This window comes from Mustelus asterias, chromosome 21 (genome assembly GCF_964213995.1).
Source record: "Mustelus asterias chromosome 21, sMusAst1.hap1.1, whole genome shotgun sequence".
Classification (NCBI taxonomy): domain Eukaryota; kingdom Metazoa; phylum Chordata; class Chondrichthyes; order Carcharhiniformes; family Triakidae; genus Mustelus; species Mustelus asterias.
In genome coordinates, this window is record NC_135821.1 from 36,614,796 (window position 1) to 36,733,943 (window position 119,148).

Here is a 119,148-nt window from a genome sequence, read left to right on the forward strand (position 1 = left end):
TCTGCCAGCAGTTCCACCTCATCTCAGTTTTAAATCTACCGCCTCGCAACCGATACCTGTGACCACTTGTTCTCGATTGCACCACAAGGGGAAACATTTGGTCTACATTTACTTTATCACTTTTAAATTTATATATCTCGATCAAATCCACTCTCATCCTTCTAAACTCCAGTGAGTATAAGACCAAACTGTTTAATCTCTCCTCATACATCAATCCCTTCATCCCCTGAATCAGATATGCTAAATACAAATTAACGCTGACACTCAATTTGGTTATAATATTTTAATAAAGTTGTTTAAAGTTATATAATAACATTTAATGGCAATTAATAGTTGATCTTTTAGAAATTCTAGGTGCAGAGGTCAAAATCCTGACACCAGCTCTGCCTTTAACATTAAAAGTATAAACAAGATTTGTGGCTGTTTGTTTAGACAAATTGTACAAATCTGAACTGTACAAGATTGGCAGATTTTCATACAACTGCTGGCAAGGATTCGTAAGGTGACCCAGTGACCCCACTATCACATACTTTGACCTCAGTGTCTCACACACACAATCAAGGTTTCATAGCGTGACTCAGTGACCCTACTGTCATTGACTGTAGCACCAGACACACATTGTGACCCAAGTATAACCCACACTGACTGTTTCAATGACATGAAATGCTTATCAATAGAACCATAGTGCTACAATTCAGAAAGAGGCCATTTGGCCCATTGAGTCTGCACTGACTCGCCGAAAGAGTATCCCAACCTGGCCTTCCCGTCTTCCCTATCCCTGTAACCCCGCACATTTACAATGGCTAATCCACCTAACCTACACATCTTTGGATACTAGGGGGCAATTTAGCATGGCCAATCAACCTAACCTGCACATCTTTGGACCATGGGAAGAAACCGGAGCACCCGGAGCAAACCCACGCAGACACAGGGAGAACATGCAAACTCCAAACAGACAATCACCCAAGGCTGAAATTGAACCCAGGTCCTGGCGCTGTGAGGCAACATAGGCATGGTGACCTAATAGGCCAGAGTCTGTTTTACCTGGTGCGATTTGATTTTCATAGATGCATATTCAAAAAAGACACTTGCATCCTGTACAAATCTGCCTCCTGTTTGTAGATATGCAGAAATTCACAGCTGAGCCAAAGCTTCTGTCTCCTTCACTGCCCATTACTTTCCAAACCACAATCCAGGTTTTGACAGTCATAATTGTTGGTGAATATAATCACATTCTGACTGATTTAATATGTACTATGTATAGTGAATTTAACTGGATGAAACTGTGCCGAGGTGCACAAAATTGTACAGAATGGGAATTCAGCTCTTGGTACAGGAACTGAGTGAGTCTATAACATATATAACTTGTTTGGGGAGTTAAAAGCTAATGACTCAGCCACATATGTTGTGCCAATATAGGTCATGGGGAAGAGACCTCACTGTTGACTGGGAGGGTTCACAAGTCATCCATCATGGCCAGGAGGTCATCCCCTTTACTGCGGCTGTGCCTGGGCTGCTCCTGGACATGGAACTCTCCCATTATTCGAACTAACTCTTCATGCTGCTGCTGGTCCTGCAGAGAGAGAGAGAGAGAGACAACACATATCAGACCTTCTCAGCCAATTGGAGGAGCATGACAACTGACTGCACTGTCGCTATAGGTAATAAAGCAGCTGGGCTCTCCTCTAGTGCTGTCCAGTGACCCTCTCAGATGAGAGTGTGCATGGGCACGAGACAGGATTGGGCTTGTATGTAACACCCTTTCCACCACCTGCATGGTTGAAGTGGCCCACGTGCCCATTCAGCTGAATTAACAAAAGGCTGCTGGTGTCCACAGGTATTAAAATCTTTGTTGATTCAGGGAGGGGAATCACAGAGCGTACATTGATTAAAGAGCAAGGTGCAGTTGTTGCAAACAGTGATCCAATGACATTCTACTCACCTTGGAGACCTCTATGTCGATCACTTCATCCGAAAGATCTGGAGGCCTTATGGCCGCTGCATGACTAGAAGGCAAAAATAGGCCAAAATATAACTTACTGCGGCTGTGAAGAGCCTGCTTCATTCTTTAGAATAGATCAGACTGCAACAAATAACACTTTCCTACTCACATAACATGGTATGGACCGAGCTTGTGTTTCCACTGTATCTGGTTAATTTTGTTGTGTGATGGTAATGCTCACTGGCAATGCTTTATGGTGATACTGCATTACCGCTGCCTCCACTGAACTAAGATCTAAAGGCCTGGTTTAGATTGAGGCTTTGATCGAGCATAATGGCAAACACCTCGGATTTCCCTCTCTCTCTTAAAGATACACTGTCCCTGTGATCTTCCTGCAGGATGTAACAGCAACACAATTCCTGTGTGTGTGGAGGATTAAATCATTCCACATTTATTATTTCCTGCCCTGGCTTTGGGTTAACTGACGAAGGGGCAGCGCTCCGAAAGCTTATGGTATTTGCTACCAAATAAACCTGTTGGACTTTAACCTGGTGTTGTGAGACTTCTTACTTTGGGTTAACTGACACTATGCATAGTTTCCCAGCTGAGAATATAAACAGTAATACCACTCCGGGCCTCTGCAACAAGGGCACCACTAGAACGTGCAAGGCACTCGTCCAAGTTGACTCCTGTTGGTAACAGGGGTATATGTCAGAGGCATTGTGAGATGTGAAAAAAATAATTTTCATAGAATCTTACAACAAGGAGTCAATTCTACAATTCATACCTGTGAATATGTGCACAGTGGGATGTGTGCGCATGTGGGAGAAAGTATATGAACATGGATGTGTGTGTGATCATGCATGGGTGTGGGTATATGGATGCCAAAAGGGGTGCAACTGAATGCACATGGGGTGTCTGTGGGAAGGGACGTTGGATGTACATGCATGTTTTGTTCCGGCGAAAGACACACAACTGGAAAAAGAAAACAGCAGTCAACTTACTCTTCCTCCTCATCTGTGCCAAACAGATTCAGCCGAAACCCTGGCTCAGTACCCACAGGCTTCTTGCTCTCTACACCTCCCATTAACTGTGCCAGCAGGTTCAGCTCCTCCTTAGCCAGAGGGTTGGGAGCTGCGTTCTCCTGGGACGAAGAACAGGAAACAATGACATTTTTTAAAAAAAACAAACAAGAGAATGATAGATGATAGGAAGGAATCTGACAGACTGAGTAAACTGTCACGACAGCATCAATATCTCAGTGTCAAGCCAAAGCTGATGCTAAAGAGACTGATTTGGTTTTGCAGCAGAGACACCATCTGGCACTCACTGGTAACATGACTGTAAACGGCAACGTAGTGAATGCATTCTAAAAACTGGCAAAAAGAGAAAACAACAAATGTTTGTGCCTTTTTCCGACCTCAAGGCTATCAAAGCACTTTATAGCCAATCCAGTACTTTTGAAGTGTGGTGAATATAGGTTAAAACCCAAGGCATATGCTTAAAATAAAAGATATGTTTAGTTATCTTAAAACAGACTAAAAGACTAAAATAAGCAAAATGCTGCATATGCTGGAATCTGAAACAAGAACAGAGGACACTGGAAAAACTCAGCAGGTCTGTCAGCATCTATCGGGAGAGAAACAGAGTAAACATCGAGTCTGTGTACTCAAAATGTTAACTCCATTTCTCTCCTGATAGCAGCTCTGGTAGCATCTGAGTTTTTCCAGTGTTCTCAGTTCTTGTTAAAGTAAAAGAATAAGCTGGTGCTTTTAACTTTTTTTTTCCCCCTGGTTAAGGGTTCATTTCTCTAGAAATAAAACTTCTGGAATGAATGCTCAATATCCTGAGGGGGGTGACCATTTGACCAGAAACTGAACCAGACCAGCCGTATAAATACTGTGGCTACAACAGCAAGTCAGAGGCTAGGGATTCTGCAGAGAGTAATTCACCTGCTGATTTTAGAAAGCCTGTCCATAAGCTACAAGGCACAAGTCAGGAGGGTGAGGGAATACTCTCCACTTGCCTGAATGTGTGCGGCTCCCAACAACACTCAAGAAACTGGACACCATCCAAGGAAAAACAGCCCATTTGATTGGTACCTGATCCACCAGCTTAAACATTCACTCCCTACAACACCGACACACAGTACAACACCTACAAGATGCACAGCAGCAACTCGTCAAGAATCCTTCAGAGCACCTTCTAAATTCTCACTCTCTACCATCTAGAAGGACAAGAGCAGCAGGTGCATGGGAACATCGCCACCAGAAGGCACATACCAACCAGGCTTGGAACTATATAACTGTTCCCTCATTGTCGCTGGGTCCAAATCCTGGAACTCCCTCCCTAACAGCACTGTCGGTCTTCCTACACCACTTGCACTGCAGCAGTTCAAGAAGGCAATTCACCACTACCTTTTCAAGGGCAATTAGGGATGGCTATATATGCTGGCCTAGCCAGTGATGCCCATGCCCCAAAAGAGAATAAAGAGGCGATAACAGCTGTTGCCAGTCCGAAAAAGGGGCTTTGGTCAGATGAGGGCTCTGAAATTATGGTAGAACAATTGGGCAGATAATTAAAACAAATAACCAAATTACAAAACTAATGTTAGGCTCTTCATTTAGCCTGATCTCATTAAGATGCTTGTTGTAATGCAAAAGTCAATTAGTGTGTAGAAGTAGAGTATGAGTTATGTTAGTGAACAACACTATGTTCAACAGTCTGATAAGAAATAACAGCTTGTTACCAGGCCTTATGAAGAGCTTTGGACATAGATAAATGGTGATAGGACAGATATGAATCAATGAAGCTTCTGGTAATTAGTTTGGCAGCTGAAGATGGAATGTCCCTGGGGAGGTGCAATAAAGTAAATTTTTATAGAGCAATCAGGTTAGTCAATACTTCATCCAAGTCTAGATCTGAAAAAACGTATAAATAAAAGGAGATTTTGTGAGACCTGTAAAATCATGATGTTTTGAAACTGTGCCTTTAGGTGTAAGGAAGGAGGTCATCTAACCTGTTCTGGAGTCTGCCTGACACAAAGTCTGAATGGTTAAATTGTTAGAGATCAAAAGAAGTCTTCTTTTACTAAGAAGGTGCAAGGTATTTACACTGGGAGACAATGGCAGTGCTTTCCAAATTAACAATGAGTAGACCCTGGATCTCCCAAAAGTCCCAGAAAGGTGTTGTCATATTGGATTGTAAACAGTGGTTCTATTACCTATCCATGTGTTTCTAAGTTGAAAGTGAGTTGGGATCAAAGATAGCTAATTAGCGATTCTTCCTAGATATATGACTCACGTTGCCAAGGGGAAGGAAGCAGAGGAAGCCATATTTGAGATCAGGTTACAAACCTCCCTCCAAATCAACAGGTATCAGAGACAATCAGCAGTTGGTTTTAGGGCAGTCTGCAATCATCCAAGAGGTGGAGAGCAGGAGATAGAGGCAGTGGCCGGAATTTTACCGGCACGCCCGCCCCGATTCTGGGGGCGGGCGAGGCTCGGAGAACGGCGTCCTCCTTTCGCCTCGGGTGGACATGCCGGTAAATTCCGCCCAGACAGTCATGCACCAGAAGCAGAGAAAGTGCTGACTCTATTGTTCACCAATCAGAATGTGTGTGAGAGCTCACACTGAGATGACAAACCTGAGCTCATAAGAATTTCAAAGAGGCCTGGAAGACTCCTCCAGCTTGGGTTAGAGGGAAAGAGTCTCCAGTCGAACCCTCACAGCAAAAGGCAGTTCTAGAATTAGAAGTTATCTGGCTGGCAATGTAAAAAGGAAGCAATCCATCAGAAACTGGGAGCAATTGTGGACAGTTGCTAAAAGAATTGTAGTTCTGTGGAGAGTGCAATATGTGGTAAATATGAAAGGGAAATATTTCTCTATGTGGTTTGAAGTCCAAGTTGCCTACAAGAAGAAAATTGCGCTTAGTCAATAATGCTTTTAGTTATTCGTTACAATACAAGTTTAAAACATTTGAAACTTGAAGGCTGGAATTTTACCGCCGCACCCGCCACAGGAGTCGGAGCGGATGAGGGGCGGACCATGGAAAGGTCCATTGACCTCGGGCAGGATTTTACGGTTTTGGGGTGAGTGCGGCCAGAAAATTTCGCCCGATGTGTTATTCTTTTAGTTAGTAATGAAAAGTTCAAATCTGTAGACGTTTTCCTTGGTGAAGTGAAGATTGAAAGGATATTTGACGGATGTTTTCGAAATCATGAAGGGAGAATCTTCAAACTAGTGCGAGGATTGAGAACCAGAGGACACTGTTGTAAGGTGATTAGCAAAAGAAGAAATGGTGACCCGTGGAAAAACTCTCTTACGTCAGAGTGGTTACAATCTCGAATGCTCTCCTCAGAGTAGTTGAGACACATTCAACTGTGGCTTTCAAAAAAAAAGTGGTCATTAACTACAAAAGAAATATTTGCAGGGCTATGGGGCAAAATACAGTGGTGCTGGTTGAATTGTTCTTGCAGAGAGCTTGCAGAGACCTATAGGTTGAATGGCCTCTTTCTGCTGTAACCATTCTATGATTCTCCAACATGCCAATAATTTAGAATCAGCAGCACTCCTGCAAAAGAATACAGAACGTTATATTCCATATAACGCTCGATATAACATTCTATAGTCTTTTGCGGGAGGTGATGCACAGGTCTGGCGTGTCAATGATGGTAATTAGGAATCACATTTTACTTGCTACATTTTTACGAAACTGATAGAGTATTTAACACAAATTCCTCACTTCTCACCACACTAAGTGATCCGGGGCTGTGGAAAGAGGAAACAAAAAACCCTGAAAACCTAAGTTAAACAAGTTCTATACAGCTCACCCCACTCATGGGAGAGAGAAATAATGAGTCAGTGGTAAAGCATAACAATGAGATGTCGATTGAGGGAAAATCTTTTTCTATTTTTTCCAATCAGGCTATGGTCAAAATTCCAAATTGCCTTCGCTGTTTTGTGATAGTTCTCTCACTCTGGAAGATCTTACAATTAGTTCATTTTTTTTGCACTTTTGAATGCTTTACATGCAGAGGACTGGCTTTCATCAAGGTTGGGGTCTCAGAGAAAATTCAGGAAGTTCTGACACAGCGTACAAGATCATCTGAGACAGAATTTAATTCAAGAGACTTGGCGTATTGAAAAAAAAGATCACAGGGAATGGAAAAATCTTGGTAAAGTAATAGGCCAAGATGGTAAAACAGTACCTATCAAACATGGGAATCAAACTGTTAAAGTTCATTGCTTATGATTAATACAATTAATCGTCAGGTTCTGATAGCTGATAGGAGTAAATGAAGGTCCTGAGGAAAATAATACAGTAGATTAAGGAGCTGAATAGTGGTCAAAAGTGTGTTCATGACACACAGGACACAACTGTTAAATCCAAAAGCCAATTATCCTGAGTGGGTACTCAAGTGACATTCTAGAGGGGTTTAGTAAATGGAGGGATGTGACAATTATGGGCATTCAGGAAAAGTTACTGACATAGTTGTATATTCAGAGGATGGAAATGAGGTCCATGGACTGGTGGAATGGAGCACAAGTATTGATAGAGAGTCCAGAAGTGACTCTTGCATCAGAAAACGATCACAAAAAGAGCCTCCAGCAGGTGATCTGTAAGTAGTAACCTTACCAGCCATAAAGGGAGAGGCCATAGTTTGACTATAACGCAATAAAATGAAGGCCACAAGACAGTTTCCTAACAGAACTGGAAGCAGAAGTTCTCATGACCATGAAGTTTTGATAGCTGCCAATAAACTTGAGGATAAACTAACGAGAGGCAAAACAAATTGAATTAGATAGTTGGAGAGAGTTTGGAGTTTATTCTAAAGTCCCAGATGAAAGGCAACCAGATTTGTCACATTGATTGGAAAAAGTCCCTTCAGTTGGGACTTAATTTTCGTAGTTGGGGTTCTGAAGAGTGACTGGGTAATACAGATGTTGGAGGAAAGTAATCTTGAAAATCTTTCTAACTCTTCTGGCCACATAGTCATGGGAGTGTAGATTAAAAGCTATGTTTCTGCAGGTTGAAACTTTTCAGAGAAAATCATTTCTGAAACCACCTAAAAAGGCAGATGCAGAAGTAAATTTAAGGAAATGTTCCTCAAATGTGTTAACCGTTGTCTCTAGGGTGTGCTATCATTCATTTAGATCTGTTCTGAAAATAGACTGTGTTCAACTACAAGTAGATCACACAATGATTCATTGGTATCTAAAGAGAAAATATTCAGGCATCTTCAGAGTGAAGTTATCGTTTGGGTAGTACCGTGAAGTTTGAGAAACATGCTATTAAGTAGAATTTATATCATAGAATTTAAAATTGGGAGTCAGGGTTCGTTTTAAATGTATTGGTTTAGGTATTAAGCAGAGTAGGTCTGCAATAATTTTAAATCAACAATCCTATTTTAGACTGTTACTCCCATCTCTGATAATCTTAGGATCATCAACATATCTAAAGGAACAGAGCAATTGCAATGCTTAATTGGTCATGTCGAATTGGTTGACTCAGACTAGATCAGGTGCTAGTTTTGACACATTGGCATTGAATATTACAACGAAGCACTCTGAAGTAGAGAATGATTTATGGGCAAATAACACATTTAAAAATAGTTAAATCTAGAGAAATACATACTTAAATTTGTGTAGTTAGTTGATCCAAAGAACATGAAACTAATCATTTTTAGCAGTGCATCATGTATATTCCTTCCTGATAGCTATTCAGATGCAGCTGGCCCAGGTCATTAATCAATGTCACAGAGGGTCAATGTTAAAGGTGCTATATAAATTCAAGTTATTGATGTTGTTTTACCTATCTTTACCTTTAAATTGCAAACTGACCCGATGTGCATTCTACATTGAATATATTGGACGTAGGATCAGAAGTAGGCCATTTGGAGCTTTCAGCCTGCTCCCCCGTTCAATAAGAACATGGCTGATCTGGTTGTGGTCTCAACTCCACCTTCCCTTGCTCTCGTCACCCTGGACTCCCTGGTCTAACAAAAATCTATCTAACTCAGCCACACTATCTTCTTGGAAAGAGAATTCAACACTCCAATGACCCTCTGAGAGAAAGATTTTCTCCTCATCTCCATTTTAAAAGGGAGGCCTTTTGTTTTTAAACAATCCCCGAGTTATAGTCTCCCTCACAAGAGGAAACATCCTCCCGGTATCCACTCTATCCAGAGTGATTACCTCTAATTTTTCTAAACTCAAATCCCAGGAATGAGTCATGTGAACCTTCTCTGAAAGGCTTCCAAAGTAATTATACATTTTTTTTTCAAATAAGGAGACCAAACTGTATGCAGTACTCCAGATATGTTCTCACCCATGGCCTGTACAGTTGCAGTAAAACATCTCTACTTTATATTCCATTCCCCTTGCAATAAACACCAACATTCCATTTGTCTTCCTCATCATTTGCTGTACGTTTTGTGGTTCATGTACTAGGACACCCAGATCCCTCTGTACCACAGACTTATGCGATCTCTCCCAATTTGAATAACATACTGCTTTCTTATTCTTCTTGCCAAAATAGACAAGTTTACATTTTCCCACATTTACCCATGTTATACGAACATAAAAATATAAATTAGTTTGGCTGTGGGAGAGAAATGAAAAGAAAATGGGAATAACCAACAAAAACATGAGGAAGTTAGAAACAGCAATGATCGTGTGCGCTGGAAGGAGCACTGACCTTTGTGCGTGCAGCCGAGCTCTTCAACGTCCCCGACATGTGTGTTTCCACAGGCCGTGAAACACTGTACCTGTGACCGTTGAGACAATGCACGAGTTTTAGTAAAAAGCACAACATCAATAATAAAAAGTCTGGTGCTTTTGGCTCAATTATTTGGAAGCAAAACATATTTAATGAGCAAGCACCACTGGCAGCTCCCCGGAACAACGATCACCCACCTCTGCACCCACTCACTGAAGTGCAGATAGGGCACTGCTCATTCTCTTTCGCTTTCTTGAATATGTAGGAATCAGTAACAAATAATATGAAATCATTGTTGTTGGACCCAATCAGTCCCGTTATTAACTGCACTAATAGTAACTAGTGTGGGAGCCTGCCACCAATTTCATCCCAGTTATTGCTTTAATGCACGCATGACACTGTTAGAGATGACGTGGAGATGCCGGCGTTGGACTGGGGTGGGCACAGTAAGAAGTCTCACAACACCAGGTTAAAGTCCAACAGGTTTATTTGGCAGCACTAGCTTTCGGAGCCCCAAGCCCCTTCTGCTTAGAAGGCCCTTAGAAGGGGCTTGGGGCTCCGAAAGCTAGGGCTGCCAAATAAACCTGTTGGACTTTAACCTAGTGTTGTGAGACTTCTTACTGTTAGAGATATCATTTTTGCATCTGCTGGTTTGAAGAATGGACACTTACGAAGACATGAACTTATCTAGACAGCCATATGAACGGAGTGGGAATGGAGGGATACAAAAGAATGGTCTAGTTTGGACCAGGGAGCGGCGCGGGCTTGGAGGGCCGAAGGGCCTGTTCCTGTGCTGTATTGTTCTTTGTAACTGATTCATATCAGTAAACAGAACAGTGACGAAATTAGGCATTCTCTCACCATCACTGCTTTCAGAATGTAAATGCCAGGCATCAGTGACTTTACTAAACAAGTTATGTTTAATATTTCCCCCTTCTCTTTTCAAAATTCAAGCTTGGAGCCATGGTATTACTCTTCCACAACATACTGAATATCCTACAGAAACTAGTTAAGTGGCAAGTCTGGACAGCAGCAAAGGTCTGCAGGTCATGGGGGGTATCACCGCTGTCCCACCAAATGCACACTTTCCAAGGGAGGAGTTAATGGATTGCAATCAGGAACCCAGGCTAGGTTCTTCCCTTTCTGGGTATGGTCAACTGTAACACCCCTACATGGAAATAAACTGACTCAGCATACATATAGATGAAGCCAGTATGGTTCAATTATACATCAGACAATACCGTCCTACCTGAAACCCACACTATGGCTCAATTACCTTAAGAACTGTATAACATTTGGGGAAGAGATGCAATATAAGTGGCTGCCATTCCTACAAAGATAACAGACAAACCGGTGGTGATTCCTGAAGCACAGGCACCTTGGCATGGGAGGCAGTGAAAGTAATAGTGTAAGAAAGTTGAAGTGATTTAGTTGAAATAACAGTTGCTGAATTTCCTGGAATGAATGATGACTAATGCGGCTCAGTCACAGTGGCTTCAAATGAGTTGTTCAGTTACTGCTTCCTTCATCCCTTAAACAAACCAGATGACATTTACCATCTACTCCATGTATAGCTTAAACATACAGCCTTGGTCCAAACATGGACAAAAGAGCTGAATTCCAGAGGCGAGGTGAGAGTGGCTGTCCTTGATATCAAGGCAGCATTTGACAGAGTGTGACATCAAGGAGCACTGGTAAATTGAAGTAAATGGAAATCAGGAATGAACCTCTCTACTTATTGTAGTCATACCCAGCACAAAGGAAGATGGTTGAGATTGCTGGATGTCAATTATTTCAGCCCCAGGACATCGCTGCAGGAGTTTCTTAGGGCAATGCCTTAGGCCTAATCATCTTCAGCTGTTCCATCAATGACCCTCCCTACAACATAAGGTCAGAAGTGCGGACTTCGGCAGATGGATTGCACAATATTCAATGCCATTCACAATCCCACAGATACAGTCTGTGTCCACAAGTAGCAACAACATTCAGACTTCAGATGATTAGTGGCAAGCAGGTTTTGCTCAAATGCCAAGCAAAGACCATCTCCAACAACAGAGAATCTTTCCATCTCTGCTTGACATTCAATAGCATTAACATCATTGGTTATAACTCAATGAAGAGTCATCTCTTTTTACATAATTTAAGCAGAGTGTTGGCAAGATATTCACCAGCTGGAAGGTATGTTAGTTAAGCATAACCTCATTCAACAGATGTATATACACACACACACACACCCAGACACACCCACTTCCTGGCCCCTGGATGCTAAGGTCAACTGTAGTGCCAAGAATAATTAATTGGTGCGCAAGAACCCCACCCATTGTAGCAATGAGGCAAACAGCTCAGAAATCAAAGTTAGATCTTTTGATGTGTATTGCTGAGTTCTATAACAGTAACAACCTGCATTTATATAGCGACTTTAGTGTAAAATTTCATCCCAAGGTGTTTCAGGACATTACAAAATACATTTTCAAGAACTAGGAGTAGGGGGAGGCCATTTGGCCCCTCGAACCTGCTCCGCCATTCAATAAGATCATGGCTGACCTTTTTGTGGACTCAGCTCCACTTACCCGCCCACTCACCATAACCCTTAATTCCTTTACTGTTCAAAAATCTATCTATCTATCCTTGCCTTAAAAACATTCAATGAGGTAGCCTCAACTGCTTCACTGGGCAGGGAATTTCACAGATTCACAACCCTTTGTGTGAAGTTCCTCCTCAACTCAGTCCTAAATCTGCTCCCCCTTATTTTGAGGCTATGCCCCCTAGCTCTAGTTTCACCTGCCAGTGGAAACAACTTCCCTGCTTCTATCTTATCTACCTTCATAATCTTATATGTTTCTAAAAGATCTCCCCTCATTCTTCTGAATTCCAATGAGTATGGCCCCAGTCTACTCAGTCTCTCCTCATAAGCCTCCTCTCAACTCCAGAATCAACCTAGTGAATCTCCTCTGCACCCCCTCCAGTGCCAGTATATCCTTTCTCAAGTAAGGAGACCAAACTATACACAATACTCCAGGTGTAGCCTCACCAGCACCTTTTACAGCTACAACATAACCTCGCTGTTTTTAAACTCCATCCCTCTAGCAATGAAGGACAAAATTTCATTTGCCGTCTTAATTACCTGCTGCACCTGCGAACCAACTCCTTGTGATTCTTGTACAAGGACACCCAGGTCCCTCTGCACAGCAGCATGCTGCAATTTTTTACCATTTAAATAACAGTCCATTTTGCTGTTATTCCTACCAAAATGGATGACCTCACATTTACCAACATTGTACTCCATCTGCCAGACCCTCGCCCACTCACTTAGACTATCTATATCCTTTTGCAGACTTTCAGCATATTCTGCACACTTTGCTCTGCCATTCATCTTAGTGTCGTCTGCGAATTTTGACACACTACACTTGGTCCCCAACTCCAAATCATCTCTGTAAATTGTAAACAATTGCGGTCCCAACACTGATCCCTGAGGCACACCACTAGTCACTGATCGCCAACCAGAAAAACACCCATTTATCCCCACTCTTTGCTTTCTGTTAGTTAACCAATCCTCCATCCATGCTAATACATTACACTGTGCACCTTTATCTTATGTAGCAGTCTTTGGTGCGGCACCTTGTCAAATGCCTTCTGGAAATCCAGATACACCACATCCACAGGTTCCCCATTGTCCATTGCACATGTAATGTTCTCAAAGAATTCCACCAAATTAGTCAAACATGACCTTGCCTTCATGAACCCTGCCGCATCTTACCAATGGGACAATTTATATCCAGATGTCTCGCTATTTCTTCCTTGATGATTGATTCAAGCATTTTCCCGACTACAGAAGTTAAGCTAACCGGCCTATAGTTACCCGCCTTTTGTCTACCTCCTTTTTTAAACAATGGTGTCACATTTGCTGTTTTCCAATCTGCAGGAACCACCCCAGAGTCCAGCGAATTTTGGTAAATTACCATAGTGCATTTGCTATTTCTCCCACCATCTCTTTTAGCACCCTAGGATGCATTCCATCAGGACCAGGAGACTTGTCTACCTTTAGCCCCATTAACTTGCCCAACACTACTTCTTTCACGATAATGATAGTTTCTAGGTTCTCACCTGCCATAGCCTTCCTGTCATCAATTTTTGGCATGTTATTTGTGTCTTCCACTGTGAAGACCGACACATAAAATAGTATATGGGCAGGTGACCAAAAGCTTGTGTCAAAGAAGTAGGTTTAAAGGATTATCTTAAAGGAGGGAAATGAGGTGGAGAGGCAGGGAGGGAATTCTAGGGCCCAACTACTGAAGGCACAGCCACCAACAGTGGAGGGACTGAAATCAGAGATGCTAAAGAGCGGAGGGACTGAAATCAGAGATGCTAAAGAGGCAGGAATGAGAGAAACGCCAATATTTCACAAGGTAATGGGCTGTAAGAGATTACAGAAGTCATTTTTGAGTGAGACTTCTTGGTTCTAAGTTCATTCCAGAGTGGTATATTGTAAGGCAGATGGAGAGAGTTGGATGAGCTTAAGCCTTCTGGGACTGATATCCAAGTGACATTGAGGGAGTGGATATGGAATACTTACATATTAGTGCCAAGCTTAATGACTCTGTCACCAAAGAGGTCGAAGGATCCTTCTGTCAGCACACTGGTGTAACTGCCGCTAGCTGCAAATGTTACTCGCTTCACCTCTTCTCCATCATTGTTAAACATTCTGCAACAACAGAAAGGCCAGAAGTCAGCATTTCCCTTGTGTAAAAGTTTAAAATTAAGCAGCACATTATTTCCGAGCATTAAACTCCTATTCATTTTTATTACTGTGCTTTGATAGATGCTTGCATCTTTTTGGATCATGAAGGATGGGTTTCATGTGGTCTGATGTTCTGTAAAAGCTGGCTTTAGACATCAAAACACGTACAGCTTATTCATGTTCACACATTCATTGTAACAATAAATCTATTTAGGGGACAGATTTGTCAATGGTATAAGATTTTGTTTTTGTGGAGAAAATGAAAAAAGCTGCAAATGCTGGAGGCATAGAACGGCCAACATCTCAAAATATTTTGGGTGAACAGTTGCTATTTTGTTAAATGAACCCAAGCCAATCGGTGAAGTATGAAATAAGACAATTATTTTTCTTGATAGTGGGTTTATTCACAAGGTGTAGCTTCCACTGTCTTTTGAGGAAGAGTTCCAAAGATTCATTATCCTCTGAGAACAAAATACCTCAATTTCTGTCTTGAATGGGCTTGTCTTAAAAACTCTTTATTTTTAAACAGTGATAACCCCACAAGAGGAAACAGACTCTCCACATCAACCCATCAAGACCTGTCAGGATCTTACATGTTTCAAACAAGTTACCTCTTATATCTGCTGGAGTTCAGAAGCATAAGCCTAGTCTATCCAATCTTCCCTCATAAGACAACCCATCCCTTCCAGGTATTAGTCCAGTGAACTGAACTGCCTCCAATGCATTTACATCCTTCCTTAAATAAGGAAACCAACACTGTACACAATACTCCAGATAGGGTCTCATCAATGCCCTGTACAATGGAAGCATAACATCGCTACTTTTGTATTCAATAAATTTATTTAAATAAACAAGTTCAATAAACTCCAAAATAAAAGTGAAACACTGTGGATGCTGGAATGTCGAAATAGTCTGAAAGGTTGAAAATCAATAGAAATTAAATAACAAAAGCCAAAGCAAAAGGCAGAAAACAAATGATTCACAATAAGAACATAAGAAATAGGTGCAGGAGTAGTCCATCTAGCCCCTCGAGCCTGCCCCGCCATTCAATAAGATCATGGCTGATCTGAAGTGGATCAGTTCCACTTCAGATCAGCCATGATCTTATTGAATTCTGCCATTCACACCTCCTTGACACATGTTTTTGTTTCTTTTGTTGTCCCATTACCATTCATTTTGGCCTTCTACCATCAATCCTTCAATCTAATCACTCCACGCTATTGCAGACCATCCCTTTTGTTCTTCTTCCCACCTTTCTCTCTTTCATTTGTGTGAAACCAAATACATCGCCAACACTTCCCCAGTTCTGATGAAGGGTCATGGACCTGAAAAGTTAACTCCGGCTGAGATTTTCCCAGAAATTGGCAAAGTCCAATGGCAGGTGGTAAAAGCAGCATTGAGCCTGCCAATGGCAATGGCGGCTTTTCCCACTGTACATTGCAGCACTTAGTGGTCATTCAACCATGGGTTCAACACCTATCTCTGGCGGGATGGCTTGATTCACCCGCTCTGCCATCACCTCAGCGCTGCAATCATCAGGGTGCCATGCTTAAAAGGCCACCCCAGTGCACACCAGCCATCCCTTGCAGGTTGTCGGGAGTGACAACTGCCAGGAAATCTGTCCCGGAATTCTCCAATGCCTCCCTGGAGAGATTCCTTGATGCTGTTGAGGCCTGGTGTGACATAATCTACCCATGCTCAGGGCAGAAACCTAGCAGCAAGGTCACAAACCCAGCATGGGAGACAGTGGAGGCGGTGATGTGTGCCAACGTCTGCAGAAGAGAACAGCCATCTAGTGCCACAAGTGGATGAATGACCCCCCCCCGTTCTGCCAGAGTAAGTCACTCATCTCATTACTCTCAACTCACATGTACAAACCCATCACACGTCCACATGGAGCTCACTCTCTGCCACCTCAAGGGACGCCACCACACTCTCTCCCATACACATTTTATCTCCCCTGTGGGCGTGTCCTCATCACCTCACTGGTCCCACTCACCCTTATCATCTGCCCTGAGTGCGTCTTACTTATACGCTCTCCGTCTGTTTTCATACAGGAGAAGCTAGCACACAAAAAGAGGGAGAGATCCCAGTTGGGTGGAGGGATGCCAGAACTCAAAGCCCTCACAGCCTTCAAGGGCAAAGCCATCCAGCTGCTGGGAAGGACGTTGACCGTTCCTGTGCTGATAGTGAGATTAGTGGTGATGAACTAAGTCAGGATCCATCATGCATCAGACAACAATAATGTGAGTCATGTCTCCTGTTTCTAAATGCACAAAACGCCATGTATTAATGACCGTTCCCTGGAGTGGAAATAGTGGATGCATTGGTGGTCATCTTCCAAAATCTTACTGTAGCTCAGACACAGAATAAGATGACCTTGGATTTGGCTACAGGTGGTGGAGGTTGAACATATTCCTGTTTGTTCTACACCTGCAGAGAGCTTTCTGAGAGCGAGATGGAGCATTGCAGTAAGGAAGATTGAGAAGAGTGTGGGTGCAATGACTCAGCTTTGCCAATTGGGTCTGTGGTGGATTTGTTGTGGTGGATCACAGCTTGCATGTCATCATGGAACAGGCAGAGGATAATGACAAACTTCTAGGGGCAGCTGAAATGGAGGAGGATGCTCTGTAATCCCACGCAGCTGACAGTGTCAAAGGCCTTTGTGAGGTCAAAGGGAGGCCATGTACAAAGGGTTGGTGTTGTTCCCTGCATTTCTCTTGTTATTGCTGCAAGGTGAAAATCATATTTTAAGCATAAATTAAGGAGGATTTCATACAAAGCATGATTAATGTTTGGAATGGTCTTTGGCATAGGGTAGTGCAAACAAAAATCTTGGATTCATTTGAAGGACAATTTCAATTATATCATGGAGAAATACACAGAAAGATGACTAAACAACATTCAACAAAGACCACCCTATTATAGAAAGGATATTATTAAATTAGAAAGAGTGCAGAAAACATTTACTAGGATGCTCCCGGGACTTGATGGTTTGACTTATAAGGAGAGGTTGGATAGACTCGGACTCTTCCCTGGAGCATAGGAGACTTAGTGGTGATCTTATAGAGGTCTACAAAATATTGAGGGGCATTGATCAGTTAGGTAGTCAACATCCTATCCAAAGGTAGGGGAGTCCAAAACTAGAGGGCATGGATTTAAGGTGAGAGATACAAAAAGGGTCCAGAGGGACAACTTTTTCACTCAGAGGGTGTTGAGTGTCTGGAACAAGCTGCCAGAGGAAGTAATAGAGGCGGGTACAATTTTGTCTTTTAAAAAGCATTTAGACAATTACATGGGTAAGATGGGTATAGAGGGATATGGGCCAATTGGCACTAGCTTAGTGGTTAAAAAAAAAGGGCCGAAGGACCGGTTTCCATGCTGTAAATCTCTATAACTCTATGACCAATAGTGAAAAGTTGCCATAAAACTAAACAGATCACTTACGTGCCAATGATAGGTGTGTGGAATTTGGAGACCAGCAAGGGAATAAGAAATCATGAGCAATTAAAGCAGATAGTTTTCCTTCTTCCACAATGAAGATCAAAGCCAAATTGATGTGTGTGTGTGTGTGTGTGTGTGTATATAGGGAATCATGAATGGAAAAAAATTATAATGGAGCAGTTAATTGTGGAATTGAGACCATCCAACTTACTTAATCAGTCCAGGGATCTCTGTTCCCCATGGAATAGGCCCAGAAACTGGCAGCACAAATCGGCCATTAGAATTCTGAACTTTATCCTTCAGAAAGATGGACACCTGTGGAGATAAATTACGGTCAGGTAAACAATGATGATTCCGAAACATTAAATAGAGATATACTGCATGGGATTACATAATATATATTACATAATATATATAATAGGCACAGGAACAGGCCATTCGACCCTCCCAGGTCATGTTGCATTTGAACCTCCTCCCATCTTTCCTCTTCTAAATTTATCATTGTAATCCTCCATTCCTTGTTCCCTCATTTACCTGCCTAGCTTCCCCACAAATGTATCCGTGACAGTGCCTCCCAAACCATGTCCCAAACAACTCATTGCAACACTTGAAATTCAACACAATGCCAGATGCCAAAGGCAATTCAGCAAGAAAGCAGAATAGTAACTATTAGATTCCTTACTTGAAACAGGATATACTGGCACTGGAGGGGGTGTAGAGGACATTCACAAGGTTGATTCCGGAGTTGAGAGAGTTGGCTTATGAGGAGAGGCCGAGTAGACCGGGACTATACTCACTGGAATTTAGAAGAATGAGGGGGGGGTCTTATAGAAACAAAGAAAATTATGAAGGGAATAGTTAAGATAGAAGCAGGGAGGTTGTTTCCACTGGTGGGTGAAACTAGAATTAAGGGGCACAGCCCCAAAGTAAGGGGGAGTAGATTTGGGACGGAGTTGAGGAGGAAGTTCTTCATCCAAAGGGTTGTGAATTTGTGGAATTCCCTGCCCAGGGAAGCAGTTGAGGCTACCTCGTTGGATGTTTTTAAGGCAAAGATTTTTGATTGGTAAAGGAATTAAGGGTTATGGTGAGTGGGCGGGTAAGTGGAGCTGAGTCCACGAAAAGATCAGCCATGATCTTATTGAATGGCGGAGCAGGCTCGAGGGGCCCCTCATGGCCTACTCCTGTTCCTAGTTTATATGTTCTTTAAATAGTAATAGTTGCTGATTCAATCTTTGGAATAAATTACCAAAAGTGTTCACTGCAGTCCTCCAAAATGGAGCTGAATGACTTTTGAGAATGTTTTAAGTTGATTGGGGGTGTGAGTTTGGTGTTATCAATGACCAGAGATTCTTGGAGTTTATTTGATTGGCTTGGATGATGTCGGCAGGAGGAGTGGGGGAGCTATTTCCCAGAATTTCCCAAATTTAGTTGTGGTTTTTCCTGAAATAAAAGCAAAATACTGCAAATACTGGAAACTGAAATAAAAACAGAAACTGCTGGAAAAACTCAGATTTGGCACATCTGTGGTGAGAGAAACAGATTTAACATTTCAAGTTGAACATGACTCTTCTTCAGAAGTGCTCTGGCACTTTGTGTATTTTTTATGACACTTTCTGATATTTTTGCCTCTCCTAAATTTCACAGAATCACAGGGCAGAAGGAGGCCATTCGGCCCATTGTGCCTGCTCTCCGAATGAGTAATTCATCGAGAAGGAATTCTCCCGTAACCCTGCGCAGTTTAATTCCCTTTTGAATGCTTCAGTTGACCCTGCCTCCACCACACTCTCAGCGAGTGCATTCCAAACCCTGACCACTCAAAGAACAAAGAACAATACAGCACAGGAACAGGCCCTTCGGCCCTCCAAGCCCGCGCCGCTCCCTGGTCCAAACTAGACCATTCTTTTGTATCCCTCCATTCCCACTCCGTTCATATAGCTGTCTAGATAAGTCTTAAACGTTCCCAGTGTGTCCGCCTCCACCACCTTGCCTGGCAGTGCATTCCAGGCCCCCACCACCCTCTGTGTAAAATATGTCCGTCTGATATCTGTGTTAAACCTCGCCCCCTTCACCTTGAACCTATGACCCCTCGTGAACGTCACCACCGACCTGGGGAAAAGCTTCCCACCGTTCACCCTATCTATGCCTTTCATAATTTTATACACCTCTATTAAGTCTCCCCTCATCCTCCGTCTTTCCAGGGAGAACAACCCCAGTTTACCCAATCTCTCCTCATAACTAAGCCCCTCCATACCAGGTAACATCCTGGTAAACCTCCTCTGTACTCTCTCCAAAGCCTCCACGTCCTTCTGGTAGTGTGGCGACCAGAACTGGACGCAGTATTCCAGATGCGGCCGAACCAACGTTCTATACATCTGCAACATCAGACCCCAACTTTTATACTCTATGCCCCGTCCTATAAAGGCAAGCATGCCATATGCCTTCTTCACCACCTTCTCCACCTGTGACGCCACTTTCAAGGATCTGTGGACTTGCACACCCAGGTCCCTCTGCGTATCTACACCCTTTATGGTTCTGCCATTTATCGTATAGCTCCTCCCTACATTATTTCTACCAAAATGCATCACTTCGCATTTATCAGGATTGAACTCCATCTGCCATTTCTTTGCCCAAATTTTCAGCCTATCTATATCCTTCTGTAGCTTCTGACAATGCTCCTCACTATCTGCAAGTCCTGCCAATTTTGTGTCGTCCGCAAACTTACTGATCACCCCAGTTACACCTTCTTCCAGATCATTTATATAAATCACAAACAGCAGAGGTCCCAATACAGAGCCCTGCAGAACACCACTAGTCACAGGCCTCCAGCCGGAAAAAGACCCTTCCACTACCACCCTCTGTCTTCTGTGACCAAGCCAGCTCTCCACCCATCTAGCCACCTCCCCCTTTATCGAAGAGATTAATGAAAGGATGGAGAAAAGATTCACGACAATGGTTCCAGGGATGAGGAGGTAGACTGGTGAAGCTGGGACTCGCTGCGTGAAAAGATTTCCCCTCACGTTGCTTTTGCTTCTTTTTTTCAATTATTTTAAATCTGTTCCCTCTCATTCTTGATCCTTTCATTGAATGGCAAATTTCTTCCGATCTACTCGGTCCAGACCCCTTATGATTTTGAATATCTCTAGCAAATCTCCTCTCAGCCTTCTCTTTCTGCAAGGAAAACAGTCCCAGCTTCACCAGTCTACCTCCTCATCCCTGGAACCATTGTAGTGAATCTTTTCTCCATCCTTTCATTAATCTCTTCGATTTTGACCTAACAAAAAAAATTGGTTGATGTGTATAAATGATGATCAATCTAATACTGCCCATTTTATTTTCTCCAAATGGACATTATACTCCTCTGGGTGCCACGATCCTAAACCAGGCATAAAATTCTCACCTACTCTTCGACTACACAATAAACAATTTTGTAATACAACTGTTAAGTTGCAGACTCAGTAGGTTCCCCCCACGTGTGCATTTGCTGTGTCACAGAGCAACCAAGAACTCAGTGCACTTACTCGGATATGGAGATCCTGAAAGAAAACCAGCAGTGTTTGCCTGATGAGCTGAAACTCTCCTGCTGATAGGCAGCTGTACGTCTATCAGAGAAAGGCAAAAAGTCAAGCATTATATTCCAAACCAGCAAAGCAGAAAGACCTAATCCATTTCACAGTATTAACCACAGTTGACTAAAGTAAAGTAAAGCTTATTTATTAGTCACAAGTAGGCTTACATTAACGTTGCAAACTGCATATCCCAGCTAAACCAAAGCCCCCCAAGACTGTGATACCAAAGACCTCAGGAAGAGGCAGGGATGGATCACCTACTTGGCATTTCTGGCTGAAGACAGTTACAAATGTTTCAGTTTTGTCTTTTGCACTGGTTCTCCCATCATTGAGAATGAGAATGATCTAGTTAGTTGTTTAATTGGCCATCACCATTCATAACCTGATGTGGCAGGACTGCAGGGCTTTGACCTGATCTGATGTTGAGGGATTGCTTAGCTCTGTCTATAGCATAAATCCTGTGCTGTACCTTCACCAAGTTGGCATCATATGTTTAGTTATGCCAAGGTGTTGTACTCTTCAGTGAACCAGGGTTAATCCGATGGAAATGGCAGAGTGAAGGATAAGCCAGGCCATGTGGTTACAGATTGTAGTCGAGTAGAATTCTGCTGCTACTGACAGTTCATAGCACCAGTTTTGAGCTGCCATATATGTTTGAAATATATCCCATATTGCAAGGTGGTAGTGTCACACAATATGATGCTGGATGCCCTGAATGTGAAGATGGGACTTTGTCTCCAGAAAGACTGTGTGGTGGTTACTCCTACCAATTCTGTGACAGGTAGATTAGTCAGAGTGAGGTCAAGTAGGCTTTTCCCTCTTGGTTCTCTCATCACTCTGCCAGATCCATCTTTTTGCCTTGCCTACCAAGCCAAGCTAAGGTTCCCCCCATGCCCTAATTCTTGCATCTTTCTCTAACTTTTCTAATTTTCTGTACAGTGTCAGGATCGCCGATTGAACCTATTCCCACAAACTGCTGACCACCCAACTTGCCTTGTTGGTCCCCTGCTATCTGATATTGTAAACCGTTCCCCTTCCTTTCTGTCATCATTACCCACCTCTTCTGAAATTTCATCCTGACCACTCTCCCCAAGTGCTCCAATATTGTCAAACAAACTTGTCCTGGAAACATTCCTCCAACCATCTATCTCAATTACTCCTGCTAGATCGTGTACACAATGATGCCTGTAGACCGACATTACATGACATTTTTATTCACATGCCTGGTCCAACAGTTGCCTTAGCATAGAGTGAAGATAACACCCACCTCAATCAGCTGTCGAAATGTCTCATCTACCTGGTTGAGAATGCTTGGAGAGTCACGTATAAATTCCTTAACTGCATCCATATGATTGAATGTGACCAATAAGATATCTTTAGGTCGTGGACAGAGCAGCACTTGGTACTTGAATGCCATTGTCATCAGGTCATAGAGCTGGAGATTATAGGGAAACAAAGCACAGATACCAAATGCACATGGGGTTAAAATAAACAATAGTCTTTTCTGCAACCAAAAATCATCTTTGGATTCCTATTTCCCTCCCAAGTTGCGACCCTTGGCTTTGGCTATCCATGGCTTCTTCCATTTTTTAAAATCTCTAGTATCTGAAGATAGTGCTGGAGCTAGGAGTATGAATTTTCATCGATTGGAACATTTGATAGGTTTTCTTTGAATTCATTTGTGGGACATGGGCATTGCTGGTTGGCCAGCATTTATTGCCTATCCCTAGTTGCCCTTGAGAAGGTGGTGATGAGCTGCCTTCTTGAATCGCTGCAGTCCACGTGCTGTGGGTTGACCCACAAGGCCGTTAGGGAGGGAATTCCAGGATTTTGACCGAGTGACTGCAAAGAAATGGCGATATATTTCCAAGTCAGGATGGTGAGTGACTTGGAGGGAACTTGCAGGTGGTGGTTTTCCCATGTATAGAAGTTCATAGAAGCCCTACAGTGCAGAAGGAGGCCATTTGGCCCATCACGTCTGCACCAACAACAATCCCACCCAGGCCCTACCCCCACATCCCCAAACATTTACCCCGCTAATCCCACTAACCTGCACATCCCAAGACTCTAAGGGACAATTTAGCAAGGCCAATCAACTTAACCCGCACATCTTTGGACTGTGGGAGGAAACCGGAGCACCCAGAGGAAACATACGTAGACATGGGGAGAATGTGGACCTGAGCCGGGAATTGAACCCAGGTCCCTTACGCTGTGAGGCAGCAGTGCTAACCACTATGCCACCCAATCTGCTGCCCTTGTCCTTTGATATTGAAGTGGTCATGGATTTGGAAGGTGTTGAAAAGGATCTTTGATGAATTGTTGCGATGCAACTGCGGGTTGTTAGAGGGGGCCACAAACCATTCTTATATTCATATTTTTTTGAATAAAGCTAGACCCTGCATTTAGCCCACATACTCTGACATTGCTGAGAGGATTAAGCATTGTAATTATAATAAAATGAAAACAAATTATGATGGATGCTAGAATCTGAAACAAAAACAGAAAACGCTGGAAGATTTCAGTAGGTCTGACAGCATCTGTGGAGAGAGAACAGAGTCAATGTTTCGAGTCTGGATAACTCTTCGCTCTGACAAAGGGTCATCCAAACTCAAAACGTTAAGCATTGTAGATAAAACACACTGCTGCTACTGAGCGTCGGTGGTGGAGGGAGTGGATGTTTGCGGATGTGGTGCCAATCAAGTGGGCTGCTTTGTCCTAGATGGTGTCAAGCTTCTTGAGTGTTGTTGGAGCTGCACCCATCAAGGCATGTGGGGAGTATTCCATCACACTCCTGACTTGTGCCTTATAGATGGTGGATAATCTTTGGGGAGTCAGGAGGTGAGTTACTCACCACAGTATTCTTAGCCTCTGACCTACTCTTGTAGCCACTGTGTTTATATGGTGAGTCCAGTTGAGTTTCTGGTCAATGGTAACCCCAAGGATGTTGACAGTGGGGCACTCAGTGATGGTAACACCATTGAATGTCAAGGGGCGGTGGTTAGAATGTCTCTGATTGGTGATGGTCATTGTCTGGCACTTGTGTGACGTGAATGTTTCTTGCCAATTGTCAGCCCAAGCCTGGATATTGTTCAGATCTTGTTACATTTGAACATGGACTGCTTCAGTATCTGAGGAGTCGCGAATGGTGCTGAACATTTTGGAATCATCGGCGAATACCCCCTCATCTGATCTTAAGCAGTTGAAGATTGTTGGGCCTAGGACACTACCCTGAGGGACTCCTGCAGAGAAGTCCTATAGCTGAGATGACTGGTTTATTTCCATGGTACTGTTTAACACTCAGGCAACCAAAAGAGCAGAGCTGGAAAGAATATCTGCTTCCAACAGCTTAGCTCAGATCAGGGTTGTTAGAGGGGACTACAAACCATTTTTACATTCATATTTTTTGAATAAAGCTAGACCCTGCATTTAGCCCATATACCCCGATATTGCTGAGAGGATTAAGCATTGTAAATATAATAAAATAAAAGCAAATTATTACGGATGCTAGAATCTGAAACAAAAACAGAAAATGCTGGAAAATCTCAGTAGGTCTGACAGCATCTGTGGAGAGAGAACAGAGTCAATATTTCGAGTCTAGATGACCCTTCGCTCTGACAAAGGGTCAACTGAACTCGAAACGTTAAGCATTGTAATTACACTGGAGTGATCCATTCACCTTGTCCATGCTAGCCTGATTAAGTCTCATAATGGAGGCATGAGCCAGTCGATCAAACACTGTTCTTAGGGCTTTCTTGGAATACAGTTCCTGAGATTTGAATAATTCCTCCATGAACTTCTTATTAAACATAGTACTGATAATGTCATTCATTACTGAAAGAAAGCAGAAAGAATTATATACAATTTAATAAATAATTATATTGACCAGTGGATAGAGGCACTGCCCTGGGTAGAACTCAACAGCACAGACCTAGCACTAACATCGTAGATTCAATCCCAAATCTGTCCAGAGTTAATTGAGCTAGGGTAGAGTGACAGCTGGGAGCAGATCAATTATAATTAGCCTGGTTACAATATTTGACTTGATGGGACGTGTGCATGTGGTAGGATCAAGTACAGCTGTGATGTTCATACAATCAAAAGATTTAGACTGTACCTTTTGAATTGGGTATTTTAAGTTGACATCACTGGTTCTATAATGTATTAAAGACAAGAATAAAGATGGAATATGCCAAAATAACAAAAGGCCAAGCAGCAGCAAGGATTCTGATTGGATTGCACTGGCTTCTTGAAACAATGGTTTTGCTGAAAGGACTCATTGGGTTGTTTTGAAAGATTCCTTCCAGATTGAAAGGCAAGATTCATTATTGTTCACAGCGTGCTCGACACTCAAAGAAGAATTATCTTCAAACTGCCCGAGAATGAAGATATAGAGAAGGGGATAAGGAACTGGAGAATGTAGATGAAGAGCATTACCCAGCAGTGGTACAAGTTTCCAGAGCTATAATGCAGGAAGTTATTGAAGGGACATCCTCCTGAACTATTTTTCCCTTTCCTGGAGCACCAAAACACACTCTCCTTCCATTTGATCCAGAGCTGACACCACCAGGCAATATCCTTAAACAGACCAACCCCAATGTGCTTTTGTTACATCACTATGATTAAGATGTGGCCAAACTGCATTTTGCTGCATTTGCTACCATTTGCCAGTGGTGGAAGGAGCGATGTTTAAGGTGGTTAGTGGGGTGCCAATCAAGCAGACTCATTGCCTTGAATGGCATTGAGCTTCTTGAGTGTTGTTGGATGGTGAAGGAACGGCCATATATTTTCAAGTCAGGATGATGAGAGACTTGGAGGAAAACTTCCAGCTGGTAGTGTTCCCAAGTACCTGCTGCTCTTGTCCTTCTAGATGGCAGTGGTCATGGGTTTGGAAGGAGCTGCCTTTGTCACTTTGGTGAGTTCCTGCAGAACATCTTGTAGATGGTACACGCAGCTGCCACTGTTTGTCAGTGGTGGAGGGATTGAATGTTTGTGGAAGGGGTAGCAATCAAACAGGCTGCTTTGTCCTCGATAGTGTCAGGCTTCTCGAGTGTTGTTGGAGCTGCACTCATCCAGGCAAATGGAGAGTATTCCATTACACTCCTGACTTGGTGCCTTGTAGATGGTGGACAGACTTTGGGGAGTCAGGAGGTGAGTCACTCTCCAAGGATTCCTCGCCTTTGACCCAGTCTGGTAGCCACAGTATTTATATGGCTAGTCCAGTTCAGTTTCTGGTCAATGGTAACCCCAGGATGTTGATACTGGGGGATTCAGCAATGGCAATGCCAAGGGGAGATGGTTAGATCCTCTCTTGTTAGAGATGGTCATTGCCTACTTATGTGCCCAAATGTTACTTGCCACTTGTCAGCCCAAGCTTGGATATTGTCCAGGTTTTGCTGCATTTGCATATGGACTGCTTCAGTACCTGAGAAGTCGTGAATGGTGCTGAACATTGCGCAATCATCCCCACTTCTGACCTTATAATGGAGGTAATTTATGAATTGGAATGGTGCCATGGAACCTTCTCCATCCACCTGAAAGTCAGTCAAAGCCTTGGTTCAACATCTCATCCAAAAGACTGCAGTTCTGACCATGCAATGTTCTCTCAGTACAGCACTGTTGCGAAGTTGAGTAGAGTAATTGTAGATTGTGAAGTAGAAAGTTAGAATTTGGTGTTTGTAAAATTGTAAAATGCTAGAACGGCAAGCATTGCATGGTCCCTTTAAAAGGTGGTGCTTTTTCTGTGAAAACTATGCAAGTACATAGAGTACCCAAAATGAAACATTTGTATTGAAAGGTCAAGCAGCAGATTTTTTCCAAAACAACAGGCTTTTGAATTTAGCCAATCAATTTGAATCAGGTACTTAGATACCAAGAACCTATTAAATGTAAATCTGATGGCTTTGACAACCTTGGACCAATCCTATTGTGGGAAATATTGATATGTCATCACAGGTATAAAATAAGAGGGGCAGTGGGACAACAGGAGAGAGCAACTGCCACCTGCCAGTGATAATAACTCTAGAAAGAGAGAGACTTGCTGGCTCTCATAGCTTCACTTTTGTCTTAAAAGAAAGCACCATCGAGATAGCAAAAGTACCAAAAAAGAAAGTAGTTCCAGACAGAAGAATCAACAGAGAAGGCCCAGAATATTCAGGAAGACACCAAAACTAGTTGTAAATTTTGAGAGTGACTAAATTCTAATTTGTTAATGAGTGAGAATTGTATTTATTTGAACAGTATTCCATTAGAATCGTGTTTTATTCGGTGTGTTAAGAGTTTAATTAATTTGTTCACTGTTAGATAAGTAAATAGTTACACGTTGATTTTAGAGTGTCAGGAATGTATTTTGTATTTAACCACTAGGAGTTGCTGAAGAGCAGGTCACACCACTTCTCACACACTTTTTACAGATTATAAGGCGAGGTATTCCTCTTTGGGTGTTTTCTCGGAGGGCGGGGGGATCAGCCTCTGCTTTGTAACAACACCTAGCATTCGCGTTGACTTTTGTGCTTATATCCTGGACTGGCCTGAACTAGAATCAACCATTTAAAGCTGGGATGGACAGATTTTTGGTCTCTCAGGCATACAAGGAGCAGGTGAGAAAATGGAGTTGAAGCCCAAGATCAACCACGATCATATTGAATGCAGGTTCGAAGAGCCAAATGGTCTATTCATATTTCTTTAGTTCGTCTGGTTCAGGGACAAAGTGTGCCAACAACTAATCCATGGCTGCCACTGGAAACTGTAATAGCTGTTCTTCCTGCACCAATAGAGACACATCAAAAGAAATCCCTACTTCTGACAAGTCAACGCATTGCTCTTTGTCCCGCATGTATGAAAAGGATATATAATCTCTGAAGTTTAGAAATATATTTCATTGAAAAAATACAAGATTATCAGAAGGACGAACAAAGCAGATGCTGAAAGGATTCCCCTGGCTGGAAGAACTAGTTTCCACATCAGTTCCACACCATGAACTAATTTCCACATCATGGAAGACCTAGTCTCAGGACAAGGGGTTGGTCATTTCAGAGAATCCATTTTCACTCAGAGGAATTTGAATCTTTGGAATTGGGGTCTATGAATGCTCAGTCATTGAGTATATTCAATGTTAAGTTTGAGAAATGTTTGGACTCTATGGCAATGATGGGACATGGGGATCAGACAAAGTGGAGTTGAGATTGAGAATCCACCATGATCTTATTGAATGGCAGAGCAGGCTGGAAGTGACTGAATGGCTTATTCCTGCTTCTTATGTTAATTCATGCAAATAGAATTAATGGAGAAACAAGTTACATTTTGACAGTATTTGTATTGGACAATGGGTCCTGGCAGAGAATCCCCACTCATTCTACAAACTGGTCAGAGTCTCTTGGAGAGATGTGGATTGTGGTGTAGCATTGTTATAACAATATCTGACATGAACGCATCACATTTGGACAGTGCTGCACATGTTATAATACATCACTCAGTGATGATTTAAACAAGCTCTTTCACTATTTGTCCATAAATTATGACATGTCAATTTGATAATATTTGTACAACACACTTTTGGGGAGGCAGAAGAAAGAAAGATTCCTTTCTGCCCTGGGAATAAAGACAACCATCACGGAAGTTTCAATTCCATAATCCACTATCCTCTTGAAGGAGGCTACCAGGATCACGTGAACAGAACAAAGACGAGCACGATCTGAAAGTACCAAAATTACACCAGGCTTCCAAAACATGTTTTGTAGATTAGCAAACGAGGAGCAGCCAGCTGTAGCGCTTCAGAACTGCAATCTCCATTCTGCATATTCAGGCGTGAAGCTTAGGTGCAGAGGTACAGGAGCTTGAAAAGATTTAAAACCTAAAGTAATATTTCCCCATTAATTCTCTGGTAAGACTAGACAGCTCAGAAACCCCACCACTTTATTTTCAGGCTAATAGCTTCAGTATACAAACCTACAGAGTCAGCCTTGTTCCTTATCAATAACTCCAATAAATCTAATGCACATTATACATGACACATTTTGATTTTCAATATGTTCCTGAATCAGGAAGCCTACTTTGCTTCTAAAGATGCAACCTGGCCAATTGGGTGGGGCTGATGTTTTATTTCATGGGCCCATTTCTAGATGACACAGTGGTGTTGCCACATGAAATCACTGTGGGTCCCAGCATTGCCTCTCAGGGTCAAGTTGGACCTCACCAATAAGCACACCCATCTCACGACTGATGATGGAAGGACAGATGGCCATGGACTTGGTTGTGCAGTACCTCGCAGGCATGATCAGTGCGTTAGTCTTATTCTACTTTCAAAGCTGAACAGAAAACAGGATTTCTTTTACTCATGATTATCAGTCCTGTCCCCTTCCTCTGGGAAGAAAAGGGATAAAGTCCAGGGCTGAGGGGGTGATACTTTTTCTGCAATGCTATGTGCTTATTTGGAAAGAGAGGCGAGGTAGGGCAGCACAGTTTGCAACTATGCAGGTAAATGGAACAAAGTACTGTACAATACCTCGTTGTCGGTCTGTCTCTGGCCAATCATCTACAAGATGCACAAGAGAAAAATGACAATGTTTTTTTTAAGTAATTATGACTAATTACAAGCTACAGCAGCTGGTGGCTTATATTTCACAGATTACTAACACAGAAAAATATGTGCAAAGAAACCTTTTTGCAACACATACGTCAATTAGACTGTGAAAAATACCAGCAGTATAATTATAGATTTCCTTTCAGATTGGAAAGAGTCAAGAGAGAGCCATTTGAGCTGTGTAATACTATGGTTAAAAAAAAACTGGTGTTCAAATCCATTCTCACACAATGTCCCAAATGTCCACTACTCCAATCGACAACAACCATCCAGCACCCCCAACCCTCACCCTCATTGCATTGAATTCAAAGTCTTCAACCTGATTTTACAAATCTTTGATGTGGAGATGCCGGCGTTGGACTGGGGTAAACACAGTAAGAAGTTTAACAACACCAGGTTAAAGTCCAACAGGTTTATTTGGTAGCAAAAGCTTGTGTGGCTTTTGCTACCAAATAAACCTGTTGGACTTTAACCTGGTGTTGTTAAACTTCTTACTGTACTTTACAAATCTTTCCCAGTCTTTGCCCCACTTAATCTCCTCCGACTGGGTGTCTGAAATTGTATTCTATCTTCTAATTCTCACCTTCTCTCCACAACAGTCAATTCTACCCTCGGTAATTAAACCTACAGCTAACTTGCCCTTAAACCCTCACTTCATCAGCTGTCACTTTCAAAAGTCTTCTTAAAGACTTTCTGTTCAACTTTGCCTTCCACCACGTCCCCTAACACCTTTTCTAATATCCTGAAATGCTCTGCAATTCTTTGGTACATTAATAAGTGTAAATTGTTGGTGAGAAGCGCTGCAATGGTGCTATCATACGGGGAGCAATTAAAAGAGAAGTGTTAAAGACTATCACAACATTGAACTGTAACGGCCAATGTCTTACTCCATACGTATTGATATAGTTAAGTTCAATGACATCATTACTTGAAAAACAAAGGGAGCGTTGCAATTTCTAGGTAGTCAATGTTTAAAAAGTGTGCCAGAGTCAAATAAATATGCTTTAAGGAATAAACTAAATGGTAGATGATAGATTGAGCTGCCCACAACTAATTCAGCATGGTTTGTCTATTATTCTGAATATCCATGAAGTGATGCAGTTTGGTCACACAAATAGAAATATCACCTACACATTGGTAGGACAGAACAGCAAAGGAATTGAAAAATACAGGTGATCAAATTATTAGAAATAGAACCACAGGTCAGGGGATAAAACTAAACTAGGGGCCACAAATATAAGATAGCTATTAATAAATCCAATTGTGAAGCAAGGATAGATTTCTTTCAGAGAGTGGTTCGAGAGTACAATTCACTACCACAGAAAGTGATTGAAGATAATAGCCTAGGTGCTTTCAACAGGAAGGTGGACAATTAAATAAAAATGAATAGAAAGGTATGCAGAAAGGTTGAAATGAGGAAAATGGAATAGAAGGAGACCGGAGTGAAAAGGCTAACTCAAGAAGTTAAAGATAGTATCACATTGAAAGAAAAAGCATATAATTCTGCAAAGGTGAGTGAATCTTAGAAACCCTACAGCACAGAAAGGGGTCATCGAGTCTGCACCGACCACAATCCCACCCAGCCCTACCCCCATATCCCTACATATTTACCCACTAATCCCTCTAACCTACGCAGCCCAGGACACTATAAGGGCAATTTTAGCATGGCCAATCAACCTAACCCGCACATCTTTGGACTGTGGGAGGAAACCGAAGCACCCGGAGGAAACCCACGCAGACACGAGGAGAATGGGCAAACTCCACACAGACAGTGACCCAAGCCGGGAATCGAACCCAGGTCCCTGGAGCTGTGAAGCAGCAGTGCTAACCACTGTGCTACCGTGCCGCCCAAGTGGCAGATCAGAAGATTGGACTGAATAGCAAAGAATGACTAAAAGTTTAATAAGTAGGGAGAAATTAGAATATGAGCTAGAAATACAAAAACAGATCATAAGAGTTTCTACAGGTATTTAAAAAAGGAAAAAAATAAAGTGAACACTGGTCTTCTAGAGTGAGTCTGGGGAATTGATCAAGGAAAATAAGGAAATGGTAGATTAATTGAACTGATATTCTGTATCTGTTTTCACTGTAGAGGACAAAATTAACATCCCAGAAATAATCATCAATCAGGTGGTGGACGGGAGGGAGGAATTTAAAACAATTACCATCATCAGAACAACTGTAGAGTAAATGATTACAACTAAAAGCCGACAAGACCCAGGTCTTGATTTGATTTGTCACATGTACTAGGATACAGTAGAAGTATTGTTTCTTGCACACTATACAAGCAAAACATACTGTTCATAGAGTATATAGGAGAGAAAGAAAACAAATGGTGCAGAATATAGTGTTGCAGTTACAGGTAGGATGAAGAGAAAGATCAGTTTAATATATGATAGGACCATTCAAAAGTCTGATGGCAGAAGGGAAGGAGCTGTTTTTGAGTTGGTTGGTACGTGTCCTCAGACTTTTCTATCTTTTCCCAATGAAGAAGGTGGAAGAGAGTATGTCTGGGTGCATGGGGTCCTTGATTATGCTGGCTGTTTTTCTGAGGCAGTGAGATGTGTAGACTGGGTCAATAGATGGGAGACTGGTTTGCCTGATGGATTGGGCTATGTTCACAACCCTTTGTAGTTTCTTGCGGTCTTGGTCAGAGCAGGAGCCATACCAAGCTGTGATACATCTGGAAAGGATGCTCTCTATCATGCATTGTAAAAATTGGCGAGAGTTGTAGCAGACATGCCAAATTTCCTTAGCCTTCTGAGAAAGCAGAGGCGTTGATGGGCTTTCTTAACTATAGCGTCGGTGTTGAGGGTCCAGGACAGATTGTTGGTGATCTGGACACTTAGAAACTTGAAGCTCTTGATCATCTCCACTTCATTACCATTGATGTAGACAGGGGAATGTCTTCCACTATGTTTCCTTAAGTCGATGACTAGCTCCTGACATTGAGGGACAGATTATTGTCATTGCACCATTTCATCAGATTCTCTCGCTCTTTCCTGTCGGATCTCATCGTTGTTTGAGATCTGACCCACTACAGTGGTGTCATCAGCAAACTTGAAGATGGAGTTGGAGCAGAATCTGGCCAAGCAGTCATACGTGTATAGGGAGTACAATAAGGGGCTGAGGATGCAGCCTTGCGGGGTACGAGTGGTCCGGATAGACTCTATAATAAGAGTCTTAAAAGAAATGTCTGCAGAGATAGTAAATACAATAATTTTAATTTTCCAAAATTCCCTAGGTTTTGGAAAGGTCCCATCAGATTGGACAAAAGCAATTCAAGAAACAAGGGAGTCAGAAAACAGGAACCTACAGGCTAGCTGGCTTAATATCTGTCACAGAGAAATACTGGAAATAGAAAATTGCAATGCAATCAAGGACTCAACATGGTTTGTGAAACAGAAATAATTTCAACTTAGTGAAGTTTTTTGAGGAAGTAAGAAGCAGTGTAGATAAAAGAGAACCTGTGAAATGCGTGGTACTTAAATTTTCGGAAAACATCTGACAGAGGTTACTACACAAATAATGAGCTCATGATGTAGGGGGTAACATACTGCGATGGATAAAGGATTGGTGAGCTAACATGAAACTGTCGGCATAAATGGGTCATTTCGGGTTGGTAAGACGTGACAAGTGGGGTGCCACAGGGATCAATGCTCGGGCCTCAACTACTTACAGTTTGTATCAATGACTTAGATGAAGGGACTGACTGTACAGTTGTTAAAATTTGCTAATGACACAAAGATAGGAAAGTAAGAGAACGTAAAGATTCTGCAAAGAGATATGGATAAGTTATGTGAGTGGGCAAAGATTTGGCAGAAGTAATATAATGTGGGAAAATGGAGGTAGACTGCAAAGCTTTGAGATATGGAGGGATCTGGGTGTCCTGCTACATCAATCACAAAGAGTTAATATAAAGATGCAACAAGTGATTAGGAAGGCGAATGGATTATTGTCATTGATTGCAAGGAGAGTGGAATATATAAGTAGGGAAGGTTTGCTATAGTTGTAAAACATTGGAGACACCACATCTAAAGTACTGTGTACAGTCTTGGTCTCCTTACTTAAAAGGATATAAATGCATTAGAAGCAGTTAAGGAAAGTTCACGTGACTTTTTAAGAATTCATTTACAGGATGTGGGCACCGCTGGCTTGGCCTGCGTTTAGTGGTCATCCCTAGTTGTCCTCAAGGTGGTGGTGGGCTGCCTTCTTGAACCTTGCAGTCCCCGAGCGATAGGTACACCCACAGTGCTGTTAGGGAGGGATCTCCTAGAATTTGACCCAGCGAGAGTGAAATAATGGTGATATATTTCCAAGTCAGTGTGGTGTGTGACTTGGAGGGAAATTTCAGATGATAGAATTCCAAAATATCTGCTGCCCTTCTTCTATAGGGTAGCAGTTGTGGGTTGGAAAGTGCTGCCTAAGGAGCCTTGGTGAGCACCTGCATCATGTTGATGGTACATATGGCTGCCACTGTTCATGGCGGAGGGATTGAATGTTTCTGGGAGGAGTACCAATCAAATGGCTGTTTTGTCCTGGATGGTGTTGAGCTTTAGTGTTGATGGAGTTGCACTCATCCAGGCAAATGGAGACAATCCCATCACACTCCTGACTTGTGCCTTGTAGGTGGTGAGTTACTTGCTGCAGGATTCTTAGCCTCTGACTTGCTCTAGTAGCCACAGTGTTTGTATGGCTAGTTCAGTTTCTGGTCAATGGTAAATCTCAGGATGTTGATAGTGGGGGATTCAGCAATGGTAATGCCATTAAATATCAAAAGATGTTGGTTAGATCCTCTCTTGTTGGAGATGGTCATTCCATGGCACTTGTATGGGTGTGAATATTACCTGCCACTCGACAGCCCAAGCTTGGATATTGTCCAGGTCTTACTGCATTTGGACATGGACTGCTTCAGTATCCGAGGAGTCGCAAATTGTGCTGAACATTGTGCAATCAGCAGCAAACATCTCCATTTCTGACCTTATGATGAAAGGAAGGTCATGATGAAGCAACTGAAGATAGCTGGGCCGAGGATGCTACCCTGAGGAACTCCTGCAATGATGTCCTGGAATGGTGATGATTGACCTCCAACCATCTCTCTTTGTGCCCCGTATGAATCCAACCAGTGGAGGGTTTCCCCACTGATTCCCATTGACTCCAGTTTTGCAAATGCTCCTTGATGCAATATTTGGTTCAATGCTTCTTTATATCAGGGCAGTCACTCTCACCTCAGAGTCCATGTTTGAACCAAGGCTTTACTGAGGTCAGGAGCTGAGTGACTCTGTTGGAACCCAAACTGAGCATTATTGAGCAGGTTACTGCTGAGCAAGGGCCGCTTGATAGCGCTGTTGATGACCCCTTCCATCACTTCACTGATGACTGAGAGTAGACTGATGGGACTGTATTTGGCCGGGTTGGATTTGTCCTATTTCTTGTGTATAGGACATGCCTGGGCAATTTTCCACGTTGCCGAGTAGGTGCCAGTGTTCTGGCTGAAGATTGTTGCGAATGCTTCAGCCATATCTTTTGCACTGATGGGAGGGGCTCCTCCATCATTGAGGATGGGGATATTTGTGGAGCTGTCTCCTTCAGTGGTTGTTTCCTTGTTCACCACCATTCACGGCTGGATGTGGCAGGACTGCAGAGTTTAGATCTAATCTGTTGGCTGTGGAATTACTTTGCTCGGTCTATTACTTGCTGTTTGGCATGCAAGTAGTCCTATTTGGTAGCTTTACTAGATTGACACCTCATTTTTAGGTCTGCCTGGTGTTGCTCATGGCATACCCTCTTGCACTTTTCATTGAACCAGGGTTGACCCCCTGGCTTGGTGGTAATGATGGAGTTGGGGGGGTTGGGGGGGGGGGGGTGTATATACTGGGCCATGTGGTTATAGTTTGCGGTTGAGCGCAATTCTGCTGCTGCTGAAACCCACATACCTCATGGATGCCCAGTCTTGAGTTGCTAGATCTGTTCTAAATCTATCCCATTTAGCATAGTGCTAGTGTCACACAACACAATGGAGGGTATCCTCAATTTGAATACGGGGCTTGGTCTCCACAAGGACTGTGCAATGGTCATTTCCTACCGATGCTCTGATGGGCGGCGGATGCAACTTTGGCAGGGAGGTTGATGAGAATGAAGTCAAGTATGTTTTTCCCCTCTTGCTGGATTCCTCACCACCTGCTGCAGAGCCAGTCTATCAATGATATCCCTTAGGATGGCCAGCCCGGTCGGGGGAGGCAGTGGTGTTGTGGTATTGTCACTGGACTAATAATCCTGAGGTCCAGGGTAATGCTCTGGGGCCCCGGGTTCGAATCCATCCACGGCAGATGGTGAAATTTGAATTCATTAAAAATCTGGAATTAAAAGTCTAATGGTGACCATGAAACCATTGTCATGAAAATCCGTCTGGTTCATTGATGTCCTTTGGAACCATAGAATGTCCACAGTGCAGGAAGAGGCCATTCAGCCCATCAGGTCTGCAAAAAAGCATCCCACCCAGGTCCTCCCATTTGCCCTATTCCCATAAATCCATGCATTTACATCATGGCTAAACCACCTAACCTGCATATCTTTGGACTATGGGAGGAAACCGGAGCACCCAGAGGAAACCCACGCAGACATGGGGAGAACATGCAAACACCACACAGGCAGTCACCCAAGGCTGGAATTGAACCCGGGTTCCTGGTGCTGTGAGGCAGGGGTGCTAACCACCACGTTACCCCTTAGGGAAGGAAATCTGCCACCCTTACTTGATCTGGCCTACATGTGACTCCAGATCCATAGCAATGTGGTTGACTCTTAACTACCCTCTAAAATGGCCTAGTAAATGACTCAGTTCAATGGCAATTAGGAATGGGCAATGAATGCTGGCCCAACCAGCGTCGCCCAGATTCTTGAACAAACGAAAAAACACTCTTGCTGATGAACATTTAAGACCCCCACACAAAAGTATATTCTGTACGCTTGCCACCTCAGTGATTCCTCCATTAGCATGGTGAGGTATTAATTCATCCGCTGAGGCGGGATGGTTCATGGCAAACACCAGGAGGTTTCCTCGCTCATGTTTGATTTGGTGCCTTGAGACTTCGTGGGGTCCAAATTTGATGATGAGAAAGTCCAGAGCAACTTCCTCCTGACTGTATACCACTGTACCACCACCTCAGCTGGATCTATCCTGATGGTGGGACGGGATATACCCAAGGATGGTGATGATGGTGCCTGGGACATGATCTGTAAAGTATGATTCCATGAGCATGACTATGTTAGGTTGTCCCTTGAGTAGTCTGTGAAACAGCTCTCTCAATTTTGGCAGAAACGCCCAAATGTTAGTATGGAGAACGCGCAGGATCAACAAGACAGGGTTTGTCATTGTCATTTCCAATGCCTGGTGTCCATCTGGTTTCATTTCTTTTTGTTTTCTTTGTAGTGATTGGATACAACGGAGTGGTCTTTGGACCATTTCAGCTGGCATTTGAGAGTCATTGCTGGGTCTGAAGTCACATGTGGGCCAGAATAGGTAATGACGGCAAGTTTCCTACAAAAAGGACATTAGTGAACCAGACAGGTTTTTCTGACAATCAACAATGGTTTTCATGGTCATCGTTGGACTTTTAATTCCAGATGTTTTATTGAAAACATAATGTTTTATTGCTGTGATGGGATTCCAAACCAGGTTCTCAAAGCATTACCCTGGGTCTGTGGATTATTAGTCCAGCAACAATACCAATGCACCACTGCCTGCCCTTGATACTTGGGGTGGGAGTTATCTTAGGAGGAAAGGTTGAACAGGGTGGGCCTGTATCCATTTGAGTTTACAAAACTGAAGGGTGACCTTACTAAAACACAAGACCCTGAGGGGACTTGGCAGGGTGGATGTTGATAGAATCTTTCCTTTGGGGGATAGACTAGAACTAGGGGACACAGTTCAAAATAATAGGTCTCCCATTTAAGACAGACGATGAGAAACCTTTTCTCTGAGTGGGTCGCGAGTCTTTGCAGCTCTCTTCCCTGGAGAGTGGTGGAGACAGTGTCATTGAATGTTTTTAAGGCAGAGATAGATTTTTGACTAACAAGGGAGTCAAAGGTTATTGGGGGCAGGTAGGAATGTGGTGGAGTTGAGGCCACAATCAGATCAACCATGATTGCATTGAATGGCAGAGCAGGCTCAAGGGCCAAATGGTGTACTCCTGCTCCCAATTCATACGTTTGTGTGTACATTCGTAAGTATAAACACTAACATAAAGTGGTTGGGTCAAATGGCCTATTCTTGTGGTGTTCACTCCATTTAATTCACTGTAAAGCAGGGCAATAATTTGCATTCATAAAGAATTCTTGACATTGTAAAGCACCCCAGAGGTTTTATAGATGCATCAGCAGACACATTTGACATTAGCTGCATAAAGAGGTCTAAAACAAGCATTTGGTCAAAGGGATGAGCTGCAGTGAACATCTTAAAAGAGAGATCAGTCGAGAAGTGGAGAGCTTTAGAAAGGACGAGATCCTGTTTCTGTAGTTTTCTCCTGTCTCTTTGTTTTGAAGACAGGAGTTCATATACTCCTCAAGTTAGTGGCTCTCTCATGTGTGTGCCCAAGTGGCATTCATGCTGTGGCCAGGTATTTGACCAGGAGAATGTGGAGGGCACAGCTCATCCTCATTCTGCTCTTAAGGTATTCACACCCAAAACACTTCCAATTGGATCAGGGAGTAAGCAGAGTTGTGATGTCCCCGTGTACTGCATTTGTTGACTTGATGATCAGCACAAATATATCCACAATTCAAAGTAAAAGCTTAGAAGCAAGAGGAGAAAACCAATAGGGAATACTCCCAACTAAATAAATATCACAGCCAAACAGTTTCAGTGTCCGTGTTAGACATCAGATGGTTCATTTTGCAACTTTGCCACATTGAACTATTCTTACGTCACTGTCATAGACAGCGAAGTGAATGGCAGATGAAATATGAGGTGGAGAAATGCAAAGTTATTTAATAATTTTGGTAGGTTAAATAAAAAAGTTGGATATCTTTTAAATGATGAAAGGCTGGATAATGTTTGTTTTCAGTGTGATTTAGGTGTCCTTGTCTCCAGAAAGCTTACAGGCAGATACAGTAAACAATTCAGAAAGTAAATGTCACATTAGCTTTTATTACAAAGGGAATGGAATATAACAGAAGATAAGTTTTATTACAACTGTACAGGGCCTTAGTGAAACACACCTGGAGTACTGTAGTACAGGTTTGGCCTCCTTATCTTCGAGGGAGAACAACAAAAGTTCACTCTTATGAATAGCTGGGATATGGGGGTTGCTCAATCAAACATTGAGTAAACCAGGTCTATTTTCCTCACGTGTAGAAGAATAAGAGCTGACCTCACTGAAACATAAAACCCTTGAAGAGTTTGACAGTAAATGATTGGAGGATGTTCCCCTGGCTGGGAGAGTATAGAGTTAAGGAGTCATGAGTTGTAAGTTATAAGTTAAAGAGTCATAGAGTTAAGGAGCCATTTAGGACTGAGATGAGGAGAAATTTATTAAATCAAATAGTTGCAAACCTTTGGAATTCTCCACAGCAGAGATCTATCGATGCTCAATCATTGATTATATATAAACCAGACAGTGACAGATTTTTTTCATTCCAAGGACAGCAAGGGATATGGGGATAATTGGAGAAGGTGTAGCTGAGTAGAAGGTCAGTCATCATCTTACTGAATGGTAGGGTGCCCAAAGGGCTGAAAGGCCAACTGCTGCTCCAATTTCTATGTTTTTATATCCTTATAGAAAAAGCAAATAAAATGCAGTGGCAAAAGACACCATACAAGATGTGGTAATTGGAGCTTACTTTCATCAATGGAATGATGCACATTTGCTTGTGATTGTCATGGGACATGTGAACATATTACAATACACATTCCCCACTTCCTATTCATTCTGTAACATTAGTCTCCTTTCAACTTTAATGCAAACTTCAATCGAGTGGGTTTATCTTTGGCTTTGTGGTAATATTCACTCCTGATGTAGGTACGGTATGAACTGTCCAGATAGTCCAGTCAGTGACAGCCAGAGATGGTATTCACATCTGGTGGGCTTGGATACCCTGGAACCCTCATTGCATGGACTGTGCAAATCCACATAAGCCTCCCACCAGAGTTCTAAGGCAGAAGGAATTCTTATATTGTGACCTGTCAAACTTAATCGGCACACAAATCCTTCCTCTACTTCACAGTTCTCTCCAAGAAGATTGCATGATCGAAAATAGAGATGACTTCAATGGGGTTAAGGCTAACACATGCAGCAAGAGGGGCAGAGTAATCTCCCAGGTTTCTACCATTGCTGCCGCAAACTAACCAACACAAAGATGCCAGAGTCCACCCAGATCCAAATCAACTTCCTGAACTCTCCCACTCTCACTGCTGGCTGGTCCTGCTGTTTTTGTCCCTATTCAGTAATGCGCTACTGTTTTAAAGCATCTTCATATGTATGTGCTGAGGTTTCAAATGACAGAAATAAAAACAGAAAATGCTAGCAATGTTTATGAGGCTGCCCTTCCCCTCGTTCAACAAAGATGCAAAGTTATAGAATCATAGAATCCTATAGTGCAGAAGGAGGCCATTCGACCCATCGAGTCTGCACCGACCACAATCCCACCCAGGCCCCATCCCCGTAACCACATTTAGCTACCCTACAAATCCCCCTGATACTAAGGGGCAACTGAGCATGGCTCATCAACCTAACCTGCACATGTTTGGTGTGTGGGAGGAAACCGGAACACCGGAGGAAATCCTCGCCGACACAGGGAGAATGTGCAAACTCCACACAGACAGTCACCCGAGGCCAGAATTGGACCTGGGTCCCTGGCACTGTGAGGCAGCAGTGCTAACCACTGTGCTGCCCAAAGATACCGGGATTTACTTAATAATAAATCAGGAGCAAAAACCCTGATTGACATTCTTCTCCCAAGCTCATGGACACTAAAGCCAATTGGTACAGTCCCACCAACCATCAACTAACTCAGCACAGACAAAGGATCAATCCACAGCCAAATGAAACACCAGAAAAGACAGGCAAATCCATTTTCAACGGCACCATGTTGGCTAAATCAAGAGTATACAGATAAAGCAGCAGGAACCATTGCAGAATTTCTCTCCACTGCAAAAACCAATGGAATTCAAGAATACATTAACTCAAGTGCACATACCTATGTGCATTTACACACCAACACTGCCCCACTCATCACCAAAATCAACTAAAACACTGACCAAAATCACAGCACTGCTGACAATGGAAATCTTAAGGAAATGTAAAGTGTATTAGGCAGAGTGCAAATCCATTGAAACAAAGAGCTGCAGTTTGAGAAAAATGTGGCAAATCCTCAGAATCAGAGCTGAGACAATATCCAGTGAAGTGAAAAGCAAGGTTAGATCTTAAAATGGGATACTGTAAATCTACATGAGTGAATGTAGATGGTTAATATTCCTTAGACAGACTCAAAATAAATATAGATGCAATGAATGGAATACAGCCACAAGTTTGGCTTTTTACTGAATGGATTCGATTACTTTTCATTTCACATCAGCCCATTTGTAGCAAAACCCTACAAATCCCCTTGGTACTAAGGGGCAATTGAGCGTGGCCAATCAACCTAACCTGGGCATCTTTGGTGTGTGGGAGGAATCCAGAACATCAAAAACAGCAGCTGAAGTCAAAGGTTGGAAAGCCCAGAATTGAGTGGTGGCGATCTGTAAATAGCTCTGGGGAATATAACCTTGTTTACAATCATTACTATTAACTTAACCAACTGTGGCATGTTTCACTGAGTTACATTCAGCGCTATTTGTTCAAATAGGTTGCAATTTGCTTGGCCTTTTCTGATCAAAACCAGCCCTCGGGTTTTGATAACTATTAATAGCACCAAAGTAGTTCAATGGCAAATTCAGGGAGATGGTGCGAAGACTATATCACAAAGCTGGGGTATTGGGGAGATCAGTGTGTATATTACAAATGTTATTAAGGAGGGCGACGCAGGCTGGAAGGGGGCAAGACACGTTGTTGGGTTCAGTGATGACGTTGGGAATTGATTTAGGATTATGGTTGGTTCGGGATTAGGTTTGGGGGGGAAGGGGATTAGGTTTTGGGAAGGCTTGGGGGTAGCGGTTAAGGGGAGGCTTGGGAGTAGGGTTAAGGGTGGGTGGGGGGGGGGTGTTAGGGTTTTGGGAAGGCTTGAGGGTAGGGATTAAGAGTGGGAGGGCGTTAGCGTTTTGGGGGTCGGGGTTAAGGGTGGGGGGTGTTAGGGTTTTGGGGGGCTTGGGGGTAGGGGTTAAGGGTGGGGGGTGTTGGGTTTTGGGGAGGGGCTTGAGGGTAGGGGGTGTTAGGGTTTTGAGGGGGGCTTGGGGGTAGGGGTTAAGGGTGGGGGGTGTTAGGGTTTTGGGGGGGCTTGGGGTAGGGGTTAAGGGTGGGGGGTGTTAGGGTTTTGGGGGGGGCTTGGGGGTGGGGGGCGGTGGGTTATGGTGGGGGTTCTGAGTTGGGCCCAGTCCACTGCCCCGCTCTCTGAGCCTCAGTCCCCGGCTCCCGGTACCTTTCTTGGCCTTGTCTCCCGGGATGTTCTGGGCCCGGAGCCGCTGGTCCAGGATGTAGAGCATCTCCCCGCCCAGGTTAATGAAGAGCAGCGGCAGTGTCCGCAGCGACATGCTGAGCCGGTGGGTGGGTGGCTGTGTGCCACCCTCTGTGTCACTCTGTGTGTCTGGGTCTCTGTCCCGGGACCCGCGCCGCCCGTTGCCTTGACGCTCCGGTTGCCATGTCAGTGACGCAACGCCGCTTCCGCCAATCAGCATCACTCTCACTGCCAGGTGCGATAAAAGGGGTGGGTTAAAGGGATGGGCCACCTCTCAGATTTCTCATCTGCCGACCAGAAATCTCCCTTTGCAGGTGTTTGTGAAACTGCTGCTCCTGTATTAACTCACACCAAGTCTCAGCTCCCTCACCCCCTGCTCTCACTGACCCATCCCCCTCACCCCCTGTGCTTACCGACCCATCCCCCTGACCGACCCATCCCCCTCACCCCCTGTGTCACCGACCCATCTCCCTCACCCTCTGTGCTCACCGACCCATCCCCCTCACCCCCTGTGCTCACCGACCGATTCCCCTCACCCACTGTGCTCACCGACCGATTCCCCTCACCCCCTGTGCTCACCAACCCATCCCCCTCACCCCCTGTGCTCACCGACCCATTCCCCTCACCCACTATGCTCACCAATCCCTCACTCCCTGTGCTCACTGACCCAGAGCTCCCAGTCACATCAATAGCTTGATTTCCAAATTCTTATCTTGATTTTCCAATATCTCTGTGGCCTTACCCCTCCCTCTTTCTGCAATCTCTTCCAATCCCACAGCCCTCTCACATATTTCTATTTCTCTAATTCTGCCCTCTTGTCCATCGCCGATGATAATCACACCCAGGATGACCAACTGTCCAGCAACCATCCAATATTCAAAGTGTTCATGCCAGGTCCAGGATTGATGTTGGGATGCTGTTTGCCCCATTTTATAGCCATACGCTGGAATTCTACCACCCCGCCCACCACGGAATCAGAGCCGGCGAAGGGCGGACAACGGAAATGTCCGTTGACCTTGGGCGGGAATTTCTGGTCTCGCTCAAGCGAGGCTATAAATTCCCACCCATAGAGTTTTACAGTACAGGAAGAGGCCCTTTGGTCCATCATGCCCATGCCAGCCATCAAACACCTATCCAGTCTAATCCCTGTTCCAGCACTTGGTCCGTAGCCTTGCATGCCATGACGTTTCAAGTGCTCATCTAAATTCTTCTTAAATGTTCAGTTCAGTTTATTTATTAGTGTCACAAGTGGCCTTACATTAACATTGCAATGAAGTTACTGTGAAAATCCCCTGAGGGTTCCTGCCTCTACCATCCTTTCAAGGCAGTGATTTACAGATTCCAACCATCCTCTGGGTGAAAATATTTTTCCTCAAATCCCCTCTAAAACTCCTGCTCCTTAAATCTATGCTTCCTGGTTGTTGACCCCTCTACTAAGGGAAAAAGTTTCCTTCTATCCACCCTATCTATATCCCTCATAATTTTGTATCCCTCAATCAGGTCCCCCCTCAGCCTTATCTGCTCGAAGAAAAACTGCCCCAGCTTATCCAATCTCCCTTATATTCCAGATCATTTAATTATCTGTGCAGGCCTGTCCACCATTTAATGCTTTCCCACCGTAAAGGTTTTCATCCTATCACAGCCAGAGTCCAGTAGTTTCTTAAATTATTTTAAATATTATCTTAAATGATTATAATTGATGAGTTTTCCCCCATCACTGTGTCCACACTATATAAATCCACAATCCCTAACATAGTTAGGACATTACAGAAAGAAAGGCCGCAATTCTCCCAAAAGCACTGAATTGGCGGGAAAACTGTTCTAGATCCCGACTGTTTTGTCAGTTCAGCTTCTCACCTGAATCTCCCCACTCTGTGCACTGAAAAGGTCCCAGTCGTGAATCTCATTAAAAACCCGGGGTGGGGGGGGGGGGGCTATTTGCGCCGGAGTTTGACAGTTCTGGAACTCTGCGCATGTGCAGTGGCCCCGATCTGTCAGTCTTCTCGTTTGCTGGCCAGCTCGATCGCTGGCCAGCCCGGGACCCCTGCAGTGCTGCCCCTCCAGCCCCCCACAAGGCCTGATCGCGGCCCCTACAACAATTCCCGGGCCAGCCCCAACTCCCTCCCCGCCCTGGAGCGCCCAGATGTCCAGCCCACCCCTCCCCCAGCAGTGGTGATCCCCCCACCCCCTCACCCCGGCAGACCCCACCCACTGACCCCTCCCCAGAATCAGACCCCCCCCGCGAAGGCAGGCCCCCCCCCAGCAGACCACCTCCCCAGCCCACCCCAATTGCTGCCTCCTCCTCCATCCCAGACTGATCCCAATGCAGAGTGGCAGCGGGACCCCCCACCCCCACCCCCACCGATCACCGTTAGGCCCCACCCATGATAGGCCCCGCCCCCTTGGCACTGCCTGATGCCCAATGGGCAATGCCAGGGTGCCCTATTGGGCAGTGCCAGAGGGCACAGGCTGGCACTGCCAGGGTGCCCATGCCCAGGGGGCATCACCTCCTTACCACCAGCCCCGATTGCCTCCCTTCATTCCGTCGGGGTCTCCCGCTAGTTGCCCGAACATGGGAAGCTCGTCGAAACCCTGCCAGAATGAAGTACTCCTGGCAGGGTGGGAGAGTCAATCGGGACCTGAAAGTTCCCGATAATTAGATTGAAAACATATTTAAAATACATTTTAAAAAGATTCAAATTATTTACCTGCCTTCCCGCTGGTTTCCAGCTTGGTCTGACCGGCGATTGTTCACCGGCTCTGGGAGATGCGCGTGCGTTCCCAGCACATGCACAAATCCTGGAACAAGGCCGGTGATGCGCATCTCCCACCCCGACCCACCAGAAAAGTTGTGGGTCGCGATGGGAGAATCGCAGCCAAAATTGGCAATGAGGACAGTGAGGCCACACAAGGCGAACAGCTTTTAGGGATGGCTGAACATGGAGGCCACTGCATTGTGCTGAGCATTGAATGGTTACTGAGGTATCTTCTTAATTGGAATAAAGGGATACGGACTGAGTAAAGGCAGAAGGTTTTATTTTTAGTTTAGTTAGGGCATCATGGTCGGCACAGGCTTGGAGGGCCAAAAGGCCTGTTCCTGTGCTGTACCTTTCTTTGTTCTTTGTTCACAGTATCTCCTGTGTAACTTGATTTTGTGTCTCTGTGCACTGTTTGAGAGCACATTTCCACTCCATCTGACGAAGGAGCAGCGCTCCGAAAGCTTATGGTATTTGCTACCAAATAAACCTGTTGGACTTTAACCTGGTGTTGTGTGACTTCTTACTGTGTTCACCCCAGTCCAACGCCGGCATCTCCACATCACAGTATCTTGACCAGACTTTGCCCCCTGAGTTGGACCTGACCCTCTCCCTGTGCAGCCTGGACACAGCGGTGTTCTGCATCTTCTGCTTTTTCACTCAGAGAGCAGTGAACCTGTGGAATTCTGTACCACAACAGGCTGTCAAGGCACAGTCACTGAATATATTTAAGAAGGATAGATTTCTAGATTCTAAAGGTGTCGAGGTGTATGGGGAGAGCACGGGAGTATGGTGTTGAGAGAGAGGATCAGTCATTGCCCCTTGAAGGGGTGAATGGTTTACTCCTACCCCTATTTTCGATGTTCCTATGTTTCTACCTTCACTCTCTGCCTCCACTTCCTCTTCCCCTCCCTGTTCCTGAATCTCCCCGATGAGCTTTCTCGATGCAGAGACACTTCATTTTCAAGACCGACTGTGTTATGGAGCATGGAGAAGATCATTGCGGTGATTGAGACCCTTGCAGGAATGGACACAAGGCACCACCCAACCGATACAGACACTGGGTTCTTCAGGAGCCCAATGGCCTGCTCAGTGCTTGTCCTAGTGAGCTGATGGCTTCAGTTACATCGTCTCTGTCACAAGCTCTCGTATGGGGGCTGAGTAGCCATTTCTTCGAGCAATATCCTTTATCACTGAGAATTCACCAGGATGCCGCCTGGGATGGAACATTTAAGTTATGAAGAGAGGTTGTGTAGACCTGGGTCATTTTTGTTGGACATGATGTGGAGATGCCGGCGTTGGACTGGGGTAAACACGACAGCGCAGAGTCGCTGAGCAGAAACTGATAACCAAGTTCCGCACACATGAGGACGGCCTCAACCGGGATATTGGGTTCATGTCACACTATCTGTCATCCCCACAGCTTGCCTGGACCTGCAGAGTCTCACTGGCTGTCCTGTCTGGAGACAATACACATCTCTTTAACCTGTCTTAATGCTCTCTCCACTCACATTGTTTGTATCTTAAAGACTTGGTTAGCTGTAAGTATTCGCATCCCAACCATTATTCTGTAAATTGAGTTTGTGTCTTTATATGCCCTGTTTGTGAACAGAATTCCCACTCACCTGAAGAAGGGGCTTAAGGCTCCGAAAGCTTGTGTGGCTTTTACTACCAAATAAACCTGTTGGACTTTAACCTGGTGTTGTTAAACTTCTTACTGTCATTTTTGTTGGAGCAGAGAAGACTGAAGGGTGACCTGATCGAGGTCAACAAGATTATGAGAGACATGGACAGAGTGGATAAGAAGCAGCTGTTCCCGTTAGTTGAAGGGTCAGTCACGAGGGGACATAGGTTCAAGGTGAGGGGCAGGAGGTTTAAGGGGAACATGAGGAAAAACCTTTTTACCCAGAGGGTGGTGACGGTCTGGATTGCGCTGCCTGGGAGGGTGGTAGAGGTGAGCTGCCTCACATCCTTTAAAAAGATTCTGGATGAGTACTTGGCACATCAGAACATTCAGGGCGATGGGCCAAGTGCTGGCAGATGGGATTAGGTGGGAGTTCAGGTGTTTCTAATGTGCTGGTGCGGAGTCGATGGGTCGAAGGGTCTCTTCTGCACTGTATGATTCTATGAGAATCCATCCACAGAGTTTGAAGTATTGGAGTGAAGATTTTAAGCAGCTTGGACTGGTGGGGGAATGAAGGAACCATGGCAGCTACCAGGAAAGCAAGTTCCCACATGGAGGAAGCTCTTGTTGCGGTCACAGTCCGGTAAATGTTGAGGGACTAGTAACCCTGCTTGCTGATACATCTCTCTGGATGGTCACAGGGCCCCTTTCTGGCCAAATGGATACAGTTGATGATGCCCTTCACCTGGGAATTCAGTGGAGGAAGTCAGATTGACTACCCTTGTGTCTGCTGTGAACTGAATGCACTGTCCAGAGCTGGAAAAGAGTGACAATCTGTGAAAGGAGCTGCAAGCCAAGAGCTTAACTTTGGTATCTCCTGTGCAGCATTCCAAGCAGTGTTGCTCAGTGTAATTATAGAATCGCTACAGTGCAGAAGGAGGTCGTTCTGTCCATCGAGTCTGCATGGACAACAATCCCACCCTATCCCCATAACCCCAAATATTTACCCCACTAGTCCCCCTGACACCCAATTTAGCATGGCCAATCCACCTAACCCGCACATCATGTGGGAGGAAACCGGAGCGCCCGGAGGAAACCCACGCAGACATGGGGAGAACGTGCAGACTCCACATAGACAGTGACCCGAGGCTGGAATTGAACCCAGGTCCCTGGTGCTGTGAGGCAGCTGTGCTGACCACAGTGCGAACCACTGTGTCACCATGCCGCCCTTGCCGCAATGTCTTTGGCAACGTGGGCACAGTTGTTTGTGACTACCTGCCTGGAGAATCTGCTGCAGCACTGAATCTCCGTCATCTCCGGCTAGTTCTGTCTTCAGCAGTAGATCCCCTGGAGAAGATTTAAAAGTGCTGGTTCCACCTCTTCAGCCTGACTTATTTGATACATTCTGTTTTGGGTGGCTTTGCCCTTCGATATAGGCACTACACACTCTGCCTGATTTGGTAACCGTCTTTGGGGCGGGCTCCCTGGCTGCATGTACAGCGCTGTTGTGCTGGCCGCTCCCTAAATTGCGGGGCTCCCTCACATCCAGTGCCGGGATTTCCTGGTTCCTTGCTTGCTTGCTTTTCCTCGTGCAGGACTGGGGGTCATGAATATCTTCATCTGGGGACCTGGGCCTGCGGTAGGGGGCTCGCCTGGGCCCAAGGACGTTCTTCTCCATGGATCCTTGGGCACCTTACCCTGCATTTTCACGAGATAAGGCCAGCTTTATGGTTTTTTTATTAAATCTAGGTTTGGCTTTGTCAAAAGCCTTCTTTGGATTGCTAGATCATTTATGCCGCTAACTAGACGGTCTCTCAGCATTTCCAGTAATGTTGGGCCATACTCTCAATGCTCCACCAGTTTTCTTAGTCACGTCAGGAATTCTATCACTGGCTCCCTTGCAAATCTAGTAGTTGTACTGAACCTTCAGCATTGCAAGATCACAGAAGGTTTAGGATTGTAATGAATTGTCACCATTTCCACCAACTCATCAAAGGTCTTGGAATCTGGTGTTGCCGGATACGTCAGACTTTTTATAATGCTGAATGTTGCAACCACACACGCAGTCATTAGGATGACCGTTTGCCGATTATCTCCTATTTCGTTAGCTTGAAAGAAGTATCTCATTCTCTCAGCATATTGTGGCAAATCCTCAATATTCACATCGTATGGCTCCAATTTCCTGAAAATTGGCATTGCAAAAACTGAACGATGCAGATTAACACGATCTGATGAGCAGGGTTACCAAAATGTTCCTTTTACCTCATCGCCAGTATAATAACTCCAGGGGTCAGCTGTAAAGGAACAGTGCTTTATTGCACAAAATAAAGTAAAGCAAAAACCACAAGCCTGTGGTGAACACAAGGAGTCCCAACTGGGACAATGGGCTAATGGACCCACTCAGGGGCCTGCTTTATACAGGGTGTATACACAGGTGTATACGAGCTCCACCTGGTTAGTTAATTACCAATCCCCAGGGAGCTCGTATTCAGTGGGTCCTACAGGGAGGTCAATCAGTGATTCCCCATGCAAGTTATGGACGTTATCACATTGATCGGCAAACAACGCTCCAAAATGGTTGACTGCTCTTGCAAAGCGCAAACCACTGGGCAGTGATGCTCCTAGATTCGCTTTGACTGTATTTATAGGTTAACTTCCTCTTTCTGTCCGCAATGTGTAGATTCCTATCAAGGATAGTGTCACATTAAGTTATAGAACATAGAACATAGAACATTACAGCGCAGAACAGGCCCTTCGGCCCACGATGTTGCACCGACCAGTTAAAAAAAAACTGTGACCCTCCAACCTAAACCAATTTCTTTTCGTCCATGAACCTATCTACGGATCTCTTAAACGCCCCCAAACTAGGCGCATTTACAACTGATGCTGGCAGGGCATTCCAATCCCTCACCACCCTCTGGGTAAAGAACCTACCCCTGACATCGGTTCTATAACTACCCCCCCTCAATTTAAAGCCATGCCCCCTCGTGCTGGATTTCTCCATCAGAGGAAAAAGGCTATCACTATCCACCCTATCTAAACCTCTAATCATCTTATATGTTTCAATAAGATCCCCTCTTAGCCGCCGCCTTTCCAGCGAAAACAATCCCAAATCCCTCAGCCTCTCCTCATAGGATCTCCCCTCCATACCAGGCAACATCCTGGTAAACCTCCTCTGCACCCTCTCCAAAGCCTCCACATCCTTCCTGTAATGTGGGGACCAGAACTGCACACAGTACTCCAAGTGCGGCCGCACCAGAGTTGTGTACAGTTGCAACATAACGCTACGACTCCTAAATTCAATCCCCCTACCAATAAACGCCAAGACACCATATGCCTTCTTAACAACCTTATCTACTTGATTCCCAACTTTCAGGGATCTATGCACACATACACCTAGATCCCTCTGCTCCTCCACACTATTCAAAGTCCTCCCGTTAGCCCTATACTCAACACATCTGTTATTCCTACCAAAGTGAATTACCTCACACTTCTCCGCATTAAACTCCATCCGCCACCTCTCGGCCCAACTTTGCAACCTGTCTAAGTCTTCCTGCAAACTACGACACCCTTCCTCACTGTCTACCACACCACCGACTTTGGTGTCATCAGCAAATTTGCTAATCCACCCAACTATACCCTCATCCAGATCATTAATAAATATTACAAACAGCAGTGGCCCCAAAACAGATCCCTGAGGTACACCACTTGTAACCGCACTCCATGATGAATATTTACTATCAACCACCACCCTCTGTTTCCTATCCGCTAGCCAATTCCTGATCCAATTTCCTAGATCACCCCCAATCCCATACATCTGCATTTTCTGCAGAAGCCTACCATGGTGAACCTTATCAAACGCCTTACTAAAATCCATATATACCACGTCCACTGCCTTGCCCCCATCCACCTCCTTGGTCACTTTCTCAAAAAACTCAATAAGGTTAGTAAGGCACGACCTACCTGCCACAAAACCATGCTGACTATCACCTATCAATTCATTACTCTCCAAATAACTATAAATATACCGATACCAAAGCCACATTCATGATTATGATTTTCACATTCGCAGCCGGCTGCTCATCTGTGAAGAGCAAATAAAATGAAAGAAGTAAAACCAACGCTTGTCTTTACAGGGTGTGTTTCATAACCTCAAGATTCCTCAGAGAGCTTTGAGCTAGTTAAGTAGCTTTTAAATGTAGTCAGAGTTTTAATGTAAAGCAGTGGTTCTCAAATTGAAGTCCAAATGATTTGATGGGACATGCTGTCTCTCACTCCCCGTGCTCCTGTTCTCCCTATGCACCTGCTCTCTCTCTCTCTGTGCTCCTGCTCTCTCTCTCTGTGCTCCTGCTCTCTCTCTCTGTGCTCCTGCTCTCTCTCTCTGTGCTCCTGCTCTCTCTCTCTCTCTGTTCTCCTGCTCTCTCTCTCTGTGCCCCTGCTCTCTCTCTCTGTGCTCCTACTCTGTCTCTCTCTGTGCTCCTGCTCTCTCTCTCTCTGTGCTCCTGCTCTCTCTCTCTGTGCTCTTGCTCTCTGTGCTCCTGCTCTCTCTCTCTGTGCTCCTGCTCTCTCTCTCTCTGTGCTCCTGCTCTCTCTCTCTCTGTGCTCCTGCTCTCTCTCTGTGCTCCTGCTCTCACTCTCTCTGTGCTCCTGCTCTCTCTCTCTCTCTGTGCTCCTGCTCTCTCTCTCTCTCTCTCTGTGCTCCTGCTCTCTCTCTCTGTGCTCCTGCTCTCTCTCTCTCTGCTCCTGCTCTCTCTCTCTGTGCTCCTGCTCTCTCTCTGTGCTCCTGCTCTCTCTCTCTGTGCTCCTGCTCTCTTTCTCTCTGTGCTCCTGCTCTCTCTCTGTGCTCCTGCTCTCTCTCTCTCTGTGCTCTTGCTCTCTGTGCTCCTGCTCTCTCTCTCTGTGCTCCTGCTCTCTCTCTCTCTCTGTGCTCCTGCTCTCTCTCTCTCTGTGCCCCTGCTCTCTCTCTCTCTCTGTGCCCCTGCTCTCTCTCTCTCTCTGTGCCCCTGCTCTCTCTCTCTCTCTGTGCCCCTGCTCTCTCTCTCTCTCTGTGCCCCTGCTCTCTCTCTGTGCTCCTGCTCTCTCTCTCTGTTCTCCTGCTCTCTCTCTCTCTCCGTGCTCCTGCTCTCTCTCTGTGCCCCTGCTCTCTCTCTCTCTGTGCTCCTGCTCTCTCTCTCTGTGCTCCTGTGGTGAACCATCGTTGGTTACCACTGTGGGGTTATTCCAATGTTACTGTTGGGTTAGGGTGTTGCCACTGTGGGGTTGTTATAATGTTGTTGTTGGGTTAGGGTGTTTACACTGTGGGATTAATATACCTGTGGTGGATGCTGTTATGGCACATCCCGGTCGGGCCCCGCCTCCTGGGGAGAGGTATAAGACCCTCTGCTCAGGCGGGACCCCTCCAGTCTGGATTGGTGTACTCGTGTTAGATAGTTCCATTGTTTGTCAATAAAAGCCTTCAATCGCTGAAGCCTTGTACCTTGTGCTTGATTGTCGCGCATCAATTTTATTGACAAACACAAAACTCTCGACAGTAAAGAGAGTATGGAGCAAATGCTGAAACCAGAGCGTCTGACGCTGGACCCACGTGCGGTCGGTGCCTCTAACACCTTCGACCACTGGCTGAAGTGTTTCGAGGACTACCTGGCGGCCTCTGCAGCAGTTACTACGGACGACGACAGACTCCAGGACCTCCACGCGAGGGTAAGTGACACGGTCTATCTCGCGATTCGTGCGGCCACCACTTACCCGAGGGCCATCGAGCTCTTGAAAAAACGATACACGAGACCACCCAACGAGATTCACGCTCGTTACCTCCTCGCTACACGACGTCGGCAGTCGGGCGAAACCATGGAGGACTACGCCAATGAGCTCTTGCAGCTTGCCAGGGGCTGCGACTGCAAAGCTGTGTCGGCTGAGCAGGACATGTACGACCTCGCCCGAGATGCGTTCGTAGCAGGGGTAGGGTCCTCGTACATCCGGCTTAAGCTATTGGAGAAAGGGAATCTCAACCTGACCCAAGCGATGGAGATGGCTGAGATGCTGGAGGCAGCGTCGAAAAGCTTGGCTCTGTACCCCGAAGACCACGTGGAGACAACGTGGCAGGAGCAAGCACAAATCCCTCCTCGCCCCACGGGCTCGCGCTCCCATATCGACCCGACGACGGCGGCAGCTCCAGGTGGCCAGCGGTGCTATTTTTGCGGAGGAGCCAAGCATCCACGGCAACAGTGTCCAGCTAAAACAGTGATCTGCAGTCAGTGCGGTAAAAAGGGGCACTACGCGAAAGTCTGCAGATCGAAGCCCAAGAACGGCAGTGCAGCCTGTGACCCTCCAGAGCGGAGACAATCTCCTTCGGCGTCGCAGTATCCACGAGGTCCGACCACGTGCGAATCCAGGACGACGCCATCGTGGCTGGCGGAGGAGGAAGATGACCACCAGGAGTCGCTACGCTTGGCGCCCTCACCCACGTGCGATTCATGGGGGCGGCCATCGTGGTCGACGATGACCAGGAGCGACCAGCAGGGGTCCTCAGTATCAACCTCGGCTGCCTGCAGTGACGTCCAAGGGCCAACGGTGGCGTCGATCTCTCTGGACCAGACAAAGCATCACAGGCTTGACTGTTCGATGATGAACATCAAGGTAAATGGTCGTACTGTGTATTGTCTGTTTGACAGTGGGAGCACCGAGAGTTTTATTCACCCTGACACTGCAAAGAGGTGTGGACTCCGGGTTCTACCTGCCAAACAGACAATTTCTATGGCATCACGGTCCCGGTCTGTACCGATCCAAGGACGTTGTGTGGTAACCCTGGAGGTGCAGGGCACAATTTACGAGCGATACAGGCTCCTTGTGTTGCCGCACCTTTGCGCGCCAATTCTCCTCGGACTAAACTTTATGGTCCACATGAAGAGTGTGATCCTACAGTACGGTGGGCCACTCCCTTCGCTGGCAGTAGGGAATCAGCCGCAGCCTCCAAATTGTCCAAAGCGCCCCGCATGCAACCTTTCCACACTAAAGATCACCACACCCTCTTTATTTAAGAATCTGGTACCAGGCTGCAAGCCCATCGCTACTAAAAGTAGGCGTTACAGCGCTGAAGACCGGATCTTCATTAGATCAGAGGTTCAGCGGCTCCTCAAAGAAGGGATCATACAGCCCAGTGCTAGTCCGTGGAGAGCGCAGGTCGTGGTGGTTAAAAGCGGGAACAAACCCCGGATGGTCATCGACTACAGTCAGACCATTAACCGTTATACGCAGCTGGATGCGTATCCTCTCCCGCGCATATCTGATATGGTCAATCAGATTGCGCAGTACCGGGTGTTCTCCACCATAGACCTTAAGTCTGCCTACCACCAACTCCCCATCCGCCCAGAGGACCGACAATATACGGCTTTTGAGGCGGATGGTCGTCTGTATCAGTTTCTTAGGGTTCCATTTGGTGTCACCAATGGGGTCTCGGTCTTCCAGCGTGCTATGGACCGAATGGTGGACCAGAACGGGTTGCGGGCTACCTTCCCGTACCTGGATAACGTCACCATCTGCGGCCATGACCAGCAGGACCATGACACAAACCTCCAGAACTTTCTGCGCACTGCGTCTCGCCTGAATCTGACCTATAACAGGGAGAAGTGTGTATTCCGTACGCGCAGGTTAGCTATCCTGGGATACGTGGTGGAAAACGGGGTCATCGGCCCTGATCCAGACCGTATGCGCCCCCTTACTGAACTTCCCTTGCCCGCTAGCGCAAAAGCACTGAGGAGATGCCTCGGCTTTTTTTCTTATTATGCGCAGTGGGTCCCCAACTACGCGGACAAAGCCCGTCCACTCATCAAGTCCGCGACTTTCCCACTCACGCCGGAGGCCCAATTGGCCTTCAAGGCTTTGAAAAGCGACATTGCGAAAGCCACGATGCACGCGGTGGATGAATCCATCCCTTTTCAGGTGGAAAGTGATGCATCGGATTTCGCCCTGGCCGCCACACTGAACCAGGCAGGCAGGCCCGTCGCGTTTTTTTCCCGCACCCTTCAAGGTCCCGAAATTCGGCATTCAGCGGTGGAGAAGGAGGCTCAGGCTATTGTGGAGGCCATCAGACACTGGCGCCATTACCTGGCGGGGAAGTGGTTCACCCTGATCACGGATCAACGATCCGTGGCGTTTATGTTCAGTAATACGCAGAGGGGCAAGATCAAGAATGATAAGATCTTGCGGTGGAGAATTGAGCTCTCCACCTATAATTACGATATTATGTATCGTCCGGGGAAACTCAATGAGCCCTCGGATGCCCTCTCGCGCGGAACATGCGCTATCATGCAGGAGGACCGCTTGAACGCCCTCCATAATGACCTGTGACATCCTGGAGTCACTCGGCTCTACCACTTCATAAAAGCCCGCAACCTGCCCTACTCGGTGGAGGATGTCAGGTCTGTAACGAGAAGCTGTCGGATTTGCGCAGAATGCAAACCGCACTTTTATCGACCTGACCGGGCACAATTGGTCAAGGCCACTCGCCCCTTCGAGAGGCTGAGTGTGGATTTTAAGGGCCCCCTTCCCTCAACGGACCGGAATGTGTATTTTCTCAATATCATAGATGAATACTCCCGGTTCCCGTTTGTTGTCCCCTGTGCGGACACGTCGACTGCCACAGTGATTAAGGCATTCAGTGATCTTTTTACCCTGTTCGGGTACCCCTGCTACATACATAGCGACAGGGGCTCGTCGTTCATGAGTAACAACTTGAGGCAATTCCTGCTCTCATACGGGATTGCCTCTAGTAGAACCACGAGCTACAACCCTAGGGGTAACGGACAGGTGGAGAGAGAGAATGCTACAGTCTGGAAGGCTGTCCTATTGGCGCTGAAGTCCAGGGGCCTTCCAGTCTCCCGTTGGCAGGAGGTCCTTCCAAATGCGCTTCATTCCATTCGCTCCCTCCTGTGTACGGCAACCAATGCTACTCCCCACGAGAGGATGTTCTCATTCCCTCGGAAGTCGTCCTCGGGGATCTCCTTACCAGCCTGGTTGACGTACCCAGGACCCGTCCTTCTGCGGCGACATGTGAGGGCCCGCAAGTCCGACCCCTTGGTCGAACCGGTCCAACTCCTCCACGCCAACCCTCAGTATGCCTATGTGGCATATCCTGACGGGCGAGAGGACACAGTCTCGATTCGAGACCTGGCGCCCGCAGGGGACGTAGCAACTCCTGTCGCTCCTATACCCCCTGTCACGAACCCCCTTTCACTTCTTTCTTCCCCAGACGTGGCGCGGTCAGCACCGGGACCAGTGCATAACAGTTATACTCCCATGTACAGCTTGCCTGAGACTCGGAGATCGGCGCCACCACAGAAGGTACCAGGATCCCCTGCACCACCGCTTCACCAGGGTCAACCGGCCCATGAGTCCTCGAGGGGACAGCCGGACGCTGTTTTGGAGAGAACGCCACAGCAAGCACCTGCTCCGGTGTCGCAACCGGTGTTGAGGAGATCACAGCGACGGTGCGGTCCTCCAGACCGTCTGGACTTGTGAATTTTGTATATATGTGACCTGTTTTCGCACCCCGCCGGCCTTTGTTTTTAAAGGAGGGGTGAATGTGGTGAACCATCGTTGGTTACCACTGTGGGGTTATTCCAATGTTACTGTTGGGTTAGGGTGTTGCCACTGTGGGGTTGTTATAATGTTGTTGTTGGGTTAGGGTGTTTACACTGTTGGATTAATATACCTGTGGTGGATGCTGTTATGGCACATCCCGGTCGGGCCCCGCCTCCTGGGGAGAGGTATAAGACCCTCTGCTCAGGCGGGACCCCTCCAGTCTGGATTGGTGTACTCGTGTTAGATAGTTCCATTGTTTGTCAATAAAAGCCTTCAATCGCTGAAGCCTTGTACCTCGTGCTTGATTGTCGCGCATCAGCTCCTGCTCTCTCTCTGTGCTCCTGCTCTCTCTCTCTCTGTGCTCCTGCTCTCTCTCTCTCTCTCTCTGTGTGCTCCTGCTCTCTCTCTCTGTGCTCCTGCTCTCTCTCTCTCTGTGCTCCTGCTCTCTCTCTCTCTGTGCTCCTGCTTTCTCTCTCTCTGTGCTCCTGCTCTCTCTCTCTCTGTGCTCCTGTTCTCTCTCTCTCTCTGTGCTCCAGCTCTCTCTCTATCTCTCTGTGCTCCTGTTCTCTCTCTCTCTCTCTCTCTCTGTGTGCTCCTGCTCTCTCTCTCTGTGCCCCTGCTCTCTCTCTCTCTCTGTGCCCCTGCTCTCTCTCTGTGCTCCTGCTCTCTCTCTCTGTTCTCCTGCTCTCTCTCTCTGTGCTCCTGCTCTCTCCCCGTGCTCCCAGTCTAGATAGATAGAGTGTACAGCGAGAAGCAGACACTCTAATTTTACTGATATCTCTCTGTAAATACCTACTTTCTCAAGAACATTATTAAAACTCTCATTACAGGCAGCTGTTTCATGTTTGGAATATTGTATAGTGTTATCATTTGGTGAGGGGTTTCATGATTGCTAATCTATTATAGAATCATAGAATCCCTACAGTGCAGAAGGAGGCCGTTCGGCCCATTGAATCTGCACCGACCACAATCCCAGCCAGGCCCTATTCCCGTAACCCCACTTATTACCCTACCAATCCTTCTGACACTAAGGGCTAATTTAGCGCGGCCAAACCTTTGGACTGTGGGATGAAACTGGAGCACCCGGAGGAAACCCACGCAGACACAGGGAGAATGTGCAAACTCCACAGTCACCCGAGACCGAAATTGAACCCGGGTCCCTGGTGCTGTGAGGCAGCAATGCTAACCACTGTTCCACCATGCCACCCACTTCTAAAAGAGATACTTGCACCAAAATGATTGAGAACCCCGATGCAGAATATGCCTTCGTACACAGCAAGATCCCACAAACATCAATGAGATAGATAAGCTGTGTTGGTGATGTTAGTTGCGGGGTGAACATTGGACAAGGCACTGGGGAGATGGTCCCCCAATCTCCTTCAAATTGTCCTTTAGGATCTCTCAAGAGAACCTGAGAGAGCTTAAACATCTGAAGTAACTCGCACCTCCTACCTTCCAACTCGCAAGCAGGAGTGCTGCCATTGAGCCATTGCTGGACCGTAGGGTGGACTTGAAAGTATGAAGTATATCTGAGCCATTGCTCTAACTACCATGACCCCATATTGTAACTCAATGTCAGACTCTCTCCTATGAATGGCACAAACACTTGAGGCAAAATCGGATTAATTTTATTGTGCTTTCACTTCATTTATATTGCATTTAATTCATTATAGTTGCATTTGTAACCTGTTGCACAAGCATGAAATGGTAAAATCAATCAGGTAAAGCTTGCATTCTGAAAGCTTAGCATTATTTGTGAAATAGAAAGTATTCAGGATTGCTATATCAGGGCACATATCGGTCTTGATGTAGAGAAGCATTTCTTCAATCTGTAATAAAGATAAAAATAGCATCAAAGAAGAATGTCAGTTTTCCTCATTTCCATCCCTCCTGAAGAAGCTGACTCATGCTGGACTGTCTCCCCTGGTATCTCCCTGTGTACTCTAAGAATCAAAACGGGATCGTGACTGGACTTTCTGGATCGCAAGGTCCAATTTCAGAGTTTCTCAGGGGAGTGTCCTAGGCCAAGCCATCTTCAGCTGCTTCACCAATGACCTTCTTTCAATCATTAGGTCAGAAGTGCGGATGTTCGCTGATGATTGCGCAATGTTCAGCACCATTTGCCACTCCTCAGATACTGAAGCAGTTCATGTCCAAATGCAGCAAGACCTGGACAATATCCAGGCTTAGGCTGACAAGTGGCGAGTAACATTTGTGCCACACAAATGCCAGGCAATGACTGTCTCCAACAAGAGAGGATCTAACCATTAGCATTGCTCCACCGCCCGCCCCCCTCCCGCCCCCCCCCTCCACTATCAACATCTTGGGGTTACTATAGTCCCGAAACTGAACTGGACTAACCATATAAATAATGTGGCTGCAAGAGCAAGTCACATTCTAGGAATCCTGCAGTGAGTAACTCACCTCCTGACTCCCCTGTTGGACTTTAACCTGGTGTTGTGAGACTTCTTACTGTGCCCACCCCAGTCCAACGCCGGCATCTCCACATCATCCCCAAAGTCTGTCAGGAGTGTGATGGAATACTCCCCACTTGCCTGGATGGGTGCAGCTCCAACAACACTCAAGAAGCTCAACACCATCCAGGACAAAGCAGCCCGCTTGATTGCTACCCCTTCCACAAATATTTAATCCCTCCACCACTGAAGAACAGTGGCAGCCATGTGTAACATCTACAAGATGCACTGCAGAAATTCACTAAGATTCCTTTGACAGCACCTTCCAAACTCATGATCGCTGCCACCTCTAAGGATAAAGACAGCAGATACCTGGGAACACCACCACCTGGAAGTTCCCCTCCAAGTGTCTCACCATCCCAACTTGGAAATGTATAAAGTAAAGTTTATTTATTACTCACAAGTAGTCTTACATTAACACTGCAATGAAGTTACTGTGAAAATCCCCTATTTTTTCATTGTTTTTCATTGTTTTTTCATTGTTGTTGGGTCAAAATCCTGGAACTCCCTTCCTAACAGCACTTGTGGCACTTAGCAAGGGGGGAGGATCTTATTCAATTCTATAGTCCAGCTTGCAGACACACATTAGTCTGGGTCACCTTTTACGAATGGTAGTTTGCTGGAGGGCCGGGTCCACCCTTTGCCAGGAAAGTTTGAAAGTCAATATCCTGAGAATTCATAGAATCCCGACAGTGCAGAAAGGCCATTCGGCCCTTCGAGTCTACACCGACTCTTTGACAGAGCATTTGACCCATCCCCACTAATCCCCCTAACTTATGTATCTTTGAATGCTAATGGGCAAGTTAGCATGGCCAATCCACCTAACCTGCACATCTTTGGACAATGGGAGGAAACCGGAGCACCCGGAGAAAACCAACACAGACACGGGGAGAACGCGCAGACTCCACACAGCGACCTGAGCCGAAATTGAATCCGGGTCCCTGGCACTATGAGGCAGCAGCATTAACCACCGTGCCGCCCCAAAGAGGGGAGAAAATAGGGTTGACTTTCTTTTTAGCAAAAGAGGCACCTTTTATCCATCATCCCGGTGCTATCAACTGCGTTTACGCATCTCACGAGCCATTCGACAAAGTTCGAATATGCCACAGCAGCCTGTCATCATCGCGTCTTGACAGATGGTCCTCTGTACAACAGAGAAGAGAAAAGCCTTAGAAGAGCAGCCAACAGAGCAATCTGAATACTGAGCCATCCATTCAGAATGATAGATTACTAATCGGAAGAAGTCAGGCTTTGGTCACTGAGGGATCTTTCCAAGCATTCAAGGTAACTCGGAGAGCAGAAAGCGGATAGCAGACTGGTCCCGGGGGGGGGGGGGGGGGGGGGTTGAATAATGGTTGGAAAGATGGTCTAGTGAGTCAGTGAGAGGAGACTCGGTGTTGTACCCACCTCCCAACTCTTAATTTGCTGATCTGAGCTGATTTTGTAGAATGTGGGAAAACGCTCTCCCATGCTGTAGCTGGTGATGGAGGTTTACCACAAGGAGGTTGTGAAGTGACAAGAAGCCATTTGAAGTTATGTTTTCAATGTGGGGGTGGCAGGAGGTGGAGACCGCCAGAGTGGAAACATGACGTGTGCGGCCTGTGGGGGGAATGAATTCAGCAGGTTGCAAAATTTAGATGTTCTGGCAGCAGGTCGCGATGCAGAAATGAAGTAGGTGACATGTTTTCAATGTGTCAGGCCTCACTCCTTCCTGTGGCGGGTTCATTCTCAAAGTTCATTTGTGTGCCATGAATACTCATTAGTGTAAACTTTTTTTAAAAAGTCCAACTTTCAAGAAAATCCCGACACGCCTGGGACACGTTTATTTATGATGTGGAGATGGTATTTGCTACCAAATAAACCTGTTGGACTTTAACCTGGTGTTGTGAGACTTCTTACTGCACGTTTATTTAAACATGGTGCGCACACCACTTTGTGTGGTTGTACCTGAGGTCAGCAGTTTGCAGGGAGGGGAGCAGGAGAACAGCAGCTTGCATGGGGCTTGGGATGGGAAGGCGTGGGAGAAGTGTGGAGTGTAGTCAGCAATATGAAGGAGTGGAGGAGGGATTTAGGGAAAGATAATGGCTCAGGGGCCTGGAGGAGTGGAATGGGAAGGCCCAGCATCTTTGGTGTGGTGGTGGGTCGGGGGCTGGGGGGTAGGGGGTGGTGGGGGGGGGCAGGGAGCGGTGGGACAGGGGTTGTATGGGTTGTCAGTCAAGGTAACAAAATGAGTCTCCAAAAGGACAGTAGTATTATCGAAATGTGTGTCTATCTCAGGACATTGGCTGGCAGAGTTCCTTCTATGGTTTTGAGTTCACCGAAACCATTTTAATTATCCCCATTGAGAGTAATCACGGACAATGTCCCACAGGAAGGAAAGTCAACTGAGAGTGACGTGTACAACACAGGAAATGAACATGAACATTCAATAAAGAATGAGGGAAAAAAACCACATAGTTTCCTCCACCGTAAACTCCTCTACAATGATCAGGTTGTGCCAATCATGAGGCTTAGCTCTCTGATTGAACTAGTCTCAACAAGTAATGATGAGATACATATGAATAAAGTGTAACCAATGTATGTGAAATATTTACGCGAAATTTGAATTTGATAAACACCCCCTGAGCTCACAATACGCCTTTTGTGAACAGCAGCGGAGTTGGGCAGGAAAGTTGTGGTTGTGATGATGAGTCTCCCTCTTTGACCAGGAGCCTGTCCACCGTGTGTGTCGGCCGTATCGGTAGTTCTCGTCTCTGAATCACAAGTTTCTGGGTGTAAATTGACTTGAGCATAAATATTTGAATTAACTGAGTGAGTGCTGTACTGTCAAAGGTTTCAGATGAAATATTACACCAAGGCCCTATTTGCTCCCTCAGGTGGATTTAAAAAATCTCACAGCACTATTTTGAAGAAGAATGGGTGACTTAGTCCTGGGGCAGAATTTTACTGCCACCTGCCTTGCAGGGGAGAGCAAAAATACCTTGTGTGGTCTTCCCACTACCCTCCCGCCTGCCCCATATCTGTCTGATACTTAACTGGGTGGACGAGGCCTAGGGCCCACTTTTGCCCCTATTCAGGCCCTTGAGTGCTAATAATTAGGTCATCAGCAGGTCATCTTCCTTGGGCCTCAGGCGTCTCCCTCAATGCCCCCTTTCCACACCGTGGAATTCCCCCAAGGTTTCTTCCCCTCACCCCCACTCCCCGTAGGGGCTCCCTCCTACCAGGCAATCTCCATCAAGATGCCCGAGCCCCTCTCCCCAACCTCTTAGCCTCACTGACCGTCCAAACCATGAGAGCCCCCCAAACCATGAGAGCCCCCCACACCTACATGGTCCTGGACACAGGGACTTGGAATCTGAAGACTGCTTGTTGTCGCTGCAGTCCTGGCCACTGTTGACACTAACACTGCTGGGGTTGCATACTGTCCAGCAGCTTGCTAAGGCAGGACTTTGCCCAAGTGTGGGGTGGAAATCCCATCTCCCAGCAAATTAATTGGAATTATAGGAAACAAGGAATTAAAAATGCCTGCAGGACTGCTGTGATAAACAGGAATGTGTTCCCCACCGAACCATGGGATGGCAGTTTGCGGAACTCTAAAGAACCCTAACCTTGCTGTCCAATATTGACCCCTCAATCAACACCACAAAACAGGTTGTTCAGTCATGATCACATTGCTGTTGTGGAAGCTTGCTACATTTACAGCAGTGAGTGGTTGTAATGTGCAGGGATGCCAGATTTGTGAAAGGCGCTATATAAATGCTGGTAATTCTCGAAGCCAGCGGCAGATATTCTCCTGGAATCAAAACTCTGAGGGTGGAATCTCATCTACCGATATCTGCTGGCCAATCACAGGCCAGTAAGAAATTTCGGCCAGGCCAGAAACTGATAGCCAAGTTCCGCACACACGAGGACGGCCTCAACCGGGATATTGGGTTCATGTCACACTATTTGTAACCCCTGGTTACAGCTTGCCTGGACCTGCAGAGTTTCACTGGCTGTCCTGTCTGGAGACAATACACATCTTTTTAGCCTGTCTTGATGCTCTCTCCACTCACATTGTTTATATCTTAAAGACTTGATTAGTTGTAAGTATTCGCATTCCAACCATTATTCATGTAAATTGAGTCTGTGTCTTTATATGCCCTGTTTGTGAACAGAATTCCCACTCACCTGAAGAAGGGGCTTGGAGCTCCGAAAGCTTGTGTGGCTTTTGCTACCAAATAAACCTGTTGGACTTTAACCTGGTGTTGTTAAGCTTCTTGCTGCAATCACGGGCTGGCACCCTTTGCGCTCAGCAGCGCCCTAGTGGGAGGCTGTGGCTGCTATTGGAAGGACAGGCACCAGAATCCCAGGATTGCAGAGTGACCCCGGCCACAGGTAAGCAATGTGGGAGATGGGAAGGGTTCACGGAGTATTAGTTGTGGGGAGAAGGATTGGGGGGGGGGGGGGCGTTGGCAGCAAGGGCTGGGGATGGCTCTCAATGGGCCCTCCAGAGTGGTTAGCACTGCTGCCTTAAAGTGCCAGGAATCCGGGTTCAATTCTGGCCTTAGGTGACTGTGCAGTGTTCTCCCAGTGTCTGCATGGGTTTCCTCTGAGTGCTCCGGTTTTCCTTCCACACTTCAAAGATGTGTGGGTTAGGATTGCCCATGGTAAATTGCCTCATAGTGTCAGTGGGATTAGCAGGGTAAATATGTGGGGTTACGGGGATAAGGCTTGGGTTGAATTGTTGTCAGTGCAAGCTCAATGGGCTGAATGGCCTCCTTCTGCACCGTAGTGATTCTATGATTCTATGACTACCTTCCGAGTGTCCAGTCTCTCAATCAGGCAGTGAGAATGGAGTGGGGCCGAGGCTCATGCATGTGCGGTTAGTGGATATTAAAATCATCCGTTCCTTTTGCCACTGCATCTTTTCCTTATACTCCACAAAGAATAAATATAGAGGGAGATTCCCACACTCCTGAAACAATGGCAATAAGTACCAGAACACTCGGTGCAGAGATTCCTGACTGGCTGAGCAGTAAGTGGACGGGGGAGACCATTGTCCCGACCAGCTACAAGGAATTCAAATACAGGTTGTGGGAATCAAAGCAAAACGCAGTGACCCAGGAATATCTTGCAATAGAAAGATCTGTGAGGGGGAGAAAAGCTGTGGAAAAATGACAGCAGATCATGGGGAAGTGGTGGCCTAGTGATATTATCGCTAGACTATTAATCCAGAAACTCAGCTAATGTTCTGGGGCACCCGGGTTCGAGTCCCGCCACGGCAGATGATGAAATTTGAATTCAATAAACAATATCTGGAATTAAGAATCTATTGATTACCATGAAACCATTGTTGATTGTCGGAAAAAACCCATCTGGTTCACTAATGTTCTTCAGGGAAGGAAATCTGCCGTCCTTACCCGGTCTGGCCTACATGTGACTCCAGAGCCACAGCAATGTGGTTAACTCTCAACTGCCCTCCAAGGGCAACTAGGAATGGGCAATGAATGCTGGCCCAACCAGCGAAGCCTATGTCCCATGACTAAATAAGAAAAAGAATAATATCCACCTACCTGGATGCCATATGAAAGGCGCATGTGAGTTCTCAGTGCAGTCATGCCACCAGGCAACCAACCCAAACAGCAACTCTCTCCATAAGTATTGGCTAGATAGCATGGCATGAAAACTGGGCAGAAGAGACCGCAACAGCCTGTGAAAAGAAACATAACTCTCATATGTTTTTTCATTCCCGAGATTCATCCACTGTAACCTAGCAATACAACAGTGATGTTCTCAATTAATAACCTGTGGTGGGACTTTCCAACTGATGCACCTCAATGAGTACCCGGAAACAAGGCTTTAGAACTGAAGGCTTTAATACATTAACAATGAAACTACTAACACAAATTCACCCGTTCAGACTGAAGGGGTCCTGCCGGAGCAGGGGGTCTTATACCCTGCCACCGGAGGCGGGACCCCACTGGAGTGTGCCATGATAACACTTAGGACAGGTAAACACCCTATCCCAACAACATAGTACAACCCCCATAACAACAACACCCTAGCCCAACAGTAACACAATAACAACCCCAGTGGTGAACCAACGATGGTTCACCACATTCACCCCTCCTTTAGGAACCAAAGGTGGCGGGGTGGATGAAAACAGACAATGACAAAAAAAATAACAGGATTCACAAGTCCAGACGGTCTGGAGGACCACACCGACGCTGCGATCTTCTCAACACCGGTTGCGAAACCGGAGCAGGTGCTTGCGGTGGCTCTCTCAAAACAACATCTGGCTGTCCCCTCAAAGACTCCCGGGCCGGCCGGCCCTGATGAGGCGATGGTGTAGGGGATCCTGGAACGTTTGGTGGTGGTGGTGGTGGTGATGATGGTGGCGCCGATCTCCGAGTCTCAGGCAAGCTGTACCTGGGAGTAAAAGTGTTATGCACTGGTCCCGGTGCTGACCGCGCCACGTCTGGGGAAGTAATGAGGAGTAGTGGATCTGTGACTGGGGGAATAGGAGCGACAGGAGTTGCTACGTCCCCTGCGGGCGCCAGGTCTCTAATGGAGACAGTGTCCTCTCGCCCGTCAGGATATGCCACATAGGCATACTGAGGGTTGGCGTGGAGGAGTTGGACCGGTTCGACCAAGGAGTCGGACTTGCGAGCCCTCACATGGCGCCGCAGAAGGACGGGTCCTGGGTACGTCAACCAGGCTGGCAATGAGGTCCCCGAGGACGACTTCCGAGGGAATGAGAACATCCTCTCGTGGGGAGTAGCATTGGTTGCCGTACACAGGAGGGAGCGGATAGAATGGAGCGCAGTTGGAAGGACCTCCTGCCACCGGGAGACTGGAAGGCCCTTGGATTTCAGTGCCAGTAGGACAGCCTTCCAGACTGTAGCATTCTCCCTTTCCACCTGTCCGTTACCCCTAGGGTTGTAGCTCGTGGTTCTACTAGAGGCAATCCCGAATGAGAGCAGGAATTGCCTCAAGTCGTTGCTCATGAACGACGAGCCCCTGTCGCTATGAATATAGCAGGGGTACCCGAACAGGGTAAAAAGCTCACTGAATGCCTTGATGACGGTGGCAGTCGACGTGTCCGCACAGGGGAAAACAAACGGAAACCGGGAAAATTCGTCTATTATGTTAAGAAAATAGACATTCCGATCCGCTGAGGGAAGGGGGCCCTTAAAATCTACACTCAGCCTCTCAAAAGGGCGAGTGGCCTTGACCAAATGTGCCTGGTCTGGTCGATAAAAGTGTGGTTTGCATTCTGCGCAAATCCGACAACTTCTAGTAACTGACCTGACCTCCTCCACCGAGTAGGGTAGGTTGCGGGCTTTTATGAAGTGGTAGAGTCTGGTGACTCCAGGATGACACAGATCATTGTGGAGAGCCTTCAAGCGGTCCTCCTGCATGATGGCGCATGTTCCGCGCGAGAGGGCATCCGAGGGCTCATTGAGCTTCCCTGGACGATACATAATATCGTAATTATAGGTGGAGAGCTCAATTCTCCACCGCAAGATCTTATCGTTCTTGATCTTGCCCCTCTGCGTGTTACTGAACATAAACGCCACGGATCGTTGATCCGTGATCAGGGTGAACCGCTTACCTGCCAGGTAATGGCGCCAGTGTCTGACTGCCTCCACAATGGCCTGAGCCTCCTTTTCCACCGCTGAGTGCCGAATCTCTGGGCCTTGAAGGGTGCGGGAAAAAAACGCGACGGGCCTGCCTGCCTGGTTTAGTGTGGCGGCTAGGGCGAAGTCCGATGCATCACTCTCCACCTGGAAAGGGATGGATTCATCCACCGCGTGCATCGTGGCTTTCGAGATGTCGCTTTTCAAAACCTTGAAGGCCAATTGGGCCTCCGGCGTAAGTGGGAAGGTCGTGGACTTAATGAGCGGACGAGCTTTGTCCGCGTAGTTGGGGACCCACTGTGCATAATACGAAAAGAACCCGAGGCATCTCCTCAGTGCTTTCGTGCTAGCGGGCAAGGGAAGTTCAGTGAGTGGGCGCATACGGTCTGGATCAGGGCCAATGACCCCGTTTTCCACCACGTATCCGAGGATGGCTAACCTATGCGTACGGAATACGCACTTCTCCCTGTTATAGGTCAGATTCAGGCGAGATGCAGTGCGTAGAAAGTGTTGGAGATTCGTGTCGTGGTCCTGCTGGTCATGGCCGCAGATGGTGACGTTATCCAGGTACGGGAAGGTAGCCCGCAACCCGTTCTGGTCCACCATTCGGTCCATAGCACGCTGGAAGACCGAGACCCCATTGGTGACACCAAATGGAACCCTGAGGAATTGGTATAGACGACCATCCGCCTCAAAAGCCGTATATTGTCGGTCCTCTGGGCGGATGGGGAGTTGATGGTAGGCGGACTTAAGGTCTATGGTAGAAAACACTCGGTACTGCGCAATCTGATTGACCATATCAGAAATGCGCGGGAGAGGATACGCATCCAGCTGCGTGTATCTATTAATGGTCTGACTATAGTCGATGACCATCCGAGGTTTGTTCCCGCTTTTGACTACCACGACCTGCGCTCTCCACGGACTAGCACTGGCCTGTATGATCCCTTCCTTGAGGAGCCGCTGAACCTCAGATCTAATAAAGATCCGGTCCTCAGCGCTGTAACGCCTACTTTTAGTAGCGATGGGCTTGCAGCCAGGTACCAGATTTTTAAAAAGGGATGGTGTCGTGATCTTCAGGGTGGATAGATTGCACGCGGGGCGCTTTGGGCAATTTGGAGGCTGCGGCTGGTTCCCTACTGCCAGTGAAGGGAGTGGCCCACCGTACTGTAGGATCACACTCCTCATGTGGGCCATAAAGTTTAGTCCGAGGAGAATTGGCGCGCAAAGGTGAGGTAGCACAAGGAGCCTGTATTGCTCGTAAACTGTGCCCTGTACCTCAAGAGTTACCATACATCGTCCTTGGATCGGTACAGACCGGGACTGTGATGCCATGGAAATTGTCTGTTTGGCAGGGAGAACCCGGAGTCCACACCTTTTAGCAGTTTCAGGGTGTATGAAACTTTCGGTGCTCCCACTGTCAAACAGACAATTCACAGTTCTGCCACTAACCTTTACCTCCATCATAGAATGTTCCAGTCTGTAATGCCTGGTCTGATCCAGAGAGATCGACGCCACCGTTGGCCCCTGGGCGTCACTGCATGCTGCCGATGTGGATGCTGAGGACCCCTGCTGGTCGCTGCTGCATGCTGCCGATGTGGATGCTGAGGACCCCTGCTGGTCGCTCCTAGTCGTCGTGGACCATGATGGCCGCCCCCATGAATCGCATGTGGCCGAGGGCTCCAAGCGCAGCGACTCCTGGTGGTCTTCCTCCTCCTCTGTCTGCCACGATGGCGCCGTCCTGAGATCGCACGTGGTCGGACCTCGTGGGTACTGCAGCGCCGAAAGAGAAGGTCTCCGTTCTGGAGGGTTACAAGCTGCACTGCCGTTTTTAGGTTTGGACCTGCAGACTTTGCCGTAGTGGCCTTTTTTACCGCACTGGCTGCAGATTGCCGTTCTTGCCGGACACTGTTGCCGTGGATGCTTGGCCCCACCGCAAAAATAGCATCGCTGGCCACCTGGAGCTGCCGCCGTCGTCGAATCGATCTGGGAGCGCGGGTTCGCGGGGCGAGGAGGGAGCAGAGCTTGCTCCAACCACGTTGACTGCACGTGGTCCTCGGGGTACAGCGCCAAGCTCTTCGACGCCGCCTCCAACCTCACGGCCATCCCCATTGCCTGGGTCAAGTTGAGTTTCCCCTTTTCTAATAATTTAAGTCTGATGTACGAGGACCCTACCCCTGCTACGAACGCGTCTCGGGCGAGGTCTTGCATGTACTGCTCGGCGGAGACATCCTTACAGTCACAACCCCTGGCAAGCTGCAGGAGTTCATTGGCGTAGTCTTCTATGGTCTCGCCCGACTGCCGACGTCGTGTAGCGAGGAGATAACGAGCGTGAATCTCGTTGGGTGGCGTAATGTACCTATTCTTTAGGAGCTCGACGGCACCCTGGTAAGTGGAAGCTGCACGAATGGCTAGGTAAATCGTGTCGCTTACCCTTGCGTGGAGGACCTGGAGTCTATCACTGTCTGTAGTGATAGCTACCGAGGCTGCCAGGTAGTCCTCGAAGCACTTCCACCAATGTTCGAACGTGTTAGCTGCACCGACCGCACGTGGGTCCAGTGTCAGACGATCCGGTTTTAGGATCTGTTCCATATTCTCAGTTAATGTATTAAATTGATGCACCTCAATGAGTACCCGGAAACAAGGCTTTAGAACTGAAGGCTTTAATACATTAACAATGAAACTACTAACACAAATTCACCCGTTCAGACTGAAGGGGTCCTGCCGGAGCAGGGGGTCTTATACCCTGCCACCGGAGGCGGGACCCCACTGGAGTGTGCCATGATAACACTTAGGACAGGTAAACACCCTATCCCAACAACATAGTACAACCCCCATAACAACAACACCCTAGCCCAACAGTAACACAATAACAACCCCAGTGGTGAACCAACGATGGTTCACCACACCAACCTCTCCCACAGGTAGCATCTTCCAGTCCTTCCAGAGTCAATGGCGATTAAATTGACTGCAGGAAAACCCACTGGGGCAGGACTGGAAAGTCTCGGCCCTCGAGTCTGTGACTTTGAATCCCACCTTGCAGCCTGAGGATTCAAATTCAGGTTTACAAATTTGAAAATAATAAAAAGCCTGTATCAATTGTTAGGGCCTTAAATGTAATTTATATTTTGATTTTTTTTGGGTGTGAAGGAAGGTTTTATTTTCATTTAGAGGTTTTTGTGAACTGGGTGCCGGGAAGTCCTGGGTCCTCTTTGCACACATGCATTTCTTATGAGGTTTGACAACTCTGAAAGTAAAGAGATGGGTTACCAATGGATTATTAGATTAGTGAGGTTAAAAAAAAGGACAGAATTTTCCAGCCAGCCCTGACAATGGGATCTTCCAGTCCCGTGGAAATCAATGGATATTTGAATGGCTCGCTGTATCCACTGTAAAGGAACCTGTCGTGCGGGGTGGGGGTGGTGGGCTGGAACTTGCCAGTTATTATTTAGAAAAAAAACGGGCTGTTGCATAGCAACAGGGGTCCAGAGGCACATTGGAGAGATGGGGAAACACAGAAGGGTGGGTAGTTAGTGTGTGTCCGTGTCCCAGAGAGCGCAGACAGAAGGTCTAATCTCTCTAATAAGGAATCCTACAAGTCTGCTGGGGAACTGAGTTCAGGGAACTCATGTGATTTATCTGAAGCTGAAGTAATAGTGAGTTTAGATTGCGGTTTTTGGGCGTCTCAGGAAGAGACCCGGCTGAAGAAAAGGATCTAGTGAATGCTCAGAAATTCACTGGAGGATAATTGTTTGAAGCTCAGTTAGCCCATGAAAGAAACTTTGGTGTTGAGACAGCGGTAAATCTTCACTGGGGATTTATGTCTGTCAGGGCCCCTGAGATAAAAGGAATAATGGGAATTTGAATCGTTTTCTGGTATCTGTATTGAGATTTTTCCAACCTTTTTGTCCAGAATAATATAATTGATTTTTTCTTCTTTAAAAAACACTTTATTCTTTGCGTTAATGGTAAACTAGCAGACTCTTGTGAATGTGTTCAGTAACTGACCTCTACGATTTCTAAAAAAAAAACAAAGTTAAAATCGAGGTTTCACTCTGGGATCTGACTTGTCCAGTTTTAATATCAACTGGGATCATAAAGCATTAAAAGTCATAAAAACCCAAATGCTTCACTCATGCCTTTCACAGAAAGGAACTTGCTGCCCTTTTCCAATCTGATTTTTATCTGATTCTAGACCCACACTGATGTGGTTAACTCTCAACTTCCCATTGAAGCGATCGAGCAAACCATTCAGTTGTGTCCAAACTGTTAAGAGTGCACAAACAACATCAGCTTATGATGCCTTTTAGGCACCAAGAAATGACTAATAAATCCTGATCTTGACAGTGATGACCAAATTAATTAACAAAATAATTGCATCATAATGAGAGCAAATGTCTTTCAAATCTCTGCCGTGATGCTTTGGATGGAATCTTGTTGAGGCTTTAAGGGTTTCTCTTCTGGCTGGAGAGCTGGTGAGAGACCCACACTGCCACTTTTCAGGAGACCCACTGAAACCACAAGCCAATCAGGCAGTAGTGAGGCCAACAATGGGTCTTCCCTGGAATCGTGATTGTTATGGTGGAAGCCTCACCTACTGAGAGCTGCTGACCAATCTGAGGCAGGAGCTCTTGTGCTCAGCGGTATCACAGGGAAGGCCGTAGCTTCTACCGAAAGGCTAGGCACTGGAGTACCAGGACTACCGAGTGACCCAGGCCACGGGTAATGTGGGAGATGGGAGTAGGGGGTGAGGGGAATGGGAGGTGAGGGGAATGGGGGGGGGGGGTGAGGGGAATGGGGAGTGAGGGGAATGGGGGTGAGGGGAATGAGGGGGTGAGGGGAATGGGGGGTGAGGGGAATGGGGGGTGAGGGGAATGGGGGGGTGAGGGGAATGGGGGGTGAGGGGAATGGAGGGTGAGGGGAATGGGGGTGGGGGGTGGGATTTGTGGGGAGAAGGATGCAGGGCAGTTGGCAGCAAGGGTAGGAGGCAGCTCTCAATGGGCGAGTCCCTTCTGGATGTGCAATCTCATGATAAGGCATTGGGAATGGACGGGAATGGAGTCAGACCGGGGTTCGTTCATGCACAGTTTTGCGGAGGCAGGTGGGTATTTATATCGTCAGCTGCCTCCACTGAAGTGGGTCTTGGTAGACCAGGAGTGTGAAGCCTGGAATGTGCAGATTCGACCAGGTGAGGAACAGGTCTGAATTTAGTGGGTTATTATTTGTTTATCCAAAGTTAGGGTTGGAGAGTTAAGATAGCGCTTTGGATAGGGTCCGGGGATATCTTTGGCAGAGGTCAGGTGCTCTTTGGGATTGTTAAAATAGGTATAAATGTGTATAAAAAGTGCAGAAACTCGTTAACATCGAGCAAGGGGGCACGGGGCACAGTGGTTAGCATGGCTGGTTCACAGCGCCAGGGACCCGGTTCAATTCCCAGCTTGGGTCACTGACTGTGTGGAGTTTGCACATCCTCCCCATGTCTGCATGGGTTTCCCCCGGGTACTCCAGTTTCCTCCCACAGTCTGAAAGATGTGCTGGCTAAGTACATTGGCCATGCTAAATTCTCCCTCAATGCACCTGAACAGGCGCCAGATTGTAGAGAATTTTCACTTCATTGTTAATGTAAGCCTACTTAATTAAGTTCAACTTATTGCAACTGTCAACTGATCTGGCAAAATCAACTATGCAAACTGTCAGAAGCACCTGTCAAAGGGTCCAGTCAGGATTGTCAAGTGGACCTGTCAAAAACCACTGTCAAAAGGAGCTGCCAAGCTGTCAAGGCATTTAAATAACCTTCCCTTTAAACTTTTGAAAAAATTGTCTTGGAATGTTAAAAAGAAAATTGTTACAATGAGTACAGGGATATAGATTGGTGTGGAGGGTAGGGGAGTTATAGAGTGGGTAGGAGGCATGAGGTGGCATGGATGAGGCTTGGGATATAGGTTGGGGCTGAAGGGTGAAGGCTGGAAGAATGTTTTTGCGAGTGCACAGAAGCTGACCTTCTACCCAGCAGCCTCCGCACCCAGTCCCGGGTCAGTAGGCCCAATGTTTTATCCAACCTGAACTCCCGGAATGAAAATCCCAATTTCCAGACCTCGTTCTCCCGGGTCAGGTTCACAGGGCCATGAAATATCCCGACGTTGCGCTTCCAATTCAAGGGTGAAAATTCGGGCCCTAGTTGCGGGTTTGGCAATGCTCTATCCAATTGCCCTCTTTGACCTCATCCAGGCGGCCACTATACCTATGTTAGTCTTTGATTATGATTGTCAACGGGTCAAACAGTTAACACGCAGAAAGCCAGTTACTGTCCCCACACATGTGCAAGCCCAGCAAACCCCCTCCCTGAAGGACATGCGGCCAGTACGAATTAGGAACAGGAGCTGGCCATTCAGCCCCTCCATTCATTAAGGTTGCGTCTGATCTAATTGTGGGCTCAACCTGCATGAATCAACGAATTGGACATTGACAGGGAATCAGATCTTATGGACAAGGCTCAATGAGCAGCCGGGGGGGGGGCTGGATTATTTTGATTTGTGCCCTACATCTGGAAGGACGAAGAAACCTTCAATTAATTCATGTGCAATGTGGACCAGATTTGAATCCAGATCTCGGGGATCAAAGTGGGGCAAGCTAACACCGCACGCCCTCCGCCTCCCCCACCCCGAAACACCAACCAACCCCACCACATCACTCGGCCTAGTCATACCACAGGCATGGGAGAATGGAAACCAGATATTTTACAGAGCTGGAGGGACATTCAATGCTGGACTAGCAAAACAAAAGAGGCAAATAATTGTAATTTTATGAAAAGAAACTGAAGCATGCAGCTGTTCACTGAGGACTTCCTCTTTATCGCTGGAAGTGAAAGCTCATTGATAGTTTATTTCGACCCAAATGCTCCCAGATTAGAAACTGCACATCAGGGAATAGGCGGCAAAGGAAATGCCCATCTTATCCGTTACCTCATAAGGTATGTAACTGTCATTAACTATTCAAAATTAAGATTGTTATTTCCCAACTTCACAATTAGAATCATAGAATTCTACACTGCAGAAGGAGGCCATTCGGCCCGTTGAGTCTGCACCGACCACAATTGGGCGGCACAGTAGCACAGTGGTTAGCACTGCTGCTTCACAGCTCCAGGGTCCCAGGTTCGATTCCCGGCTCGGGTCACTGTCTGTGTGGAGTTTGCACATTCTCCTCGTGTCTGCGTGGGTTTTCTCCGGGTGCTCCGGTTTCCTCCCACAGTCCAAAGATGTGCGGGTTAGGTTGATTGGCCAGGTTAAAAATTGCCCCTTAGAGTCCTGGGATGCGTAGGTTAGAGGGATTAGCGGGTAAATATGTGGGGGTAGGGCCTGGGTGGGATTGTGGTCGGTGCAGACTCGATGGGCCGAATGGTCTCCTTCTGCACTGTAGGGTTTCTATGATTCTATGAATCCCACCCAGACCCTATCTCCATAACCCCATGCATTTACCCTAGCTAGTCCCCCTGACACGGGCGTCAATTTAGCATGGCCAATCAACTTAACCCATACATCTTTAGACTGTGGGAGGAAACTGGTGCACCCGGAGGAAACCCACGCAGACACGGGGAGAATGTGCAAACTCCACACAAACAGTGACCCAAGGCTGAAATCAAACCGGGGTCTCTGTTGCTGTGAGGCAGCAGTGTTAACCACTGCGCCACCATGCTGCCCAATAATGACAATTTGCATTTATAGAGCACCTTTAGCGTGTTAAAATATTTCAAGGCACTTCACAGGAGTATTAAATCAGACAAAATGTAACACTGAGCCACAGAAGGAGATATTGAATTAGAAACCAAAGGTGTGGCCACAGAAATAAGTTTATGGAATGTCTTGGAGGAGGGAGAGGTAAAGAGGCTGAGAGGTTCAAGGTGCCGTGGGCGGCACGGTAGCACAGTGGTTGGGCGGCACGGTAGCACAGTGGTTAGCACTGCTGCTTCACAGCTCCAGGGGCCTGGGTTCGATTCCCGGCTTGGGTCACTGTCTGTGTGGAGTTTGCACATTCTCCTCGTGTCTGGGTGGGTTTCCTCCGGGTGCTCCGGTTTCCTCCCACAGTCCAAAGATGTGCGGGTTAGGTTGATTGGCCATGCTAAAAAATTGCCCCTTAGTGTCCTGGGATGCGTAGATTAGAGGGATTAGTGGGTAAAATATGTAGGGATATGAGGGTAGGGCCTGGGTGGGATTGTGGTCGGTGCAGACTCGATGGGCCAAATGGCCTCTTTCTGTACTGTAGGGTTTCTATGATTTCTATGATCTCCTTTCCAAGCACTCTCAGCTCTGATAGAACATGGTTAGATACAGGAAAGTGTCTCAACAGGATAATGAACCAGCATCTTCAGCTGTCTAGTGTGACATTTTCCATTTCAGTGAAGAAAAATAGACTTGACTCCCAACAATTGGGGACTGATTCAAGTCCTGGAGTTCAAAGCAGACAGATGAGAGGTCCAAAATTTGGGGTGTTAAATTTCCATGTGTATTATAACAGAGGTTCTGCAGATGTCCTGGCGAAATGGTATTGATATCACTTCTCCAGAATTTTCAACAATTGCCCGTAAGGTCGGGTTGTATGATTGAAAGAAAGTACTGGTAACTCAACCGATCGGTTTATTAAGTGTCATTGGCCAAAGGCAAGTGTAGGAATAATGTTGGAGTGTCTCTTTAGTCTATAACATCTAGAATTAGGCAGCAGATCAATAGATTCTATGTCTAGCCCTTAAGACCAGGAATTCTTTTCCCATCTCACTCTTTCCATAAAATTTCCTTCAAATCCATCTTTTCATTCATCTGTGCCAATATCTCTTTCACTTTGACTCTGTATTAATTTTAGCTTGAAATGCCTTCGGGTGTTTCATTAGCTGTTGTTTGTTTCTTAAGTTCCCACAACCTTTTTCCCCTTCGAGGGATGTTGGGGGAGGATTAATCGGCTGATGATCAGCCTGCCATGAACATTCCCTCCATGACCAACAGATCCTGGAGTGGGACTTGAACACAGAGCTTCTGGCTCAGAGATAGGGACATTGCTTACTGAGCCACCGGACCTCCCGGGCAGCACGGTGGCACAGTGGTTAGCACTGCTGCCTCACAGCGCCAGGCACCCGGATTTGATTCCCGGTTTGGGTCACTGTCTGTGTGGAGTTTGCACGTTCTCCATGTGTCTGCGTGGGTTTCCTCCGGGTGATCCGGTTGCCTCCCACAGTCTGAAAGATGTGCTGGTTAGGTGCATTGGCCATGCTAAATTCTCCCTCGGTGTAACCCGAACAGGTGCCGGAGTGTGGTGACTAGGGGATTTTCACAGTACCTTCATTGCAATGTTAATGTAAGCCTACTTGTAACACTAATAAATAAACTTAAACTTATGAGGCTAATGTTGATATGTAACTGCTGTTGAGAGCATTTCTGGCTCTGTGTACAGGGTGAACTGAATTTGCTGCCATCTATAGATGACTGAGTATCTCTGGGATGCACCTTGATCAGTAATGCCACCGTGGTGTCTCACAGGACCACAGCTGTCTCTAATGGGTTAAAAAAGGGGGCTACAGAAGGCTGAGGATATGGCTGCACTATGAGGTGAAGGAATCACTGATGCACAAGAGGCCAGAATTGGAGGAGCACTGAATTCTCGAAGAATTGGAAGAGGTTCCAGAGGACTGCCCTTTATTCCTGGGAATGTTGTTAACTCAATCATCAAAGGATATTTTAATCAAGCCATATTTCTGCCCTTTTATTGAAGATCAAATTGGGGAAGAGATTGAACATAACATACATCCCCAGGACTGCCAATTTCTTGTAGAAAAAGCTCACCAGAACTTTTGGTTTCTTCCCTGATTAGAAGTTGATGGAGAGTCTGGTTTATAAAGGCAACTTCAACTCAACTTGCTACAATTACACAATAAAGAATGAATTGATCAAGAGACTTACAGATAGCCATATCATCACAGATGTCACATATTCCTGAACTCCATTGCCCACCCGCTCTGATGGCAGCTCCTGGCTGCTGAATAATTACAGTCGTTGAAGTCATGTTTCAGAGTGCTGGCACAATGTCCTTAGGCAGAGGATGAGAGATTCAGGCAGGCTGCAAAAGAACCCAAGTTATTATGATGAGTAAATCCCCCCGAACGCTGTCAATTAAATCTCATTTTGAAAGCAAAACAGAGAGAATTTGCAAGATGGGCTAACGGCCTCCTTTTTTGCTGGAACCGTTCGATGTAACTTACTTCAGACCTGAATGTGCCAGGTTTGATCACCTGTGCTGTGTTAGGTGATCTACATGAGATGGGGGGGAATTCTTCCGTCTTGCCCACCACGGGAATCGGAGCTGGTAAGGGGGGGGGCAGACCACACAAAGGACTATTGACCTTGGGTGGGATTCACTGGTTTTGGGGTGAGCGCAGCCGGAGAATCCCACCAGAGGTTTGCAGCTGTGACCATGAACACCAGCATCGACCTGTTGGTCCAAATGGCCTCTTTCTGTGCCATACATATTACGTAATTAAGGGTTTGGTAGGAAAACAATCAGCCTGGTTTCCCATTTCTATTCCACTTGGATCAGGCAAGGACATAATGGCTGTGATTCTCCCATCGCGACCCACAACTTTTCTGGTGGGTTGGGGTGGGAGATGTGCGCCGCCGGCCTTGTTCCGGGATTTGCGCATGCGCCAGGAACAAATGCGCATCTCCCAGAGCCGGCGAACAGTTGCCGGTCAGACCACGCTGGAAACTGGCGGGAAGGCAGGTAAGTCATTTGAATCTTTTTTAAATGTATTTTAAATATGTTTAGCAGTTCATTATCAGGAACTTTCGGGTCCTGATTGAATCTCCCATCCCACCAGGAGTATTTCATTCCCCACGTTCAGGGAACTAGCGGGAGACCCCGCCGGAATGAAGGGGGGACAATCGGGGACCCCCAGGGGGTCGGGCGGCAAGGGGGTGGTGCCCCCTGGGCATGGGCACCCTGGCAGTGCCAGCCTGTCCCTCTGGCACTGCCCAAGGGGCAAAGTGCCCATGCCAAGGGTGGACCTTGGCACTGCCCACCGGGCATTGGACAGTGCCAAGGGGGCGGGACCTACTGTGGGCAGGATATAGAGGCAATTGGTGGGGGTAGGGGTCCTACTGCCACTCTGCAGACAGGATCGGTCTGGGATGGAGGGAGAGAGCAATTGGGGCAGGCTGGGTTCGGGGGGGGGGGTGATCTGCTGGGGGGTTTCTGCCTCCGGAGGAGTCTGGCCCCGGGGGGGAGTCAGTGGGGGGTCTGCCGGGGTGAGGGGGGGCGGGGGGATCACCACTGCTGGGGGTGGTGAGCTGTATATCGGGGCACTTGGGCCGTGGGGGGGTCTGGAGGGGCAGCATTGGTGGGGGTCCCAGGCTGGCCAGCGATAAAGCTGGCCAGTAAATGGGGAGTCTGACAGATCGGAGCCACTGCGCATGCGCAGAGTTCCAGAACTGTCAGACTCCAGCGTGAATAGGCACCCCCCCCCCCCGCCCCCCACCCCACCCCACCTCCCCCCCAGGTTTTTAATGAGATTCATGACTGGGACCTCTGGAGAGTATGGAGTGGGGAGATTCAGGTGAGAAGCTGAACTGACAAAACAGTCGGGATTTAGAACAGTTTTCCCGCCAATTCAGCACTTTTGGGAGAATTGCGGCCAATATTCCAGGCTTGAATACTTTGCCAGTGCTTATTGTTTGGGCGAGTACATGCAAAATAACTGGGGGAGTTATCAGTTGACATCAGGGACAGAATTTTCCCATCTTGCCCGCCACGGGAATCGTAGCGGGCAGGACACGGACCATGCAAAGGTCCATTGACCTCGGGCGGGATTTTACGGCCTTGGGGCGAGCATGGTTCGAAAATCCCAGCCCAGGTGTTAGTTGTGGCTCAGTTGGTCGCTTACCGATGTGAGGTGAGCACAAGATCTATGTTGACACTCAAGTGCTCCACTTAGGAAGCATTGCACTGTCAGATGAGATGTTAAACTGAGGTCCTCTCAGCTTTCTGAGGTGTATGTAACAATTCCATGGCACCATTTAAAAGAAGAATAGAGGCGGGGGAGCAAATATTTCCCTGGCCAATGTCACCAAGCAGAGTACCTGGCCATAAAACCAGAAAATGTAGGAGCAGAAATAGGCCATTCAGCCCATCGAGTTTTCTCCCACATTCATTGCGATCATGACTGATCTGATATGATAATCCTCGACTCCACTTTCCCGCCTTATCCCCATAACCCTTGATTCTCTTATCAATTAAAAATCTGTCCATCTCAACCTTGAACATGCTTAATGAACCCAATTTCTGCAGCCGTCTGCGGTAAAGAATTCCACAGATTCATTACCCTCTGAAAGAAGAAATTCTTCCTCATCTCTGTCTGAAATGAATGACCCCTTACTCTGAGATCATGCCGTCTGGTCCTAGACTCTGCCACAAGGGGAAAACACCTTGCTGTGCACAATTTGGCTGCCATATTTGCTGAGGTGCCATATGGGCAGGATATTGGTTCTGATAGTGTTTGGTTCTCAGAGAAAGAGACAGAGGGAAATGGTAACCCCCTCCTGTGGACAGGCGTACAAAGGTAAAGTCGCCAGAGTCCCAGATGACCATAGGCTGCTCTCCCCTTTGAGGACTTAACCTGAGGATCACCACACCTCAGGCGAGGGGCAAGGTTGAGAAAGTGGGGCCTTCATGAATAACCTCAGCAAGTACGGGAATTGAAGTGGTGCTGTTGGCATCGCTCTGTATCACTAACCACAGTAAGAGTTTTTACTGTGTTTACCCCAGTCCAATGCCGGCATCTCCACATCATCACTAACCAGCCAACCAGCCAACCGAGCTAACCGATACCACCATGAGAGCCAATCCTGAATAAAATGGCCGACAATGACACTTGGTAGCTCCATTTGCTTTAATTGTGGCAGAACTTACCTTTCAAGGACTGCCCTCTTCAGTCATCAGCAAAGGTGTCTTCTGAAGACACCTCATCTGAAATGGCTACGTGTCCACCATCTTTCTTGGACAGAACTCTCGATTCTCAGAGAAGGGTCAGATATTTGCTGTCTTGAAACAACTTATTTCCTCAACCTTTATGGAACAAACAATTCATTGTGTGGTGACACAAAGAGGAACCAGCTATTGGCAGTTTTCAAATTATCTACATAGTGGACACAGGTGACGATACAATGGAAGGATTAAAATCAGGTAGAATGAGGGTGAAAGCACCTTTGGCCTCTCTGGCTATTACAGCAGGACATTCGTGCTTATTCCTACACCTTTTTGGACGTGTATGTGCTCTATGTTATTTATTTATGTACTACACATGCTATGTACTATTTATGTGCTACATAATGTTGTAATTTTACTATTTTGTCATGTTCAAAATAAGTAAATCAAACCATGTTCTGAATAACAGAATGATTCTGAATAGCAGAATGGTTGGAACGGTGACACAGTGGTTAGCATTGCTGTCTCACAGCACCAGGAACCCAGGTTCGATTCCAGCCTTGGGTGACTGCCTGTGTGGAATTTGTACATTCTCCCCATGTCTGCGTGGGTTTCCTTCCACAGAACAAAGATGTGGATCGGCCATGCTAACTTGACCCTTAATGTTCAAAGATATGTATGTTAGGTGGGTTAGCCATGGTAAATTTCATTTTCCTTCTTTCCTGGGATGTGGGTGTTGCTGGCTAGCCCAGCATTTGTTGCCCGTTCCTAATTGCTCTTGAGAAGGTGGTGGAGCCACTTTCTTGAGCAGCTGAGCTCCATGTGGCATAGGTACACCCACTGTGCTGTTAGGGAGGGTGTTCCTGGATTTGATCCAACGCCGGTGAGGAAAGTTTCCCCCTGATTCCCACTGAGTTCAGTTTTACTTGGGCTCCTAGATGCCACACTGGGTCAAATGCTGCCTTGAAATCAAGGGCAGACACTCTCACCTCACCTTGTGCCCTTATAAATAAGAGTAGGCTGAAATTGTGCTTGTCGGGTGAGGGGGTGCATGTTTGGACAAAGTGGCCCCAATTTTACCTCAAGGAAAGAAGTCCCATTCCTGGATTGAAAGTGAGTCCTGAACTCGCAAGGTGGGACTGCAGAGCCAATTGGAAAAGGCCGGCACTGGGACAACAATCCAATTGAGGATGGCAGGCTGCTTATCAGACTCACCATTGCAGACAGACAGATGGCAGCCTGCCATTCTCGGTGCCATCAAAAGGGGCAGCTGCTTCTGAGGAAGAAGAACAAGCGAGCACTTACATGCTGAGGCACCATGCCAGATAAGAAACATTTTCAACATTTCTGGGCCAGGCAGGCCTTCAGCTGTGGCCAACCATCCAGTGGCAGCGTGGGAGCAATGGTTGCAGCCATTGTTTCCAGGTGGCTCCTCAGTGGACCCTGGAGGAGCCCAAAATCGAGGCCCACCCTTGGGAGGCTGCTTCAATGTACCTGGTGTTCTGTACACGTGTCAGGATTATGCTAAGGCTGGCAGAATGCCAGCGGGGGCGTTAAATGGTTGTTAAATGAAGTAATTGGCTGGCAACCTCTGGTCAGGAGTTGGCTGATCCACGACTGCTCCTGCTTCTGGGAATATCCCCCTCAATGCCTTCCACTGTCATTTTATGAGCCCCTTTCCCAGCCTGTAGCTCTGTAAATGATTGCCTGTAAAAGTGTGTGAAGATTGGCTTTAACTGCGTCCTTCACAATTTAGCCTTCTGAAATGTAACAATATTTCCGATATAACAGTTGTGACTACAGATCAAGAAATACTCTGTAGGCTGTAAATAAATCTGGAACCCGCTGACCATGTAACTGTGGAAAATATAAGAGCAAGAGTAGGTCATTCAGCCCTTCAAAACTACCCTGCCATCCAATAATCCAGCAATTCAAATCAAATGTTAAATGAAGAATGGAACTTACAAGTTTGAGAGAGTCGTAATGAACCAATACTCTGAGCAAACCAAATCTGGTCACCAAAATACAAAGGAGACGTTCAAACCATCTGTAATACATGGTGCAATAGGAATAAAAGTTAAATCTGCTGCATTATATCTCAGAGAGATGCAGGTTTAAATTAGTCGAGACTAAATTTGAACTAATCTCAAAGAAACCATCTCAGAAAAACCAAACACTTCACAGGTTGCTGAAGCAATCAGATGGCGTGATGGGGGGGGTACATACCACATCCTGACCACTCGCTGTGTGAAAAAAAAATTCTCATGTCTTTGTTTCCTTTGCAAAGTATTTTAAACCCATGTCCTGTTTCATGCACGGGAACAGTTTCTCCCTTTATCCACAATTTCACAAATTAAATATCTACCCCCCCCCCCCCCCACCTCCTGCATCCCCCCCCCCCCCCCCCCCCCCCCAGTGTCTTTCGGGGCAGGAGGGGAGAAAATTTATTAATAAAGAAATAAGTTTGGACAATTCTATGCGGATTTTGGTGGAACATTATCTTGTTCTAATCATTCACGACAAAACGTGAGGAAGGTTCTCGCTCAGATCAGGGAGTTCTCTCCAGCTGATCGGATCCTGAGCTTGTCTGAAGTATCTCTCACACACAGGCATGTGTGGGGATCACCTGAAGCCCAGCTGCCCCTCCAGAAGTACATGGAGAGACAATGAGCCCCGTCACTTGTCCAGAACAAAGGTGGAGGCAGCGAGATGATGACAAATGTTTCCCAAGGTGTGAGCCTTGGCTCTGTAATCGTACTCGAGTCAGGAGATTTTGCGTTCAGGCCAAGTTCCTGAAAGTTGAGCACCGTAACCCAGTCCGGCGCTTGGGTACAGAAAACTTAACCATGTTATTCCTCATTCTACTTTTCTTCGACAATTCTTATCCAACTCTCGAGTCAGATTTTCTGTCTCCTTTTCTGTGTCAGCATTTACTCTCCTGTCCATCATTTTATCCCCCCTTTCAAACTTTCCCCACTGCCTTAGCCTTCAGTGTTCTTTATGCATTCTCATTGCATCAATAAAAGTTAACTTGTTCCTGTACCATACTACAGCTCCCTTTCCATTGTGTGAGGGTTATAACTGTCCTCCCACAGCAAGCCTCCCTCCTGATCACGTACCTCTTATATCTTACCATATCGTCCTACATTACTACAGTGACTATACTTGCAAGGACAGGTGCAGCATTGAATTAGATACAGAGTAAAGCTCCCTCTATACTGTCCCCATCAAACACTCCCAGGACAGGGACAGCACGGGGTTAGATACAGGGTAAAGCTCCCTCTTCACTGACCCCATCAAACACTCCCAGGACAGGGACAGCACGGGGTTAGATACAGGGTAAAGCTCCCTCTACACTGTCCCCATCAAACACTCCCAGGACAGGTACAGCATGGGGTTAGATACAGAGTATAGCTCCCTCTACACTGATCCCATCAAACACTCCCAGGACAGGGACAGCACAGGGTTGGATATTATTTCCTTCAGTTAAATTGTTGAATTGTTTTTTGTTCCTTGCTGTGGTTTTGTACCAACAAGGAACTGTTTTGAATAATATCCCTCACTGTGAGTCCAGTGAAATTCAAAACCAGTTCCCAAATATGCAAAGATCACATATAATCCACTACACTTGGAGTTTGCAGCTTCATGTCCCACTCAACTGGGGACCTTTATGTTTTCAGTCTAATGCTCTTCCAATGGGGCTCTTTTCATAGAAATCATAGAAACCCTACAGTACAGAAAGAGGCCATTCGGCCCATCGAGTCTGCACCGACCACAATCCCACCCAGGCCCTACCCCCATATCCCTACATATTTTACCCACTAATCCCTCTAACCTACACATCTCAGGACACTAAGGGGCAATTTTAGCACGGCCAATCAACCTAACCCGCACATCTTTTAGCCATCATTGAAAGCTAACGATGTGTATTGAACCCAGGCCAGGGCTCCAAAGACAACCATGTTAACCATTGCATCATCACACACACAGACAAAGCAGCACCCATCGCAGGGATTGGAACCCCGGACCCACAGATTAAATGCTTTACCGATTGAGTTTTCCAGACTCTCGGTTCTTTCTGTAAGGGCTGCATTGGTACTGAGTTAATTAGAGCCTTAGAGTGATAAAGGTATACAGCACAGAAGAAGGGCCTTTAACCCATCACGTTTTCACCGGTTAAAGACAAACAACCAACTATTCTAATCCTATTTTCCAGCACTTGGCTCATAGCCTTGAATGACTTGGTATCTCTAAATACTTCTGAAATGTGATGAGGGTCTCTGCCTCTACCACCCTTTCAGGCAGTGAGTTCCAGACCCTCTGGGTGAAATAATTGTTCCTCACATCCACTCGAAACCTCCTGCCTCCCAACTCAAATCTCTGCTCCCTGGTGATTAGTCCCTTCATCAAGGGGAAAAGTCTCTTCCTGTCCACTCTATTTATGCCCCTCATAATTTTATACATCTCAATCATATCCCCATTCTCGTCAGCTCCACAGAAAACAACCCCAATCTATCCAATCTCTCTTCATAACTAAAACTCTCCAGCCCAGGCAACATCCTAATAAATCTCCTCTGCACCCTTTCCAGTGCTATCACATCCCTCCTATAATGTGGATTTCAGAACTGCACACAACACTCTAGCTGTGGCCTAACCATCATTTTATACAGTTCCAGCATAATCTCCCAGCTCTTAAACTCCATGCCTCAGCTAATAAAGACAAATATACTGTATGCCTTCTTAACTATTTTATCCACCTATCTTGCCACCGTAAGAGATGGCTGTACATGCACACCAAGGTCCCTCTGATCCTCGATGCTATCGGCTTTCGGGCCATTGCTTTACCAGAATTGGCGAGAGCACCTTTGGACTCAAAGCCAAAGAGTCAACCATAATCCCAGGGACAGATCACGAGTCCCCTGATCCCAGCTGGAGAGTTTCCCAGTGATTATGAGGCGAGTCCGGGCTTGGCTTGGATGAAATTCCACTGCACTGGAAAGTTGTTAACACTTTTGGAACTTTATTCCAACATCAGCTACACCTTGAGCACAGGACGATAGAAGCTGGGGAGATGTAATAAAATTAACATCAACCTTGGATATCAGTGGTCTGAGAGCTGCCAGATGGTGAACACTGTGAGTGAAATCACACGTTATTAAACTACAAAAGGAGTTTCAATGGTAAAAAGAGCTATGATTTTTTCTATGAATGAAATGACTTACCTTCCAGAGCAAGAGTTATCTCCGTTTGTGCGAACACCCCAATCAAACAACTCGAAGCAAGAAATTGTGGAAGTGAAAACGGGAAGTAAAATCACAAGCACTTAATATTAGTAAGACCCATGAAATGAATTGATCAATAATAGTGTAACAGAATTATTGCTGACTATGCATACGCATACACATGTTTTAAAACACACGCACGGCAGCACAGTGGTGAGCACTGTGGTGGACCTCAGTTGTGCCTTTGTCCTATATGGACCACGGTTGTGTGTGTTTGACATACCTGGACACACCCCCTTCCAGTTTGGTTCCTCCCCTCGGCACCTAGTATAAAGGTGGCTGCCTCCTCCCCCTTGTTCAGTCCAGGGTTGGTTATTTGTTGGGATCTGCTCCTGATTCTGTTGTGAATAAAAGCCTACACTTGTATTGGCACACCGGTAGTCTTTCGCCTTATTGATAGCGCATCAAGCACTGCTACCTCACAGCACCAGGGACCCGGGTTCGATTCCCGGCTTGGGAATTCACTGTCTGCGCGGAGTCTGCATGTTCTCCCCGTGTCTGCGTGGGTTTCTTCCGGGTGCTCCCACAGTCCGAAAGATGTGCTGGTTTGGTGCATTGGCCATGCTAAATTCTCCCTGAGTGTACCCGAACAAGCGCTGGAGTGTGGTGACTAGGAGATTTTCACAGTAACTTCATTGTAGTGTTAATGTAAGTCTACTTGTGACACTAATAAATAAACTTTAAACATTAAAACACAACAAAAAAAAGGTTAAAAAGCATCTAAATGCAAATATATTGAAATCACCAATACCATCAATTGGATAGATTTATCTAATGATGTCTCAGGGATATGTTTCAGTTCCGTGATAAAATTTGCAATTGCAACGCCAATCATTCTCTTGGAAATCACATTGACCGCACATAGAGCAGCTCCTCAAGTCATTGATGTAAGGTAATAGCATCGCTTCTGTAAGGGGCACCAACTTTCGCTCAACTTGCTCAGGGCTGGAGATTCCCAACTGCCCGATATTTTCTAAAGCATTTCCTTTTCTATTTTCTTAACCTTGTCTTCCTGTTTTGGTTGGTTTGCTCAATTAATGTGTTTTTTCAGGGCTTTATATTCGCAGAAGGCTTATTAAGCCACGTAACCTGCTGCATTTCCTAACATACGCTTATAATGTTTCCCGGAACTTCATGTTTGAATCCATCCCACACAATTGCCTCGCCCGGCCAAGGCGCTCGTAAGATTCCGTCCGAGGCCCATGGAGAATGTCGTTCTGCGAGCCTCGCCCACCCTGGTCCTGGGCATGCCGGTAAAATTCCGGTAAATGTCTCCATTATTGTTCTTCCGGTCTTGCATGTGGTTGTTGTGGATCTGGGCTTACAGATAAGGCTGGCATTGAGACTGTTAGCAAACTCTATTTTCTATTGAACATTATGCTAATCATTTGCAAAGTAGACTCTATCCGAGGCTCTACATAGAACAATCTCTCTTCATGCTCTGTTATGTGAGTCCGTGTCACTGATCATGTAGACTATAGATTCACATATTTAGCATTAATCCTTTATGTTGCAATTTCCTCCAATACTGAAATGACATAAATGACATCCTATGTGACTGTGACAATGGTAAACGATTCATCTTTCTCTTTCTCGACCATGGTTGATCACAGCACTTTCCTCCCAGGTTTTTCCATTGCCTTCAGCAGGGTGGATTTGCATTTGCCTGCTTCCATTCTTATCAATTTAATCTCAATTGCTTCTCCTTCTCCTCCTGCACCACCACCTTTGGTGTCCCTGAAGGATCTATCTTGGGGCCACTTCTATTACCCCCGGTGACATCATCTAGAAACACAGCATTAATTTTTACATATATACTGATAACACCCAGCTCCACCTCACCACCATGTCCCTTGACTCCTGCACTGGCTCTCAATTATCCGACTGCTTATCCAACGTCCAGCAATGGATACGGAGAATTTTCTTCTGGCTAAATATTGGGAGGATTGATTTTTTTTTTCAGTTTCTGCTGGAAATTCTATTCCATTGCTACTGACTCCACCCTTCTCCCTGGCAACTATCTGAGATTAAGCCAGTCTGTTTGCAACCTTGGTGTTTACCACAAGATGAGCTGCTGATATCCACACTGACACTCTGGGTACATGTCCTGTATCCATTGGTCAGAATAGCTTGGATAGATGTTTGGCACTGGGCAAGCCACCAGTCCCCTGAAAAAGGGTGCATTAACAAGTGTTGAGGCACAGCGACTGGGTCCTGGTGAGGGGTCCAGGTGAGGGGCACTGGTGAGGGGCACTGGTGAGACATCCTGGTGAGGTAGCAGTGTTCGTCATAGAATCATAGAAACCCTACAGTGCAGAAAGAGGCCATTCAGCCCATCGAGTCTGCACCGACCACAATCCCACCCAGACCCTATCCCCATATCCCTACATATTTTACCCGCTAATCCCTCTAACCTACACATCTCCGGACACTAAGGGGCAATTTTAACATGGCCAATCAACCTAACCCGCACATCTTTGGACTGTGGGAGGAAACCGGAGCACCCGGAGGAAACCCACGCGGACACAAGGAGAATGTGCAAACTCCACACAGACAGTGACCCAAGCCGGGAATCGAACCCAGGTCCCTGGAGCTGTGAAGCAGCAGTGCTAACCACTGTGCTACTGTGCCGCCACCTTGTCGGCAGCCGCCTTGTCGGCAGCCACCTTCTACAGACAGGTAAGCAGGAGGAGAGGGAAGCGTTATAATTCAGGTCAGAAACTCCAAAGTGTTTTATGGAGCTCACTGGATCATAAGTTTTGTGCTTTGAATTTGGCTTGGGTGAGCAAGAGATATTTCACTTCAGGTATGATTCAAATGACCCACTAGGGAGCTTTTATCAAACAAAGTTTATTTCAGAATACAGTTAACTTGTATGGAAAGAAAATTAGCAATACCTTTTACCAATTACAAACAAAAAAACAACCATGCTATAGTATCAACCTCAACAGCTAAACATCGTTCCAATGAAACGAATCCCATAAACAAACCTTTTGCCACAGGTTTAACAAAGCAAATTCTAATGCTCACACAATACTGGAATTTAGCCCATTGGTTGAATGCTGTAATTCTCTTGAGGCGCACACAGACAAGCTTGGAGTCAGAACAGCTTCAGTCCTTTGGTTGGAAAATTGAAACCTGACTTCTCAGCCTTGTAACTTCTATCAGTCTTCTGGAGACACCCAGACCAGTTTGAAGTCAGAACAGTTTCCCAGAACACCAAAGAGAGAGAAAGACTCTAGACAAGCCAACCACCAATAGCAGATTTTCTACGCCAGCAAGCAAAAAAACCTTGCTTTCAGCTAACCAGCAGAATTTCCAATACCAAGGAGAGAGAGAGAAACATTACTTTTCACTCTGATGTCTACCCTCTTCTAAACTAAAACTGAAAATGAATCCTTTCATTTTTTCTTGGCGAGGAACCACCTGACTTTGACTTTGACTATAACCAAAGAGGTAGTGCTTGGTAGGCTAATGGAAGTAAAGATAGACAAGTCACCAGGCCCGGATGGAATGCATCCCAGGGTACTGAAAGAAATGGCAGGAGTAATAGCGGATGCGTTGGTTGTAATTTATAAAAATTTGCTGGACTCTGGGGAAGTGCCGGCTGATTGGAAAACAGCTAATGTGACGCCACTGTTTAAAAAAGGAGGTAGACAAAAGGCGGGTAACTACAGGCCGGTTAGCTTAACATCCGTAGTTGGGAAATTGCTGGAATCTATCATTAAAGAAGAAATAGCAGGACACCTGGAAAAAAATGGCTTGATCAAGCAGACGCAGCATGATTCATGAAGGGAAAGTCGTGTTTGACGAATTTACTAGATTTTTATGAAGATGTAATGAGTGTGGTTGACAGAGTGGAACCAGTGGATGTGGTGTCTTTGGATTTCCAGAAGGCGTTCGATAAGGTGCCTCACAAAAGGTTGCTGCAGACGATTGGGGTACACGGAGTTGGGGGTAAAGTGTTAGCGTGGATTGAGGATTGGCTATCTAACAGGAAGCAGAGAGTTGGAATAAATGGGTGCTTTTCTGGTTGGCAGTTGGTGACTAGTGGCGTGCCGCAGGGATCGGTGCTGGGGCCTCAACTGTTTACCATATAGATAGACGATCTGGAGGAGGGAGCCGAGTGTAGGGTAACAAAGTTTGCGGATGATACAAAGGTGAGTGGGAAAGCGAATTGCGTGGAGGATGCGGAAAGTCTGCAGAGAGATTTGGATAGGCTAAGTGAGTGGGCGAGGATCTGTCAGATGGAGTATAACGTTGACAAGTGTGAGGTTATCCACTTTGGAAGGAATAATAGTAAAATGGACTATTATTTAAATGGTGAAAAGTTACAACATGCTACTGTGCAGAGGGACCTGGGGGTCCTTGTGCATGAATCACAAAAACTCAGTATGCAGGTGCAGCAGGTGATCAAGAACGCAAATGGAATGTTGGCCTTTATCGCGAAGGGGATGGAGTATAAAAACAGGGAGGTCTTGCTGCAATTGTACAAGGTACTGGTGAGGCCGCAACTGGAGTACTGTGTGCAATTTTGGTCCCCTTATTTGTGGAAGGATGTATTGGCCTTGGAGAGAGTACAGAGAAGGTTCACCAGTTTGATACCAGAGATGAGGGGGTTAGCTTATGAGGAGAGATTGAGTAGATTGGGCCTGTACTCGTTGGAGTTTAGAAGTCTGAGGGGAGATCTTATAGAGACATATAAGATAATGAAGGGGCTCGACAGGGTGGAGGCAGAGAGATTCTTTCCATTTAGAAAGGAAATAAGAACTAGAGGACACAGTCTCAAAATAAGGAGGAGTCAGTTTAGGACAGAGTTGAGGAGGAACTTCTTCTCTCAGAGGGTAGTGAATCTCTGGAATTCTCTGCCCATTGAAGCAGTGGAGGCTACCTCGTTAAATATGTTTAAGTCACAGGTAGATAGATTTCTGATCAATTTCTGATCAATTAAGTGTTACGGGGAGCGGGCGGGTAAGTGGAACTAAACCACTATCAGATCAGCCATGATCTTATTGAATGGCGGGGCAGGCTTGAAGGGCTAGGTGGCCTACTTCTGCTCCTATTTCTTATGTTCTTATGGCTTGTCAATCAATCTTCCCCCCCACAGCGCAGGGTCATAAAAGATCCCAGAGTAAAAATAAACAAACCCCCATTTAAGCCATTGAAGTAGCAATAAAAGAACTTCTAGCAAACAGCCTGGCAACAATGAGAAAAAGAAACAACTGAAAAAGTCTGCTTACACCTGCAGAGTACATGATTTTTAAAAAAACTCTTAAAGATACACTCATATCACAGAAGCCCGTGGGAAGAGTGACCTATTACTTTATCTAGAAAGCAGAATGCTGTTATCACAAGTTAACACAATATAGACCAATCATCTGTTAGTCCTCTGGGATCAGTAAACCGCCCCCAACTGTCACGGGTTGTATACTTTTCCCACCTAATTAGTTAATGCATCATATCTAAACTGTTGCTTCTTAAGAAACTGAGAAAAACTATCTTAAAATTACTAGCGAATAGTTGACTGCTTATTTAGATATATGTGTTCCCCAAACGCCAATAGCTTTGATTGGTTTCAGAGGTGGGATCCACAGTAAGATCCACACTGAAAGCGTGCAGGAAGTGAAGCTCATATTTATGTGACAATCCAGGGGAGGAACGTCGGAAGCTTTTGTTAACTGAGCCTTGGTTATTTTCTGTAAACCAGTCAGGATTACATCTTCTATCGTTAGAAATGTCTTAGTGACTTTCAACGCCATTTCAGATTCCAACCCATTTATTATACCTCACAGCATCTTCACTTCCTTTATCCAGTACCGCGGTAACTCCATGTACTCATTTGTAAGGATTCACATGTCCTACAAATGTTCATGGATTTCCAATCCTGCAAGTGATCTCACCTTGTAATGATAAACCCCAGCTGAGCCCCCATTTATGTTCAGTTCTCAGCTGATGTTACTATTGGGCAAGTCAGATCACAGAGTGGAACCTGGCTTGGTAGATACTAATTTTTATTTTTTATTTAGATATGTGGAAGGTTGCTATTGAACAGAGTAGAATAAAGAATAAAACATTTATTAAGCCGGAAAAGATGATCTGCAACACACTACTCCTTCACCCCAACTACACTTTGAAGATATATACAGTTTTGTACAGGTAATCCAAGTTATAAAAATCTATCTTATAGTCTAATGTTCTCAGTGCATACACAGTCGATTTAAATCAATAGGCAAAATGAGGTCAGACACACCACACTCTGAAACCAAGTGGCCAAGATGCCACTCAAAACAACTTCTGCAGATTTCTGATCAATTTCCCCCAGACGATTGGTCTCACTGGAGCCCTGTCTTTCACATGAGGGTTTCCAATCTCCACTCTTGAAGAACAGGCCTTGGGAGTTTTATCTTAATGATACTTTCTCTTGGATGTTTTCCTCAAGGATCCAGCTCCATAGTTTCAACCTCTCCTTCGATGTTCCTCCCCTGGATCGCCACTTGCAGTCACCTTCAGCTTCAGCACACTCGTTCAGGTACCCAGCCATGTCAACAGAACCCCACTGTTTCACAGGCCCATAGTAAGGAGTCGCCAACCTTAGGGTTGCTTTGGATCTCTGACTTCTCACATACCAAGCTTGCTTTCCATCTGCTTTTTGCAGCTTTGCCTTCTTTAACTTGGAGCTTCTCTCTTAACTGCACTAAACATTCCTATCCTTGTTCTTAAACTTCACTGTCTTCTCTCCTACCCCCTGGTTTCTGGGACCTTTCTGTTCTTTAGTTTCGGGCCTGCCCTCTTCATCTGTCTCCCGGCAGTTTCTGTGCAAAGCTTCATGCTTCTAGGTTACTTTGTTCCAACTGAACTTGACTGCTGCTGCTTTTCTATGTGAGCTTCTGGTTGCTTGACAGCAGCCAATTTATTTATACCCTGTGTTTGCTTTAGGGTCATAAAATCTCATTACAATGCAGGCAGAGTTTAAAGTAAAACTAAATTGAAGTTCTTAACCTTTTCTTAACACAGAAACACAAATTAAGCTGAAAGTTAAACTTAAAGCTACAGGTTTTGCCCAACACATGAATACAAATATAAATGAACTAAAACTACAATTATTTCTGAATACAAGGTGCTGTTTGGAAGCATCAAAGATTCAAAGGACTGGTTTGGAAATAAAATGGTTTGGAGGCAATAGACATTAATTTAAACTGCAGTGATGTTCTTTAAAAAAAATACTTGTATAAAACTGTGAAGACCAGTTTGCACCCAAAGCATAAAAAAAGCCTCAGGTTTGACAGCAATCCAGGGATCTGTAAGGATGTAGTGTTGTCTTTTTTTAAAGATGCTGGTTTCTCACTCTTTTGGTCTTAATACCGTGGTTGTATGAAAGAGTTGGGTGAGAAAAATCTTCTGAAACCTTAACTAGTTTTCGCATTAATTGGAATGTAATCCAAAATTTGGAGGAACTTGGAGAAAACAAGAGGATTTAACGAAACAAGTTTAAAATGGTGCCTGGCTTCTGAACAGGGAAGTTTTCTTTTAAGTTACGCAAAGTGAAACAATTGCGTGCCAAGTTTTCTCAGACCTCCCCGCCCTTCCTACTTGAAACAAGCCATAGAGTTAACCCTTTCTGCTGATGGCTGCTTCTGCTTTCTTACCATTGGTTGATGGAGGAAAATAGGCCAGCACACCAAAGAAAATTCACCTGCTCTTCTCTGAAATAGTCCCACGGGAAATAATACCTCCCACCAGCTAAAAGCCATGCCGAAGCTCATTTATTTTCCAACGGGTTGTATTGTCTACTGCTGGCCCGCAGATAACATCAAATACGGAGGGGCTTCTCTGCCAGTGGCAGTCATAATCACAAACGCCCTTAACTTCTATGCATCTGGGCCCTTTATGTGTGTCACAGGAAACACCTGCAATTATCAATGAATCAACAATGTACAGATGTGTCGAGAATACCGTCGATGATTTACGCAGCAGGAAAATATGTTCACTTTCGGCAGGGAAATGCAGCAGCAAAATAAAATAAAACCTGAGGCAATCCTTTTGCCTGGATCACTTGAAGGAGAAGTAGATGTGGAGGACAGCACTTAGGAAACTAAAGTTGCCATCTGAAATCCAAGCTGATGATATTGGCCAGGAATAATACTTAATAATGACAAAAGGGTTATAATAGTCAAAATCGTGCAGGAGTGGGTAGGGTGAAACCTAAAGCACCAGCAAAGTTTCTGACTGATACTGGGAGGGAACTTGCCAAATGTGAGATCCGAGTGAGACATGTATGCAAACAGAAGCATTATAGTCGTGAGTGTCACGGTTGAAAATCCTTTGAGCCATGAACTCTGTGAAAGGAATCATGTGGTGATCGATGATCCAGGCTATACTGACACGATTTAGTGAGCGTTAGATCAGCCATGATCCTATTAAATGGTGGAGCAGGCTCGAAGGGCTGAATGGACTACTCCTGTTCCTATTTCTTATGGTTTTATTACAAGTTGATAACCATCCTGGTATGGGCAGTCAGTGCAAAGAATTCACTCTGGATGGTTGGAGGATGGTTGGTTCCTTCGGGTGCTCCGGTTTCCTCCCACAGTCCAAAGATATGTGGGTTAGGTGAATTGGCCATGCTAAATTGCTCCTTAGTGTTTAGATTAGGAGTGTAAATATGTGGGGTTATGGAGATAGGACCTGGGTGGGATTGTTGTCGATGCAGGCTCGATAGACCAAATGGCCTCCTTCTGCACTGTAGATTCTATGATTCTATGATTAGTCCATCAGCGAAATCCCAAACTGGCCTTCACGTTGTGTGATAGTCCTCCAACTCCAGAAGGTACAACAATTAATAGCAGTTTTTCTCTGTGTGTTTGAATGTGCTACATGCTGGAAACAGGCTTTCATCAAGGCTGAGGCCTTGGAGAAAATTCAGAGAGCTCTGAGACATTGTAAAAGACCACCTGAAACAGGGGGTGGGATTTTATGGCTGTTCCCGCGGACAGAATTGGCCGGTCCTGCCGGCGGGGGGGTGTGAACAACGGGAAACCCCATTGACAACGGCAGGGTCAGAAGACCCCGCCAGCAGGCAATGGTGGGCCATCTTTGCCATCGGAAAACATGCCACACGGTGGTGGGGGGTGGGGGGGGGGGGGGGTGATGGGCGGGGGGGGGGTGCAGTGGAAAATCCTATTTAATTCAGGAGACTTGGGGTGGGATTTTCCAGCTGCCCTCTCCCCAAAACCGGAAAATCCCGCCTGAGGTCAATGGAACTTTGCATGGTCCGCCCCTATCCCGCTACGATTCCTGTGGCAGGTGGGATGGAGAGATTCCAGTCTTGGTGTGTTAAAAAAGAGAGGATTACAGGGAATGGAAAGATCCTGGTGAGGTAATAAGTCTCGGCAGGACAGTACCGATCAAACAGCAATCAAACCGCTAAGGTCCACTCATCATCATTAATCAGGATTAATTACAAAATCTCGAACTCTGAGTAAATGAGGCAGCTTCCTCTAATGCTCATGTCTTTTTTGATGTGAAACAGAATATGGTCGAGCATGGGGTGGATAGCAGTAACGTGAGTAACCATGATGGACAAGACAGATTACCCATATTGGGTACTCCGGTGATGTAAATTCCACCCGGTTCTAGTGAATGGAAGATGAGGGGAGGCAAAGGCCGAGCGGTATTATTGCCAGATGGTGGAATTTGAATTCAATTAAAATCATCTGGAATCTGCTGATGACCGTGAAACCATTGTCGATTGTCAGAAAAACCCGTCTGGTTCATCAATGTGCTTTAGGGAAGGAAATCTGCTGTCCTTACCTGGTCTGGCCTACATGTGACTCCAGAGCCACAGCAATGTGGTTGACTCTCAACTGCCCTCTGAACAAGGGATGGACAATAAATGCTGGCCAGCCAGCGATGCCCATATCCCATGAATGAATAAAAAATAATAATAATTGTGGGACCTGCAGGAAAGTTTCCGGAAAGTTTAAACATTGGCTAAACGTTTATTTATTAGTGTCACAAGTAGGCTTACATCAACACTGCAATGAAGTTACTGTGAAAATCCCCTAGTCGCCACACTCCGGCGCCTGTTCGGGTACACTGGGGGAGAATTTAGCATGGCCAATGCACCTAACCAGCACGTCTTTTGGACTGTGGGAGGAAACCGGAGCACCCGGAGGAAACCCACACGGACACGGGGAGAACATACCACAATAAAAATTCACAATAAATGAATCCCCAGTTAAGTCCCATGTGTTTAATTATATGTAACTAAATTAAGCACATACAATTCAACATTTTCAATATACACTACCCAATGTCCACCATGATCTCAATTGTTAGAATTTCCAGCATGGCCCAGTCAAAGGGCTTAGAGTCACAGAATTCTGTTTCAGATCTATCCTACTCCCAGCTGTCAAGCACTTTTCAACATGTAGAATTCATCCAAGAATCTACTGCCTCTTTTCTAATTCAAAATCCGACTCCCCTTTACCCATCGACACTGTGCTCAGTGACCTGCACTGGCTGCTGGTCCACCACCACTCAGTTTTATAATTCTTATACCTGTTTTCAACTCCGACAATACTCCAGCCATAGTATTCTGTTTAATCAGAATCAGTCATAAAGGTTTCATCACAATTCCATTGATCAAGCCTCATTACGTGGCACATTCTCTCTGACATTAGCCAGTGAAGGGCAGCACGGTGGCACAGTGGTTAGCACTGCTGCCTCTCAGTGCCAGGGACCTGGGTTCGATTCCGGCCTCGGCTCACTGTCTGTGTGGAGTTTGCACGTTGTCTGCGTGGTTTTCCTTTGGGCACTCCGGCTTCTTCCACAGTCTAATGTAGCGGGATCTTTCTCTTTACTCCACTTACAGGCCGGTATTTGGGAGTCTGCCGATAGCTGTGAGTGTCTCTCTCTTACAGGCCTTGAAATTTCAAAGGCCGGGGAATGCTGCACTGGGGCAACTCCGCAGGAGAGAGCGCTGAACCAGGCTCACCGTTTATACCTGACTGGTAACCTGATACTTATATCACACAGCCATCCCAAAACCCCCACCAAGGCCTGAGTGATTCTCTCCCTTGTCGTTGGGACAACGGCCACCCTGCACCCACTCCACTCGAGTAGGTCTCCAAGAGAGAGAACAGAGAGACTCTGTCCTTTTTATCTCCTGACCAGCAGTCTCCCTTGAGTGAGCGGGTTCGAATCGCTCAGATCACCCTCGGTTCGAGACTCCGGATTTATGGTAAGGGATATTGAAACTGTGACCTCGTCAGAGTGCGCTGATGAGAGACCAAGAGGCAAGACGGACTCCAAACGAGTTTCAAAACTTACAGTGATTTATTTAACAATAAAATCAACCTCTCCAATACCCCGCCACACATGAATAAAACTTATACTTTATACTATCACTATGGGAGAAATGCTAACGGGTACAACGTAAAATCTTACTTTACACAGTTCAAAACAAGATTACTGAACTTTAAAATTACAATACATCACCCCTCCCCTTGCCTCAACCTCTATCCTATCCTCGGGAGCTTCACAAGGTTGGCTGGGACACTCACAATTCTGAAAGGGGTTCCTTTGTGGTGGGCTCGAATGTCTTAGTGCAGGGTCGAAACTGGGCTGCTGTTGGTCTTCACCTCTGCACATCAGCTTGCGATTCTGGAAGAGAGCTCGGTCTTGCTTCTCAGCTTGTCTGACTCTCCTGCTTGTCTCCCCAATTTAAACCAACTTCCCTGCCCCCGTAGGTGATTCTCAAGGACAATGGGCTTCCGATCACCGGCAGTCTCGGTTTAATTGAGTCAAGTCCAAACACAAAAGGCTGGAACTGCCTTGACCCCCGTGGGTCGTTATCTTAATGCTTTCCTAATGCTCCTCCGGAGCTTCCTGAACGGTGTCCCATTAGTGGGATGGGTCTTCTTGTCTTCTGTGGATGGGCCGATTTCTGTGGCCATTGACTCCCTGCTGGTCTGTTTACTGTTCATCTGTTGGACTCCATCTTCCTTTGTCCTTCTGATGATTAGATCACTGGTGTGTCTGCCTTTCTGGCCACTTGCATATTCAGGGGGCTCACACCTTTTCCTTAGCACAGTCCACAGGCAGGTTACGTTTGTCCTGCCGAGCCTTCTGGGAGATTTTTATCAGCCAGCAGCAAGAGTTGGCCACTTTTAAACTGTCAGGTTTCTCCTGAGTCCTTTTAAAATATGGAGGATTGCCTTGAAACTTACAGGAAAGGCGAGCAGACTAGGTGGATTGGCCATGCTAAATTGCCCCTTAGTGTAAAGGGAGATTAGCAGGGTAAATATGTGGGAATAGGGCCTGTGGGATATTGTCAGTGCAGACTCGATGGGCCAAATAGCCTCCTTCTGCACCGTAGGGATTCTGTAATTTACTTAATTTGGTTTGCAGGAATGTAGAAGAAAGATCGGTCAAAGAACAGAAGAAAATAATCAACATCATAAATTCAGTTCCAGTGTAAGATTTTTTCAAAAGACTTTGAGGGAAAAATGGAAGTCATGATGTGGAGATGCCGGCGTTGGACTGGGGTAAACACAGTAAGAAGTTTAACAACACCAGGTTAAAGTCCAACAGGTTTATTTGGTAGCAAAAGCCACACAAGCTTTCGGAGCTCCAAGCCCCTTCTTCAGGTGAGTGGGAATTCTGTTCTCAATGGCCTGTTTGTGAACAGAATTCCCACTCACCTGAAGAACGGGCTTGGAGCTCCGAAAGCTTGTGTGGCTTTTGCTACCAAATAAACCTGTTGGACTTTAACCTGGTGTTGTTAAACTTCTTACTGGGAAAAATGGAAAAGCAGACAACTTTCTAAATTCCAGAAAATAGTAAATTGAAACTGCTGATGTTTTCAAATCAGATTCTGAAAGAGGAACAAGAATGTTTTTCAAGTGTTGAAATACTTTCTTGCTCAAGTATTTATATTTGTGGTAAAACTGTGATGCGTGTGAATAAAACTCCATTCGATTGTGGGAAAGATAGCAGTAGATTTATTTGATGAAGGAAAGGTTTATAATTCTTTAGCAAGGATTTCATATCCTTTGGGGTGTCATGGTGTTCACTTTCCTGGCACGGGCCAAACTGGTTGTCACTGGCGGCGCACCCCTGGCCCTCCCCCGATAGCTCCATGGCCCTTTCCTCGAAGGGAATGAGAATTCTGAGATCGGGCATGCTGCCGCGAATCTTCCCCCTCTCCCTTCTATTGTGGACTATCTTTTCCTGTGAGAACACAAAGAGGACACTGTGAGCCAAATATTTGGTGGATCGGGAGTCATGGTCATGTGGTCATCATGCCAAGGCAGAAAGGGGTGCTGATGATTCATAGAATCCCTACAGTGCAGAAGGAGGCCATTCGGCCCATCGAGCCTGCACCGACCACAATTCTACCCAGGCCCTATCCCCATAATCCCACATATTTACTCCAGCTCGTCCCCCTGACACTAAGGGGCAACTTAGCATGGCCAATCCACCTAACCCACACATCTTTGGACTGTGGGAGGAAACCCACGCAGACATGGGAGAAAGTGAAGACTCCGCACAGACAGTGACCCAAGCCAGGAATCGAATCCAGATCTCTGGCGCTGTGAGGCAGCAGTGCTAACCACTGTGCCACCGTGCCATGAGGAGTGCAGAAGCCACCGTGCCATGAGGCGTGCAGGATGTGGGATTGAGGATGATGCTGGGAGGTGGTGGGAGACTGCAAGGTGGCAGCAAGCAGGTTAATGGTGGCATTCTGAGGGTGATGGACGTGAATGCTGCCTAGGAGAGATGGGGGAACTTACCCTTTGCAGCATGTAGGAGGTCATTAATCTTCCAACGACACTGGACCCTGATCCTCCTTGTCACGAGAAGGCCTTGGCAGGTAGGATTAAGGAAAACCCTAAGGCGTTCTATAAATATGTGAAGAGTAAAAGGATGAGACGTGAAGGAATAGGGCCTATAAAAGGTGAAGGTGGGAAAATCTGTACGGAACCAGTAGAAATGGCAGAGGTGCTTAATGAGTATTTTGCCTCGGCTTTCACAGAAGAGAAGGACCTGGGTGAATGTACTGCAGGCTTGCGGTGGACTGAAAAGATTGAGTATGTGGACTTTAACAAAGAGGTTGTGCTGGAGTCTTTGAATGGCATCAAGATAGATAAGTCGCTGGGTCCAGATGGGATGTACCCCAGGTTACTGTGGGAGGTGAGGGAAGAGATTGCAGAGCCTCTGGCGATGATCTTTGCGTCGTCGATTGGGACGGGAGAGGTGCCGGAGGATTGGAGGATTGCGGATGTGGTTCCTATTTTCAAGAAGGAGAATAGGGATAGCCCAGGAAATTACCGACCGGTGAGTCTAACCTCAGTGGTAAGCTGATGGAGAAGATCCTGAGGGACAAGATTTATGAGCATTTAGAGAGGTTTAGTATGCTCAAGAATACTCAGCATGGCTTTGTCAAAGGCAGATCGTGCCTTACGAGCCTGGTGGAGTTCTTCGAAAATGTGACTAAACACATTGACGAAGGGAAAGCGGTAGAGGTGGTTTATATGGATTTTAGCAAGGCATTCGATAAAGTCCCCCATGCAAGGCTTCTAGAAAAAGTGAGAGGGCATGGGATCCAAGGGGCTGCTGCCCTGTGGATTCAGAAGTGGCTTGCCCAAAGGAGGCAGAGAGTGGGTATAGATGGGTCTTTTTCTAAATGGAGGTCGGTCACCAGTGGTGTGCCCCAGGGATCTGTTCTGGGACCCTTGCTGTTTGTCATTTTCATAAATGACCTGGATGAGGAAGTGGAGGGACAGGTTGGTAAGTTTGCCAACGACACGAAGGTTGGTGGGGTTGTGGATAGTCTGGAGGGATGTCAGAAGTTACAGAGGGACATAGATAGGATGCAAGACTGAGCGGAGAAGTGGCAGATGGACTTCAACCCAGATAAATGCATAGTGGTCCATTTTGGCAGGTCAAATGGGATGAAGGAGTACAATACAAAGGGAAAGACTCTTAGTACTGTAGAGGATCAGAAGGACCTTGGGGTCCGGGTCCATAGGACTCTAAAATCGGCCCCGCAGGTGGAGGAGGTGGTTAAGAAGGCGTATGGTGTGCTGGCCTTTATCAATCGAGGGATTGAGTTTAGGAGTCCGGGGATAATGATGCAGCTATACAAGACCCTCGTCAGACCCCACTTGGAGTACTGTGCTCAGTTCTGGTCGCCTCATTACAGGAAGGATGTGGAAAAGATTGAAAGGGTGCAGAGGAGATTTACAAGGATGTTGCCTGGATTGAGTGGCATGCCTTATGAGGATAGGCTGAGGGAGCTCGGTCTTTTCTCCTTGGAGAGACTTGGATGAGAGGAGACCTAATAGAGGTATATAAGATGTTGAGAGGCATAGATCGGGTGGACTCTCAGAGGCTTTTTCCCAGGGTGGAAATGGCTGCTACGAGAGAACACAGGTTTAAGGTGCTGGGGGGTAGGTACAGGGGAAATGTTAGGGGGAAGTTTTTCACACAGAGGGTGGTGGGCGAGTGGAATCGGCTGCCGTCAGTGGTGGTGGAGGCGAACTCAATAGGGTCTTTTAAGAGACTCCTGGATGAGTACATGGGACTTAATAGGATGGAGGGTTATAGGTAGGCCTAAAAGGTAGGGATATGTTCGGCACAACTTGTGGGGCCGAAGGGCCTGTTTTGTGCTGTAGTTTTTCTATGTTTCTATGTTTCTCCTCATTGTTCCACAGGAGCAGGCTGAGGGAAATAGGCCCAGCAGCAGCCTGGGAAGGTTTTGGAGGGTTTAAAAGTGCTTAACTTGGAGGTTTCAGCCTCATTGTTCCACAGGAGCAGGCTGAGGGAAATAGGCCCAGCAGCAGCCTGGGAAGGTTTTGGAGGGTTTAAAAGTAGGCCGCACCTTTGAGCGGGCAGCATCGTTAGCGGGCAACGGAGTGAGCAGGGGACAGAGTGAGAGCTGAAGGGCATTGGCTCACAGGGCTTCGGTGAAGGCGAGGAAGGTTGTTTGTTTTTCTTCTGTTACACCCCCTTTTTTGTTTTATCTCCCAAAAACTAAAAAGGACATGGCTGGTATGAGTGGGAGGCCAGTATACTGCATTCGGTGTGGGATGTGGGAGTTCCTGGAGACAACTTGCCTCCGGGAAGTCCATATCTGTGCCAGATGTGTGGAACTGCAACTCCTGAAGGGTCGTGTAAGGGAGCTGGAGCTGAGGCTCGATGAACTCAGTTTAGTTAGGGAAAATGAGAGATTAATAGATAAAAGTTATAGTCAGGTAGTGACACCAGGGTCTCGGAAGGAAGACACGTGGGTCACAGTTAGGAGGGGTAATAGTCAGAAGGGTGATGTGCCAGAAAGTACCCCAGTGGCAGTCTCCCATAAAAGAAAGGGATGGGCAACAGATGGGAGAAGGGAAGGGAGTGAGCAGTCTGTGGAGGGATCCCCTGTGGTTGTCCCCCTCCAAAATAGGTATATTGTTTTGGATTCTGTGGAGGGGGATGACCCTCCAGGGGTAAGCCACGAGGACCAGATCGCCTCCACGGAGACAGGCTCAGGGGTCCGGAAGGGAAAGGAGGGGTTTAGGAGAGCGATAGTTGTGGGGGACGCAATGGTTAGAGGCACGGACAGGCGGTTCTGTGGGAGTGAACGAGAATCCAGGATGGTAGTCTGCCTCCCTGGTGCCGGGGTACTGGATGTCTCCGAGAGGGTAGGAAGCATATTTAAAAAGGAAGGTAGTCAAACGGATGTGATTGTACACATTGGTGAAAATGATGTAGGTAGGAAGAGCAGGGGGGTCATACGAGAGAAATTCAGGGAGTTGGGTGCTAGGCTAAAAAGTAAGACCTCCAGGGTAGCAATCTCTGGACTGCTCCCGGTGTCTAGTGCAAGTGAGACTCGGAACAGGGAGATTCTACAGTTGAACACGTGGCTAAAGGACTGGTGCAAGAGGGAGGGTTTTAAATTCATAGATAACTGGGAAATCTTCAAGTCAGGATGGCAACTGTACAGAAAGGATGGGTTACACCTCAACTGGAAGGGAGCAAATATCCTGGCTGGGAGTTTTGCTAGAGTGTTTCGGCAGGATTTAAACTAGTGTGGCAGGGGGGTGGGGAACAAAACAGGAGGTCAGTAAATACTGAGGCTGGGGTTGAGCTGGGGGCCAGGGCAAGGCTAGCTAAGAAGAGGAGCACTCTGGAGGAGGATGACCTGACTGGGCCTGGAGGTCTGGAGTGCATCTGCTTCAATGCGAGGAGCGTAACGGGTAAAACAGACGAACTTAGGGCCTTAATGCTTATGCGGAATTTGGATGTGGTTGCGGTGACGGAAACTTGGTTAAAAGAAGGACAGGACTGGCAGCTGAATATTCCGGGGTATAAGTGTTTTAGGCGAGACAGAGGAGGGGCGAAAAAAGGTGGGGGAGTAGCGATATTAGTTAAGGAGCATATTACCGCGGTGCAGAGGGTAGACAACTTAGAGGGGTCATGTACTGAGTTGCTGTGGGTGGAACTCAGAATCAGGAAGGATGCAGTCACTATGCTGGGGGTGTACTACAGACCACCCAACAGCCCACGGGAAGTGGAGGAAAGGATATGTCAGGAGATTCTGGATAGGTGCAGAAAAAATAGGGTTGTTGCAGTGGGGGACTTTAATTTCCCTGGCACAGACTGGAAAGTGCTTAGAGCTGGGGGTCCGGATGGGGAGGAATTTGTAAAATGCGTACTGGAAGGTTCTTTGGAAAAGTATGTAGATAGCCCGACGAGAGAGGGGGCTATACTGGACCTAGTTCTGGGAAATGACCCCGGTCAGGTTGTCAAAGTTTCGGTAGGGGAACATGTGGCAAATAGTGACCACAACTCTGTTAACTTTAGGATAGTAATGGACAAGGATGAGTGCTGTCCTATGGGCAGGGTGCTAAATTGGGGGAAGGCTGACTATAGCCGGATTAGGCAGGAATTGGTGGATGTTGATTGGGAGAGGATATTCGAGGGTAAGTCCGCGTCTGGCATGTGGGAGTCTTTTAAGGAACTATTGATAAGGCTGCAGGATAGGCATGTGCCTGTAAAAAGGAAAGATAGGAAAGGTAGGATTCGAGAGCCGTGGATAACCAGGGAAATTGAGGATCTGATTAAAATGAAAAGGGAGGCGTACGTTAAGTCCAGGCAACAGAAAACAGATGGAGCTCTGGAGGAATACAGAGAGAGTAGGAAAGAACTCAAACGGGGAGTTAGAAGGGCAAAAAGAGGGCACGAGATGTTCTTGGCAGGCAGGATTAAGGAGAATCCTAAGGCATTCTATTCATACGTTAGGAACAAAAGAGTTGTCAGGGAGAAAATCGGACCTCTCAGGGACAAAGGAGGGGAATTATGCTTAGAACCCAAGGGAATAGGGGAGATCCTAAATGAATACTTTGCATCGGTATTCACGAAGGAGAGGGGCGTGTTAACTGGGAGTGTCTCGGAGGGAGGTGTTGACCCGTTAGAGAAAATCTCCATTACAAGAGAGGAAGTGTTAGGTTTTTTAGGGAACATTAAAACTGACAAAGCCCCAGGGCCTGATGGCATCTATCCTCGACTGCTAAGGGAGACGAGAGATGAAATTGCTGGGCCTCTGACGGAAATCTTTGTCGCTTCTTTGGACACGGGTGAGGTCCCTGAGGATTGGAGGATAGCGAATGTGGTCCCGTTGTTTAAGAAGGGTAGCAGGGATAACCCAGGAAATTATAGGCCGGTGAGCTTGACGTCCGTGGGAGGGAAGTTGTTGGAGAGGATTCTTAGAGACAGGATGTATGTGCATTTAGAACGGAACAATCTCATTAGTGACAGACAGCATGGTTTTGTAAGAGGGAGGTCGTGCCTTACAAATTTGGTGGAGTTTTTTGAGGAAGTGACAAAAACGGTTGATGAAGGAAGGGCCGTGGATGTCGTCTATATGGATTTCAGTAAGGCATTTGACAAAGTCCCACATGGCAGGTTGGTTAAGAAGGTTAAGGCTCATGGGATACAAGGAGAAGTGGCTAGATGGGTGGAGAACTGGCTTGGCCATAGGAGACAGAGGGTAGTGGTCGAAGTGTCTTTTTCCAGCTGGAGGTCTGTGACCAGTGGTGTTCCGCAGGGCTCTGTACTGGGACCTCTGCTATTTGTGATATATATAAATGATTTGGAAGAAGGTGTAACTGGTGTAATCAGCAAGTTTGCGGATGACACGAAGATGGCTGGACTTGCGGATAGCGAAGAACATTGTCGGGCAATACAGCAGGATATAAATAGGCTGGAAAATTGGGTGGAGAGGTGGCAGATGGAGTTTAATCCGGATAAATGCGAAGTGATGCATTTTGGAAGAAATAATGTAGGGAGGAGTTATACAATAAATGGCAGAGTCATCAGGAGTATAGAAACACAGAGGGACCTAGGTGTGCAAGTCCACAAATCCTTGAAGGTGGCAACACAGGTGGAGAAGGTGGTGAAGAAGGCATATGGTATGCTTGCCTTTATAGGACGGGGTATAGAGTATAAAAGCTGGAGTCTGATGATGCAGCTGTATAGAACGCTGGTTAGGCCACATTTGGAGCACTGCGTCCAGTTCTGGTCGCCACACTACCAGAAGGACGTGGAGGCGTTAGAGAGAGTGCAGAGAAGGTTTACCAGGATGTTGCCTGGTATGGAGGGTCTTAGCTATGAGGAGAGATTGGGTAGACTGGGGTTGTTCTCCTTGGAAAGACGGAGAATGAGGGGAGATCTAATAGAGGTGTACAAGATTATGAAGGGTATAGATAGGGTGAACAGTGGGAAGCTTTTTCCCAGGTCGGAGGTGACGATCACGAGGGGTCACGGGCTCAAGGTGAGAGGGGCGAAGTATAACTCAGATATCAGAGGGACGTTTTTTACACAGAGGGTGGTGGGGGCCTGGAATGCGCTGCCAAGTAGGGTGGTGGAGGCAGGCACGCTGACATCGTTTAAGACTTACCTGGATAGTCACATGAGCAGCCTGGGAATGGAGGGATACAAACGATTGGTCTAGTTGGACCAAGGAGCGGCACAGGCTTGGAGGGCCGAAGGGCCTGTTTCCTGTGCTGTACTGTTCTTTGTTCTTTGTTCTTTGTTCTAAAAATCAATGCCTGGCAGACCCTTGTTCAGAAGAGGCCTACTTGGAACAATCTCCTGATTGAAGGGAAGCAATGTTTTGAGAAAACCCAACAGCAAGAGGAGGCACAGAAAAGAAGCATGAAAAAGGAATCCCAGCGATCTAGAGTCCAAGGATTGAACCCACCTCCCAGAAATACCTGCCATGTGTGCAGTCAAAGATGTGGTTCTAGGATTGGGTTCAGCAGCCACGCAAGGATCTATGACCAATGACACAGAGTTTCCTAGGTGGACAATTACTCATTAGCGAGTGATCAGCGAAGAGAAGATGCTCTGAGACTTCTTGGGGTCCAGAACTGATGTTGAGAACTCCCAGGACAACTCTCTTCCAACTGTATACCACTGTGCCACCACTACCTCTGCTGGGTCTGTCCTGCCCTTGGGACAGGACATAACCAGGGAAGGCGATGGGGGTGTCTTGGACATTATCCATAAGGTATGATTCTGTGAGTATACATCAGTTGGTTGCTGGACTATTCTGGGAGACAGCTCTCCCAATTTTAGCATAAGCATCAAGATGTTAGAAAGGAGGACTCTGTAGGGTTGACAGGGCTGGGTTTGCCATTGTCAGTTCCATTGCCTAGGTTGATGCCGGGTGGTCCGTCCAGTTTCATTCCTTTTAGACTTTTCAATGGTTGAATACAACTGAGTGGCTTGATAGGTCATTTCAGAGGGCTTTTCAGAGTTAACCACATTGCTGTAGATCTGCAGTCAAATGTAGGCCAGACCGGGAAAGGACAGTAGGTATCCTTCCCTAAAGGACAGATGGGTTTATGATAATCGACAATGTTGTCCTGATTTTTATTGAATTCTGGTTTCATCATCTACTGTGGTGGGATTCAAACCCAGGTCCCCTGAGCGCTACCTTGCATCTCTGGATCACTAGCCCAGTGACAATGCCTGTATGCCACTGCTTCCTCTGAATCCAACCCTTGCTGTACCTACCCTGGGAACGTTTGATGTGGACAGTATAGAGAGCGCTTCACTCTGTATCTAACCCCATGCTGTACCTGTCCGAGAAGTGTTTGATAGGAGTATTAAGGAAGCTTTAATTTGTATTTGTTGTGCATGAGTCTGGAACAGTGCAGTTGCCTTGTCCTTTATTGTCATAATGTCTCTCCTAATTATTGCTTTGATGATCCCTCAACTCATTGCCCCTGATGCACTTGTCCTGGATTCAGGACATATAGGGTCATAGAATCCATACATAAAATCATAGACTCCATAGAGAAAGAGGCCATTTGGCCCACTGAAACTGCACCAACCTTAATCCCACCCAGGCCCTATCCCCGTAATCCCATGTATTTACCCTGCTAGTCCCCCTGACTCTAAGTATCAATTTAGCATGGCCAATCAACCTAACCACACATCTTTGGCATGTGGGAGGAAACCAGACCACCCGGAGGAAACCCCTGAAGACATGGGGAGAATGTGCAAACTCCACACAGACAGTCACCCAAGCCAGGAATCGAACCCGGGTCCCTGGCGCTGTGAGGCAGCAGTGCTAACCACTGTGCCACCGTGCCGCCCCTAACAGGTCACCCTGTTGTATCAACCGCCTGCAGAGAGTGAACAAAAGCAGTTGAAGAAGGTGGTTGGCCAGCACCTTCTCAGGACACCCTCAGGATTGACCATAAATCCTCCTCCCCATCCCGAGAAAGAATTAAAAACACACCCAGACAAACCAGCTGAGAAATCCTGCCGGGAATTGCGTGATGTACGAAAGGCTTATTTCACCCCAATGCCATTAATGATTGCTGAATGTTTGCGATTCTACAAACGAGACCAACTCCAAGGGGAGTCCATTGCACAATTCATGGCAACTCTGAAGAGGCTGGCTGAGCGTGGCGAGTTCGGAAACGTGCTCCAGGAATGCTTTACTGGACTGGCTGTTTGTGGCCTCCAGCATCAAACCATTCAACGCAAGTTATTGGCTGAAGAGAATTTACAGTTTAAGTCTGCATTAGAGATTGTAATGTCCATGGAGTTATCCCAGTAAGAAGTCTCACAACACCAGGTTAAAGTCCAACAGGTTTATTTGGTAGCAAAAGCCACTAGCTTTCGGAGCGCTGCTTGGTAAGGGAGCACTTACCTGAAGAAGGAGCAGTGCTCCGAAAGCTTATGGTATTTGCTACCAAATAAACCTGTTGGACTTTAACCTGGTGTTGTGAGACTTCTTACTGTGTGTACCCCGGTCCAACACCGGCATCTCCACATCATGGAGTTATCCGCCAGGGAAGCAGCGCAGTTGTGTGTCAGTGCCCGGGTACACAAGGTAGTGGAAGCTCTGCAGGGGCTATGTTGCATGTAGAATCCCGCCAGTGTGGCAGGACAGGCCACAGGGAATCGAATTGCTGGACACGAGAGGCCCAATATCATCAGTGTAAGCGAGTGGGTCACATTGCCCGGAACTGCCGGGTGCAACTAAGTCCAGAGAGAAGTCAAAAAAGGTCCACGTTGCCAGCCATGGAGAGGATAGGGAGTCAGCCGGGTCTGCAGGAGGAGCAGACTGCTTAGATCAACAAGAGCTCAGGCTGGACAGTCTGTTAGTACAAGGTGAAAGTAATCGGTTCTGGGCTCTCCCTAAACTGGAACAGAAAACTGAAAATAAAAGTAGACGTGGAGCAGCTGTGTCTTTGATTCCCAAAGCAGTGTCCCGGGAGAAGTTAAAAGCCCTGCCATGAAAGCAAAGATTACATTGTGAACATATACCAAGCAAGTGGTTCCCCTCAGGGTTATTGTCGAAATCTCGACTTCCGAGTTTGACTTTAACACAAACACACATTAACACAAGATACTTAACCAACAGATTGTCTTTATTTCACTTGCTAGCAAGGGGGGTTGTCTCTTGACACAATGGATCCGAGATACCACTCCACTGGACAAAGAAAATCATCCTGGTTTATACAATTCTGCAGCTCACAGTCAGTTGGACACAATCTAATCAAAAGTGTTGCAAATGACATACTCTACGTATTGATCCAATAGAAAAAATACTGAACCACCCTGATCTCTGAGATCACGGTACCTCGTGGGATACCCCAATATATCATCCCTAAGCCTGGCCTCTCGTCTCTTAGTCAGACATCATGTCTCTATTTTTGATGTGGAGATGCCGGCGTTGGACTGGGGTAAGCACAGTAAGAAGTCTCACAACACCAGGTTAAAGTCCAACAGGTTTATTTGGTAGCAAATACCATAAGCTTTCGGAGCGTGCTGCTCCTTCGTCAGATGGAGTGGTCAGCACGCTCCGAAAGCTTATGGTATTTGCTACCAAATAAACCTGTTGGACTTTAACCTGGTGTTGTGAGACTTCTTACTCTATTTTTGATAGCAGCCTCACAAAGCATTGATAAAACAGCCTCACATGGGCATCCTTTAATTGACAAAGGGGGCCTACAAAAGCCATTAGTATTTATGGCCTTGTCAGTGAATTTAACTGAATCTCTAAGGGATGTGGTCAACTCATCTTGCCTTCAGGATATTTCCCAATTATAGCCCTGATAAGTTTTGTTTATTGCCAACATAATGAAACACAGGTATATATTGCTTATCGATTCAGTGACTGAGCTTTTTATCACTACGTACAGTTTCAAGGGATATCATCATGTTACCATTAATTCTTGTCAGTTCCCACTAAGTCCCCTCCCATAACTCCTTCATTAGCTAAGACATTAATATCTTCCCGACTCTGTTTTGATTAGAAACTGTGAAGGCAGCTTCATTAAAACTCACTCTTGTATCAGTTGTTTTTGATAAGGTGTCTGGTGAGGCAATTAAGCCTCCTTTATGGCCTTGTGATTCCAACAGTTGGGTGCTTTAAATGAATGTATCTAACATGTGTTTGGTATCAGAAGGGCACTCTGTAACCGTGCATCAAAGTTTCTTTGTTTAATTTCTAAAATGTATAGAAGATATATTTATATGTATGGACTAATTAAAGGTATTACATGTACCTTTAAAACTACAAAGTATTTAAAACACCTCATTACAATTACTAGCAAACTTGCTGCCCATTGATAAAGTGGATGCTGCATCTAAGTTGATTAAACAAGAACTCCTGGCAGAGTCTGCTAATCTTATAGTAGCCCTTTTCTTTTCTATCTTTCTACATTATGTACAGGTGAGGGTTCAGTTGAGGGATCAATGTGCAGAATTGGAACTGCATGTGTTAAAAGGCAACTACCCTGTGTTATTCAGACACCTTTGGTTATTACAGAAGTAGAAATTGAACTGGGTTGTGGTAAATAGGCTGGCGGACTTGAACACAATGTTACAAGACATAAAATATAAGGATGTCTTCTAAGGAACCCTTGGAGAAATGAAGGGTGTCAAGGTTAAATTATGGTTGAAGCTGGAGGTTTGTCCAAGGCGTTTAAAGACATGTCCAGTACCGTATGTCATTAGGCCCAAGGTGGAGGCTGAGTTGGAATGACATGTGGATCTGGGGATGTTGGAATCAGTGACCACGAGTGAATGGTCCACCCCAGTTGTTCCAGTCACAAAATCAGATGGCTCAGTGAGAATCTGCGGGGATTATAAGGTGACAGTAAACCCAGCCCTGTGTGTGGACCTGTACCTGCTTCCTCTCATTGAGGAGCTATTTAGTGACCTGGCAGGGGGAAAGTAATTCTCCAAGATGGACCTATCTCAGGCCTCTCTGCAGATGGAGGTAGTGAAGGATTTCACAGCTGCTGCTAACAATAGTCACACTTAGGGGCCTGTTCCGCTATAAGCCATTTCCCTTTGGCAGACCCCATTGTTGCACAAAGGGGATCTGTGTCTGACACAATGCAGACCAGGGGTGGGTTGGTTTGGAGGATCAGTTGGTCGCAGCGCCACATCAGAGGTTGTAACCGTCCACGTTGGCCCCGGTGGGGTTGCCAGAAGCAAGTATTTTGGAGTCAGAGTTGGTTACCGCAAGGGATTTGATTTGATTTGATTTATTATTGTCACATGTATTAACATACAGTGAAAAGTATTGTTTCTTGCACGCTATACAGACAAAACATACCATTCATAGAGAAGGAAACGAGAGAGTGCAGAATGTAGTGTTACAGTCATAGCTAGAGTGTAGAGAAAGATCAACTTAATGCAAGGTAGGTCCATTCAGTCTGACAGCAGCAGGGAAGAAGCTGTTCTAGAGTCGGTTGGTACGTGACCTCAGACTTTTGTATCTTTTTCCCGAAGGAAGAAGGTAGAAGAGAGAATGTCCGGGGTGCGTGAAGTCCTTAATTATGCTGGCTGCTTTGCCGAGGCAACGGGAAGTGTAGACAGAGTCAATGGATGGGAGGCTGGTTTGTGTAATGGATTGGGCTACATTCACGACCTTTTGTAGTTCCTCGCAGTCTTGGACAGAGCAGGAGCCATACCAAGCTGTGATACAACCAGAATGAATGCTTTCTATGGTGCATCTGTAAAAGTTGGTGAGAGTCGTAGCTGACATGCCAAATTTCCTTCATCTTCTGAGAAAGTAGGGGCGTTGGTGGGCTTTCTTAACTATAGTGTCTGCATGGGGGGGACCAGGACAGGTTGTTGGTGATCTGGACACCTAAAAACCTGAAGCTCTCGACCCTTTCTACTTCGTCCCCATTGATGTAGACAGGGGCATGTTCTCCTTTACACTTCCTGAAGTCAATGACAATCTTTTTCGTTTGTTGACATTGAGGGAGAGATTATTGTTGCCGCACCAGTTCACCAGATTCTCTATCTCATTCCTGTACTCTGTCTCATCATTGTTTGAGATCCGACCCACTATGGTGGTGTCATCAGCAAACATGAAAATTGAATTGGAGGGGAATTTGGCTGCACAGTCATAGGTGTATAAGGAGTATAGTAGGGGGCTGAGAACACAGTCTTGAGGGGCACCGGTGTTGAGGATGATCGTGGAGGAGGTGTTGTTGCCTATCCTTACAGATTGTGGTCTGTGAGTTAAGAAGTTTAGGATCCAGTCGCAGAGGGAGGTGCCGAGGCCCAGGCCACTAGTTTGGAGATGGGTTTCGTGGGAATAATGATGTTGCAGACTGAGTCAATAAATAAGAGTCTGACATAGGTGTCCTTGTTATCTAGGTGTTCCAGGGTTGAGTGCAGGGCCAGGGAAATGGCGTCTGCTGTGGGCCTGTTGTGGCGGTAGGCAAACTGTCGTGGACCCAGGTAGTCCGGGAGGCTGGAATTGACTCGTGCCAGACGAACCTTTCGAAGCACTTCATAATGATGGATGTCAGAGCCACCGGCCGATAGTCATTAAGGCACGCTGCTTGGTTTTTCTTAGGTACTGGGATGATGGTCGTCTTCTTGAAGCAGATAGGGACCTCAGATTATTGTAAAGTGAGTTGAAGATGTCTATAAATATCCCCGCCAGCTGATCCGCGCAGGATCTGAGTGCACGTCCGGGTACTCCATCCGGGCCAGTTGCTTTCCGTGGGTTGATCTTCAGGAAAGCTGCTCTGACATCTGCAATGGTGACCCCAGATACAGGTTCATCCAGGGCTTCCAGGGTGGAGGGCGTGCTCTCGCTGACCTCTTGCTCAAAATGGGCGTAGAATGCATTGAGCTCATCAGGGAGGGGTGTGTTGGAGCCGGTGATTTTACATGCCTTCACCTTGAAGCCTGTTATGTCTTGCAGAGCTTGCCATAGTCGGCAGGGGTCGGTGTGGCTAGCCTGGGACTCTAGCTTGCTCTGGTACTGTCTTTTGGCATCTTTGATGGATCTCCTTAGATCGTATCTGGTTTTCTTTTCAGTGTGACTTGGCTTGAACACCTCAGACCTGGACTTCAGCAAGCAGTGGATATCCCTGTTCATCCATGGTTTCCGGTTGGGGAACACACGGATTTGCTTCTTTGGGAGGATACAGCAGCAGCTGTGGCGCCAGCCATCTGCGCTCCATCAGAAAGGGAACCTCGTGCTGAACACCAGGATCTTCCAGAATCCCGGGAGACCACTCTGGAAGGGGCTCCAGCAACAAGGAAACTACCCGTATGGGGTGGCACGGTGGCACAGTGGTTAGCACTGCTGCCTCACAGCGCCAGGGACCCAGGTTCGATTTCCGGCTTGGCTCACTGTCTCTGTGGAGTTTGCGCGTTCTCCCCGTGTCTGCGTGGGTTTCCTCCGCGTGCTCCGGTTTCCTCCCACAGCCTGAAAGACGTGCTGGTGAGAAACATTGATTCGAATAGGCGCCAGAGTGTGGCGACTAGGGGATTTTCACAGTAACTTCATTGCAGTGTTAATGTAAGCCTACTTGTGACTAATAAATGAACTTTTTTTAAAAACCGCTACCCCACTGATAGACTCACGGGCCGGGATTTTACCAGCCCGCCCACCATGCGAATCGGAGCAGGCGAACGGCGGACAATGGAAAGGTACATTGACCTCGGGCAGGATTTTACAGTTTCAGGATGAGCAAGGCCGTGAGGTCCCACCCATTAAATCTGTCAGAAGGGACTTTACGTTGGGGATTGGGGTAGTTTGCATGCTCTGTGTAAATAGTAGTCATTATATGTAAATATGTTCTTCCTTGTTTGTATATATGTTTTCAGTTGGGAAGTTTTGGATTGAAGAGGAAGTGGTGCGATGTATGTGTATTTATTTCATGTTGGGGTTTGGGGTGCGGACTGCCCCTTTAAGAGTATGAGCCAGGCGACCCCTGGGGTATTAGCTCCGCCCGGTTTGGGACAATGTTGAGCAGTTTTAGAGCTGACTGTGAATGAGTGAACACTCCGATGAACAGCTCCCAGTATTGGAGTATTCAAGCCTACCTCATGATTCATTGCAACCCAATGTGGAAACAAACGTGAGGGGAGCCCTCATGAAATGGCGACAAAGAGGGAAACGATACCCTGACCGTAACGCCGGCAGACTCTGCCTCTGGGACTGAGGCCAGACAGTCAGAATTCAAACCACACGTGGATATGACAAACTGGCAGTGGTCCGCAGCCATGTTCCCCAACCAGACAGTTACGTGGTCACCTCAGATAGTGCCCTGTATGTCTGGAACTGTGATGTGGAGATGCCGGCGTTGGACTGGGGTAAACACAGTAAGAAGTCTCACAACACCAGGTTAAAGTCCAACAGGTTTATTTGGTAGCACAAGCCACAAGCTTTTGGAGCATTGCCCCTTCATCAGGTGAGTGGGAGTTCTGTTCACAAACAGGGCATATAAGACACAAACTCAATTTACAAAATAGTGGTTGGAATGCAGTCTTTACAGGTAATCAAGTCTTAAAGGTACAGACAATGTGAGTGGAGAGAGGGTTAAGCACAGGTTAAAGAGATGTGTATTGTCTCCAGCCAGGACAGTTAGTGAGATTTTGCAAGCCCAGGCAAGTCGTGGGGGTTACAGATAGTGTGACATGAACCCAAGATCCCAGGTGAGGCCATCCTCATGTGTGCGGAACTTGGCTATCTGTCTCTGCTCAGTGAATCTGCGCTGTCGTGTGTCATGAAGGCCGCCTTGGAGAACGCTTACCCGAAGATCAGAGGCCGAATGCCCGTGACCGCTGAGTGCTCCCCAACAGGAAGAGAACATTCTTGCCTGGTGATTGTCGAGCAGTGCTCATTCATCCGTTATCGTAGCATCTGCAAAGTCTCCCCAATGTAGCATGCCTCAGGACATCCTTTCCTGCAGCGTATCAGGTAGACAACATTGGCCGAGTTGCAAGTGTATGTACCGTGTACCTGGTGGATGGTGTTCTCATGTGAGATGATTGCATCCGTGTCGATGATCCGGCACGTCTTGCAGAGGTTGCTGTGGCAGGGTTGTGTGGTGTCGTGGTCACTGTTCTCCTGAAGGCTGGGTATTTTGCTGCGGACAATGGTCTGTTTGAGGTTGTGCGGTTGTTTGAAGGCAAGAAGTGGGGGTGTGGGGATGGCCTTGGCGAGATGTTCGTCTTCATCAATGACATGTTGAAGGTTCCGGAGAAGATGTTGTGACTTCTCTGCTCCGGAGAAGTACTGGACGACGAAGGGTACTCTGTCCGCCATGTCCCGTGTTTGTCTTCTGAGGAGGTCGGTGTGGTTTTTCGCTGTCGATCGATGAGTCGAGCGCCATATGCTGTTCTTATGAGGGCATCTTTCAGCATCTGGAGGTGTCTGATGTGATCCTCCTCATCTGAGCAGATCCTGTGTATTCGGAGCGCTTGTCCGTAGGGGATGGCTTCTTTAACGTGCTTAGGGTGGAAGCTGGAGAAGTGGAGCATCGTGAGGTTATCCGTGGGCTTGCGGTACAGTGAGGTGCTGAGGTGACCGTCCTTGATGGAGATGCGTCTGTCCAAGAATGCAACCAATTCCGGAGAGTAGTCCATGGTGAGTCTGATGGTGGGATGGAACTTGTTGATGTCATCATATAGTTGTTTCAGTGATTGTTCACCATGAGTCCAAAGGAAGAAAAAGTCATCGATGTATCTAGTGTATAGCATCGGTTGAAGGTCCTGTGCGGTGAAAAGGTCTTGTTCAAACCTGTGCATGAAGATGTTGGCATATTGAGGTGCGAATTTGGTCCCCATGGCTGTTCTGTGTGTCTGGATGAAGAACTGGTTGTTGAAGGTGAAGACATTGTGGTCCAGGATGAAGCGGATGAGTTGTAAAATTGCATCTGGAGATTGGCAGTTGTCGGCGTTGAGTACTGAGGCAGTTGCAGCAATGCCATCGTCGTGGGGGATGCTGGTGTAGAGTGCCGAGACATCCATTGTGACGAGGAGTGCTCCTGGTGTGGTGAACCATCGTTGGTTCCCACTGGATAGTACTGAGCCAGGGGCTGGCCAGTACTACAAGGATGTACATATGTTACGGTTGGGTTGTGCTATTGTTGCTGTTGGGGTTAGGGTGGTGTTGTTACACCTTTGTACTGTAGTGTTGTGGCACATCCCAGTCGGGCTCCGCCTCCTGGGAGAGGTATAAGAGTCCCTGCTCTGGCCGGGACCCCTTCAGTCTGGGATAGTGTATATAAGTACTGGCTGCTTCATTACAGTAAATAAAAGCCTTTCATTTACCGAGCTTCAAGCCTCGTGTTTGAGTAGCGCATCACCTGGTTCAACTGCTTCATGTGTGTTGAGTTTCTGTAGGAAGCCCATAATGTCACAACAAAAGCTGGGGGTTCTTGTACAATGGGTTTCAGGATGCCCTCGACGTAGCCGGAAAGATTCTCACACAGGGTCCCATTGCCCGATACGATGGGACAGCCGGGTGTGTTTGCCTTGTGTGTCTTCAGGATACTTGTAGAGATCTCCAACGCGGGGAGTACGTGGGATGAGAGCACGGAGGGTGCTCTGAAGGTCCGGATCAAAGGTTTTGATCAGTCTGTTGAGTTGATGGGTGTGTTCTTTGGTCAGATCTGCGGGTAACTGTCTGTAGTGTTCCTCGTTGTTCAGTTGTCGGTACACTTCTTTGCAGTAATCCATTCTGTTCAGTATGACGATGGCCCCTCCTTTGTCTGCTGGTTTGATGACAATGTTGCGGTTGGTCTTGAGAGCGCGGATGGTGTTGCATTGTGCTTGGGTGATGTTCAGGGCTGTCTTGTGAGTGCGGCTGATGAATCTGGCAATGACGCACCTCCTGACAGCTTGGGCATACATGTCGAGTCGAGGGCAGCGGCCTTCCGGAGGAGTCCAATTCAACTCTTTCCTCTTCGGTTGCTGCACTGCGGATCTTTCTGTCGGCTGTTCCGGTTCATTGGCTGTCTCACTGTGTTCGCTGTTGGCCTCTTGGGGTTTGTGGAAGAACTCCCTCAGCCTCATTCGCCAGATGAATTCCTCTGATGGGGTCTATTTTGGTGGTGGGGCATCGATGACAGATGAAATCGAAGTTCTCAGCCGAGGGCTCACTTAGACTTTGCACCAGGTCTTGTGACCCAAACTATTGCTCTGTTCAACTTAAACATTCACTGTCTGTATTCAACATTGTTCTTTGTATGTGAGTATGGACTGTCCCAATTAAAATGGGGAAGATATGGAATGTGTATTTGCGTGCATATTGCCCTGACCAGTAAATAGGAAGTGATGTGTGGGTAGCATGGGGGTTCTCACCAATGTGGCTACAGGCACAGAGTATAAGAGCTGCTGGAGATCTTACAGGGAACCGTTTCAGTTGTAGTCCTTTGTCACAGTCCTACACAATGCAGCAACTTTACGGTACACACTGCTGTTACTGGTGATGAGGGAGTAAATGCTTGTAAATGGGGTGCCAATCAATCAGGCTGCTTTGTCCTGGATGGTGTTGAGCTTCTTGAGTGTTGTTGGAGCTGCACCCATCCAGGCAAGTAGGGAGTATTCCATCACACTCCTGATTTGTGCTTTGTAGATGGTGGACAGGCTTTGGAGGTGAGTTACTCGCCGCAGGATTCCTAGCCTCTGACCTAAGCACAGTATTTTTTATGGCTAGTCCAGTTCAGTTCCTGGTCAATGTTAACCCCCCGAGGATGTTGATATTGGGGGATTCAGTGATGGTAACACCATCGAATATCAAGGGGCGGTGGTTAGATTCTCTCCTGTTGGAGAGTGGAAAGATTATTCTTAGATGATGATAGGAGACACAAGGATAAATGGGGCTGACTGGGAGACCACGTTGCTAGATGCAGGGGTTCCTCACTGAACAGGATAGCTGTTGTGGTAACGTGGCCCCTTTAAGGGAGCATTCCTCTGAGGGCTACGTATCGGGCCGGACCCTACCGAGAGGAAGTCGAGCCAATCGAGTGCAAGGATGCACGTCCCAGGTTGGGAAGGAACCTCAGTTGGAGTCTGAGGAGGGACAGGCTGGTGGGGCGGCACGGTGGCACAGTGGTTAACACTGCTGCCTCACAGCGCCAGGGACGCGGGTTCAATTCTGGCCTTGGGTCACTGTCTGCGTGGAGTTTGCACATTTTCCCTGTGTCTGCGTGGGTTTCCTCCAGGTGCTCCGGTTTCCTCCCACAGTCCAAAGATGTGCAGGTTAGGTTGATTGGCCATGATAAGTTGCCCCATAATGTCAGGGGGACTAGCAGGGTAAATGTGGGGTTACAGGGATAGGGCCTGGGTGGGATTGCGGTCGGTGCAGACTCGATGGGCCGAATGGCCTCTTTCTGCACAGTAGGGATTCTGTGATCTGTGGAGTCAGGGAGAAGAGAGTGGACGTGATTTACAATTCTGTTTGTACATATATATATATATAGTTGTTAATAAATCAATTGTTGCTTGAATCCGCAAGTCGCCTTCGAATTTACTACAGCCGTGTCCTGGAGAACTTTAAGTTAAACAATAACAAGCCAATCCGATTTTTTCTATTGCAACTAATGTAAAAACTGTACTTAGTTTATTTTATACATTTTTTCAAAAAAAGCACTAAACATCAGAAGTTGAAATACTGTACAGCTAAATTCCTACATTCCTAAATGAAAACTTTTTAAGAAATGAAATAAATTTATACACATGAAAAAAATTTAATTGTAAGTGAAATTGCTCTGCATTCAGAGTCACCAGGCTCCACCTGCTGGTGGTGCTGTAACGGCTGAAGGAGTTCCCCGGTCGGTGGAGGACACCAGAGCGGTGAGAATCAGGAGGGGGGCGGGTTTGAGCAGCAACTAAAGGAGTTTCCAATGATGGAGCGCTGACCCTGAAAACACAGGGGGATATCACCCGAGGACAACCAGGAGACGGACCGGTGAAAATGGTGGGAATTCAGGTTGTCTTGTGCAGGTGCATTTTGAGCATGTGAGGCGTGCAGGCCATGGAACTGGAACCCTCTGGCTGACGCACTATAGGGAACGGCACAACATTAAGGAAATATGTTTTCTAATTTATTAGCCACGTGATGTTATGAGGTCTCACGGGCGGCAATGGATGTAAATAAATCAGTGGAATAGGTACAAATTGTGGTGAACCATAGATGGTTAACACTATGGGTACTGAACCATAGTTGGTTACCACTATGGGTACTGAACCATAGATGGTTAGCACTATGGGTACTTGTACATATGTTACTGTTGTGACTGTTGGGGTTAGGGTTGGGGTGTTCTACCTGTTGGTATTGTTCTGTGGTACACTCCGGTTGGCTCCGCCTACCTGTAGGAGTATAAAGGTCACTGCACTGCCTGGTGACCCTTTAATCTGGGATTGTATTGTTATGCAGTATGCTCCATTCTTGTTACTAATAAAAGCCTTTATTTCCCGGGTACAATCCAGCCTCCCGAGTGATTTAATCGCGCATCAATTTTATTAGTAACAATTTTTGGATGAAAAAAAAAACCATGGAGCAAATGTTTAAACCTGATCGGCTTACCTTAGATCCGCGTGCAGCTGGAGCGTCGAACACTTTCGACCATTGGTTGAAGTGTTTCCAAGATTATATCGACGCCTCAACAGCCATCCAAAACGACGCTGATAGATTGCGGGTCCTCCACGCAAGGGTAAGCGACACTGTGTATGCAACAATCCGCGATGCCCAAGACTACAAAGGGGCCATCGAATTACTTAAGAAACTGTACAACAAACCGCCAAACGAGATTCATGCTCGGCACCTACTAGCCACTCGACGGCAGCAGCCCGGCGAAACGACGGCACAGTACCTGCGCGAACTTCAGCAGCTCGCCAGAGCCTGCAATTGCAAGCCAGTGTTGGCGACCCAGTATGCTAACGATTTGATCCGAGATGCGTTCGTGGTGGGAATCGGCTCATCCTATATTCGCCTGCGGCTGCTAGAGCAAGGTAACTTAGACCTAGCTAAGACGGTGGAATTGGCTGATGCGATGGAAACGGCCTCCAGAAGTCTTGAAACTTACCCCACCGACCACGTGGGAACATTGTGGCAAGTACAGCCACCGACTCAACTCTACCCAGCGGCTCCTAGCAACTGCGCGATCGTGCTTTCAACCTCGGATCTGACAGCGGCGGCAGCTCCAGGTGGCCCGCGGTGCTATTTCTGTGGATTGGCAAAGCACCCTCGTCAGCGATGTCCGGCCAGAACGGTATTTTGCTCCGCGTGTGGGAAGAAAGGACACTATGCTAAAGTGTGCCGAGCTAAACCACCTTCGAAGCCAAGCAGTGCGGCGTGTGACTCTCCAGGATCTGTCTCCTCGTCTCCGGCTTCGTCGAGGTCTTCAACCACGTGCGATTCACGAGCGCCGCCATTCCTGAGGACAACGACGCAAGACACGTGCGACCTGCGAGTGCCGC

General features: G+C 46.5%; 2 protein-coding genes across 5 annotated transcripts; both read right to left on the reverse strand.

The window, feature by feature from the left end:
- Nucleotides 1–271: 271 nt before the first annotated feature.
- oscp1b (organic solute carrier partner 1b) lies at nt 272–42,782 on the reverse strand. Of its 2 annotated transcripts, none has more exons than XM_078237721.1 (10): nt 42,559–42,782; nt 25,087–25,241; nt 22,678–22,845; nt 21,363–21,443; nt 18,056–18,159; nt 14,236–14,364; nt 9,642–9,711; nt 2,947–3,086; nt 1,943–2,006; nt 272–1,573 (listed from the first exon to the last, which is right to left on the reverse strand). In XM_078237721.1, exons 1-10 carry the CDS (start codon nt 42,668–42,670, stop codon nt 1,457–1,459), a joined length of 1,140 nt encoding a protein of 379 aa, XP_078093847.1. In that variant the 5' UTR covers nt 42,671–42,782; the 3' UTR covers nt 272–1,456. The 2 variants fall into 2 exon arrangements, with proteins under 2 accessions (XP_078093847.1, XP_078093848.1); XM_078237722.1 differs by lacking the exon at nt 42,559–42,782 and adding an exon at nt 29,120–29,231.
- Nucleotides 42,783–58,161: 15,379 nt separating this feature from the next.
- LOC144508948 (PLAC8-like protein 1) lies at nt 58,162–85,083 on the reverse strand. 3 transcript variants are annotated; one of them, XM_078237160.1, is made up of 6 exons: nt 84,829–85,083; nt 81,572–81,653; nt 76,591–76,747; nt 64,583–64,719; nt 60,058–60,171; nt 58,162–58,382 (listed from the first exon to the last, which is right to left on the reverse strand). In XM_078237160.1, the coding sequence occupies exons 3-5, from the start codon at nt 76,691–76,693 to the stop codon at nt 60,082–60,084; spliced, it is 330 nt and encodes a 109-aa protein (XP_078093286.1). In that variant the 5' UTR covers nt 76,694–76,747; nt 81,572–81,653; nt 84,829–85,083; the 3' UTR covers nt 58,162–58,382; nt 60,058–60,081. The 3 variants fall into 3 exon arrangements, with proteins under 3 accessions (XP_078093286.1, XP_078093287.1, XP_078093288.1); XM_078237161.1 differs by lacking the exon at nt 84,829–85,083 and adding an exon at nt 84,452–84,669; XM_078237162.1 differs by lacking the exon at nt 81,572–81,653 and having other exon boundaries at nt 84,829–85,081.
- Between the last annotated feature and the right edge of the window lie 34,065 nt (nt 85,084–119,148).

Bases quoted from the DNA above. Each gene is read 5' to 3' on its own strand.
- oscp1b (XM_078237721.1), bottom strand. From the start codon at position 42,670: ATGTCGCTGCGGACACTGCCGCTGCTCTTCATTAACCTGGGCGGGGAG. The intron at 9,712-14,235 runs GTAAGTATTCCA...CAACGGTCACAG, and splicing joins ATTAAGCTTGGCACTAATAT to GTACAGTGTTTCACGGCCTG. The intron at 2,007-2,946 runs GTAAGTTGACTG...TTTGCCTTCTAG, and splicing joins GGCACAGATGAGGAGGAAGA to TCATGCAGCGGCCATAAGGC.
- LOC144508948 (XM_078237160.1), bottom strand. From the start codon at position 76,693: ATGACTTCAACGACTGTAATTATTCAGCAGCCAGGAGCTGCCATCAGA. The intron at 64,720-76,590 runs GTAAGTCTCTTG...TTCTTTTCACAG, and splicing joins CTGTGATGATATGGCTATCT to GCTGTTGCGGTCTCTTCTGC. The intron at 60,172-64,582 runs GTAGGTGGATAT...TCTGTTGTACAG, and splicing joins GCCTTTCATATGGCATCCAG to AGGACCATCTGTCAAGACGC.